Here is a 144,179-nt window from a genome sequence, read left to right as displayed (position 1 = left end):
GGGCACATGATGTAATGAGCACTAGGTGTTGTATGCAACTGATGAATCACTAAACTCTACCTCTGAAACTAATAATACACTATATGTTAAAAAAAAATCCAAAACAAAACAAAAGAGGCCCATTAAAAGCAGTAAAAATCAATTTTTACAAATAAAAATCAAAGACAGAAAACACAACTTTTCCTCTATGCTGAAACTCACAATGGAACAGTACTATTTCCAGAAGACTGGCACCTACCACAGACCAGCTATATTATTAAACATAAAAGTCGAGCTAGCTCACTTTGGTTTCAGCTCTATTGACTATAACCTTGCTTTCAGCTTATTTTTTTTTAACTTTCATTTAACTTATATAATTTTATGAAAAGAATTTTTCCTATTTTAAACATAACTGAGGGGAAAAACAAGCAACATAGTCAATTACAATAACTATAATAATTTGTATTCTGATGACTGAATCACTGGAGGTCTGAATAGAAAAATGGAAGAGGTTGAAAATGATTATTTAAGAAGATCAACAAAAGGGTTATAATATTTTTCGATATTGATGCCTAGTTTTGACATTCCCCAAACTAATAATTACGCCAAAGATGTTAGAATTCTACTAGAGCATTTTATTATTGTAATTTTTATAACAGGTATACAATGAATATTTTGAAAATGATAAGCAAGAACCAGTTCTGCTTTTTAGGGGAATGCTATTTCATAAGAGCTTTTCTTCCTGAAATTCTCTCAAAATATTAAAGAACAGCAAGTAGGATATATCACTACTGATAGTCATGTTTCTATAAAGATCAGAGATTTTCTTCCACTTGTTTAGAAAGTTCGTAAGACAGACAGTTTAACCAAACATGAGTTGAAATTTGGCTGCTCAGAGAAGCCAAAGAAAATGATAATTCATTGCTAAAGCTAAGATTTAAAATATATATAAATTAAGGATATTAAGTGATAGCTGATTAGCATATTGATATAAGGTATATAAATCTAATCCAGTGTTTTATGGGGAAAGGATCTACAGCTAAGCAATAAAGCTTTCAAGACTAATGAGATGTTTATAGTTAATGTTGAGAAAATACTATATTTGCATATGCCTTGAATTAGTGTTCATTAATAAAGCACTAAATTATATTTTTCTGCCTCTCTTCATTCCCTAGATCAACTTCTGGATGTGCAAAGATTTATGAGTGTTCTCAGAATAATTTTTTTTTAAATGAAAGAGCTATTCTGGAGAAAGATCTGGTTAGCTATGAAAAAGTAATGTTAAAGGAAGTACTAGAAATATCTGCCTTCTGTGCTCCCATCACCACCATGACACCACTACCACCACCTGTGCCACCACAAGGACTCCCAATTGGCACAATAAAAGTAGATGTCAGAACTACAACTGCATTGTCCTTTGTCATTTATAAAATATGCTCACATACATTATATTGCTTAATCCTCATGAATGAATGTGTACGGTCATTCCTTATTAGGTTACCTCAGCAAGCCATTAGTAGATGATATAGCAGATGATACAATGTCTTAAGTACATAAATGGGGATAGGATAATTACATGGGTCTCCTGATATCTAGTTAAGTGACTTTTCCACTATAATACTATAAACTTCAAGTATTCAAATACATTCACTCGGTTCCCTGTGGTTATCTTGGTAGATGTTAACTGATCTGGGAAAAAATAATTCGCTACATACTTGTAGTAACAATATATTATTTTAGAGCACAGTGGTCACCAGCTAAAGTGGATGGTATATGATTAGCAGATTCAAAGTCAGTATAGACAGATACATGGAATATGTGCAAGGATCAACAAAATGCTGTACTCGCAGATGGAGAGACAAATGCGCAGAAAAAAGAATGGAACTATGTGACACTACCGTAGCCAGTTGCAGTATGCCGAAATATAATAGGCGCTAGAACACTGGAACTGACAAGCTACATAACAAATCAATTACACAATATGTGTAGCCTGACAGAATTTAGGGAAGAGGAAAAAGTATTCATTTTGCTGACTACCAATTCAAGAACACAAACACTGACAGGAAGATTATAATTGGTAAACAAGACATATATTCCAGCAATAGGATATACTTGTCACAGCCTCCACGTCTAGTTGGACCTTCTCCAAAAGATCTACACTCTAAAACATCTTCTGAACTTAAACTGCAGAGCTATCTCATATTTTTCCAAACGAAAACATACTTATTTTCTCCAATAGTAAAAGCTGTACATACTCATTGTGAAAAAACTTCAAACACAGAAGCGAAGTACAAATGAAAGCGCCCTTATAATCTCACCCCTCAGACACAACCGGATAGCTCAATTCAAATTTTCTAAACTTTTCCCTGTTTATGAAAATATGCCTTTATAATGAAACATAAACACTGCTTGTATATTTGTCATGTAAAGATGTAATGTTAATATAAACCATGTATTATATAAACTGCTTTAAATAGTCAACACTATCAAATAGTAATTACTTGCAAACCTAAATGCAATCATACCATACATAGTATTTTGCAATTTATTTTTCTCATCTCCTAATAATTTATCTCTTTACTGATTCTCTAATTCTGAGGGCAATTCTTTCATAGCTACCTCTGATTCAGAAAGAGAAATTTCATTTACTATATGATACAAATAGAAAAAAAATTTTTTTTTAAAGATTTTATTTATTTATGCGACAGAGATAGAGACAGCCAGCGAGAGAGGGAACACAAGCCAGGGGGAGTGGGAGAGGAAGAAGCAGGCTCATAGCGGAGGAGCCTGATGTGGGACTCGATCCCATAATGCCGGGATCATGCCCTGAGCCGAAGGCAGACGCTTAACCGCCATGCCACCCAGGCGCCCTGAAAAAAATTTTTTAAGACTCTAGACTTATTTTTAAGACTCTAGACTTATTTTTTAAGACTCTAGACTTATTTTTAAGACTCTAGACTTATTTAAGACTCTAGACTTATTTTAAGACTCTAGACTTATTTTCACCTATAATCCCAAAGAAAGTAAAATAAAAATGCTTCATTACACAAAGGGACTATTTTGACTATCTAACATATAGTTTTGACTAATTGTATCTGACATAAATTTAGTTTTCAAGTGAAAAAATCTGACTGATGAAGATTTAATTTGTCATATGTCTAGAAGGCAATCTGTAACAAAAGCTTGAATGTTTGGCCAAGAAATTTCATTTCTAGTCATTTATCTTAAAGAAGTAATTAAAAACATGTTCAAAAATTTAGTTTCAAGGACATTCATGGTAATGTTTATAATAATAGAAAAGATCTAAATGCTCATCTGCAAGAAAGACAATTATCATATGATTTCTCTCATCTATGGAACATAAGAACTAGGATGATCGGTAGGGGAAGAAAGGGATAAAGAAAAGGGGGGTAATCAGAAGGGGGAATGAAACATGAGAGACTATGGACTATGAGAAACAAACTGAAGACTTCAGAGGGGAGGGGGTGGGGGAAGGGGATAGACTGGTGATGGGTAGTAAGGAGGGCACGTATTGCATGGTGCACTGGGTGTTATACGCAACTAATGAAGCATCAAACTTTACATAGGAATCTGGGGATGTACTGTATGGTGATTAACATAATATAATAAAATAAAATTTAAAAAAAAAATAAATGCTCATCTGCAAAGAAATGGTTAAACACATTACGTTTAATTGATGGATTACTACATAGTGACATAAAATAATTTTACAGAAATATATTTATTGGCCTAAAATATTTTCTTGAGCTATGGGGGGGGGAGTGGAGTGGGTACAAAAGTAAATTTCTTAGGAAGTTAAATATACACCTATCATATGATGCAGCCATTTCTTTCCTAAGTATTCAAGAGAAAAGTAATTATATATCTATACACAGATTTGTACATTACTGTTTATAGCAATTTTATTTGTAATAGCCAGAAATTGGAAACAAACCGAACATCCATCAACAGGTGAATGGGTAAACAAATTGCGGTATATCCAAACAAGGGAATACAACTCAGCATTAAAAGGAATGAACTACTAATATATGCAACACTACCGATGAATCTCAAGATAATTATGCTGACTGAAAGCAACCAGACAAAAATGAAAGTACATACTATATATATAATTCCATTTATATAAAATTCTAGAATTCTAGAGGCTAATCTATAGTGACAGTGAATCAGTGGTTGCCTGGGGGTAAGGGAATGAGGAGGGACAGGTGAGAGGGAAGGACTACAAAGGAATAGGAGGACGCTTGGTATGTCAACTGTAACTTAATAAAGCTGTCAAATAACACGTACACACGAACTATACTTATGCTATCATACCACTGCTTTGTTTGAAATATAAAACAAGTCACTAAAACATAAACATGTAGTTTAATGAATTATTATAATCACCCATATAACCACCACTAAGATCAAGAAATAACATTAGAACATTTCCAGCTTCCCAGATGCACCCCTCCCACTTTCCCTGCAAAATCACAACTTCCTCCCTCTTCTCATAGATACCTATCCTGTTACGGTAATCATTTCTTCTTATTCTTTTTTTCAGAGTAATTGTACTAAGTATGTATCCCCCACCGATATAGCTTAGTTTTTACATATTTGGGGGTTTTACAAAAATAGAATGTATTGTTCTGTGTGTTTTCTTTCCCTCAGTACCATGTTTTTAAGAATCATTCATGGAGGGGGACCCGGGTGGCACAGCGGTTAAGCGTCTGCCTTCGGCTCAGGGTGTGATCCCGGCGTTGTGGGATCGAGCCCCACATCAGGCTCTTCCGCTATGAGCCTTGCTTCTTCCTCTCCCACTCCCCCTGCTTGTGTTCCCTCTCTCGCTGACTGTCTGTATCTCTGTCAAATAAATAAATAAAATCTTTTAAAAAAAAAGTCATTCATGGAGTGTAGTACATTGTTTTTTTAATTGCTGAATAGTATTCTACTGTATGAATATACCACAATGTCGGTAGACATTTTGGTGTTTCTAGTTTGGGACTAGTAAAAATAATAATGCTGGGACACCTGGGTGGCTCAGATGGTCAAGCGTCTGCCTTTGGCTCAGGTCTTGATCTCCAGGTTCTGGGATAGAGCCCCACGTTGGGCTCCCAGCTCAACAGGGAGTCCGCTTCTCCCGCTCCCTCCACCTCTGCCTCTCCCCTTGCTTGTGCACGCTCTCTCTCTCTCTCAAATGAAAAAATAAAATCTTAAAAAAAAAAAGTTAAAAAAATAAGACTGCTGTGAACGTTCTTTTAGGTGCATCCTAGTGTGCTGTATATGAAATAGAGTGAAATTGCTAGGTCATAGGGTATATACTTATTTTTGAATTTATTTAATAATTTACACACTACCAATAGTATATGAGAGTTCTTGTAGCTCCATATCCATGCATTCCCTCTATAGCACTTATTTCTACCTGAACATTTCTGGTTTACTTTTACTTTTTCATGTCCATCTTCCCCCACTGTAGACTGTCACCTCCATTAGAGGAGGGACTTTGCCTGTCTTGTCCACTGCTCTAGTCCTAGCATGTACAACAGTGACTGGAACAGTGCTTGACATACAACAGGGGCTGAACAAGATTGGTTGAACTACTAAATGAATAAATGAAATTCCAGTCCATTAGTAATTTCAGCCAGGGCTAAGCAGAAGGATGAATTGCTCCGTGATTCCAAAAATACTTACATATTATGTAATAAAAAATGGATATACAATTACTTAAATACGATCATGAGTCCAACCACAGAAATCTATGTATAAATATATATATAAAGGATAAAAGTGGAAAGAAACAAATCAAAACTTAGGAATATTTGTCTTGGGGAACCCAAGTGTCTTTTTCTCCCTTCTCCCCACCTTCGCCCCTACCTTTTACATATTTTCCAAAATTTCTTCAATAAATATGTTACTTTTGTCAAACATAAAAGGTAAACTTAAAAGTATACAATATTAAATAAAAAGAAGGAACTACTGATACATGCAATAACATGGATGAATCTCACAGACATAAGGTTGCGTAAAAGAAGTGGACACAAAAGAGTATTATTCTATTTATCTGAAATTCAAAAACAGGCAAAACTAATGGTGACAGAGGTAAGACTAATGGTAACTCTTGTGGGGATTCTGACTGTGAGGAAACTTTCTAGAGCGATGGAAATGTTCTGTGTCTACTCTTAGGAGATAGCTAGCTAGAGGACACATATGCAGAAAATTCATCACGTTCATCAAGCTATAAACTTAAGATTGTGCACTGTTTGTACATACATTACACTTCAATTTAAAAAATGGAAAACCATGTAAATGAATGACTAGATAGGAACAAAAAAATGAAAATAAGTTTTATGAATTCCTAATTTTCTATAACCATGCTACCTGAACTCTAAACACTAGAGGTCCAGAAAGTTTTTAAGTGTGTTAGTCAATAAAGCAGTGTTAGATGTGTAAGTCAAATTCCTCATGCTACATAGAAAAGCAAAATCTTCTCGTGACAGTTTCTGAGTCTTTTCACTGTCCTTCAGATTCCTTCACGTTTTTCAGCATAAAACATATTGTACGCTTAGGATAGAAGTTTGGAAATAAACTAAGAGGTGAATGTGTAGCAGAGCTTCTCTCATTCCAAACAAATTTGAATTTTCTGAAATCAATGATAATAATACTGCTCTCAACAAGACAAATGCTGACAGCAGTCATTTAGAAAATGAGAAACATGCCATGTGGCCAATATGTTAGGAAAAATGTTTCCCTTTTTCTCAGTTCCTTCTGGGAAAATAGTATTTTCTATATCTGTTTGACACTGTGGCAGACATATATGTCTTAGATATATGCCTTAGTATAATGCTAATAGGGTTTTTTTTGGGTTCACAAGGTATTTGTCTACTTTTTGTCAATCAATAAAATCAGTATTCAAAAATTACTAGTCCACTATCAAAAAGTTGTAACTGAAATAAAAACTACTCACACATTTGTAATGACTGCCTGACTACTCTTTATTTTAAAATATAATATACCTGAAAAACAAAGCAAGTCTCAGTCACTCAACTACCAAGCGCCTATTATGTGCCAGACACTTTAATGGGTAATGAGGATAGAGAAAAAGAATGAAATACGTATCCTGCCCTCGAGAAAGTCATAATGGAGTAGGAGAAAGATACATAAGCAGATAATGGTACTTTACAGCAGACAAAACCATGAGACTGTGAATGAATTAGCTTTAGATTAAACTGGCAACTGTGCACAGGATAGACTGATAAGGGAAATACCGGAGGCAAGAGAGTACTTGGAATGTTAATCATGAGCCTGAAGTGAATTAATGAGGAACTAAAGGAACTATTATGACCAGAAATGAGAAGTATTTCAAAGAAAAAATCTGTAAGACTAAGCAACTAACTAGATATAAACACGAAGAAGAAGGAGTCAAAGACAGTCAGTGGCAATAAGCATGGTCAAAGAGATGACAGAACTCGGGACACAAGAAGAGCTTATTTAGAGGAGGAGAAGGTAATGTGCTCAGCTTTGTAATTTATTTTCCAGATATCAATGTAGAAAGTAAGAATCTGGAGTTCAGGCTAATGTAAAGGCTCAGGTCAAAGATCTGAGAATCATCTTCCCAAAAGGCAGGAAAGCTTTTGGATTATGGGTGCTCACAGTGGGCGGATGCACAGAACTCTTTTTCTTAAGGGACAAGAAAATGAGAGAGATAGACAAGTCTTAAAAGCAGGAACAGAAACGTGTCACAGAAGAAAATTTCTGAGAAAAAGAGAGTGCTTGCTAAGTGTCAAGTTGCTGCAGTGAAGACAAAGAATGAGGACTAAAAAGAAGTAGATCTGGCCATTAGATCATTGGTGACCTTTACCAGATGCTATATTGCCAGTGAGTTTGTAACTCTACACTCTGCAAATATTATCTCTGCTTGTTAATGATTGCCTATTGTTTTCTGACTTTCTACAGAACTTTCTTGTACTTTCTAATAGCACTTACCACATACCATATTATACCACAGTTGTACTTTAATTCTCCCTTTAGGGAGTACACTCACTCTCAAATACCTAAAGAAGAAACCCAATAATTATTTCTTGAAGAGCCAAATAAATGGCCCACAATGGGATAAAGAAGCAATATACTATTTAATGTTTACCAACGGTAAGGCTACATATTTATTTAAAAAAAAACCCTGATTATTTAATGAAAAGCAAACCTATTACAAAATGGTTGAACATAGACAGGGTCAAAGAGATTATTCTGCCTATTTCAAGATGGCAGACTGAGAACTGGCTGGTTTTCCCTTCCTATATCAAATCCTGGTAAAGACAGAAAGTTAATTAGTGGTCACACAAGACAAAAGGAACTGAAGAGCTAGATAATGGGAGTAATTCTGTGGTGTACAACAGACTAAATCAAATTAAAGAGGAAAAATCACAGGCTAAAATCAACATGGATCTAAAGAGGTAACAGAAACACAAAGAAGGGCAACAGAGCTACCAGTGTTCCATGCCCAAAGGTTGAATTCAGGAACAGAAAAGGGCCACGGGAAAATCAACAGTGTTATTAGATGGAATACCACTGTGGGTACAGCCAAGTCAAATTAGCCCATGTTCATCCCCTGCACAACACCTCTGGGCAGTGACAGACTATACGATCCCAATGTGTACAAGATCTTAAAGAAACAGGGCAGTGTCGTGGGTGGCTGGTGACAACTAGAAAAAAGGGAAGCATTCATTCCCAGATCAGCCACCAGGTTATCTAGCTCAGAAGTGTTTTCTACTTGCTCCTTTATTTTCACGGAAAATCAAGTGAAAACTCCAATGGCAGGTCTTAGTCCTCTTTCCAAGTAGGATGCATTAACAGAGGCAGGAGAAAGTCTAACAAGGAATTTCAATTATAAAAATGCTTATCCAATCACAGAATGAGCAAACTCTTATGATAGAACACAGGCTCAGCAAGTGAAGAACACAGCCAAAGAAAGAATTAATATACAATCATAATAGGATTTTAAAATAAGTATGTTGACTTTCACTTCTAGCCATAATGTAGTAACAGGAACCAGATGTACCCTTCATTTTAAAACAACTAGAAAACTGGCCAAAATAATTCAGATACTGGACAATAGGCAACATAGGACTGTGATCCTTGAGTGAGGGGAAACCAATGAGGTGAGGCCTACGATCTGGCCTTCTGTGGGGAGATACATTTTGGACTTCACAGCAGGGACAGAGATCCCTGCAGAATATAGCTGGCTTGTTGAGTAGAGGAGAAGGAATTAGAAGACTGAGATTTCTGGAAGATGTGGGACAAAGTTCTGGAGAGAAGCTATGCAGGAAAAAAGCTTACAGATCTGCGTGGGGTATCTTTTGTACATAGTTAAGACATGTGCACAGGATACAATCCTACAAGGTTGGGCAAAGAATGACTGGGGTGCTGTAGCTGAATGGCTTCCAGAGCTCAGAATGGGCTAAGAATTATTCAAATTTCCACCAGCCAAAGTGGAGAGCTCTCACTGATCATTCAAAGCATTCAGTAGAGATATTAGAAGGATCATTCCCTAGCAGTGAGGCTAACCCATCTCTAGTGTAAAGGTTATATTCTTATGCCAATCTTAACAAAACTTGAAAGGATCAAACAGCTGCAAGTACTGCCTACCAAAGCTCAACACTCTTGAAAGGAAAACAAAATCCAGATATGACAGTCTAAAGTTCACAATGTCCAGCATCCAAAAAAAAAAGTATTAGACATACCAAGAAGGAGGAAAATGTAACCTATAAATCAGGAGAAAAACAGACAACAGAAACAGGTTAAAAAATGATGGAATTACCAGACAATAACATAGAAGTTATTATACCTATATTCAAATATTTAAAGGAAAATATGGTGATGAGAAAAAAGTATCTAGAGAAATATATATGCTTAATATCTTCCTAGAAATAAGGGAATATAACACATCTAAGCAAAATAGGAAATGGGAAAAAGAACCAATTCAATTAGATAACTTGGAAACCAAAAAAAAAAAAAAAAAAATCTAACTGTTGAAATACAAACCTTAATCAACTTGAGAAACCTGAAGCCTCAGCAATGGAAAACACTTTGAATCAATATGATTTACCCAGAATCCACGAAGGACTTTGGAACTGATGGTACAAGGAACTCTGAAAGTTGGCATTAGTGAAGGTAAAATAAGGGTGATCAGTTGAAGGTGTTTTGTTTTTGTTTTTTAAGATTTTATGTATTTGAGAGCACACGCACATGTGAGTGGGAGGGAGAGGAAGAGAGAATCTGAAGCAGATTCCTCATTGAGTGCAAAGCCCGATGCAAGGCTTGATTCCACCACCGCAAGATCATGACCTGAGCCCAAACCAAGATTCAGATGCTTAACCGACTGAGCCACCCACCAGGTGCCTCAGTTGAAAGTGTTCTAAGAAGCAATTCAATCCTCATATCTCACCTCTCCTTCTTTGTAATTGGATAAGCCCCCTGACTTCTACTCCAGTAGAAATCTAGAGGCTTTAGTCTCTTGAGGAGGCTTAGTCTCTACTTTCTACAGAACTGTTTCTCTGCTTCTCTCTCCAGAAACACAGTGTTTCTAGACATATGGCATTGTTGAGGACAGGGATACCACATTGAAAACAGGAGACTTAAGTAAACATATGCATACTGGACACTGACATCCTCAGCCTTCCTTATCTCTGAGGCCAAAACTATGGCACTCAGGCCTTTAATTTCTGGGTAGAAGACCGCTAGAATATTCTCTTGGGACTCTATCAATTCAAGAATAAAGATACAAAAACTGGGACTCTCCAATAAAACAACACCATCAGACCACTCCTACAGTAAAACTCAGCAGACAAATCCCACCCATCGGCTTAGTTTCTAGTCAGCCTCAGTTCCTCACTGTTAACTAGGAATTCACAACCAAATACGTCTGGTAAACATCTAAAGAAACTAACATAAAACATATACATCAAAACATACACATGAAGAGGGAAAAAAAAAATCAACTTGGAGGGGAAAAAAAGAGACCATATAGGGCCCCTGGGTGGTTCAGTCATTTGGGCATCTGCCTTTGACTCAGGTCCTGATCCTGCGGTCCTGGGATCAAGCCCCATGTTGGGCTCCCTGCTCATGGGGAGTCTGCTTCTCCCTCTCCATCTGCCCCTCCCCTCCACTAGTGCTCTTTCTTAAATAAATAAAATGTTAAAAAAAAAGAGACAATATGAAGAAAATATAACGAAATTGTTGTTCTCTGAGAGCTAAGACATTGTAGAATCATCAAATAAAAATGGGTGTTATTTTAAAAGGAACGATAAGGGGACAAAATAAACTCCTAGATATTAAAAATATGATAGCAAAAGAATAGTTGGAATAAAAAGTTTATTGTAATCTCCCAGAAAGCAGAGCAAAAATATAAAGACATGGAAAAGAAGAAGAGAAAAAGAAAGAAAGAAAGGAAAAGGAAAAAAAAAGAAAGAAAATTAGAGAGCTGGCCCAGGAGAGTCAATATCTGAATAACAGGCATTCATGAAAAAGATGACAAAGAAAATTAGGGAAGGAAACCATCAGCTAAGTAATTCAAGACAATTTCCTGGAAACAAAGGATATGAGTTTCTAGATTAAAAGGGGCCACCAATAATGGCCCAGGACCATGAAGCAAAACAGACCCATACCAAGAAACATCACTGTGAAACTTCAGAACACTGGGGACAAAGAGAAGATCTCACAAGCTCACAGAGAGAAAACAGTAATTCCCAACAAAGGATCAGGATTCAGATCACTTTAAGCTTTTCAAAAGCAATCCTGGGAACTACAAGACAATGGAACAATGTCCTATTTATTCTGAAGGGAAATTATTTCCAACTTAAAATTCTATTCCAAGACAAACTATTGAGTGTTATGGTAGATAGGCTAGATCTCAAGGCATAGAAGGTCTTGAAAAATTTACTCCAATACATCCTTGTTTTTCAGGTTTCTGCTCAAATATATATCAAAGAGGCTTTCTTTGACCATCTTCTAAAAAATAACTCCTCTTCACCCCATCCTGGCTTCCCTATCTTCTCATCTTCTCTACAACATTGACAGTACATTTTGTTTTAATTTCCCTGACCCAAAATACTCTCACTAGATATAAACTCTAAGAGGGCAAGGACTATGTTTACTGACCTGGTCTGAGCACCTAGAACTGTGTCTGATACACAAATGACCCTCAATAAACAATGTATTGCTTTGATAATTTTTTTTTTAACGAAAGTAGACAATGGAGCAAGAGCACATTGAGGCTTTTGTGTATGAGGATAAAATGCAGGCATTTTCAGAAATACAAGATCTCAGAGGTCTCACTCAGAGACCTCTTTCTGAAAGCAGAAAGAGTATTCTCCAAAAGGGAAAGAAAAAGCCATTCCCTGCAAGTTGGTACAGCCACTCTGGAAAACAGTGTGGAGGTCCCTTAAAAAGTAAAAAATTGAACTACCCTATGATCCAGCCATTGCACTACTGGGTGTTTACCCCAAAGATACAGACGTAGTGAAGAGAAGGGCCATATGCCCCAATGTTCATAGCTGCATTGTCCACAATAGCTAAATCGTGGAAGGAGCCGAGATGCCCTTCAACAGATGACTGGATTAAGAAGCTGTGGTCCATATATACAATGGAATATTACTCAGCTATCAGAAAGAACGAATTCTCAACATTTGCTGCAACATGGACGGCACTGGAGGAGATAATGCTAAGTGAAATAAGTCAAGCAGAGAAAGACAATTATCATATGATTTCTCTCATCTATGGAACATAAGAACTAGGATGATCGGTAGGGGAAGAAAGGGATAAAGAAAAGGGGGGTAATCAGAAGGGGGAATGAAACATGAGAGACTATGGACTATGAGAAACAAACTGAAGACTTCAGAGGGGAGGGGGTGGGGGAATGGGATAGACTGGTGATGGGTAGTAAGGAGGGCACATATTGCATGGTGCACTGGGTGTTATACGCAACTAATGAAGCATCGAATTTTACATCGCAATCCGGGGATGTACTGTATGGTGATTAACATAATATAATTTAAAAAAATCATTAAAATAAAAAAAAAATAGAAAAAAAAAAAAGAAAAAGAAAAAGCCATTCCCTATGTGGACTATGGTTTTCCCATTTTATTCTAACTAGGAAATCTCTCTTACCACCTTAATTAGCAGATAAAATCTACCTCTGGTTCTCCTCTTTCACAAACAAAGAAGTAGCTTTCTCTGAATTAATTTGATCTTATTGAAATTCCTTAATAGAATGATTTACTTAATAGAAATTCATCCTAAAAGAAACAGAAAACACAGACTGCCAAAAGCCTCACATTAATAGAATTCAGCTGGGTATGGTTATAGCCAAGATCAGAATAGCTGATGCTTCTCTCTCTCCCATCTCTGTAGCCTAGCTGCAGCTGCCAGACATGGGAGAAGCTCGCTGCTCACAGCACAGAATGGCAGCTTTGAACCATAACTAAAGGCAGGCTGCCAGTAATCAGCAGGAGATAGCTGAAATTAAAATAGAAGTTAAGAGGAAAACTGGACGGCTTTTCAGAAACTTGTCTATTCAATTAAGGCCCGTTATGCTTATATTTCCAAACATACGAAGCCTAAAAACAATTTATTTAATCATCTCTGACAAATCCATTTCACTCATCAAATGTTCAGAAACTAAACTTTGTTTCCTGAGATTTACAGACATTGGCTTTGTAGACCCGGACAATCTGCTGTGGACTCTTCCAGTGCAGTGGCCGAGTCACCCACTCCTTTTTTTCTTGTAAACCCCAGCACTGTTCACAGTATCCGGCACACGGTACTTAATACACTCATACAAACCCCCTCATTTTCAGGAGACAATGAGGTTCAGAAATGCTATATGGCTCGCTCCAGGATGTTTATACTAAAAGTTACATCTAGGACTAGCAAACAGACCTTACTCTGGATTTTTCTTTTAATGTCTGACCCAATTTAAACAGAGATGAGAGGAAGAGCAAGGACAACTTTTTGAATCATGAATCATGCTGACTCTTTCATGTAGTTACTAGTTTCCCTTAGAAGTCAGCTAGAAAGATTTACAAATAATTAGACTGGACCTCTTTAAAGGTAACTACATTACATGTGTCTAATAAATTTTCAAAAGGACAGATCCAAAATTTTATATCCAAGAACATTCTCATTTTACCTGATGATTCAATATTTGCATACCCCTTCTGAAGAATACACCAACTTAATCTCTTTCTACGTTGACATCTACCATCCTCACGTATGTGAAAGCAACATTCACCTGTACATCTGCACAGATTATGTTCACCTAGTGAAGCTCCTAAAACAGGTGATGGGGATGTGCCTGGAGAGGTAGGTGGGGCCGCAACACTATACCAATTCTGTACCCACTTCTGAATTTATGCTGAAGGCACTGGGGAGCCATAGAAATATTTTAAGCAGAAAACTACACGGATTAAATCTGCATTTTAGAGAGATCATTCCGACGGCAACATGGGAAGATGGGTTAAGAGAAAGACAAATCTTGAGGCAAAGAGATGTGAGGCTGCTGAAGTAATTTAAGTGAGAAATTATGAGAAACTATCCAAAATAAAGCCACAATAGAAGAAACGGCAGAAGTGATGGCAGAGTTAAGCAGCATTGCCACTGGGACGCAGGCTAGTAACTGTAAAACTCAGAATCATACTGGTGTTATAAAGTGGGTAAAACCTCCAAAGCTTATTTAAACTCCTAAAGAAAGGCAAATGAACAACTTTTCTAACATGACCTTCATGCTGTTAAGATAGCAACCAAAGGCCACAAAAATTGTCCCTCGGGTTCTCTGAGTAGCCAAGTGTCTAAAGGTACTCTGCCTAAAACAAAGCCCCTTTTCAATCACCCCAGCCAGCATCCTAATAGGTCACCACTGAAAGGGAAAGACAGGAAATGAATCAATAAACCTCAGGCACATGCTTGGCCTGGAAAGACACAGCAAGCGTATCGAGGAGCAGAAATCTGAAAACAAAGGCCTTGGGTAATTTAATTACCAGGCCGGAATCTGCTGACTACCGGTTTAATTGTTTGAACAGTGCCCAAATTGACGAGGTGACCCCCCTAGGATTTTTGCACCATTTACTGCATGTGGCCACACAAATAAGAGAAATAGTTCTAAAGAATGTAGGCATCTTGAATAGCCTTCATTAATCACACCTATGACTCCAAAGAAAAATTTTTAAAAAGTCAAAATCCTTTAACAAATAACCCAAGGCTCTTTTTGGCAAATTCAATCACCATTACATAGGCCGCGCTATTGGGCCAAGCTTCAGAGATGAGCACCGACTGCTATATATGAACTGGGTAACAAAAATGACTCCGATTTAATTTATACGTAGTTATTTACCACTACACTTTGAAAAAATTATTTTAGGGAGGTGTGGGAGTCGCAAGAAAGAATGTAACTGCAGGGTGGTAACTAACAATAAGTACTCAAAAACTGCTCAGTACACTAGAGGAAGCCAATTTTCTCCCCCTGATTCAGTTAGTACTTCCTCATTCATGTTTATCTCCTGAAGAGTAAAGCAACAGAAAACTCCTTTCAAAAACTGAACAAAGAAGTACTTCTCACTGCTTAACCTGGCAGTGTTCTTCTGTTGGCTTCCCTGAGGGAACAAGGTACATAAGGCCAGAGTAGATTATTACATTCAACATTCATTCAACAGGTGTTTATAAAATTCCGTATGTGGTGCTAAATCCTCAGCAGCTTATAAATTAATAGAGATAAAAAGATACACAAGAATACTTTAAATAACAATGAAATGCAGCGTGTTAAGTCTAAAATGAGTTGTATAGGAAAAAACTACAATGGTCTCATAAAAAAAATCAATACAGACAAAATTAGTTGAGAAAGACTTCATTGAAGAAATGGAACTTTAGATAGGCCTTTGTAAAAAGCAAGATTTGAATATGTAAAGAACAAAGAGCTTTGAAGGCTCTAGATCAACACGAGCACAGATATGGAAATTTACACATTTCTATTTTGAGAACCAATATGGAAATCAGCCTAGTTACGGGTTTTATGTCATTAGATTGGATTTGGTAAGAAGTCCACTGGCCAGTTTCCAAAATACCGAAGACAGGGGCTCAAATGCTTCTAATTTTCATGAAAGATAAAAGAGAACAGTTATATCCACCAAAATGGACAAAACCATTACATGCTTTGCCTGGTTTTTGAGTTTTAATGACAACATTAAATTTACTGGTATCTACTATCATAATTCAATTCAATTAATTGGCATGCTTATGGGATAAAGGGAGGGCAGGGAATCCCTCAGGCAGAAGCAGCAGTAATGTGCCAAGTCACTAGGACAGAAGAAGCTTAAGCTCAAAGAACTTTAAGAAGACACCTAAGTACAGTGGAGTTGTTAAAAGCTCAGGCTCTGAAGTCAGATTACAGCTTTGAGCTTTGGTTACGCCACTTGCTTGCATGCTCTGTGACTTGGGCAAACGGCTCAACTCCTTTTCCTCTATTGTAAAATGAAGGATTAGTAAGTCCCCATCTTGTAAGGTTTTTGAAAGGACAAAATGACTATAGTACGTGTATAGGACTTAGCACAATGTCTAGCACATGTAAGTGTTCAAGAAATGATCATCTTTATTGTTTTTAAAGCCAGGGTATGTGGAGTATAATCATGCTTGTTGGTCTTGATAAGAATCCTGGACTTTATTCCAAAAACAATGGAAGCCCCTGTAAAGTTTTAACAGTTTCAATCGAATTTTTGTTTTAAAAAGATGGCTTATATCGTATCTCTTATAAGAAACCCCGAAGGAAAAATTTACTGTAGAATATACGACCAAGAAAAGTTTTGCTTTGAGGAATAGGTATCTTTCTTTAGCTTAGACAAAATTCTGTAAATGACTGTATCTCTTTTTCACCCTGAGAACTAGAATGCTTAGAGCCAAGTCTGAAGTTCTCAGGCCCTACTGCCTGCTGTTTCCTTCTCCCACCTCCCATGACTATTTTCCACTCTTGCATATATTTTGATTCAATTATTATTTATATTTTAGAATTACTGTTTTTATATTATTCTTTAAAGCTATTTCAACGGTTTATAAAACGAGGTACAATCTAATTAACCAAACAAAAATAAAAGGCATAAACGCCATAACCTCATAATGCATGAATCATGCACTGTAGATGCATTCCCAGCATGCTACCTAAATCACTCTTTGGGTGTAAACCTAGTCAGATGGAGCAAGAAAACCAGATGGCACAGGAAACCTCTCTCTATGCAAAGCAGCAGCAGACGAGGAGAGTGCAAAGACCTAAGGCCTTTCCTGAATTAGCAGGGCACAGTTAGGGCAACCAGTGCCAGGAGCAGAAGAGAACTGGAAAGTGGCAAGCTGCTGGGAAGTCATGTACTGGCTGCTGAAGGTTAGAAGTCTGGTTTTTGAATATGAACATTTTTTTTCCCCGAAAGAACTTCACCATCTTCATAACCTTCAATTGCTCCGCTGTCTTTATTTTCTCAGCTCATGAGACCCCTTTGTTGCTTCACTTATCTCTCTCCTGAACTTGGATCTCCTGGTCAGCCATTTCAACTCTGACCTCTCTAGTCACAGCGACTCCTACATGCATTTGACCTTACATTGTTCCAGTCCCCAACCTGGGCCATTCTTATTGTCCTACTTTTTCTCCTCCTGGGATGGAAAGCACTGATGACTGTGAGTCTACCGTGAACTCCCTCACTGCTAATTACTGATGCTTTTATTCATCCCTTGACTACCATATGAGCACCACCAGCTGCTCTAAACCCTTCCCCGCACTACAGCGTCTAACGTACTGCTTTTTCCCTGATGTCTCATCTGCTACATTACATAATGAATTAAATCTATATTAACAAACTCATCTTAGCTTCTATTTTACCCCAAAGCTATATCCTCAGCCATGTCCTCAGCACCAGCTCTAATTCTCACTGGAACTGCACCTATGCACTACCTTCTCAGAGGAGGAATTCCTCTCTTCTAAGCTAACCATTCCCTCCGTGCTTTTGATCCCATTATTTCGTCTACTCTGGGACCTTGTTTCACCAACCATCTCGTTTGCTGCTTATATTCTTTTCTTATCCAGCTTCCTCAAACACACCAAGACCACCATCAAAAACAAAACCTCAACATCATACTGAATTCTACAGACCCTAATTATCCCTCAATTCTTTCCTTCTCTCTTTCCTTCCACCTTGAAAACGTCAAAAATACTTGTATAATACCTTTCTTCCTGTTCTCACTATCCATGTGTCTATTAACTTCTTGAAATCTGGCTTTATCTCCCAATTTATTGAAAAGTATTCTCTTCAAAGTCAGTGGTGATCTGTTGATATCCAAATACACACCTCCTTCACTCCAAGCTATCTCCCCTTTATATAATCAGGACAGAAACTGTCCTTTCTTCCCAAGATTCTACTCCACCAATTACACTTCTCCACTTTTAAAGAAGGCATAATCAAAACTCACTTCTTAGCCTTCTTCTCTCTGAGATTTCATTATTAATTACAGCTTTACTCATCATTTCTATGCAGATAATTCTCAACTCTATACTTTTACTAATAAATTTCTTTTTACAGAAAAGGATTTATTGAGGTTTAATTTGCATATAATAAAATGCAAATTCTTAGGTGGTTACTCAGATGAGATCTAATAATTGTACACTCTCTATAACTACCACTCAAAATAATAATGAACATTTCCCATCACCCAAGATAGTTCCCTCTTGCCACCAGTCAATTCGCCCCGACCCCAGAAAGAGTGAAGAGACAACCACTTTCCAATTTCTATTACCATGTATTTGCATTGCCTCTTCTAGAGCTTCACATAAATATATCCATACAGTATATACTCTTTTGTGTCTAGCTTCTTTCACTGGGCATAAGGTGTGCAAGATTTGTCCATACTGTTGCATGTGTAAGTAGTTCATTCCTTTCTACTGCTGTGTTATCTTCCCTTCCATTGCTATACCACAGTTTGTTTTGGAGACGTTCTCCTATTGATGGACATTTGGGTTGTTCTTGCTGAGAAGAAACTGCTATGAACATTCCTGTACAAGTTGTTTTATGGACATTTGTTTTCACATTCCTTGGGTAAATACCTAGGCATTGAGTTGCTGGATAATAGGTAGATGTACATTTAACTTGGTAAGACACTGAGAAACAGTTCTCTCAAATGGCTATACCAAGTTACATTCCCCCAGTATTGTGTAAGAATACTAGCTCATATCCTCATTAGCATTTAGTGTGATCAGCCTTTTAAATTTTAACCATTCTAGTTGATATGTAATGTTATCTCATTGTAGTTTTTAGTTTCTATTTCTGTGATGACTAATAATGATGAACAATTTACATGCATTTATTTGGCCATTTATACATCTTCTTTTGTGAAGTGTCTGGTTCCATTCTTTTTCCCATTGTTAAACTCGGTGGTGGTTTTTTTATTGCTGAATTTAAGTTCTCTTTTGAATGGTGTCTGCTTTCATATCTTCAACTGCCAACAGGTCATACCAAACTAAATGTCCTGCTATTATCTCCAACACCACATTTAAAAGCTAATTTGTACTTTTCTAGTTGGGAACCAGAACTCTCTATTGCTGTCAACCACATCACAAATATTCTTTAATCACGTTTGCTTTAAATCCTAACTCTCGACGCTTTCCTCTTGACAATAAGAACTCTTGGGATGTGGTAGAGTAAATTATTAACAGACTCTGGGATTGCAAGGTTCAAATTCAGACTCTGCCACTTATTGGCTATGTGACTTTGGACAAATTACTGAATCTTTCAGTGCCTAACTTCTAAGGATTTTGTGAGGTTTAAACAAATAAATCATATAAAGTACTTTAAATAGTACCCAACAAAAAGTGAGTGCTCAATAAATATTACTTGCTATTTTTAGAATTAGAAATGACTTTTGCTTAAAATCTTTTCTCATGACTCCAACAAATAACATCTTAATCTAGGCATTCAGCTTCTTACCTCTAGACAATTAAAACAGTCTGTTAAATGGCCTCTTTCCTTCTCCTCTAATTCAAACTACCACCTCCTTGCTGGATTTAACTTCCTAAAAAACTCCTTATACACATCACCACCTTCTGGCTCTCAGATGCCCACTCCAAGAAATAATCCAAACCCTTCATCCAAACACTCAAGGTCTCTCACAACTGGTCTTTATACACCTCTCTCAAGATATATCTTTTACAGGGGAGCCTGGGTGGCCTAGCATCTGCCTTCAGCTCAGGTCATGATTCCGAAGTCTCAGGACTGAGCCCTGCATAGGGCTCCCTGCAGCAGGGAGTCTACTTCTCCCTCTTCCTCAGCTTCTCTTACGTCCCCCCACCCCCACCCCCCGCTCATGCTCCCTCTCTCTCTCTCACTCACTCCCTCTCTCTCAAATTAAAAAAACAGAGTTAAAAAAAAAAAAGATGGTACCTCTTACATAAGGACTAGGGAAAGAATTCAAAAAGTATTTGAAAGATTATGCCTAAAATGGAAAAAGCAAGCAGCAGCAATATAAACATTTTACTAAGGGAAAAGGAGGTAAATCTAATCAGCTAAGAGAAGTGAAAGTGGTTGCCTCTGAGGAAGGGAAATGGAGGTGGGGAGGAAGATGGGAAGCTGCGCTGGTTTTGAACAAAGAATTATTTGACTTCTTACATTGGTACATTTCTAACTTTTTTAAAAATAAAAACTTGGAAGAGAAAGCTACAGACCAAGAGAGACCAAAAAAAAAAAAAAAAAGAAGATTATAAGTGGATAGCATAATGTGCGGTTTGGTTGTCTATACCCAAGGATGATCCATAGACTTATGGAAGGAATAGTTGGGTATATCCATTTACTTAGTGGAGCTACCCTATTTGCAAATGGAAGAGTTTGGATTTTATCCAAAAAGTAATGGGAGGTGAAGGTTATTGAACACGGTAGTAATATAAAAAATAATATCTGAGGAAGATTAAACAGGAATTGTATCAAAAATGTACTTGCTTGGAAAAGAAACAGGGAGTGGTAAAACATGCGTTCTTCATAATTGAGACATGAGGTGATGAAAGCCTAGATCAGGGTGTTGACTGTGGAAACAGAAGGATTTAATTTCAAGTCACTTTTTCAAGAACACAGGGTATGCTTTGCTGGCCAATTAAATATGAAACTAAGGTAATAATAATAATAATAAAAAAAGGAACACAACACCCTCCAACACAAAGTAGGCACTAAAGGAATACTCGTAAAGTGTAATAAAGAGTAATTCCAAGGTTATAAACATAAAAGGTAAATTTTAATGTACGGTTCTTAATACACAGTTCAATGCTGTTTATGTGGTTCTTTCTCATCCAAGTGTCCAACTGACTTAAAACATTTTTGGTTCAGAATTCACTTAAAATATTATACATATTTTTCACTACTTGATTAATGCTCCATGGACTGCATTTTTTCACTTCTGTTTTACTTCCTCATAGGGTTCACGTCAGAAACTGGTTGGCTACCAGACTGTTCTTTGCTTGTACCTACCTGAATCTACAGTTTACTCTATCTTAAGTTCCATATTCGCCCTAGTTTTCTTTTTTTTTAAAGATTTTATTTATTTATTTGACAGAGAAGAGACAGAGAGAGGGGGAACACAAGCAAGGGGAGTGGGAGAGGGAGAAGCAGGCTTCCCGCCAAGCAGGGAGCCTGATGTGGGGCTCGATCCTGGGATCATGACCTGAGCCGAAGGCAGACGCTTAACGGCTGAGCCACCCAGGTGCCCCTATATATTTTATATTAAAAATAAGCTACATACATTTGAAAATCTCAAAATTATATTTCAATTTCTATAAAACAATGTGATCCAAACCTTTAACATCAAAAATCTTGGCAAGTAAAAAAATTTAGAATATTCCATTTTCACAGAAATGACATCTCACAAGTAATAGCTATTTCTAGCTTACTCATAAAACTATAACTTCAAGCTTTAAAAATATTCCACTGGGTAAAGACTTAACCTCTTGACACCACTGCTCTTTCTTACTTCTCCATTTATACTCTCCCTTTTTGCAGTAGAAATCCCTATAAGGGTGGTCTATTCTGCCTCTCCATTTTTCTTCTCTTATTTGCTGTTAAAACACTTTTAGGTAGCTTTTGACCCACTCACTCCACCAACACTGCTCTTACCAACTGCCAAACACAATGGTCAACTGTCATTCTTCATCTTTCTTGATCTATCCATTTGACATAGATACTCATTCACACCACCCTCCCGAGAACATTCTCCTCACTTGGTTACCAGGGCACTGCATTCTCTTGTCTCCTTTGCTGGCTCCTCCTATTTTCCCAAGCTTTTAATGTCTGAGTGCCTTAGGGATAGGACATTGGTCTTTTCACCAATCATACTCACTCCTTAGATGGTCTCCATCTATCAAGAAATCCTACTGATTCTTCTTTCTTTTTCTTTTTTTTGAGAGAGAGAGAGAGAGAGTGAGCAAATGTGAGCAGGGGGTGCGGGGGGGGGGGGGCAGAGGGAAAAAGAGAATCTTAAGCAGGCTCCACACCCAGCATGGAGCCCTATGCGGGACTTGATCTCATGACCCTGAGATCAAGACGTGAGCAGAAATAAAGAATCAGATGCTTAACCGATTGAGCCACCCAGGCATCCTCTTTCACAACATACTGTGAGTCTGACCACGTAGCACTATGTGCACTGCTACTACCCTGCTGAGCCATCATCATCTCTCACTAGGACTACTGCAACAGTCTCCTACCTGCTCTCTGTTTCCACCTCACTCACTACTATTCTCGATATAGCAGCCAGAGTGGTGCTTTTAAAATGTCAAATAAGATGCTATCAACTTCTTTGCTCAAATCCCTCTAAATGGTTCCCTTATTTTATTCAAGGTAAGAGCCAAAGTCCTTACAATGGCCTACAAAGTCCCCACATCTGCCCCACTCCTGCTTGCCATTTGCCTTTCTGACCTCATCTCCCATTCTTCCCTGCTCACTCTTGCTCTTCCCTCTTGCTTAACTCTCTCCAGCCATACTGGCCTCCCTGCTATTCCTTGAACATACCGAGCATATTGCTGCCTCAGGACCCTTGCATTTACTCTTCCCTCTCCCTGAATGACCCTCTTTCTTCCATGTCTATCTGACTGTGCTTTCTAGTCTTTGCTCAAATGTCAGTGGGGCCTTCCCCGACTGCTCTATTAAACACTGCAATCAACTTCTGTACTCCCCAACCCCTCCCTTTCCTATTCTATTTCCATAACACTTATCAACCATCTAATATACTATATAATTCACTTAATTTCTTTATGATCTCTCTCCTCACACCAGAATGTAAGATTCATAACAGGGATTTTTGTCTGTTTTCTTCATGGTGGTATTCCTATCACATAGAACAATATGTAACACATAACTGGTTTTCAATAAAGAATTCTTGAAAAACTGACTAAATTGAATGAATGAGCAAATGTAAGAAAGAACAGGAAAGAGAGAAAAAGGAAAAGAACAGAAGACAGAAAAAAGGAGAAAAGAAAAGAAAGAAGAAAAGGAAAGAAAGAAACTTGCCCCAAGCAATGCAACAAGTAATATGGTATAGCCCGCATGGTAAGCCAGATTTGCTTGGCTTCAAAGCCCATACCGTTCCATTGTAGCATTAGTTAAGAAGCTTCTAAATAAATATCTTAAGAATTTAAATAAGCTCAATAAGCAGTAGCATAAAAAAGTAAAGATATCTTTCCTGAAATACAATTAAAAATGATTAAATCAGAACTATCTATTTAGAACTTTAAATAATACATTTATCAAAACTACAGAAGTATGCACATTTAAAAAAAATTTTTAAAGATTTTTAGTTATTTGTCAGAGACAGAGAGCAGACAAGCAGGGGGAGCAGCAGGCAGAGAGAGAAACAGGCTCCCCATTGAGCAAGGAGCCTGATGCGGGACTCAATCCCAGAATGCTGGGATCATGACCTGAGCTAAAGGCAGATGCTTAACTGACTGAATCACCCAGGCATCCCCAATTCTTCCTTTTAAAATAGCTAAAATTAAAGATAATTTTGATAGGATTGGATTCTGCTTTCAACCAAGACAGAGTAACAGGGATTGGATTTACCCTCCCCAAACCATCCCCACAACAAATAAAAGACAAAAATATATGAGACATTGGTTTATAGCACACTGAACATCAGGCAAAAAAGAAGAGTGATTCCTGAGAGGCAGGAAATAAATGAGGTGAGACCCATGAATACCCTGAACTAATGCCTTAAGAGAGGGTGCAGGCCACAGGATAGGGAAGGGAGATGTAGGCAGAGCCCAGCAGAGTCCCTGAGTTGAGGAGAGAGAACTGAGAGTCTAGGGAGAACAAGCTGAATAGAGGTAACAAAACAGAGTACCAAAGAAGAGAGAGGTACACACAGTGCAAACCTTTGATCTGCTAGGGTCCCCCTTGAGCATCCAGGAGAGTACTGACTGGCACATGTGTGTGAGAAAACTACCCGAGGCCAGAAAAAGAACCGTCTACGAGGATTAGAAAAAACAGTGCCTGGTACCAGGAACACTGCCTGTTCCTACTGACCAGGCTAAAAAAGCCCCAAATTCACAGGGCATTGAGTAGAGTACTCCAAAGTAGGAAATAATGATCCTTAGACTGAGCACTGCTCCAATCATAAAAGGAAGACTCAAATGATATAAACTGTTTCCAAGTAACTTAACTGTGTCCCAGATCAAAGCTCAAGAGGAGGTATAGGAATACAAAAATATGTGACAACCAGTAAGGTAAAACTAACAATGTCTGATATCCACTCAAAGACTAGCAGGCATGTAAAGAAGCAGGAAAATCTGACCAAAACTGGGAAGAAACACGAACAGTTCAAAACTGATTCAGCACTGATAGAGCTACCAGAATTAGGACATGTGGACGTTACAAGTTATTAAAACTGTATTCCAGATGTTTAAAAAGCTAACTAAAGACATAGTAGATATAAAAAAGAAAAAAAAAGGCCTTAATCAAGTTTACAGAGCAGAAAACTGCAATGTCTGAGATGAGAAGAACACTGGATGAGACTAATGGCAAATTCGACAATGAAGAAAAGATGCTAGGACTTGAAGACCTATAAATAGCAACTATCTGAAATGAAATACAGGAGACAAAGAAATTTTTTGAAATGGAAAAAAAAAATCAGTGAGCTGTAGAACAATTTCAAACAGCCTAATATATGTGTAATTGGAGTCCCTACAGAAGATGAGAGAGGGGTGGGCCAGAAAAACTGGTCAAGAAAATAATGGCTGAGAATTTTCTGGATTTGATGGAAGCTGTACATTCACAGATCCAGGAAGTTCAAAGAACAGAATCATGAAGAAAACCACACAAAGGCATATCGTAACCAAATTGTTGAAACCAGTAATGAACAGAAAACTATAAAAGCAGCCACAGAATTGAGCCACATTACACACAGAGGAATAAAGAAAAAGATGACAGCAGGTTTCTTGTCAGAAATAATGCAAATGGGAATACAGTGGAGCAACATCTTTAAAGTACTGAAAGAAAAAAACCCCAAGAATTAGAATTATATACCTAATACAAATATCTTTCAAAAACAAAGATTTTAGACACACAAAAGCCGAAAGATTTCATCACCAACAGACCTGATTTACAAGAAATGCCAGAGAAAATCCTTCAGACAGAAGAAAAATGACACCAGATGAAGGTATATATCTACACAAAGGAATGAAAATGTGCATCTACATACAAGGATGTGGCAATGATATTCCACTAGTAAATATGTAAGATTTTTAAAAAATATTGAACTCTCTTTAAAACATAATTGACTTTTTAAACAAAAGCAACAACACTGTATTTTGTATTTTATAAAATAGGCATAAGTAAAATGTATGACAAGATAATAAAGCCAGGAGGTACAAAATAATGGTATATTATTTTAAGACTCATGCTATATGTGAAGTCGTGAACAATTACTTGAAGGTAGACTGTAAGTTAAAGACCTGTACGTTAATGTTCACAGCAATTCATGTGTAATAGCCAAAAACCGAAACCAACCCAAATATCTATTAACACATGAATGGATAAACTGGGGTATATTCATACAACAGAAAGATAGTTACGATAAAACTATTAAGCAGTGAAAAGAAAGGATATGTTGATACACACAACAAAATGAATAAATCATAAAATAATTATACTGAAAAATGCCAGACCAAAAAAAAAAAGTACATACTGTATGACTACATTTATATAAAACTCTACAAGACACAAACTTATCTATAGTAACAGAAAATAGATCAGTAGTTGCTTGGTGGTGAGGCAGAGCAAAAGAGATAAAAAAGGGGCACAAAAGAACTTTTGGAAATTATGGATATCTTGACTGTGGTGATGGTTTCTTTCGTGTGTGTGTGTGTGTGTGAACATTTATTAAGTTGTACACAGTAAATATGTGCAATTTACTGTATGTAAATAATTCCTCACTAAGGCTGTTTAAAAACCATTTTGGATTTAAATGTGCAGGTTAAAAACCAGAAGTGGCTAGACTACGTACAGTGTTCTGGCTCTACAAGAATAAAACTAAAGGAGATGAAAACTAGAACAAAATATTTGTAATTTTTTTAGGGTTAGAATGGATCACAGAAACCAATTAATTAAAACCTCTCCTCATTAGAGATAAAGGAACCAAGTCCCAGAGAGCTGTAGTGACTTGCCTGGGGTCGCACAGCTACAGTCAGTAGCTTACTAAACTATACAAGCCACAACGGCAGGGACCAGGTTATTAGATCACCATTACATCCCCTAAACCTACAGCAATGCCTGGGACATAGCAGGAACTCACTAAGTATTTGTCAACTAATTTTTCCCCTGGAAGGAAAGGTAAAAAAAATGAAGATAAAAGGAAAGGTAAAGGAAAGAAAATCCTCCTTGCAATATGACTGCAAGTTTCTTCCTGTCTGTAATTCTGCCATCTCTCTCACACAGATGAGGAAATTAAGCAATAGCTTTAATACATAAACATCATGAATACAAGAGAACACATTATATTCCTTATCTGTATTTTACTGAATATTTTATTATATTTTAATGCTTAATTTCTAGTTCATGTTGCCAACTCTTAAACAAGCAGGAAAATCAATAGGAAATACTCCATTCATAAATATTAGTGACATTTTCAAATTAAAAACAAATTTGAAGAATAGTGAAATACTTACCAAAAATTTCTCCATTTTTGGCATATTCTGTCACAAGATACAACATATTTTTGGTCTCCATTACCTATTGATAAATAATTCCATATTAGTCTGACAGGAAAGGACTGCAATTCTATTTTACTGCAACTCAACATTCTATGGAGTTACTAAATAAAACTACTAATGAAAAGTATCAAATTTATGAATAATTCAGAGGGTGGCCACGTCTGCAAGACTGACAATATCCTTCTGCTAACGCTTTTGTGAGAAATCTAGATCCTCACTTTTCCAAGCATGTTCCATGGACTGGTGGCAGCAGCTCTGCCCAGGCAACTGCTAGAAACACAGAATCTCAGGCCCCACCCCGGACCTGCTGACACAGAATCACCATTTTAACAAAAATTTTTTAACAAAAAATGTGATTATTACGCACATTCAAGTAAAAAAAAAATACGTATATCGGTAACAGGAGTTTTGAAGATCAACTTTTTACCACCTTCTCACAGATTTTTCTAGCCCTGTGCTATAGGTAGACTTCGATTAAGAATAACAAAAGAGAGCTGGGTTCATCAGGCCTATAACCTGGGTAATCTGGCACAACAGGATATTCCTCCTACTATAATATTGCTACAAACTACTGTTATTTTAAAAACACTGTTCAAAAGCTTCTTCATAACTCCACTGCTATACAGTTTTATTCAAATCAGTTTTTCTAGGTTCGAAAAGGAAGCATGTCAGTGTCACAAATGTGGTATTTCATACTATACTGAACCAAAAGGAAATGAATTTATAAGTACAAAATGAGTGAATTTTAGATTCTCTGTAACACCATCTTTTTATGTAGTGGCAGATGATAACAATGAACATTTAACTGCTATCTACTAAAAGGCTGGAAATTGATTTTGCCCTAACATGTAGGTTTAGGACTATTACCAATCAGGCCAGAAAACTAAGAGCTACCTACAACTGCAGTCTAAATAAGATAAATAGTAAGTCAATTTAACCACTTATTTAGCTCAAATAAAGATGGAATTCTGTGAATCATGGTAGTTTTAATCTTAGTTTGGCTTGTGGTTCATCAGACTTCTAAGGATATGGGTTAGTTTTTTATAAGTATCCTCTAAGGAAAAAAAAAAAGCTTAAAAGGAGAAATACTCTGATATAAATACCACCAAAGAAGCCTTCAGCAGTTTTAGAACTTTAGGCACTGTTTCGAGTGGCACACCATGGTCTTTCATTCTAATGGTAATACTATGGTCTGCAATGGTCTCCACACCTTTTTAATTGCAAATCTCTATCACTAACAAGTTGTTTTGCCAAATGTGTATTACACATGCATATACATATATATATATACACACACATATGTGTATGTTTATATGAATATAAGCAGACACAAATTACATACTTTGCCACTGTATAAACACATTATATACATTACAGAATGCACACAAGAAGATATAAAAAATAAGCATAGAAGTTCTAATATTTTCTTATTATGTCCAAGAGACACTTGTGCTAACCCACGTGAGTGCACACAGTGGTGTGCTAGTATTAGCGCTCTGTGGAAAAAAAAAAAAAAAAAGGCCCTGACTTGTAAACAGATTTCTATGGTATAAATACTCCCACCATAGCTGATTTTGGGCTACTAACATGGTATTAGTTGGTTTGCAAAACATGTGAAAATTTAACAATCAGCTCTTACAAGCCAGTATAGGCTGAGTTCAGCATACCACTGGGTGCACGCATAGCACTATGGAGATCAAAGTCATTGGCTAGTATACTGTAACATTTTAGTTTAAAAATAGTTTTCCAATAGGGTGCCTGGGTGGCTCAGTTGGTTTAGTGCTGGGCTCTTGATTTTGGCTCAGGTCATGATCTCAGGGTTGTGAGATCAAGCCCCATTACAGGCTCAGCACTGGGTATGGAGCCTGCTTAAGATTCTCTCTCTCCCTCTCACCCTTTTCTCTCCCTCTCTCTTTCTCTCTCCCACTCTAAAAAAATAGTTTTCTAATATAAAAATTCTACATATTAATGAATAGAAGTGTTAAAAAATTTCATATTACATTATCATTCCTCAATATGAATTACTCTTTAAAAATCAGAGATCTTCCCCTTTTTTTTAAGGTTTATTTATTTATTTTAGAGAAAGAGAGAGAGCATGCATGGGTGGGGGGAGGGGTAAAGGGAGAGTAAGAGAATCCCAAGCAGATTCTGTGCTGAGCACGGAGCTGGCCATGGAGCTGGATCCCACAACCCCCGAGATCAAGACCTGAGCTGAAACCAAAAGTCAGACACTTAACCAACTGTGCCATCCAGGCACCCTGGAGAAGATCTTCCTTTTAAAAAACATAGCTTTCACTTGAAGTGGGTACAATTTATTTTATAAAAATTATATCTCAACGAAGTTTATTTTTTAAAAAATGAGTCCTTTACTTTATCTGACAAAATAACCCAAACAAAATATAAGATTTGGCTCTAAGTATTACAGAGTATGCCACTAAGAAATATACTATTTTAACCTTTGTATTTTATAAAACATGAACAGTGTGTATTTTTAAATAAGCAAAACTGCCATATCCTCATTTATGGTACCACCACCAAAAGCCAACAGGCTTGAGTATCATAAATGCACGAATGCACGACTACAAACTTTTTAATTTAATAACTTACAGTCTGAGAGACAACTTAAAATTAAGCTACTAGTTTTTTATTTCCTAATTTTTTACTTAAATATAGAAAATGGATACTCAGCTTAATAAAAACCATATAATTATTCCTTTTTTTAATGGACTAAGGAAATTAACATAAAAGAGAAAGATAATGCAAAAAAGAAAACAGGATGTGAGAAGCATGGAGAGGAATAAGGTTATATCCTACCTGATAAAGTTTGATGATGTGAGGGTGGTCTAACATTTTCATTATTTGTACTTCTCGGTAGATTTTCTCAAGGTTCACTGCATCCAGCTGAGATTTATCTATTATTTTTATCGCCACCTGTGTCCCGGGCACAAATAAATAAAATTAGTATATGATGGTTAACATTATCCAGTTAGGAATTTTTTGAATGCAGGGCACCTGATACTTTCTAAGTTCCTAGGACAACAAAAATATTTAAATTCAATACTCATTCATTCAACAAGTATTTCTTAAACATCTACCACACGTGAGGCACTGTGGTGATTTTGTTTAGGAGTATCTTCAGTGTGCTAAGGAGAATAACTCTGCAGAGTTACTTTAACATATTTCTCTTTTAATATAACTGTAATGTTTTATTTCACTTATAAACCGAAGAAATAAAAGCTCAGCAACTTCAACCTGTTATCAGCCTGCTGCGAAGTACCCGTGAATTAATGATCAGCCAAGGAGAAGGCAGGTCATATTGACATACAGCTTTTCTAGGAAAGCAAGTGATATTTTCCGAAGAATACAGACACAGCTTTGGGGGGGGGCTAAATATAAAATATTAAAATCAATTTATATGAAAGATACCAACTGGCTTAGTCTTAATTTATTTATTTGAGAGACAGCACACAAATAGGAGGAAGGGCAAAGGGAAGGGAGAAGCAGGATCCCCACTGAGCAGGGAGCCCAACGTGGGGCTCAATCTCAGGACCCTGGGATCATGACATGAGCCAAAGGCAGATGCTTAACCGACTGAGCCACCCAGGCTCCCCTAAACTTTATTTTAAAAATCAAAGTGCAAAAACTCATCTGTTAGTAATTACCTAGTTTTTTACTTCCTTAAAAGAATCTGATTTTTAAAAATATGGACTCTTTCTATCGTAACTAGATAGGAACCCAAACCACCCCAAGATTAACAATTTGAAGGAACTGCATTTGAAGGTAAATAACTAGGTAGTTAGAAATCAAGAATCATGTACTTTCTTCTATGCAATCAAAAAAGAACTGATCTTTTTTTGAAATTGTAGCTATTTGGTTAGGAAATAAGCCTTTCTGATTTAACTAAAATTTTCAGATCATTGGGAACCACTCAAACTTGATTATAACAAGTTCTGAAGAAACTCTAAAATGTACTTCAGTCTACCAAAAAGTATTCTGAACATAACTCAGTTTTATCTTGTTTCAAGATAATTTTTATTATTATTTTATGTGCTATAATAGTTCAATACTCCTAAAAGGTATCCAAGGATATAGGACTCATCTTGTTGATACACTTAATTTCTTTAGACTCCTGTTTATACAGTTATTATTTTTTTTCTTTCCTATGGCTTTGTCCTTTGCTGTTACCTCTTAAAGCTCTACTGCAAGGTTTATTTCTTACCAATCTCTATTTCTAATGTGCTGTCCACAGCTTATTTCCTGATTTGAATTAATTGTAACCCAGAGAAGAACTCAAGCTTCCCAGGGGAAATCAGATTACTAAATATAATGCATAAAATTAAATTTACTGCCTAAGAAGAAAGGGGGTAGTTCCTTCTCTAGACAGTAAAGTGCATAGGTTTTGTGATAATTATTTTCATTATGTTTGATGGTATATTACTTCCAAAATCAAAATATTCTAAAAAGTAAAAGGTGTTAAACTTTGCTGGATAAGGAGACTGATCAATATTGTACTTAATATTAAGGACATTATTGGACCACCCCAATATTTATTTAAATTTAAATAGATTTAAAGCGACCCCCTCCTCAATTTTATGATACAGTATTACCAATTACTTTAGGTAAAAGCTGCCAGGTAAAAGCATAAGTGTATATTTTAATTTCCCCAATATTCCTCAAGAAGGTAATATGGAGTTTCACAGACATGCTTATTTTGAAGAAAATGTCTTGCCCTCCAATTGCCGGAGCATGTCGAGATATGCCCCTCACCAAAAAAAGAAAAAGCAAAAACAAAAACAAAAAAACCACTTTTATAATGAAATGGGTCAGAACCAGTTAATAAATTGAAAAAGAATATCTTGATTATCATATTTTTAAGACTGTAATGTTAAAGAAAAAATTTAGACACTAAATTCCAATTAAAGCAGGTATTACCAAGAGAGACCTTATACTCTTTTAAAACCTTGGCCTCAAACAATGAAAAACTGAAAAATACATAAATTATCTAAATAAACCTTAATAAGTCATAAATCTCATTATTCAACTTTTCTCAACCAAAAAATTCTCAAATGACAAAATCTAATTCTCTCTTCAATTTTATCTTTAAGTGTACATACTTATACCTTTACCCTGTTATCCCTTGCTTGGAAGGATTATGAAAAAGTAAAGCACTAAAGAAAAAGCATGTGTTAGCATGCTCCTATTAATAGTCAGGGCTTTTATTAATGCGGTGTATCACACTGCCTGATTTGCGGATGTTGAACCACCCTGGTCGTGGTGAATAATCCTTTTAACGTACTGTTGGATCCTATTAGCTAGTATCCTGGTGAGAATTTTTGCATCCATGTTCATCAAAATACCATTAACATTCTTCACAGAGCTGGAGCAAACAATCCTAAAATGTGTATGGAACGAGAAAAGACCCTGAATAGCCAAGGTAACGTTGAAAAAGAAAACCAAAGCTGGAAGCATCACAATTTCGGACTTCAAGCTGTATTACAAAGCTGTAATCAAGTCAGTATGGTATTGGCACAAAAACAGATGCACAGATCAATGGAACAGAACAGAGAACCCAGAAATGGACCCTCAACTCTCTGGTCAACTCATGTTCGAAAAAGCAGAAAAGAATATCCAATGGAAAAAAGATAGTCTCTTCAAGACATGGTCTTGGGAAAACTGGACAGCTACATGCATGACAATGAAACTGGACCACTTTATTATACCATATACAAAAATAAACTCAAAATGGATGAAAGACCTAAATGTGAGACAGGAATCCATCAAAATCTTAGAGAACACAGGCAGCAACCTCTTTGACCTCAGTCGCAGCAAATTTTTGCTAGACAGGTCTCCAAAGGCAAGAGAAACAAAAGCAAGAATGAACTATTGGGACTTCATCAAGATAAAAAGCTTCTGCCTGGCAAAGGAAACAGTCAACAAAACTAACAGGCAACCTATGAATAGAAGAAGATATTTGCAAATGTCTTATCAAATAAAGGCTAGTCCAAAATCTATAAAGAATCTATCAAACTCAACACCTAAAGAACAAAAAAATCCAGTCAAGAAATGGGCAGAAGACACAAACAGGCATTTCTCCAAAGACATACATATGGGCCAAGAGACACGTGAGAAAATGTTCAACATCACTTGGCATCAGGGAAATACAAATCAAAACCACCATGAGGTAGCACCTCACACCTATCAAAATGGCTAAAATTAACAACTCAGGAAATAACAAATGTTGGCAAGGAATTGGAGAAAGGGGAACCCTCTTCACTATTGGTGGGAATACAAACTGGTGGAGCCACTCTGGAACGGAGGTTCCTCAAAAAGTTAAAAATAGAGCTACCTTATGACCCAGCATTTGCACTACTAGGTGTTTATCCAAAGGATACAAACAGTGATCTGAAGGGGCAGCTGCACCCCAACGTTCACAGCAGCAATGTCCACAATAGCCAAACTACAGAAAGAACTCAGATGTCCATCAACAGGTGAGTGGCTAAAGACGTGTGTGTGCATGTGTGTGTGTGTGTATGTATCTACACGCTGGAATATTACTCAGCCATCAAAAAGAATGAAATCTTGCCATTTGCAACAATATAGATAGAACTAGAAGGTATTATGTTGAGCAAAATAAGTCAGTCAGAGAAAGACAAATACCATATGATTTCACTGATAGGTGGAATTTAAGAAAAAACAGATAAGCATAGGGGAAGGGAAGAAAAAATAAGATGAAAATTGAGAGAGAGGCAAACTGTAAGAGACACTGAACTCTAAGAAACAGGGTTGCTGGAGGGGAGATGAGTGGGGGTAAGGGATAAGTGGTGATGGGCATTAAGGAGGGAGGGCACTTGATATAAGGAGGACTGGGTGTTACATGCAACTAATGAATCACTAAATTCTACTCCTGAAACTAATAAAAAAATTAATTGTTAAAGCTTGAAAAAAACATAGGGCTCATCTAACTGCTACGAACAAGTAGACCACAAAATGTATAGTGATTTAAATACAATAGAAGTTTATTTTTTGCTCATGTAGCAGAATGGGATGGGTGAAGATGCCTCCGTGCAGGCACACAAGGGTTAAGGAAGTTTTACTACTTATAAAGGCTTCCACAGTTACCCTAAATGTTGTCTCCATTCCGGCCTGATAGGAAAAAGAAACTTGGAGGAGCCCTCACAAGAGGTTTTTATGGGCTAGCTCTGAAGTGGCACATATTATTCCTGTTCACTCCATTAGTTAGAACTCAGTCACATAACCGTATCTAAACACGAGAGGCCCAGACACAGTCCAGTGATAGGCCCAGGAAGAACAGGAAACAATGGATTTTTGGTGTTCAGCTAGCAGTCTCTGGCATATTCTTCCAGGTGATTTCTTAACAATGGGACTCATTACCAAGTACTTCCCAGAAATATAATAATGATGATAATGACTTTCGCAACTGCACAGTACATTTTAATTTCACAAGACACTTTAACATATTTTATCTCATTTATTTCTCAACTTTGTGAAGTAAATGGAAGAAGCACAGCATCCATGAGTTGATGAACCTGAGGTTCCAAAGATGTTAACATAATCTACAAAAGGTCCTACAGCTCAAGTGAATTAATGGGAAAAAAACCTCAGGCCTTCAAACTCCAAGTTCAATCTTTTTATTTTTTCAAAAATCTTATTATTCACACACTTACTGAGCACCTGTTGTGTGCCTGGAATTACAGTCAGGATATAAAAATGAACACGATCTGATTCCTACCTGTAAAGAACTTAATAGATCTGTGACAACAAAGAGAACACATTTTGGAAAACAAATTTTATCAACGAGAAAAAATCTGCACTTGGGGATTTTTCCAAAGTGTATGAAAGTTCCAACATACAAAAGGGTTGTGTTCCAACATTTTAAAGGTAACTATGAGCTTAGATTTCTGGGAGCTTACTCTCTCCATCCCTTTTTCTACTTAGTTCTGAACAGAGTACCAAGGACAAAATCTGCATGGTCACAACAAAGTCAAGTAAGGGACTCTGAAAGTTGAAGAAATCCTTTCTTTTTGTTATTCATCTGAATTATTCAACTCTCCAATTCCTACATATGCATGCAGTATCTTTAAAACAAAACAAAACAAAAAAACCTTTAGTGAGTTTATGTAGAGATAGAAAAATTTATATTCCTTCTGCTAGGGGACAAAAGGAAGGTCTCCTATACAACTTTGGAGGGCACACATAAACTAGAAAGACTGCTATCAAACTAAATCCCATGTAAAAGTAGCAACACTGAATATTCAATCTCAGAAGGAAAAAGTGAATTAAAAATAATAAAATATCTAATATAATGTAATGTAGGTTATATCAAGAAACACCCTTTCCCCTTACATTTACAAAAATTAACAGATAAACACCCTTGTCAGCTAAGGTCCATGGCTGGTATGACTATAAAATAGGTTATAATTTTACTGAAAGGTTTTTTGGCAATTTTTATCAAGAACCTTAAAAATCATCCATCCCGGGGTCTCTGGCTGGCTCAGTCAGTAAAGCATGTGACTCCTGATTTCTGGGTTGTGAGTTTGAGCCCCAGATTGGGTGTAGAGATTAAAAATAAAAATCTCAAAAAAAAAAAATTAGGCTAAAAAAAAAATAGTCATCCATCTTGAGGGAGTTCTGGGAAGATGGTGGAGTAGAAGGATCCTGAGCTTACCTTGTCCCATATATACACCCAGATGACAGCCACATCAGTGCAGCTAACTCTGAAAACAACCCAAAGACTGGCAGAAAAATCAGTCAAGGGATTCACAAAATAAAAGGATGTAAACTAGGCCATCACCTACATAAAATGTGTATGAGGGGATAGAAAGTAAAAATTCAGTGCCTTTAGAATGGGTTCAAAGTTAAGCAACCATCAACTTAATAAAGACTGTTATATGCATAAGATGTTTTATATGAATCTAATGGTAACCGTAAGTCAAAAACCTATAACAGATACATAAAAAATAAGGAGAAAGGAATCCAAGCATAATACTAAAGAAACCACAGGCAAGAGAGCAAGACAAGAAGAAAGGAACAGAGAAGAACTATAAAAACAACTGTAAAACAAGTAACAAAGGGCAATAAGTATCTACCTATTGATAATTACTTTAAATGTAAACAGACTATTACTCCAATCAAAAGACACAGGGTGACTGAAAGGATAAAAAAGCAAGACCCATCTATATGCTGCTTACAAGAGACTCCCTTCAGACCTAGAAAACATTCAGATTGAAAGTGAAGGGATGGAAAAAACATTTAACGTGCAAATGGAAGCAAAAAGAAAGCTGGGATAACAATACTTACACGGGACAAAACAGACTTTACAATCCAGATTAACAAGAGACAAAGAAGGACAATACATAACCATAAAGGGAACAATCCAACAATAAGATACAATAGTAAATATTTATACAAAAAATATGGCATAATACATACATAAAGTAACTATTAACAGACATAAAGGAAGAAATCAATAGTAATACAATAATAGTAAGAGACTTTAAAACACACATCAATGGATAGATCATCCAAACAGAAATTCAAGAAGAAAACAGTGGCTTTAAATGACACACTGGACCAGATGGATCTAACAGATACATTCAGAACACTTCAACCAAACACAGTGGAATACACATTCTTTTCAATTCCACATGGAACATTCTCCAGAATAGATCACATGTTAAGCCACAAAATAAGTCTCAACAAATTAAAAAAGATTGAAATCACATCACGCATCTTTTCCAACCATGTCCGTATGAAACTAGAAATCACACACAAGAAAAAATCTGGAAAGAACACAAATACATGGAGGCTAAATAAACTGCTACTGAACAAAAAATGGATCCAACAACACATCAAAGAGGAAATAAAAAAAAAATACATGGAGACAAATGCAAATGAAAACACAATGGTCTGAAATCTTTCAGGCAGAGGAAAAGCTGTCCTAAGAGGGAAGATTATAGCAATACAGGTCTACCTCAAAAGGCAAGAAAAATCTCAACCTAACCTTACACCTAAAGGAGCTAGAAAAAGAACAAAGCCCAAAGCCAGAAGTAGTCGTAGTAGTAGTAGTAATAATAATAAAGATTAGAGCATAAATAAATGAAATAAAGACTACAAAAAAAGAAGGATAAATGAAACCAGGAGCTGGTTCTTTGAAAGGATCAACAAAACTGATAAACCTTTAGCCAGACTTTATTTTTTATTTATTTTTTTAAATATTTTATTTATTTATTTGACAGCGAGACAGGAAACACAAGCAGGGAGAGGGAGAAGGCTTCCCGTTGAGCAGGGAGTCCGATGCAGAGCTCGATCCCAGAACGCTGGGATCATGACCTGAGCCGAAGGCAGACGCTTAACGGCTGAGCCACCCAGGTGCCCCTTGAGCCAGACTTTATTTTATTTTATTTCATTTTATTTTTTATAAAGATTTTATTTATTTATTTGACAGAGAGAGAGACAGCCAGTGAGAGAGGGAACACAAGCAGGGGGAGTGGGAGAGGAAGAAGCAGGCTCCCAGCGGAGGAGCCTGATGTGGGGCTCGATCCCAGAATGCGGGGATCATGCCCTGAGCCAAAGGCAGACGCTTAACGACTGCACCACCCAGGCGCCCCTTGAGCCAGATTTAAAAAAAAAAAAAAAAAAAAAAAGGTGAGACAGAGATGACTCACATAAATAAAATCAGAATTGAAGGAGGAGAAATAACAACCATCACCAGAGAAATAAAAAGAATCATAGGAGATTATTATAAAAAGTTTTATGCCAACAAAGTAGATAACCTAGAAGAAATGGATAAATTCCTAGAAACATATAAACTTCCAAAACTGAATCAAGAAGAAATAGAATATTTAACAGACTGATTACTAGCAATGAAATTCAATTGCTTAAAAAAAAAAAAAAATTCCCAACAAACAAAAGTCCAGGACCAGATGGCTTCACAGGTGAATTCTACCAAACATGTAGAGTTAATACCTATTATTTTTCAAACTATTCAAAAAAAATAGGATAGGAAGGATAACTTCCAAATTCATTCTAAGAGGCCAGCATTGCCCTGATATCAATACCAGATGAAGACACTACAAAACAAAAAAACACCCTACAAAAACTACAGGCCAATATCTGTGAACATAGATGTAAAAATATTCAATGAAATATGAGCAAATCAAATTGAACAATACATTAAGAAATCATTCACCCTAATCAAGTAGGATTTATTCTAGCAATGCAAAGGTAGTTCAATATTCATCAATCAACATGATATATCATTATTAACAAGAGAATGGATAAAAACCTTATGATCATCTCAACAGATGCAGAAAAAGCATTTGGCAAAGTACAACATCCATTCATGAAAAAAACTCTCAAGAAAATAGGTTTAGAGGGAACTACTTCAACATATTAAAGTCCATATATGACAAACCTACAGCTAACATCATGCCCAATGGTGAAAAACTAGGAGCTCTTCTTCCAAGATCAGGAACAGGACAAGCATGTCCACTCTCACCACTTTTATTCAACACAGTACTGGAAGTCCTAGCCACAGCAATCAGACAAGAAATAAAAGGCATTCAAATTGGTAAGAAGTAAAACTTCACTATTTGTAGCTGACACACATTATACAGAAAAGTCTAAAGACTTCACTAAAAAAATACTAGAACTGATACATGAGTTCAGTAAAGTCATAGGATATGAAATTAATACGCAGAAATCTACTGTATTTCTATACACTAATAATGAAATAGAAGGATAAATTAGGAAAACAATCTCACTTATAACTGTATCAAAAAGCATAAGATAACCTAGGAATAAACTTAACCGTGGAGGTGAAAGACATTTACTCCAAAAACTATAAAACACCAATGAAAGAAAAACTGAAGACAACATAAACACATGGAAAGATATTCCACGCTCATAGATTGAAGAATCAATGTGTTAAAATGTCTGACTACATTACCCAAAGCAATCTACAGATTTAATGCTATCCCTATCAAAATACCAGTAATATGTTTCACAGAACTAGAAAAAAGACTAGAATTTGTATAGAATGATAAAAGACCACAAATAGTCAAAGCAATCTTGAAAAAGAAAAAAAAAGTTGGAGGTGTCACAATCCCAGATTTCAAGATACACTACAAAAGCTGTAGTAATCAAAACAGTATGGTACTGGCACAAAAACAGACAGATCAACAAAACAGAGAGCCTAGAAATAAACCCATGCTTATATCGTCAGCCACTCTACAACAAAGGAGCCAAGAATATACAACGGTGAAAAGATAGTCTTTTCAACAAATGGTGCTGGGACAACTGGGCAGCTACATCCAAAAGACTGAAACTGGATCATTTTCTAAAACCACACACACCCCTCAAAATGGATGAAAGACCTAAATGTGAGGCCTGAAACCATAAAAAACTAGAAGGGAACACAGGCAGTAACTTCTCTGACATGGGCCACAGCAACATTTTTCTAGATAGGCCTCCTCTGGTAAGGGAAACAAAAGCAAAAATAAACTATTAGTCCTAAACCAGGTAAAAACTTTTGCACAGCAAAGGAAACCAACAACAACAACAAAAAACAAAAAGGCAACCTACTGAATGAGAGAAGATATTTGCATATGATGTATCTGTTAAGGGGTTAATATCCAAAACATATAAAAAAAAAAAACAACTCATACAACTCAACAAAAAAACCCAAACCAATTAAAAAATGGGCAGAGGACCTGAATAGACATTGTTCCAAAGATGACATCCAGATAGCCAACAGACACATGAAAAGATGCTCAACATCAGGGAAATGCAAACCAAAAATCACAATGAGTTATCACCTTACACTAGTCAGAAGAGCTAAAATCAAAAAGACAAGAAATAACAAGTACTGGAGAGGATCTGGAAAGAAAGACCTTTGTGCACTGTTGGTGGGAACATAAATTGGCAAGGCCACTATGGAAGACGGTATAGAGGTTTCTCGAAAATTAAAAACAGAAATACTGTATGATTTATTAATTTCACTAATGGGTATTGACCCAAAGAAAACAAAAACGCTAATTTGTAAAAACATATGTAGCCATATGTTTATTGCAGCTTTATTTATAATAGCCAAGATATGGAAGCAACGTAAGTGTCCATCAACACACACACACACACACACACACACACACACACACACAGCTGGAATATTATGCAACCATAAAAACGGATGAGATCATGCCACTTCAGACAATGTGGTTGGACCTAGAGGATACTATGCTAAGTGAAATAAGTCAAACTGAGAAAGAAAAGTATCATATGACTCCATTCATAAGTGGAATCTAAAAAAAAAAAAAACAAAAAACCTACACAAAAACAAATGAATAAACAACAAAGGGCAGAATCATACCTATAATACAGAGAACAAACTGATGGTTGCCAGAGGTGAAGAAGGTGGGGCACTGGGCAGAATGGGTGAAGGGGAGAGGGAGATACAGGCTTCCAGCTATGGAATGAATAAGTCACAGGAATAAAAGGCACAGTATAACAAATATAGTCATCAATACAGTAACAGCAACATGATGGGACGATGTAGCTGGCAGATGATGGCTACACTTGTGGTAAACACAGTATAATGTATAAACTTGCTAATTCACTAAATTGTACACTTGAAAATAACATAGAATTATGTATCAACTATACTCAAAAAAATTAAAAACAAGAGTACACTTATTGTGATGAGCACTGAGTATTGTACAGAATTGTTGAATCATTATGCTGTACACCTTAAAGTAACAGAACAATGCTAATTATACTTCAATAAAGAAAAAAAAAATCACCCATCCCATTTAGCCTAAGGATTCTACTTCTGAGAAATTATTTGAAGGAAACAATCTGAAATGATGGTAAAGACTTATTTGTAAATATATTCAATGAATATTATTCGTAATATAAAAATAGAAATAGTAAGTGGGAAATAATTATGTGAATTATGGCAAGCTCATCTTATGACTGTTATACAGTTATTAGTATAGTTTTTCTTAATAATGTAAAGGATTGTTTAGACTAAAATATTAAATTAAAAAATCAGTATTTAAGTGCAGTCTTAACACAAGGTATGTATAGAAAAAGACCAGGAAAAAACTGGATATAACTACGACAAAAATGCTATCAGTGGGTGAAAAAAAATTGTGGATTATTTTTCTGCTTTATACTTTTCTGTGCAATTTTTCTTCAATGAACATGAATCACTTCTCTAATAGGAAAAACAAAAAAATGAAATGAACTTCGTATATTTACCAAATACGCTAACTTCTCCATCTGTGAAATTTCATTTTCATTTTATTTTCTAAATTCTCTATAAAATGGCCATATTATTTTCTAAAATGTAAGTATTAGTGAAAAGACTACCTACAGAGAAATGTTTCCAACAAAGTAAAAATAATATATAGAAAAGACATATAAAATACAAATTTGTACAGAAGACAAGGGATTAAATGTAGGAGCAGAAATGAAATAGTGTTAAGCTGACGGATGAAAGATTTTTTCACTTTTCAAAATGCAATTTAATGGTAATGCTGTCCTGTCTTTTTGATAATTTAACAAAAATTGCTTTTCACTTCTCATTAAAGAAAACTTTGTCTCATGCACTTAAACTACACTACAAAAGTAGCTTTGGGGGACTTTATAAGGAAGTTATACAACAAGAGCAGTACTTCTAGTACCAAGTCAGAGGGATTAACATATGTTTGCTGTCTCAGGTAATATCTGCTTCAGTACTATTTACCACTAATATACTAATTGTACACAGTCCTTCTGAAGTACCGAACAGAATTATTCTTACTATACAATTAGATCTTCAAGATTAAACATTACATGTACTTTATAAGCTTATACATCAAATCATGGGTGGAATCAGAACACTTGACCAACAAGTCAATGTGCCTGAGTGATCCTATAAGGAAAGGGTTTCTGAAAGCAGTAAAAGTCAATAGTAAAACTAACATGGAGTTCTCTAGTTATCTTTTAAGTATAAATAAATTACAATATTTTTCCAATTCAAAATTGACTTTTATTTTTTTTAAAGATTTTATTTATTTATTTACTTGAAGGAGAGAGAGAGCAAGAGCGAGGGAGAGGAGAGGCAGAGGGGGAGGGAAAGAGAGACGCTCCAGCAGACTCCCTGCTGAGCACGAAGCCTGGCTCAGGCTCAATCTCAGCACCCTGAGATCAGGACCTGAGCTAAAATCAAGGGGTGGACACTTAACCAACTGAGCCACCCAGGGATCCCAAAATTGACATTTAAGATGTAAGAATTTATATAATGCAGTAAGTCCTCATGAAGATTTAATTTCACTTTTCCAATGGTGGGTAAGGAAAACAGACTGGAGAAAAGGTAAATATCATTACATTTTTAGATCCATAGACTTTGAACCGAGGATTACTAAGACTATAAAAGAAATGATTAAAAAATAGTCTCCCATCTTAAAAATAATTTAAACAAATCATCAAAAATGACAACTCAATTTAAAAAATGGGCCAAGGGTGCCTGGGTGGCTCAGTCCATTAAGTGGTTGCCTTCTGCTCAGGTCATGATCCCAGAGTCCTGGGACTGAGTCCCAGGTCGCGCTCCCCGCTCAGTGGGAAGTCTGCTTCTCTGCCCCTCCCCTGGCTCATGCTCTCTGTCTCTCAAATAAATAAAATCTTAAAAAAACAAAAACTAAAAACAAAAAATGGTCCAAAGGACAAAAAAAAAAAAAAAATTCACAGAAGAAAATAACAAATAGGTATCTTATAAAACCATGCACTCAAAGTAAACAAAAAAAATGTTAAATCAGAAATGTTAATAAAAATTAAAAAATATTATTTGCCCTCTCAACTGGGAAAGATTTAAAAAATAATATTTCTGGTAAATGATTTCTTCCTGGTGAAAATTAACAGGTGTGACTTTTCTAGAGGATAATTTGGCATCTCACGCCGTAAGATGTAGATGTAAGGACATATTCCTGATGCGAGAATTCCATTGCCATGGGATTACCCTAAGGGAATAATCAGTTAAGCACACAAAGATATATATACAGGAATGCCCTCTGAAACATTACCTTAGAAAGAGAAACAGCAAAAGAAACAACCTAAAGGTTTAATAATAGGAAATTGATGAAATAAAATACAATCATACTAAGAATGCTATTTAACGATGCTTTAGACATTTTCCTTTTTTTTTTTTTTTTAACACTTGGGGAAATGTTAACACATTAAGTAAAAAAAACATACATATAGAGGACATCAATTTCATTACTAACACATAAAATATATGTGAATAATGAAGAGGATATGAACCAAATATTTATAGTGGTGATCTCTTGGTCTGAACGTTGGTTATGAAAGATGTTTATTTTCTTGAGTTTTTCAACAATATCTACAATGAAGACGCATACTTTTGTAACTGGGGGAAAAACACATAAATACTATGTTTATCTCAGAGAAGAACTTAAAACAAATTTTAGCATTTTTCAGTCTAATTTACCCAAGATTTATCACTTTAACTGTTTAATGTATTTTAAAAATGTTTTCTAAATGAAGAGTTTTTGATGAAATCCCCAAATGTAATTGTCTTTCATTCTTCTAATAATCTCAAACTGGATATAGGGGCTATTTCTCCTTGAAGGGTGGGAAAGCATTCTCCATAAATGCTCTGAATAAAGGCACATAAATATATTAAAAACTTTTTTCAAAAAATATGGAGGTAGAAGACAGAAGAGGTGCTAGGTACGTGAAATAGGAAAGAATGGTATCTTAGTGAATTTCTGAAATCCATTTGGCTGCAAGGAAACTGACTCTACCATCAGCAGTGGCCTGTAAGTCAAACGTCATCCTATAAATCCAGGAATGGAGACCAGTTTCAGTTATTTCCAAATAAATGTTTTCTTAATTGCCAGATATTGAGATAGAATTTCCCAGTGGAATCAAAATCAGAACACATTAAACTCTGTTAAAGTTAAAAATTTCTACAGAATATAAAAATTTACACAATTCTTATTTTTGGATGTTTGTCCCCAACCACTCCCCAAAAAGAACAGATCATTTTGAGCAATATTTAGCAGAGTAATTTGTCAAATATTATTTGTCTGGGGTGCCAAGAAACTAGAGAACAGTTTCTAATACAGCACATATATTTCATGACAAATACCATTTTCATTTCGACAAACTATAAAAACCATACAAGGCCCAGATACACATAATAGTGATTAAGTTATCTGATAACCAGTCCTTCCGCTGTACATAGTATAGCTGCTTCTTGAAATATGGGATATTTCAGAGCACAAGACTAATACCAAGACTACTGAGAGGAATCCTAAAACTTTAAAGCAAAATATAAAATTCAAATGTATTAAAAAAAAATAAGTTCTCTTCAAGAAACACTGTAATTAGGATGTATTATTCTTTTTGTTTCTATCCCTTCTCTAAAAATGCAATTTTGATACTTTATTTGGAAAGCTTTAAAAATACTTGAATTTTAAGGTAGTAAAGAATTATGCCTAAATCTAAAAACCCCAAAATGCACACACAAAGCTTTTCAGTGAACAAAAGCAGTCTTCACAATGTCCTTGCTATCAGTTTTGCATTCCAGGTTCCAGTCAGTAGCCCAACACCAATATGCCTTTATTGATCGACTGATTTGTCAGAGAGAGAGAGAGAACGAGCACCCAAGCAGGGTAACTAGTAGGCAGACAGAGAAACACTTCCCTGCTGAGCAAGGAGCCCGATGCGGCCCTTGATCCCAGGACCCTGGGATCATGACCTAAGCAGATTAACCAACTGAGCTACCCAGGGGTCCCAGCAACACGCCATTTTAATAAGATAATTTTCAGAACCTCTGTGAAATAGCTTTAAGATTCTGTGGACCACACATTCATATGCTCTTTAGGTAAGCAATATAAGAGGTATGGTATTGAGGAAAATATAGCTATCTGTCACAGAAAAGATCTGAAAATAACTAATGGTTACCTTGGGGTGGTGATATTATGGGTTATTTTTTTCATTTATCTATACCTTAAAATTTTTCAATAATAAACATGATCGGTTTGATAACATATTATTCTTTAATGTGAAAATAGTATCTTCTCACTTGATAATTTCCTTTCTAGTAATTTACCTCCAAATCTCACTCCCTCTTCCTGCCCCCTCCCCTGGAAAAAAATGCAGACATAGAATTACTTATGCAAATATTATTCATTGCAAATTATTTACTCTACGTGAAAACTGGATATGTTCAATGGTAAGAAAATTGTTCAAGAAGACAGAATTCATCTACAACGTGGAACACTACACAGCTATCAAAAATGCTTTATAAAGTTATATATAATAAGCAAAATATGCTATACAATAGGTGGAAAAAGGATGCAATTTATTTAAGTGTATATAGCATGTGATTCATCTATGGGAAAAAATGATAAAAAAAAAAAAGACTAGAGGGAAATACGCCATGAGAATGATTTACTCCCCTTGGAGGAATTGCACATGTACTTTTTGTGCACTATACTCTTCTTTATATTTTCCATAGTAAGACTCTTTCTTTAATAGAAAACAAAAACAATTTAAGGACACAAATGACTTTTTTGGAATTTTATTTAACAGACAAAAACCAACAAAAAACTAGCCATACAATTAGAAGGAAAAAATTCTTTGCTAGCACAGTTTTGATAAAATAAAACACTACTCAAGGACGCTCACAGCATAGCAAACTAGCAACCACTATTGCCCAAAATAGTTTAACAGTCTAAATGCTATTATTCTTTTCCCATTATGCTAATTTTATAAAATTAACTACTCTAATTCATAAACCACAAACCAACACTACAAAGCTTTTCTGAAGTATATATTAGGAAGCTGGATTCTACCACCACCTGCCTTCCCTTTTGTGTGCAAAATTTACATAGAGATCTAACATGAGAATACAGCTTCAGATGATGATGTAATTATACTTCTTAAACAATGTTAAGCTATTTGATAGATTAGACCAAAATGAAGATCTCTTTTTGTGTACTGATTTTTCTTTTCCTAAAAGGCAAACAGTCTTGGATCTCCCCAGTTCTGTAGAAAATACGTCATTCTTCAGTGATTCAGAACAAGAGACAGAGAAGAGCCAAGTAAAAATAACAGGGTCAAATTGTTTACCACATAGACATATAAACTAAGCCCTAAAATTTGCCTTGGGTTCGAACTTGGGGAAAAAGACCTCTAAGTTTTAAAACACAAATTTACATTGACGTTAAACCATACTATACTGAAGAAATTTCTATAAGAAGTATAATCATGATATTTAGCTGGTATTGCTCTTGATACCACTTTAATTGTTCTCACTGTAATACTGTAGTATGTTCAGCAATGAGAACCTAAAATAATGTTAAATAAAACTTTAAGGTTTCCAATAGCCATCTTATTTATAGTATTTGAGATAGTTGTATTTACTGAAGACAGAAATACTTATCCAGTCAATGAAGATAATAAACACTGCTTTAAAAATCCTTATTAATAGTATACTTTAAAATACAATTGTATAGGTGCTGTTGCTGAACAATTCTTATTGCAAATTACCACAAAAGTTCACAAAGCAACTTTGCAAAACTTCAGATCTATAAGAAGTTTTCTTTTCATTAATTACCCTATTTTCCTCATTCCTCTCAACTTTAAAATTTCCACTCACACCAAATTACCAGGAACACTCACATATCTTAAATTCACATTATTTCTTTTTATATGTTAAAGACACCTTCTTCTGAAAAGCAAAGGGAGATGGGTTCTATGGACTAGAAATTCAGCTTTTCAATTAAATCATTTTACACCTGTATACTAAGATCTGAGTGATCTTTCATGATGCGACCTGTGCCTTTAATTACAAATGCATTGATCTCAATCTGATGGCCAAACCACGGTACTACTCCACAGTGCCCCCTAGCTCCACCAGATATATCAGTTTAAAAGGGACAGGGTTTGAACTGTCAACCTCAAGAGAAAGTGTCACTCATTACTAGCTCACCTAAACATTCGTAATAGGTAGTCTTGCATCTAAATTTGGCCTAATAAGTAACAGCAGAATTAAATCTTGTGACCAATACTGATAAAAGCTGATGAGAAAAAAAAATTACGAACTTATGGCTTTGGAATTCAATCACATAAAAATGTTTTAAAGTTCTGTAGGAAGCTTTCTTTAATACACAATTTGTTTGATTTTTAGAGTCATTAAGCAAGGACTCATATAAAAATACACATTAAAAATGCCTCTTTTATGTAATTTATGGGTAAATAGCATGGCATTAGGCCATGGTTCTTTAGAGGAATTGAATCAATTTCTTCATTTTTAGAAATGTTGGGATCAAGATGAAGTAATCTCACTATAGTCACATTATTTATCATTACAAAATTAGTATAATTGCTAACAATGGTAAATTGGTGAGAGAAAATTTGTGACCTTGGTCCTGATGCCATAAAACAAGTCAGATTTGGAATGCCTCACCATTAGCAGGGGAGCACAAAAAGCGAAGATGACACAATGACATATGTCCCTACTTTTTGGAAATGGATTCCTTCACATTAAGCAAAATTTCCAAGAAGAGCAGCAACAAAAATCACTCAAGTTTTCAAGTATCCTTCACTTCACATAGCCATTCTGAAAACCCATTCTAGATTACCGCATTTTCAAACTCTAGCACATTCACACTAAATAAGGGGGAAAACTGAGTAGGATGAAAACTGGGGGAAAGAAAAATCAGAAAAAGGACGAAACTCCAGAACAACTACAATAAGAGAGGGTAGAGTATGTCAAAAACACAAGGTTTTATTCTAAAGAATGGTTTTGTTTCTACTGTTTTTCTGAAGTATTTAATTTGCACGTCTTAAAATAGAGACCCTGAGGAGAGCAGCTTGAGGCAGTGAAAGGAAGGGGGGCGGGTTAGGTAAGAAGAGAGACTTGGGAGAAAATATGTACGGTGCATCAGAATGTGCAGTGGAGTGGGGGATGCTGGATTCACAGCCAGGAAGCAGTTGAGGGCTTTATGAGTAGAGAGGCAGAATCAGATGTGGCTTAAGGAACGCGCATTCGCCGCCAGAACGCACACCTGGTCAAGGGACAACCTGGGCGAAGCGAGACCGAGCCACCAACTGTGCAAACGCAGAGATGACCATTTTAACCAGCTCTATTGTCTGGAGTATTAGATGGAAAAGCCTCAGGCACGAGATCAAGCTCTGACACCAAATTAGAGACGCTGTCGGGCAAAAGGAGGGACAGAAGATGATGGACAATGGCCGTCCGGGCATTCCCGGCCACGGGGGGCCCCTTCCTCGCGGGGCCAGGGAGGGGCGCCGCGGTCACGGGGGCCGCGCGATGCCCTGTCCCGGGAGTCCGAGTGCAGACGGCCCCTTCCCTGGGGCTGGCGACGTCCCTCATCGCGCCTCCCGGGAGCACCCAGACTTCCCCTCCCACCCCACCCCCAGCTGAAAGCAGGGAAGACGCGGAACTTGGGCTCCGGAGCGGAGGCCACAGATCAGGTCACGGCCCGGGTGGGAGGCTCTGGGAGAAATTCCATGTGGCCACGGGGGTGGCGTAGAGAAGGCAAAGCCCCGGCCGGTCAGGTTTCCAACTGGACGACACTCGGGTCGAGGTGACCGGGCCCCGAGCCCTTCGGCGCTCACCGACCCCCCTGCACCTCCCGGGTCCTCACAGTCCCAGGCCCCTCGCCTCAGCCAGAGACCCAGCCCCCCCACCCCGCTGCAGCCAACCCTCTCGGCCAACAGCTCCTCTCCCCCGGACCCTCGCCTCGGACGCTCCCGCCGAGCCCCGGGCCGCACCTCCGTCTTGGTGATCCGGTGCCGCCCCAGCTTCACCACAGCGAAGTTACCCTTCCCCAGCGTGCCCTCGATGTCGTAGAACCCCACCCGGACCGGCCCGCGCTGCAAGTGCTTCGGGCCATCCGCCATGACCATGCTGGGCCCCGCTGCTAGACACGGCGGACTGGAGCGCGGGCTGGCGGGCCGGCGGCGCGGCGCGGCTTGGCTCCGGCGACGCCGCTCCGCTCGCTCCCTCCCTCGGTCCCTCCCGCTCGGCTGGGCCCAGCCAGGCGCGCGCCGCCGCTGACGTGTGCCGACGTCAGGGGGCCGGGGCAGGGAGGCGGGGGCGGGACTGGGCCTCGATTGGTCACCATGGCGACCGGAGCACCGCCGACGTCGGCTGCCGGGAGGGAGGGAGCGAGGCAAGACGGGCGGGGCCTGGACGGCGCGATCTTTCCGGACTCAGGCTCCCCGGGTTCTCCGCGGTCTTGCGGCTGCCAGGGGCGGGGTCATCGCCTGGCCCGCCCAGCTCCTCGGCCACCCGGCCGAAGGGCAAGAGCGAGCCCTGGTGGGCGGAACGGAGGGGTGCAGCGACCTGGACCCGGTCGGCCGTCTCCTTCCCCCAACCCAGCGTTCTCCACCTACCTGGGGGCCTTCCCGCCAAAACCTCTCACCTGTGACTGCAGTGAGCCGGCAAATTTAGCACCGGCAAAGAACGGTGGTTGAGCAAAGCATTGCTCACAGACTCCTTTCTTCGTATCCCTTTCTCATTTGTTTCTATATAAATCCCTCCACATTCTGATGTCTCTGAGGAATCATTCTGACAGCAACACGATCGCTTATAGACTCACAGAATGTCAGCACTTGAAGAGACAGTAGAGATCACTTAATCCAGGGATTTGGAGCCTCACACGGGCTTCAAAGCCTCAACCCCCCTAAAATGTATGCGAATTTTTTGCTTGAGATGGTCTCTGGGGAGATGGGACTGTAGCTTTTATTAGATTCGCAAACGTGTTGGTGACCCTGAAAAGGCTAAGAAATACTTACCTAATCCAGTTTCTTTTCAGATGATGAATCAAACCCCAAGGAATAAAGGGAATTGCCAGGGTCTGCTGGTGAGGGTAGAGTTAGGATTGCAAATCACCACACAGAAGTCTTCCAAGGGGCGGCCCAAGGAAACAGAAACAGCGTTATTTTCGTATTTTGAAGTATATTACATGCCTCCAGATCTTGCTTTCTAAATGCCAATCTCTACTAAAAGGAGCCAGACTCTGGAGAAATGGATGATTCGAAGGCAGAAAGAGAGAAAGTATAAAATGCCCATGAAGATCTTGTGCCAGAAAGCAAGATTTTCAGAGTGATGGAGCACATGTCAAAAGCAAACAGGAGCCAGCTTGAAGCTACCTCCGCTTACCAAAACTGGGACAATTTAAGCATCGCCAGTGAATAGTGATTAAAATGGATTATAACACAATGAATTTCAAAAAATACACAAGTGCATATTTATTCTTAAAACGTTAAATAAATATAAAGGCCAGAGAGGAGAACTAACTTTTCTTGACAACTAAGACACTGGAGGAAATGGTGAAATTAAGAAATCACCATTTTGCAACCATTATGGTAATAATTGATTCAGATAGGGAATTATCTATCAGTAGATTTTAAGGTCATAATATAGATGTTAAAATCACCGAGACAGGATATTTACATACGCTCACAGTATCCTCAAATTTTTTATTCATTACAAAGTGGTAAAAATGGCCCCTTTACAGTGGAGAAATCAGAGGGACACCACCCTAACCAAATGATCAAAGTTAACGTCACCAGTTATGGGATAGAATGACATGATGTGCCTTCTGAGGTGAGATACTGAGAAGGATATCGCATCTCTTACCTAGTATCCCAGTCAAAAAAATCCATATTCTGAATCTAACCACAAAGAATCAGGAAACTGCAAATTGAGAAATATCCTACTTATCCACTGGCCTATATGCTTTAAAAAAAAAAAAAAAGGTCAGTGTTATGAATGATAAAGAAAAGTCTGAAAACCTGTTATAGAATTAAGGGATTAAAGAGACATGTCACTAAAGGCAACATGTAATCCTGGATTGGAAGAAAAGTGCTATAAAGGAATGTTTTCAGGACATTGTTGAAATTTGAATATGGATTGAATATTAGATGAATATTTTATTTTTGTTTAAATGTCAAGCCTCTTGAATTTTATAATTGTGGTTATAAAAAAGTGTACCCATATTAAGAGATACACACTGAAGTATTTAGGAATGAAAGTTTTTGATATATGTAATTTACTCTCGAATGGAAGATAATGGAAAAGGAAATATAAGGAGAGATAAAGATATATAATGTGGCAAAATGTTTAACTGATAAAACTAGATAAAGGGCATATGGGAGATATTGCATCTTTCTTGCAACCTGTTTTAATTTTTTTTAATGAAAATATGTGTGTATGTATACATTTTATTAATTTAATACATTTTGTGTAAGATCAGCTGGTTCTTGGGCCCTCCACCTGCTCACTGTGCTTCTCTCTTGTATTCTCCCCAAGCAATACCTTATTCTATGAATTATGTTGTCTGCAAAAGTGATGAGGGTGAGACTGGTGAGATTTCTGGATTGATGAGAATAGTATGAGGGTTTGTCTAACTAGGCAGGAGCCCACATTTATACTCCAACTCAAAAAGAGTTCCCATATACATTTTACCAGTTAATGTGTTTTAAGTGCTCTGGGGGTGGAAAATTGGGAATTTGATGAAAAGCTACTTACTCAAGAACCGGAAAATGAAAATAGAGACCCAACTAAAGCCAGCATCTCCTCTTTAAAGTACCTCTTTCGAACAGAAATTAAGACTCTTTTCCGATTATTTTAATCAGATAACCAAGCCAACTACCTCCTTGCACAGTCTGGGATTAAGACTTGATTTGGGGCTGGAAAGAGGAGAAAGAGATGGCAGGGAGTACCAACACGTTTTTGGCAACCCAGAGATCAGTGTGAGGATGCTGAATGTCTGGAGGTCAGAGAAAGAGAAGCCAGAGATAGGGGAGAAGTAGGAGGGGTTGTGCCGAAAATAAACCTTGCCCCCTTGGAAATGCAGCAGGTGCACCACTGAAAATTACCAGGAGGCTGGAAATAGAATCCGGAGAAATGTATGTGGACTAAGTATTGCAAGCTTGGACTGTGATTCAGCTCGGTTTCCTCAGTCCAAGAGATCTACTTTTCCCTCTGCAATTTTTTTTTTTTAAAGATTTTATTTATTTATTCTACAGAGATAGAGACAGCCAGTGAGAGAGGGAACACAAGCAGGGGGAGTGGGAGAGGAAGAAGCAGGCTCACAGCCAAAGAGCCTGATGTGGGGCTCGATCCCAGAACACCGGGATCACGCCCTGAGCCAAACGCAGATGCTTAACCACTGTGCCACCCAGGCGCCCCTCCCTCTGCAATTTTAACCCTATGTGTGTCTTATGTGCCTTTGCTTCAATTAAGTGATAGCCATATACGTTATGGCAATTATTAATATTATCCAACTTTCTTAACAAAATATTATCCTCCTCTCTCTCTCCCCCTTCCCCCACTTCTTTCCTATTTTCCCTAGACACATGCACACACATACTACCACCATCACCACGACACACCAGGAAAAAGAATATAAGGGAGAAAGAGAAGATAATAGGGCTTCACACAGTTATCACCTTCTTCATTTCTAGTTTTAGTATCAATGAGGTAGAGTACTCTGCATACCTGATTTCCTATTTGCTTGAACTTTAAAATGCAATATGCCCAGCTAATGCTGAGTCCACTGTATTTGCCATTGAGTTTATTAAAAACTTAAGATAACATGTCAAAAGCCAAAAGGGTGTACGTATATAAAGAATTAAGAAAGACGGTGAGAAGCTGAGATAAGAATTCTACAACATACTGAACTTAGAACAAAAATGTGGAATGAGGAGAGGAGTTAGCAAAGAGTTAATTAAAGAGTGATTTGAAATGAGAGGGGAGAAAACCTTCATGGCTCACTGTGCTATATATATTTTGCTGAAGCTGATAGCCCATGAACCTGAAAAACAAGATATGTACCATGTTTCCTTGACCATGAACAACATCTGCATTTTTACTCTTTTATCCTTTTAGGACTGAATAAAAGTCAACATACCAGTAGGTTCAGGACTGAATTTAGATTTAGTTCAAATCTGAAAACTGGCAGAATCTTTATTGGATGACTTTGCTTAGAAAAAAGATTACAAAGCTAGAATGAATACTTTGATTTTTATATTACACAAGACAGAAAGTACATGAGAAAATCCAAATCACTGACCTGTGCTAATTACAAGAGCTCCTCATGGGTACAAAATACAGGTATTCCTGAAATATGCACCAATCTGTCAGGTTAATGAACATGTGGGTGCCACTAAGTTTAAGATACTACTGTGGAAATAAAACCACAGGATTGACATTATTGAAGCAAAACTTTCTTTGGCTCTTTTAAAGGATGGGTCACCATGCCCTGGGTTTCAATTTTTCAAGTTTAGTTTTATCTGCAATGGATCTTCTCTAAGTGAAGAATGTGTGATTCTCTCTAAACTTTGAAATTAATTTCAAAAATTTTTGTATCTCCTCCCAGATGACAGATTTGCTTAGGATCCTAATTTGAAAGGGATCTCAGAGAGTATCAAAGGAGTCCATCTTCCCATCTGATACAGAAATCTCTAGACACTTGACAGATGGCATCAAGCCGTGGTTTCCTGCTTCATGCTTCATGCTTCATTACACGTCTCACATGTAATCTATGTGAAACAGTTCATTTCAGTAGAAAATACACCCTCATATTGGCTTGAAAGCTGCTTCTTTCTGACTTCTGTCCAGCTTTAGTTCTTTTCTCTGGTGTAAGACAGTACAGACAGACATATACCTATTGTCATGTTTTTTTTCCTATTGTCCAGGCAAAACATTCCCCAATTCACTGTCTAGCTAATTATGTTTCTAGCTCTCTACCCTTTCTTCTTGTGCCTCTCTGGACTCTGGCTTGTGAATGTCTCTTCAAAATATTGTTCCCCAAACTGAACCACAGTAGCACAGGTGTAGTCGAAGCAGTGTGGAATACTGGCCCGTTTCTCCTTTGAGCCAGACACTCTACTCATACTAATTCAGCCAAAGATCATGCTCGTTTTCTTTTTAGCAGCTACAGCCCAGAGTTAAGATTAAGGACAACTAAAACCTTTGGGTCTTTTAAAATAACAATTATTGTTACCGTTTTCCTGGGTGATTGATTTTTTAAAAATATAAATGGAAATTCTGATAGTTACAATGTCATTTTGTTGATTTTGCCCGTTGTTCCAGATAACAGAATCATTTTGATGTTTCACTCTGCCATTTATCACATTACCTAATCTTTGTTCTCTGAGCCATCGGCCAGTTCTACCAGCATGCCTTCTATATCTTTATTGTGGGAATTATTCTTTGTATCACCATTCCTACTACAAATATGTGGCTCATGGTAGGTTCATCACTGGTATGGTAAACTGGTAAACAGGGCAAAACCTGGGCCAGAGTTTTAGAGCTTGTCACTTGACATCTTCCAGTTTGACTTCCAACAATTTATTGGTCAACATCCAAGATTCTTTTTTTTTAAAATATATACTTATTTTAGAGACAGAGAGAGAGAGAGAGAGAGAGAGAGAGTGAGCAGGGTGAGGGGCAGGGAGGCAGGAGAGAATCTCAAGCAAACTGCCTGCTGAGTATGGAGCCTGATGCAGGGCTGGATCCCACGACCCTGAGATCATGACCTGAGCTCAAATCAGGAGTTGGACACTCAACCACCCAGGCACCCAGATGCCCCCAGGAAGATTCTGGGATAAGATTCTAACAAGGGTCCTCAACATTCTAATACCAATGTTTCAAAGTATAAGCTACTCAATTCTCAGTTACTCTCCATGTAGTTCATTATTTTCTATTATTGGAATATTTTACTAATCTTCCCTAACCCCACTAGGGTGTGAACTTCTTTGAGAGTGAGGATCATATCTTAGTCACTTTTGAAATTCCTAAACTTTTAAGCAGAATTCCACAAATGCACTTTACTGTGACCTTTATTGCATTCATATTCTAGGCACCATAGTAGACACTGGGGATGCAAACATGAATAAAGCATAGTCCCTGCCCTTGGGAATTTTATGCTTTAGAGTGGGAGCTCTGAAATCTGAGTGCTTGAGTGCGAATTGTGGTTCTACTACTGACTAGCCGCTGACCTTGGGAAAGTTGCTCAACCTTTCTCTGCTTCAGTGTGTTATCTGTGAAATAGTGCTAATAGCAGGGCCTACTTCAGAAGTTTATTGTGAGGACAGGAGACCCATAAACAAATACTTATAATTTAATGCGGTGAAAGCCAAGAGAAGAGGTTTGCACGGGGAGCTCAAAGGAGAGGCATTCAGCTCAATTTAAGGGTTTGCTGGAAAGGTTTCCAAAAGATGAAACGAGCAGAGTTGTAAAGGCTTCGTAAGACTTGGCCAGCTGGGAAACGCTTGGATGAGCATGTGAAAAAGAAACATCGTGAGCAATGGTCCTGAAGGTAGGAAGAGGCATGATGTGCTCAGATAACTGCCATCAGTTTTGAACTTTGAGACTCAGTGACAAAAGTATCCACAGACAAAACGGAAAGATAGGAGGCCAGACCGGGGAGGGCTCTCTCTTCTCCTTCCAGCCAGACTGCTGCTCCTCAACCCCTCCCAAAAGAATTCTGAAGTTGCAAGTGGTAGGAAGCGGCTGGAGCAATGGATTCCAATTATGGCAGTGATGAAATGTGAGGATGAAGGAGAGAGAGAGGGAGAGATGTTGAAGATTGCTACCAGGTTTTGACAGGAGTCAACAGGTACAATCACTGAGAGCTTACCACATGCCATTTACTCTGCTGGACACTGAACATGCAAAGGTGGATGAAATATGAACCCAGTCCTCGAAGAGCATATAATCTATTTCATTCAGACATTTAGTCCTTATTTTTCTAATGTGTATAAAGATATTGTGAAGACAAATAATTTGCAGATATCAATATATATTATGTCTGTGTACTGGCACAGAGTGAGTTGTGCTAGGAGTCATGTGTTCCACATCGCCATTCATAAGCTCTGGATACGTAATTCTGGAACTCAGGGGGGAGAGCTCGGTTGATTGTGAAGTCAAGGATGCAGAGGGTTTCATGCAGTAGGAATATCAAGCATCGAGGAAAAGACATGGCGGCCCCTTGTCTTCTGCTGGATTAGGAGCCTGTTACTCACAGCTCAGGGGATACACCCACAGATTCATGGGGGACCTGGTTTTGAGTTTTTACCATTATGACTCATCTCTTAAGGGAATAAACATTACAAGTAAGTAAAGAGTCATTCTTTTCTCACCTTTAGTCTTTGAAAGTACGTTATATTGTAAAAACTGGAACCTTATTAGGTAATTTACTAGATTTGTTCTTCCTAGTTTTGTAGGTATATTTTGGGAGCTATGACTATGTACATTTCAGGTTTTTAAAAATTATAGTTATCTATCCAATTTTGGTGACAATTAATTTTGACCTAGTTTTATCAGATCCCTTTAGATTGTTTGTTGAACTTAAATTTCTTATGTTTGTAACCACAAAAATTATTTTTAAATTTGTATATATTTTTAGTCTCCAAGACTGAGAATAAATTTATTTGCTTTGATCACTAAAGATAAAATACAAAGACAAGCCAAAAAACAAAACAAAACAAAACTACCCCTCCCCCCAAGCCCCTGCCTTCCAAATAAAAGAGTGAAGGAAAAAACAGAACCTTATTTGTTCAGTACTCACAGGAGTGGGAAAATAAGGAGAAGCATCCCCTCCCTGCCAAGGAGAGGCCAGAGAAATAAAATGAGAATGGATAGAGATGAGGGAAAATCTTGTTATAATCTAGAGAAAAAAAAGAGCTTAAAGGAGAAGAATTTCAAGGAGGTAGTTAGTACCTTCAATCACTAAAAAGATGTCAAACAAGATAAAGATGGAAAGAATTGAATTATGAAGAAATAATTGATGATTTTTGCACAGGATTTCAGTACTAAGGCCAGAGGCCAAGCTTCAGTGGGAAGTGATGAAGAAAAGGGAGTATAGACTGTTTTTTTCAAGACACTTGTCTGTGAAGGAATGAAGGTAGATGGGGACATAAAGTCAAGAGAAGTTGTTTTTTGTTTTTGTTTTGTTTTTTTCATTGGTAGAGACTTAAGAATTTTTGGAAAGAGAAGAGAGAGAGATTGAAGTAAAGATGTTGAAAGATCATCTATAAGGAGCAAAGAAACCCAGAACACAAGGGACTCTTCAGTGAGGAGGTAGGATGCCTCTTTCACTCAGGTGTGGGTGGGGAAGGAAGCAAGGGCCCTTGGGTAAGGTAAGTGGGTAATTTGCAGGGCAGGAACTTTGCCCTTGGCATCGGTTTCCTCTGTGAAGTAGGAAGCAGATCATCCATAGAGTGTGAGAGTAGAGGAATGGAAGCTTTAGACCAGTCGTGGAGGTGTGAAAAACCTGCTGAGAACGAGGGAGGAAGTTGATTAGGACACATAGCAAACTTGCTGGGCAATAGGAAGCTCCAAGAAGGTGCAAGGAGGTGGGAAAACCATGAATTGGTAGGAATACCGATCCACACGGTCATGGGAGTTTTCTGATCACGTTTGGTAGATACAGGGCTGGAGTTTGCTAGGTGTCAAAGGGGCAAGGGAGTTGAGGATTAGACAAGGAAATTACTGAAAACAAGTACCATGCAGTCTGGAGGGAGAAATATAGGAGGATAAGAAGGGGCGGGAAGACTGATGGGAAAGTGGCCGCCTTGAGAGTTTGTGGAGCATAAATGAGATGAGAGTGAGGGTGGGAAAGTTCTTGAGAAGGAGTCATGTCTATGCTAGTATATTTGAGTTAGATATTATTTTAGGTGATGATAAGATCCAGGGAAGATCCTCAAGAATGGGTGATTAAAGTGAAGAGGAGTGGTCTGCCTCTTTTGCCAATATATTCCCAGTTACTCAACACAATGCCTGGAACATAAGCCTCTGATATTTATTTGCTTAAAAAAAAATGAATACAAATGCTTTCTTTCCTGCTTCCCAGTATGTTATACCAGTTTCCCTCTTCTTCACGTATTTCACTGGTTAATTACAATTACGGTAAATGTTCTAAAATAAAAGTATTGTCTGCTATGGGATTGCGTAACGTGAGGTCCTGATCTAGTCTGGGAGTGTAGGGGGTCAAGAGGCTTCCCTAAGGAAGTGGCATTTAAGGAAAGATCTGAAAAATCAGTAGGTGTGAGCCAGGGGGTGAGATGTAGGGAGAGCTTTACTAGACAAAGTGAAAAGATTTGTATCTTGAGGTCAAAAGAAGCTGAAAATGTCACACCTGAAGAGTTACAAAGGAAATTAGAGAGATAGGCTGACGTGTAGGTTAGGACCATATTACGTGAAATCCTATATATCCTAAATCATGAAGTAGATTTTGACCCATTAGACTTGAAATGATACAAGTTGACGTAACAATTTTTGTTAGCTTATAAGCATTAATAGGAATTATTATATGGATGTGTGATTCTACACAGTGAAATTTGAAAGCTAAAAAATCACATTTGCCTGAAATGTCTCCTCCAGCAGCCTGCTACTTCCCTTCTGTAAAGCCTTATTCCTTTGAATTAAAGCAAATGCAAATGCAAAAGCCTTCTGAAAACCACTACTAAAATGCACTTTGCTTCTCTGGAGAAATGTCTCTATGCCTTCCTCTCTGCTATTCTAATTTTTTCCCATTAGCTTCATGATTGGGTTAATTAGGTATTTGAATAGGGAAAAGATAAGCATCAATTAATGGAATGTGAAGAAGGCAAGGAATAGCACAGAGACCTTTGATGATGGGGACAAGAGGTCTGTAGGTAAGCACTGTAAGGGAGATTTTGGGCTGTCCTGGTATAGCTAAGGTCCCAAGGATACTTGTTTCATAATTTGTATAGTATAAACCTATGTAAAGCTCCAAATTAGCCAAGATAGAAATTACCATGGGATGGATGCCGACCCCAAGATCAATCTTGGAGAAACTGTAGGGGAAAATCATGAAACTAGGAAATGATTGGGGGGGGGAGAGATAGAAAATGTCCCCAGGCACAGGGATGCATGGTGTGTGTGTGTGTGTGTGTGTGTGTGTATGCGTGTGTGCGCACGCACACGTGCACTCGTATATGTATATCTCTGTGTACAACCGAAGCCTGGGGCAGGACCCCTCTAATGGAGGATAGTTGGAAGGCAGGCAGGCAGGGGCAAGGGGTCCCGTCCTAAGAGGAAACTACCCTTAAAAGGAAAAAGACCCCATCAGAGTGCCGATGTAAGTGGCCTCAGAACCAGAAGCCAGAGTGTGGAAAGCTGGTGGGGGTTGACTGCCCTTGAGCATTTACTGAACAATCCACAACTCCCTCTAGCCCGTAGGGCTGGTGAATTATAATCTAAGAGTACCTCCCCTTAAGACTCTCCTTCTCCTTGAGGGGCAGAGAGTGGAGTGGGCCTGATAGTAGGACCCTGATCTCAAGAGTGGCTTGATAGCAGGATACCCAGTCAGAGCAATTAATTATGGTACTCTGGTGTCTGGAGCTCTCCACCCTAGGGTCTTCCCTTCTCCCCTCCTTAATCTCACTGGATGTTGACACAGACTGGGATTTGCCCTTTGGTCTTTTCCCCACACCAGATGCTCAGACAGAATAGCTGATACCATCAGAGAAATATATGCTCACAGGCCAAAGTAATGACACATTAGGAGCACAACAACTTTAAAAGAAAACAACAGCCTGCATTAAAGATGCCACTAGAAGCAAATACGTTACATCCAATGTTTAACAAATATAAAATAAACATAATAAATAATTGGTATGAAAATCATTGAGGTCAAGAGGAAATACTAGTCATGAAAAATATGTAATAGCAGAAATAACAGTTGAAATAGAATAGACATGGCTGAAAAACAAATTAGTGAGCTGGAAGATCAGATTAAGGAGCTCTTGTAGAAGGAAGCAGGGAAGAAGAAAAAGAATGTATAAAATAAAAGTCAAGAGATAAATAAGACTGAATTGCAATGCAAAGTTCAACTTACAGATCAGAGGAGCGTTTAGGGTACGGGGACACAAGAGCACCTGGCTCTGGGGGTATCAAACAGACCAAGTTTGGACATTCTCCACTGACAAAATCCAAAGGTGGTGAAACAAGAAAGGAATTCCAAGAAGACAATGGACTGACGCCTCAAAGACGGTTTCTGAAGTGCTGAAAGTACTTCTAGATTTACCTAAGGACAATGTGGGTATATGCATGTGGGCAGCAAAAGTCAGATGGATCATTGTCTTGGGGTCAGTTGTGGGCAGGATCTTGCTGGCTCAGGGCCAGTCCTTGTTGCTTGAGGGAGCAGTTCCAGTTTCTATCAGGAGATGCTCTGCCTGCTGGGTCTTTTGCCTAAATCAAGAGATAAGCTGGAAAGAAGAACTCACTCAATTGGAAAGTTTGAGGTCAAAATGGAGGTAGCCGAACTCCTCTTTCAAGGAGACAAAAATAAAAGTGGAGAAGAAATATTTGAAGAGATAAGAACAAATTTCCCAGAATTAAAGTTCCCATAAATCGTATTTACGGAGTACCAAACAAGAGTGATAAGGAGAAACTAACCTTAGGAATATTATAATAAAATCAAAGTTTTTACAGGCAAAGAAAAAATTTGAAAAGTTTCTAGAGAGAGAGAGAGAGTGAGCAGATCAACTATGAAGGAACAAGAATCAAGATCTCAGACTTTATAAGAGTGACAAGAAGACAATGGTAATACTTTCATTTTTTATTTTTTTAGAAGATTTTAGTTATTTGAGAGAGAGCGAGTGAGCACAAGGAGGGGGGAAGGGCAGAGGGAGAGGGAGAAACAGACTCCCCGCTGAGCAGGCAGCTGACATGGGGCTCGATCCCAGGACCCCAGGATCAACTGAGCCACCCAGACACCCCAACAATGGCAATATTTTTAAAGTATTGAAAAAATAAAAGAGCTTTGAGCCTAAATTTATATCCAGACAAATTGTCATTTAAATGTTTTGGTATAATATATAAAAATATTTTCAGGCATATAAAGCCACAAAAGTTTTGTTACACAGAGACCCATACTGAAAGCACTATGGGTAAAGGGACTCAAATAAGAAAACAAAGTCAAGAGATGTAGTTAGAGGTGTATGAAGTAAAGATAATCAAATACCTGAGTAAAATTTGATGTTGTCTCTCAAAAATTAGCAAAGACTGAGGAAAAGAGAATGAGAAAGTTTGTTTATAATAACCTAGACTTAAGTTCTACACAATATCAAGAGGTGGTGTCTTTAAAGTAAGTAAATCAGTAAATTTAAAGGAAGTAGAAAGGATGAAATGAGAGAAAAATAGCCAGAATTAATGACCTAGAAAACAAAAAATACAATACAGAAGATCAACAGAACCAAAAGTTGTTTGTTTGTTTTTAAATAGTAAACCTCAGTGTAGAAATCCTAAAAAAATATTTACAAACTAAGTTCCAACAGAGTATTCAAAGTAAAATATGTCATGTAGGGCCTTCTGAAGTATGCAAACAGATAAGTGTATATAAGTGTAATTCATACTATTAACAGCTTCAAGGACAAAAACAAAACAATCATATTAAAAGATACAGAGAGGAGCCCCTGGGGGCTCAGTTGCTTAAGCATCTGCCTTCAGCTCAGGTCATGATCTCAGGGTCCTGGGATGGGGCCCTGTGTTCCGCTCCCTGCTCAGTGGGGAGTCTGCTTCTCCCTCTCTCTCTCTCTCTCTCTCTCTGCCCCTCTCCCTGCTCATGCTCTCTTTCTCTCAAATGAATAAATAAAATCTTTAAAAAAATAAGATTTTTTCTATTTCAGAGAAATAGAAATTTTCTATTTCATAGATATTGAGTATAAATTTATGATAAAAATTCTTATCAAGTCAAGAATTGCTTAACCTGATGAAAGATAATGACATTATGGCAAACATTATACTTAATGGTGAACAATAATAGCATTCAATTTAAAATCAGGAATGAGACAAGGGTGGAAGAAACTTTTTGCAACCTAATTGGCCAACAAAAGATTAATAGGAAGAATTTATAAAGGTTTCTTCAATAAGCAAATGACAAACCAGTAAAAAAATGCGCAAGAAATACAAACAGGAATTTCAGAGGGAAGAACACATCTGATCAACAAAATCATTCTGAGACGGTCAACTTCATTGATTGGGGAAGGCAAATTAAAACCACAATAAGATACCAGTTTAGACCCATTCAGTATGAGGCAAAATTAGGGAATAAGTGCCCATTATTGCAGCAAATGTGAATTGACAGGGTATCTTATATAAACTCTCGGGAGTGTAAATGGGTATGACCACTTTGGGAAGTTTGTCATTATCTAAACATTGAACATTTCCATATGCAGTAACTCAGCAATTCTAAGTATTCACCCACGAAAAACTCTATGTATCATAGGCGACGTTAACAAAAACATCCCCAGCAGCACTGGGAACATTTAGTAAGAAAAATACTCGAAACAGCCCAAATATTTATCGATAGGAAATGGATAAATAAATGCGGTAACTTCACACAATGGCATGTTATATAACCAAATAAATAGTTACAAACATATGAATAATCTGAGTAATGCAATTTTTTAAAAAAAGGAAGTTCCCAGAGATTTTATAGAGCTTAACACCCTCTTAATCATGTTAAAAACAAAAGAAAATGGAACAATCTTTAGAAATACAAATGTGCGATAGAGCTGTAATTTCAAAAAATAAGTTATAATAATTGCAAGATTCAAGGAAGGGGCAGTAGAAGAATAGATTGGGGAGAAGCCCAGAGGTGGGTGTGAAAGATTGTTAATGTTCTAATTCTTGTATTGGGTGGCTAGTTCACAAGTATTTATATTAATAAACAAGTAAGTACGTAGCACATACAAACAAAAGAGAGCCATGCTTAGGTCAATAATCAGTGTGTCATGAATCAAAGATAACCCAGTTCCGTGCACTTGAGTGGAAAGGCAAGCATAGTACCAACTCCTCCACCATGTTTTGGTTTGTCATGCTGTAATTAATCCCCACAACCACCCTAGTTTTGGTTTCTTCTATAATCTTTTCACAAATGAACCAAATCTTAGCAAGTTAACATAATTTGCTCCAGGCCACCAAGTGAGCATGTGGTGTTCTCCAGATTTTGAAGAGTCCTCTCTGTGACCCCAGTGCCTCGCCCCGAGTCACTGACAGGGATAAGGCTCCCGGTCACTAAAACCGGTTTACTCACTATGGTATCAACCAAGAGCAGTTGTTCTGCTGAGGATAACAATCTTTAGATATGTGAGGGTAAAAGGTCACCTGACTCTGAAGTATTTTGCCACACCAAGGGCACCAGGGCGAGCTGAGGAATTTGTGCATCTGTGTCATAATGGAAAAATTGTGTTAAAATGAAGTCATGTATCATGTCATTGAGTAATACGAGTTTGAGTGCAGAAGAGCGCAAGGAAGGAAGGTCACACACTGTTGGGGTCATTCCTCTGGTATGCATAAGATTACTTCATCATATGCCCACGCAAGAACACAAAGATGTGGAATGTTCACAAAACATTTTTGGTGGCTGTAAATGTGCTCTATGCCTAATTTACTCTTTTGTGACCTCATTCTTCTCTCTGGTTTCTCATTTCTTTCAAGAACCCAAATGTGAAGCTCATGCCCCCTCTACTGGTCAGTCACATTTTGTTGTAAATTTCTTAGGTAGACATCCATCCAAGACTAAATTTGATAATTATCAAAAGGTTTGATGATTTTTCTAGTGCCCTGATTTTTTTTTTCTTTTTTTCTTTTGAGGACAGAGTTGACAGTGAGAAGGAGAGAGCATATATTCTTTTGTGAAGGAGACAGAATGTCACCAAGAACCTCTTGGTGGGTAGATGCCACGTAACTTGTACGGATACTCTGGGGGAAGAATACGAGAGGTGTAGGGATCAGCTTGAGAGGCAGCCTTTATGGCTTTTGCTTTACAGCTAAAACAATCTATTAGCTTTCTTCAACCCATCAAATTAAATTTATTAGTTCCTCTTACATATGTCTTTTTGGGTTTATCTCTACCCCATCTCCCCTAAAGTTGGTGTTCTCTCCTCTATCCTCTGTTTACACAGCAAATCTATTCGTCAGAGGAAAATGAAGACCTCTGAGGGCAGAAATCACATTTAATTTTCTGTCAGGCTCAGCCTCCAACTCCCACATAGTGCACACCGCACGGTAAATAACAATTATGCTACTTAGCTACCTGCCTCAAATTGCCACGTAACAACAGAAAACATCCCACCCAACAGCCCAAGGAAATCCAAGTCAAAAGGATGAAGGAAGAGGCTGCCCACTGCCCAGAAGACTAACTACAGTGCTTTTACTGCTGTGCCCCTAATCACGGTTTGATCAGAAACATTCAGGTGTGTTGTTCCCAAGATGCTGAAATTCAGTAGTCAAGTTCAGAAAACCTTAAAAAGACTTCCTTTCTCTCCACCCCTGCACCTCCAAATCCAAAACAATATGGTTCTTTTATTCTTTTCAACTCACGTAGCATTTTATCACAAAATCCTACCATAAATAGAGAAGCAACTCTGAGTGTCCAGAAGCGGTCAAGAGGCAGCAGGGCTCTATGGCCGGGGAGCCTGGAGTCCTGGGTTCTGGTCTCGCCCCACCAAACTGTAGCTAGGTAGTCACTGGAGAGTTACTTCAATATAGTTTGTGCCTCAGTTTCCTCATTTGTAAAGCAGTAATAACCCTAACTGTTCTATATGCTAACTTCACTGGGTAGGTATGTAGCATATGGGAAAGCACTTTGTAAATAAACTCTGTGTGTGTGTGTGTGTGTGTGTGTGTGTGTGCGCGTGTGTGTGTGTGTGTAGGTCCTCTTCTCACTCTGCATTCTCTCTGGAGCAGAGTAGAGGGGGACACGTCCACACACTCTTTCTACTCCGTAATACATCCATACACGGGGCGTTTCTGACTGACCTCACACTCACAAGCTACTAACGAGCACAGGACCCCTCTCCTGCGTGGGCACCGCTCACTGACATAGCACGGCCAGAAGCCTACGTAGCCACTTGGCTAACAACTGCTGTTTAGGCAGACATGTGCGTGATGGAAGTGCTTAGTTAAGAGGAAAGTCAAGTTAATCAAGTCTTTAAATCTTCTCTTTCAACAAGAATGAAGAGACTTTTCTACATCCAATTATTGTTCTCTGATAGTGTTGAGCGTACATTTATTTTACGTCTCCCGCGCTCACAGATTTAGGGTGGTTTCACAACTGTTGCACACGGGGGCTGAGCAAGGTTTTGCAATGTTAAATAATTCATATCCCTCTTAAATTGTGTATATGAAGGTCTAACTAAGACATTTATGAAGCATGATACCAATTCACTAATTCTTTGCACTGGCAACAGCAAGCACAATCCATTTTGAACGGGGAATCGTCTTATTTTTATAAACCATTTAATAACAAATTTTCAAAAATTGTATTGAAAAAGTTCAATTTAAAATGTTGACATTATCTTTATCATCTATCTTAGCATCTATGTTAGCTTTCCTTTTAATTTCAATACGTGTTTCATGAATATTTTAGAAGAGATGTGAGTTGTTTGGCAATATATGAAAAATCTACATCTTTAAGTTTTACATTTACTTTAGTTTTCATCCTTGATGAAAATATAGTAACATTTTATACAGCTTGAATACACTTAGATCTTGTTTCATTGTTGATAAAATAAAAATATGAAAATTTTTCTCGTAGCTTATTTTGTTAAAATAAAAGCAAATATAGATGCTCTGTAAATATTGGTTGAATAGATAAAATGCAAACTTAAAAAATATTAAACTACCCTTAAAAGTATAAATTCTACCCCAGAGCAGGAAAAATCTATTGTATAAGCAGTTTCTCAAGTGGGGCTTCTTAAATGGGGATAGAAGATGTGTCATGATAGGGGGTGGTAGGGTGGGGGGGAGCGGTGGCAGGTGGACTTCTCAAAGTCTTTGTTAAACATACTGTATCTTCTGGAATACACATATTCTAAGCTTTTATTTATATATGAAAAACAGTAGGTATGAGATTTAAACAAATATTTAAGATAAACAAGACTTTAGAGAAGTGTTTATTTCCTAAAGAGTGTGTTGGGCCACTTTCCCAGGGCTGTGCATTTACACACACGGGTGTGTGTGTGTGTCTGTGTGTGTAGCTGGCACTCTTCTCTCCCAGGACGTCACTGGAAAAATTTAAGAAACACTGAGAGAAATAATAAATATCAGACTTGGACAAGCTTAGTAGGCATAGGGAGGGATTGACAGAACCCTTTAAAAATCCTTCATTTGAAGAAAGGAGTGAAGCATTATACAGTGTAACCAACTTGGTTATTTTTGTATGTGGCACTAATGAGACTCAATCATTAATTCTGTTGCTGAGCAGGCTGGTTAATTGAGCTCCTCAGTTTTGCTGAGATGGCCCAACCTTGGCCAACCTAGTGTGTCACTGCTTGGCCATTAGCCAAAGTGAAGGAGAGAATGTGGAAGACACAGCACAACACAATAGAGCTTTGGACAAACAACGAAACAAATATTTTAGGAGGGTAAGCATGCTTTCTTCATGCAGATCTGCACTCTGAGTTCTCAGTTCCACTGAGGCACTGTGAAATCCCAAGTGAGGGCCATCCTTCTTTCTGTTTCCCTCTGCTCTGTTTTCTCAGTTCTGCAACACGAAAGTGGTGATAGTAGGCAGGAGAGTCAGAAAACAAACAGTATCGGGGGATAGGTGGCTTGGTCTTTGTTTTGCCTAGGACACTAAGTAGTGATCAAGTTCAATCAAGTTTGCTAGGCTCCTTTTTCCTCATTTGCAAATGAGCATTCTGGTCACCAGAAACATCTCTAAAGTTCCTTTAATTCTAATGTTCTGGATTATTTTTGAACACCTCCCTGCAAAGTTCTCCTTCACGTTTGTAAACACCACCCCCCCCCCAAAGTGTAAACTTAATGAGATTCGAAAAAGGCCTAATCAGATAGCTTTCACGAACTCTGTTAGGATCAGTGGGTTTCCAAGCTTCTCAAAAAACCCATAGTTTTGGATTTTGAATAGGAAGTATCAGGATGAAAGGATGATGTATATTTAAAAAAGTATTTCCTAGCTCTGTGCCCCAAAGAGGTGTAGAAATAGAGACCAAACCAGGAGCAGTGGGCACTCCTAGCACCCAGACTAAGGTCTCTAAGTATTAGTTTTTTCTAAAAGTAATCAAGGCACAGGGTGGATACTGTGTATGCCCCCCAGATTCTCCTTTCAGGAGGATGTCCTCATTCCCCGCCACGCTGAGGACATCAGCAGCTGTTGGCTCTCAGCTCAGTCACTATCCAGGCATTGCCCTAAAACACAATTTCTCAACCTCAGTACTATTGATATTTTGGACTGGATAATTATTTGTTGTAAATGACAACCCTTGCAACGTGATAATCATTTGAGAAACAAACTGACTGTAATCTTGGCAGGTTCTCGCTTTTTCTCTAAATGCTTCTTGCTGTGTTCTTTAGAGAACTCAATTGTTCTGAAGTAGGATCTCCCTTACAAAACAGTTAAACATTCTTAATGGTTTTGTGTCTGAGTTCTCCTTTCACAGTTGGTCACTGTTGAAGCTAGGTAAAAGGTACTTCAGGTCCTTTTTTCTACTTGTCTAATTTTGTACATACTCTTAAATTTCCATAAGAAAATATTAGGATACAGTGGGGCTACACGCAGCGCCAAAGATAGGGTTAGTGCTTTCAGGCAACACAGGGTTTAATCCGGTTTTAACTAGTTTCCATACTTGAAGTCTACTTTGAGGCTGTGTTCAACTGTAGAGCGGAGGCTACTGGTGATGATAAACCATCATAAAGATGGCACTGGAGCTGGCTACATAGAATCGAGGAAAGTTATCTTTTGTGGTAGTGAAGCTGAGGTTTTCTGGCCTCACTAGTGATGTTAGGCTCCTCAATGTCAAGCAATGAAGGGAGCCAGAATCTCCCTATTACTAGCTATATTCAGTGTGCGTGTAAATATATACGGTCTTTCAGTTATGATGGTTCAACTTGTAATTTTTTGACTTTACAATGATGCAAAAGTGAGCAAAAAATCATGCACATTCAGTACAGTGTACTTCTGGTTTTGAACTGTGATCTTTTCCCAGTCTAGTCCTACCTCGTACATCCTCTTCCGTGACGTCGTGTAGCTCCGCGTCAGCCGCACAATCATGAGGGTAAACAATCGATACACTGACAGCCACCCTGAACCTACACAACCATTCTTTGTCACTCTCAGTATCAATTACATGAGACACTTAACATTTTAGGATAAAACTGGCTTTGTGTTAGATGATTTTGCTCAACTGTAGGCTGATGCATGTGTTCTGAGCACATCTAAGGTAGGCTAGTCTATTAATGTATTAAAAGCATTTTCCACTTACATTTTTCCATTTATGATAAGTTTATCGGGATGTAATCCCATCGTAAGTCAAGGAAGATCTGTTGATCCGAAAGCTATGGCAACTGAAAACTATTTGTTTTAATCAGTGTTTAGGAAACAAAAGCTGGTATTTGGCTTCAGGACTGGCTTCTTCAGCATTGATATTGGCAGATCCAATTCACAATAAAGTCCTACAACACTTGTGTTGTTTTTAAAAATCCCATATGGACTTACTTTGTAAAACCTCTTGGCACTTTAGCACGTTTTTGTTTCCTGGAGGTTCCTTTGGATTTGTTTGGCTCTGGTATCATGATTATTTATTATATTTTCCCCTGAAATACAGAAAGAAAGAACACACTTGTTACATCTTGTCATTAATGTATTTAGCAAGTATTTATTGATCTGTGTCCAAGCCGTTGTTCTTGGCACTCTGCAAAGATGTAAAAATGAATCTGATAAATATTGTGATCTCAAGGTACTTTCAGCCCAATAATGAAGACAAGTGATGGGCCAGGCATTGCACCCTAGTTCAATGTTTATAAATACAGAGATTAGAGAAGGCTTTGTGGGGAGGATAATCTGGAAACTGTAGTTCTAAAGGAAAAATTTGAGTTGGCCAGAAAAATTGGAGTAGGATAGAAGGTGTCCTTTAAGAAGTAGAAAAATGAATACATGGAGAAGTGTTGGGATGACTTGATGTAATGAGCACTGGGTGTTGTATATAACTGATCAATCACTAAAGTCTACCCTTAAACTATTAAAAAAAAAAAGTGTTGGGATGGGGGAAAAATGGTGTCGTTTATTTGCAGATCTAGAAGCCTGATCCTTCAGGTGTCAGGGTGGACTGCAATCATTCTGGAGATAGAGCCACAGGAATCAAATCATGATGGTCTTACACATAAGCCAGACTAATAGCTTGATAATCTTAAGGAAATAAGTATCATGCAGACCAGAATGCCCATGACCTGAGTATTTCTCTTCCCATCAACAGATCTGAGAAGCTTTTTTATGCTTATTGAGATTGCTTTGTAATCCTGGCATCAGAAGTGGGGGTTAGTTGCATGATTCTGTGGTTCTAGTCCAGCAGTGCTGATGCATGCATCTCTCCAAAATGGATGGAATTACTACCAGGTATAGATTGACAATTTTTTTTTTTTTTGAGAGAGAGAGAGAGAGAGAGAGAGAGAGAGATACTGAGTGCATGTTGGGGGTGGGTAGGGGGAGAAGGGGAGAGGGAGAGAGAATCTTAAGCAGGATCCATGCATGGAGCCTGATTTGGGGCTTGATCTCACAACCCTGAGATCATAACTTGAGCCAAAAATCAAGAGTTGGACTCTTAACCAACTGAGCTACCCAGGCACCCTTAGACTGATGAAGTTTGAGGACCCTATCTCTTTAAGTAGTGCTAGATGTTACACATTGATCACGTTTTTTCTTTTTAAAAATTTTATTTTTAAGCAATCTCTACACCTCCCCGCCCCCGCCCCAGAACTCACAACCCCGAGATCAAGAGCTGCATGCTCTACTGACTGAGCCAGCTAGGTGCCCGGATCACCATATTTTTTCTGTGACTACCTCTCTTCTGTTTTTCTGCACGGACCATCCAGGTTATAATTGTCATCTTATTTTTTTATATGACCAGTCAATTGCCAAGTCTTACTAGTTCAGCTTCTTTAATGTCTCTTGAATTTATGTACTTTTAGTCACCACTGTCTTCATAATCTCTTGCCCTCGTTATTGACATAATCTCCTAAGTGGTCATATTCTCCCCCAGTTTTGTCCTCCTCTAATTTCTTCACACTATGGCCATGATGAGCTTTCTAAAGTACAATTCTGATCATGTGATGCCACTGTTAAACCCTTCATTGTCTCACCATAGTCTTTGGGATTATATCAGTGAGGGTCTTGTTAAGAAACATTAACCTCAGATAGGTCGGTGGAAGAGACTTTCTAATGAGAGTGCTACTTGCAGATATATAGATAGGGTGAAGAAAGCAGACGAGGAATGGGAGCTACCAAGAGACTAGCCACGGGGGCAGGCTGTTACCACCCTAGGGCTGAGTGAACAAGGAGAAGGAAGGGATTTACTGGCTCTCAGCAAGAGCTGGAGGAAGGGCCAATTGGTGGAGATTGAATTGCAGAGGGCGCAATTACTGCTATAGATAAGACATCAAAGCAGAAAGGGAGTAGGGAAGAGATACCATGACCTTTCCTTCCACCTGTCTGCAGATGATCTCCCGGGGCTTCCCATTATCCAAACTGTATGAGAAATCAGATGGCAAGGGAGTTGGGTAACACAGTCTGCAGTGGTTAGCTTGGTGGGGCACAGAGCAGGACAGAATAGGGTAGAAAATGGAGTGGAGCAGGGGTGAGGGTGAGATATGGCAAATGACGAATAATCAGCATGGGGATTCAGAACATTTAGCTTGCTTAACAGTGTTATGAAGGGGAATAAAGGAGGTGTTGGTGAAAGTACTTATCAGAGTGGGCAATCAGTGAGTTGCCTTTTTTTTTTTTTTATCATAACCCAGCCCCTGGTAGCAAGTGGATGCTAGCTAAATGTTTGATAAGCCAGTTCTAGGGGCTCTCTTCATGCCATTTTATTATTATTTCCTGTAAGGAGAAGTTTAGTGGACTTTTTACACCTCTCTCCTTTAGGGCCCCCCAAAAAGAACTTCCTTGTCAGGACTGGAGATCAGTGATTCTTCTTCCCTTTCCAATGTTTATTTTTAAAGATTTAATGGAAACTTTCAAGCATACATAAAAACAGAATAAAACGAACATCCATAGGTCTCCCATTCACTCTAAGAAATTAAACAAAATCTTGCTTATTTTGTTTTCCATTCATCCTCTCTACCTTTTTTTCCTCCCTAGCACATTTTAAAACAAATCCTAGAAATCAGGTCATTACAGTATAAACCTCTTTAGCCAACAAAGCATTTTATCTTTTACCAAACCATTTGCCCTTTCCACTTTTAACAAAACAAAGGTAAATCTTTAATTTTATCAAATGTCCAATCCATGTTCAGGCTTTTCAAATTGTCTCAAGCTGTCTTTTCTGGTTGGTTTGTTCATATCAGCAATGGAACAAAGTCCCCACATCTGTAATTCCTTTTAAATTCTAATTCAGCCTGAGAATGGGGTCTGCCCTGGAGGCAAATTGTGGCAAGGACCTGGGTATAGGACATTGTGGGGCCGCCCTCACAGGTAATAGTTCCTCCTATGTTCTTTATCATCCACCAGAAGGAGGCAAGCAGCTCCAGATCCCCCAACTGCTGGTAGCTTTCCAGACTACCCAGTGTGGTGGAATCTTCTGAATCTAAGGAGGGGGCGATTTGATGGGAGTTTTCTGCCAAATAGGACAACGTGCAGCGCTATCTCTTCCAACTCTGTTTAAGACTTTTGGTCATTGCCTTGTAGGTAGGGGCTGGGACTGAAATGGTAAGGATGCTGTGGCAGAGGTTTAGGTGAAGTTCCTCAACCTTCATCCTACCTACTGACCGCAGTTTCTCATAAAGTCAGCTGTTAGAGATTCTAGAAGAAAAAGATAAATTACCACCAAGCTTCTTTGGCCCTTTTCCTTTTGTGACTTCTTTAGGGTCAAAGGGAAATGACTGAAATTCATGCACTGAGATGAAGAGGGAAGTTACAGTTTATTAAATCCAAACTTCGAACCAGCAGGAGGCTGCCTCTGGTAATAAGAACCAACACCTTTGCAAGCAACTGATCAAATGACTCAAAACCACATCTGGGGGCTCCAAATCCTACCCCCCCGGGGGCCATGGGGCCTCTGTGTGAGCCTCTTGAGGGAACGAAGACCTTGTAACTCTCATGGTCAGCAGGTGTCCTCCTGTGTTTCAATGAAATCCTTCTTCCACTGTTGGGGGATTTGCTCTGTTGCTCCACAGAACATCACAATTTTGGGGGTGGGAGATATAAATCTATGATAGCTGGAAAATGCACTTTAATTTATAGTAAGACAGTCTTGTTGCCTCAGTACTATTAGATTAAAAGCATACCAGGCTACCAAGCACAAACAGCGTGCAGAGGGGACACCATACACAAGACCACTCCTTCAAGTTTTGAAGAAGTAGCCAGTTTGCCTAATCCATAGAAAAAAGTCAAGCAAGATGGGGAGATGGAGGAATATGCTCCAGAAAAAAGAACAAGAAAAAAAGCTCAGAAAAAGTGAAACAGAGATAAGATGCCTGATAAAAAATTACAAGTAATGATCCTAAAGATAGTCACTGGGCTGGAGAAAAGAGGAAGAACTCAATGGAAGCTTCAATAAAGCAATAGAAAATATTAAAAAGAATCAGAGTTGAAGACTACAGTAACTGAACTAAGCAGCACAGCAGAGGGAATCAACAGTAGACCAGCAGCTGCAGAAGAATGTATCAGGGATCTGGAAAAGAGTGCAGTGGAGAGCACACAGCTGAATAGCAAGAAGAGAAGAAGGTTTTTAAAGATGAGGAGAGGAAAAAAACATGAGGAGAGATTAAGAGATCTCTTGAACAACAAGCAAGCAAACCTTTCCATCATAGGGGTCTGAGAAGAAGAAAAGAGAAAGATGTAGAAAACTCATTTGAAGAAATCAGTAACTGAAAACTTCTCTAACCTAGGAAGGGAAATAGACATCCAAGTCCGAGAAACACAGAGAGCTCCCAACAAGATCAGCCCAAGGAGGTCCATGCCATGGCATATAATAAAAAGTGTCAAAGATTAAAGATGAAGAGTCTTAAAAGCAGCAAGAGAGAAACAAAATTTACCTACAAGGGAAAACCTCTAAGGCTATCAGCTGACTTTTGGGAGGGAGTGGCATGATATAGTCAAAATGCTGAAAGGAAAAAAAAAACCTACAACCAAGAACACTCTACCTGGCAAGGGTATCATTCAGGTTGTTTAAAAAAATTAAATATTTAATTTGTTTTTAAAGATTTTATTTGAGAGAGCAGGGGAAGGGGGAGAAGGAGAGAGAGAATTTCAGGCAGGCTCTGCAATCAGTGGGGCTCACCCTTGTGACCCTGAGATCATGACCTGAGCTGAAACCAAGAGTTGGACACTTAACTGACTGAGCCATCCAAGGACCCCTATTTATTGAGAGAGAGAGAGAGAGAGAGAGAGAGAGAGAGAGAGAGAGAGAGAAGACAAGGACTGGGGGTGGGGGAAGAGAGAAAGAATTCCAAGCAGGCTCCATACCTGGTGTGGAGCCTGATGCGGGGCTTGATCTCACAACCCTAAGATCATGATCTGAGCCAAAAATCAAGAGTCAGATGCTTAACTGACTGAGCCACCCAGGCATCCCTATCATTGAAATGAGAGATAATGAGTTTCCCCAGACACACACACACACAAAATAAGGGATTTTATCACCACTAAACCAGCCTTATAAGAAATGTTAAGGGAACTTCTTTAAGTGGAAAAGAAATGGCCATAATTAGACATAAGAAAACTATGAATAAAAAGATGTAAAGTATGACATCATATACATAAAATGTAGAGAAAGGAGTAAAAAGAGAAGAGAGGCGAAAAAAGGATTTTTTTCTATTTTGAATGTATTTTAATTTCAATGACCAAATTAACATGGATTGCTATTTACTCAGGATGTTATAAAGGAGCCTCATGGTAACACAAACCCAAAACTTATGATACACAAAAACTAGAAAGAAAGCCAAAACACCGTAGATACTCAAAGAGAAGGAACAAAGAACTACAGAAACAAGAAATTTTAAAAATGGCAATAAGTACACAATTATCAATAATTACTTTAAATGTAAATGGCCTAAGTGCTCCAATCAAAAGACATAGAATGGCAGAATGGATTAAAAATAAATAAATAAGTAAAGCCAGACCGATCTCTATGCCACTACACAAGACTCACCTCAGCCCTAAAAACATACAGACTGAGAGTGATGGGATGGAAAAACATTCACTACACAGACGGAAGCAAACAACAGCCACAACAAAAGCTGGTGTAGCAAAGTCTAATTTGGTAAAAGTATTAACTGTTTTTTATTTGAGAGAGAGTGAGAGAGAAAAAGCATGGGAGGGGGAGGGTCTGAGAAGCTGATTCCCTGCTGAGCAGAGAGCCAGACGTACTCAATCCTGGGACTCCAGGATCCTGACTTGGGCTGAAGGCAGACGCTTAACCGACTGAGCCACCCAGGTGCTCCAAGTTAGACTTTATTTTTAAGATTTTATTTATGAGAGAGAGAGAGAGAGCACACAGGTACACGAGTGTGGGGTGGGAGGGGAAAAGGGAGAGGGAAAAGCAGACCTCCCGCTGAGCAGGGAGGCCACGCACTGCTTGATCCCAAGACCCTGAGATCATGACCTGAGCAGAAGGTAGACACTTAATCGACTGAGCCACCCAGGTGCCCCCAAATTAGACTTTAAAACAAAAACACGAAACAGAAGGGTATTGCATAATGATAAAGGGATAAATCCAACAACAGGATAAAACAACTGTAAATATCTACACACCTAACACTAGAGCACCTAAGCAAGGCACCTAAGGCAAACAGTAGCAGACATGAAAGGAGAAATTGATGGTAAGACAGTAATAGCAGGGGCCTTTCACACTCCACTTATATCAATGGATAGATCACCCAGACAGACAATCAATATGGAAACAATGCCTTTGAATGACATGTTGGACCAGAAGGACATAACATATACATAGAACATTCCATCCAAAACCAGAATACATACTCTTTGTAAGTGCAAATGGAACATTCTCCAGAATAGATCACATATTAGGCCATAGAACAAGCCTCAATAAACTTCAGATTGAAATCATAACATAAATCTTTTCCAACCACAATAGTATGAAACTAGAAATCAATCACAGGAAAAAAAAAACCTGGAAAAAAACACAAACTTGTGGAGACTAAACAACCAACCAATGGGTCAATGAAGTCATCAAAAAACACATGGGGACAGATGAAGATGAAAACACAAAGGTACACAATCTCTGGGACACAGAGAAAGCAGTTCTAAGAGTGAAGTATATAGCAATACAGGTCTACCTCAAGAAACAAGAAAAACAACAACCACCGCCACCGCCACCACCACATCTTATACCTAAAGGAACTAGAAAAAGAACAAACAAAGCCCAAGGGGAGTAGAGAAAAGGAAATAAAGATCAGAGCAGAAATAAGTGAAACAGAGACTTAAAAAGTAACAGGAAAAAAAAACCAAAACAAAACAATGAAACCAAGAGCTGGTTCTTTGACAAGGCAGACAAAATTGACACCCTTATCCAGACTCAAGCGCGGGGTGGGGGTGGGGGGCGGAAAGAAAGGACCCAAATTAAAAAAATGAAAGGAAGATAACAACTACTAGAAGTAATAAATGAATTCAACCTGATATTCACAGACGGGAGTTTTATGGATCAAGGACAAGGAAGAGCTAGATGCCATGGTGACCCCTCAGCTATGATCTGCTGCTGGTTGATTGCCCGAGGGGACAGTTGGGCAGATCAAGCCACCAAGTTGGCAACCCACACAAAGACTCCAAACCCCGCTAACTAAATATCAACCCCAATATTCCTGGAAGGATGGGAAGACCTCAGAAGAGCTAAGGAATGGGGATTTAAACACTCTGCTGCCCCTAAAGCCAACTGGAAATATAATGAATCCTTATCCTAGAAAAATGTATGGAAGAAATGATTCCCGTATTCACCAATGCGCCCATTATGGATGAGAGGCTGCTGTTTGGCATTCCCACAAGAATCCACAGGTTCCCTACACTCTGTTAGCAAGGAGAACATTGAAAAGAACACTGCTTGGACCAGCAAGCTTCTGATAGACCGGGAACTACTACTCAGGGGAGAGCTTGTCTGAAGAAACTGATAAATACAACAAGCCACTTGACTACAACCAACCTCCCTTAAAGACCTTAGATAAAATACAACATAAGAGCTCACAAACTGTGATACTGCAGAATGCTGGGTTTCTGAATATATGCAGAATATTTCTGAACTAAGGAATATTTCTGAATATATGCAGAAATGTTCCATTCCTCCAACCCTGATCTTGGCTTGGAAGTAACTACAGCAGTTGTGAAGTTGAATTCTGGGAAGTATTTCTGAAATACCAGAAGGTTTTAAAGCACAGGACTAAATAAGATCATAGATCATTGCAAAACTTAGTTATCTATTGAGCCAAGGTGGCAAGAAGATTCTAAAGGCAAAGGCAGAGGGTTATATAGTTAACAAGACTTAGCTCTTTTAATATTGAGAAGATTCAACTTTAATAAAACTTAGTTTTTCTAGGCAGATGAAAGATAAAAACCTTTGTTTACAACTTAGACCAATAATCTAAGAAAACTGTCATTTTAACAGGGAGAAAAGTCAAACTCCAGTCTTGTATCAGTGTACTTCTGATATTAAAACTCATTAATTCCAACAAGAGGAGTTAAAAAAGCTTATGCAGTCTCTCTTTCCCTCCCCATGATCTCCCATGTTGATAAAGGATGTTCCGATCAGATCAGAATCTCCATCAGGAATGAAGGGCTCTCAGCTGTAGGAATGTTGCCAATAGGCCTTAGCTCTCAGAGGCCATCAGGAATTTCTTTGACTGAAGATAGCTGCCTTGCCAGGGTCATGCCCTCTTCCCAGGTGGTCACATCCAATGACTGTTATAAAATTCCAGGCCTTTTGCCCTCATTTAGGATGGTTCTGAAGGGCAATCCTGCTCTGGAACTCCTCAATCAGTTAAGGCTTCTGTTGATACCATATCACTGCCCGGACATCGGCCTGATCTGCTCTTACTTTCCCTTCTCTTCCCCAAGTGTTGATAACTCCCAGATAAGCTCTTTTTTACATATATACTTGCCTCCATAATCTTCATCAGTCCTGACCATGCACCAAATTCCTTTCCAAAGATTCCCTCTTACAGCCTTCTACAACTTTCCTTTTTACATGAGTTTGTCTTAAGGGTTCCCTCTTTGAACAGTCTTGCTTTCCTAAGAATTGTTTCCCTTATTATTTCCAGTAGTCTTAGTTACATGTATTACCATTATTTACATTTGTTTATTTGTTCTTAGATTACCCATAAATCTTCATCAGGCATCAAAGTACTAAGGTTTTTCTCTGAAAACAAATAAACGAACAAAATAGAAACAAGCTCAAATAAGAGCTGGTGGTAGAAAGACAAATACCACACGCTTTTTCTTTTCTGACGAGTTTTGCAACAGAGCACGTGAACCTGCTTGACTTTCAGTAAATACAGGTAGAACAGAAAATCTACATCTAATGCTGACAACGCTAAAGACAGGTGCATTTTAATGAAACCAACCTGAAATGTTTAATATCAAACATTTTCCCAGAGGACATAAACTTGAAACATGTTTGGGTTAGTTTCTATTTTTCTGAGTTTTAGAATGCCCAATTATTATGTGTTCACCCTTCAGCCAACTAAATGGAGCTGTTTTACAAATGAATTTTAGCAATACCAGCCAGAGATAGAGAAAACAGCTCACATTGACAACATACATGGACGCAAATACACAAATACACAAACAAGATGCAAACAAAATCTTGAAGGCCTAACTTCCAAATATCATTTTACAAAACAAATCCATTGCAAGATGGGATTATAACTTATAGATCCATTAATTGGTCATTTTTCTCAAGAGTCTAACGACTATTGAATAGCCAAGCAGTATTGCAAAAACAAAAAACCGCCTAATTTTAGAGAATACACCCCAAAGGGCTGCCTATGGGGGTCAAACTGTCATTTCCCATATCCCAGTGAGAACGCAGCTCATTTTATTCAAAGATACCAAAACTTGCAGCAACAAACCAAATGAAGCCCAGGGTCCCCCTGTGAGCACTGATTCCTCCCCAAAAGTCAGAGCCTCACTGAATGAACCAAGCAGAAGAAACAGGGTCAGTGCCATCGCACATGAGGTACTCACCAAGGGACGTCCGTCCAAATCATGCCCCCAAACTAGTTCCTTGGTGCACGAGTTACATTCCGCGCCGAAGGTTGGCTGGCCCCGGGTGGGGTGGAGTGGGGGCCCCCCCGTGATCGTCCCTAGGACCAAGAGCCTAGGCAGCCGCTTGGACTGTCACCGGACTTCCCTTACTGGCTGGGGGCCGATGAACCACGAGCAAGGAGCTTGGGTCACCAAACGCAAGGTGTCTGCCTGAGACATCGAGTAGGCAGCAAGGAAAGGGCTTATCGGAGAGGCAACCAGAAGCGGACCCCCACGGACAACCTCAACCCCACCTCCTCCAAAGGAGACTGAGAGTCAGGGAAATTTAAAGGCAAATAAAAGGGGCCTGGGTAAAAAGTGGCAGCTGTTCTTATTCGCCCCATTAACCCTCTGGTTACCAGCTTCTGCGACATAAAGCAAGTTGTTAACACAATTCACCAGCTTCTGTTTGTTACCATGCTTCCCTCTTCCTAGGTGAAAGGAATGCCTTTTAAACTAAAATAACTCACTGACCTCCCCGACTCAGGCGGAGTGTGAACAGGTCCTACAAACCTTTAAGCTGACGTATAGAGGCGACCCTACATTGATCTGAAAAATGAACCGTTCATGCATTCAACAAATATTGTCTGCTCTGTGCCAGGTGCTCTCTTGGGTGTAGGAGGTATGATGCTAACAGGGCAGAAAGGATCCCTATCCTGATGGAGGGGCAGCCGTTTAGGGGCCCGAGGAGGGCGCACAGGCGATAGATAAAAGGACAGATCAGAGAGCCAGGACATCTGAAGAAAATGGGAACTTCAATGTTTTGGAGCAACGAAGCAGTCCTTCAGACCACGGGGTCATCCTTTTTGCTTTAAGTGTTGTAAGTTGGGGCACCTGGGTGGCTCAGTCGGTGAAGCGTCTGCCTTCAGCCTAGGTCAGGATCTCAGGGTCCTGGGATCGAGCCAGGCATCAGGCTCCCTGCTCAGCGGGGAGCCGGCTTCTCCCTCTCCTGCTCCCCCTGCTTGTGCTCTCCCTCTGTCAAATAAATAAAGTCTTTAAAAAAAAGTTGTAAGTCCACAAAATACACTTCCTGGAAGCAGGCCTAAGTGACGTGTTTGTGGCCCACCCCGTTCTCTGCCCCCGTGTGGCGGGTACTTGGGCGGTGACTCCCATCACTGCACGTGATGCCGCTCTGACCCAGACCAGCGCATGCCGCCTAGCTCGGGGCTCCGCACGTGAGGCAAACGACCAAGTACGAGAAAACAAGACCTACGGAAAGCTTAAAATAACAAGCTAGAGGGGGTTTGCTGGTGATAATAAGAGTCCTCAGACCTTCATGGAAACAACTGGTGTTAGGCCAAGAAACTTCTCTGTGAATTTGAGTCCAAAAGGATATGAAAGAGGTCCTACAACCAAAAGGAAGAATCATGACCCTTATCAGCAATATTGTGTTGATGCTTCGGTAGAAGAAACACAAAAGCAGAACGAGGCGCACTATCAGCGCTCGGCACGCACAAACGCCTGGAAGCCGAGACTCAGATTCAGTTCCAGTTTGTAAAGTATTTCCAAGTTGGATATTTCCAAGTTTGGACGTGAGGAGAAAGAAAAAGAGGTCCCCTGAGGCCACATGCAGAGGAAGGGCTGTAGACACAGACAGACTAACATTCTGCTTCCTGCTTTTGATTTGATTTGATTCTTTGAAAAAAACAGATCTAAGAATTGCTGATGCACAGGCCAGCCTGATGCCAGGGGACGTGGGCTTTGCGAAGATTCTGTAATTTCTGTCTCTTTATGATCGTAAGTGCTGCTGTACAGAGTAAGAAAAACAGAACCTAGAGGTGGGATTCCCAAGTCCTGCAGCCACAACCTTATCCCTACCAAGGAAAGCACGGTCCCTTGAAAGTCAGAAATAACCCATCAATTGATATTTATTTTCTACTACGTGCCTGACCACGGGCAAGGTGCTTTCTCGTAAGGTTGATCTGGGGGAGAAGATGGGATAGGGGTATGGCCAAACCTGGGGATCCAATGGGGGCTAATGGAGATCACATGCTCACCCCCACAACCTGATCTGAGCATTTGCATAGACATTCTGAGTCTTTTCCTCATAGAAAACAGGAGAAGCTTGCTCCTCTTTTCTTTCGCATTCCCATTTGTTCAAGTGTTTCTCATGCGTCCTAATAACCATATATTTCATTTTCCACCCATCCAGACTCCTTGCTCCTCCCCATTCGGTCTGGGGAGAATTCGTAAATGTCATTGGTCACAAAACCACTCTCCACGCTCGCCAGAGTCACGAATCCACTTTCGGAGGGGTTCACAGCTATGTTGTCATAGTCACAAGACGTGTCATCAGGAGTGGCTTCGCCTGAACACACTCGGAATGAAATGTTCTTCAGGTCTGGCCGGGTCTCAGCTAAATCGGCTTCACTTTGTTTTCGTATGATGTTGTAAACCTCTAGGTCTGGGCTGTTCCCTTGGTGAGGAGAGGGCCAGATGGTGTGCTGCTCCTTTGTGCTGGGGCCTGGTTGCTCCCGTTTCCTAGGAGGGGAGAAAACCAGGGCTGAGTATTTTGGACGAGGGGATGGAGAATATCCCCGTGTCTCCTGCTCAGGCAGGAGGAAGTCGTCCCGGGCAATCAGTACCCTGCACTTCTCACCTACGGAAACTTCTGGGTCAGGGCTCCGGGGGTGGGGAGTGGGTACCAAAACAGGAAAGTGATTGCATATCTACCATTCACTGCTGCCAAAGCAGAGAACAGAGGTGGTTGTGCTGGGATCCCCAGAGCTCCCAGAGCATCCACAGATAGAATTGGATGGGGAAAAGTATCACATTTTTAAAAACCCATCTCCAAGTGAAAGTTAGCCTGTCCTCCAATTCTAAACATAGGCAATAAATTGGAGTAGAATTAGTAATATCTTTGACTTGATCACCAACAGAATCACGGATATTTTCATATCACATCACAGTTATCATGGATGCCTTAAAATATTCTACCCTCATCTCTACTTCAAAATTATGCTAATTATGCCCACCACTAAATAAAGAAGCATTAATAAAGAAACATGTGTATTACCGAATCACTTTCATTTTTTGGAAATATTTTGCTAAACTGTTATATCAGTACAATTGCTTCCCTTGCAATCCAATATATTTTATTTTATATATTTAGAGATATTGTTCTGGGAAGGGGTCCATAGGCTTTACCTAACTGTTACAGAGGTCTGTGGCACAAAAAGGTTAAAAACCCTTGAGACAGACTCCAGCTTCAGAGTCACAATTCCCAAATCCTGGTGAGGTGCTAAATAGACTAAGGAAGGGAAACAACAACAACAAAAAAAAACAAAACAAAAGACAACCGCAGAGTAAGCAGTTGGGAAATATATTCCTAATTTTTAAATTGAATTCTGTTTTTAGATCAAAATGAATTAACTAATAAAAATGATCATAGTAAGAGTTAACATTTTAGAGTGTTTATTATATGCCCATTCTGCATGAATTAACTGTTTTAATTCTTCTAATAATCCTATTAGGAAGATATTATTAAATGCAGCCCGTTCTACTGTTGACCCTTGAACAATGAGGGGATTACAGGTACCAACCCCCCATGCAGTTGAAAATCTGCATGTAACCTTGACCCTAAACTGAAGCATTAATAGCCTACCGCTGACTGGAAGCCTAACCCATATTTTGTATGTTGTATGTATTATATACTGTATCCTTACAATAAAGTGAGAGAAAAGAAAATGTTATTAAGTCATAAAGAAGAGAAAATACATTTACAGTGCTGTACGGTATTTATTGAAAAATCCCCAAAACACATATAAGTGGACCCACACAGTTCAAACTCATGTTGTTCTAGGGTCAACTGTGCATTGAAATCTTACTAATTTATTATAAAATGGTCATCAAAGGGAGTCGGATCTTTAACTGGAACTCAGTTGTCCTGTTGTAAAATGGGCAGACCAGCCGCCTTCTGTATATGGGATGATGCTGGGGAACAAAAAGGCAACTGAGAAGAGCTGTGGGAACCTCAAAAATGGTGGCACACGATCCATAAATAGAGATGCTCTGGGCCACTTAGCGCAACTATTTGGTAGCAATCTATAATTGTATATTCAATTAAAAGCAAAGGCAACTAAAAGGCTTAGCTATTTCACTTTGAATAAAGTGACTCGGTTTCAAATGTTTGCCAGAAGGCTTTGGGTCAGTCATTTTTCAATGGCTCACTATTTATTCCTTCACCCAACTAACACACATTTTTGGAGTGAGAGCATACGTTCATGAAAGCACTTTGCTGAGTGATGTGTGGATCCAAAGGGGGTGAATAACAGTTTCACCCCTCAAGTCATTTGAAATCTTGCACACACAAAAATGAAAGACTCTAAGATCACTCCCTTAATCACAACCAAGCACAAATGCTTAGTACTTCTGAATGCCCTGAGGCCACCGGAGAATTGACTCTCCAATCTGCGATGGTAATTCTCTTGGAGCTGTTGTGCCATTTCATGAAGCAAACAGAGCAATGCTCAAATGTCAAAGAGTCCAGAAGATACACAGGTTTACACAATGATGGTTTTACTTGCCTCCTTCTAAAGATCCAAACCCAAAACACAACCGTGATGACCACGAGGAGAAGGACAGTGCTGGGGATTAGAATGTAAGCAAGATTCAAGGCAGCTTCTGAAAGGAAGACCATATTATTATCAGCATTAGTGATGTTTTTATGAACTTCAAAACAGGCTTAAAAAAGCATAATCGACACAGAGTGTTGCAAAGAGCATATTCCTGAAAGGAGATATGTATACACTTAGCCAGTCAGCAAAGCCTTCTCATTTCAATGAGTGAGCATTTTCTGCCTGTCCTATGGCCCCTAAGTAATAGAGAAAAGAAGTTTACATGTTGGAGTTTCTTGCAAAATATCAGAAGGGCACTGTTTTAATCACATTTTTTTTTTCCCAGAGGAAAGAGATTCTCTCTTTTCTTGTTCTTGCTCTCCCTTAACGAAGGGGCTGCTTGGGCAGTGTTGATGGCTTTGGCTCTGAGGACAGAAATGGTAGTTCCCGAGGGGGTGGGGAGGAGGGAGGGAGGGAGGGAGAGAGAAGCAAGTCTCAGTGCTATTACCAGGAAAGAGGTCACATGAAGCACATGAATCAGACTGTAACCTTCCCAACAAATCTGACTAAGGCTAATTGGATCCAGTTGGGGCCAAGAGCAGTGACTGTGGAGGGCTTTCAGAGCCTGCTTTCCTGAACTTACCTGTCCTTTAAGACTTAGAACCAAAGAATTTTCTGTCATGGGGCTTTAGGAAGAATCAAGGACTGGGGACTGACCCCTTTCTTACTCCCACTGGTCCAAGGTTCCCAACCTTCTAGAAGCTGCTGCTTTTTTTCCTGTGAGGCTGCAAACCTGACAACCACACACACACATACACAAAGGGCCCAAAACAAAAGCCAGTTTAAACGCTACCATGATAACGATGAGCAACGAAAACGCCACCCATCTCTACGCAGTACTTTTTTCAAAGCATTTTCAACACGTTTAACTGTTCTATAATAAAAAAAAGTAAATGAGTGAGCTTTGTCCTTGGTTCCTGAAAGAGAGGCTCTAAATCTCTGCAATTTCTCTGTTATTCATGAGCCCCTCAGACCACATCAGAGTTTATGCTGATGTCTCAGGACAGTTGGGGTGGGGGCGCTAGAGATTGAGTTCAGTTACATGGCCAATGACTAAGTCAGTCATGTCTGTGTAATAAATAACACCGCAGTAAAGTCTCTGCACACCAAAGCTCAATGGAGCCTTCTGGTTGGTGAACACATTGATGTGCCAGGAGGGTGATAATGCATCCTGATTCCACAGGTAGAGGTTGCAGAAACTCCCCATATGGGCCTTTTTGGACCTCACCCTACCTGTCTCTGCAGCTGGCTGCCCCCGATTTGGACCCTTTATAGTAAAATGCAGTCCTAATATAGTGTTTTCCTGAACTCTATGAGTCGTTCCAGTGAGTTATCAAAACAGAGGGTTGTGGGCATCTTCCTGATCTGTAGCCAGCTGATCTGCAGTGGGAACGGCCTGGGGACCCCTGAACTTGTGACTGATGTCTGAAAGGGAGGGCAGTCTTGTCGGGGACTGAGCCCTTCAACTGTGGGGTCTGCCCTAAGTTGGGGTGGCAGGTGTCAGAAGTGAACTGCAGTATTGCAAGATCTTATTTCATTTCGGGGGCACGGTAATGCTCTCAGATAGGTGAGAAACACAGCATTACTTCCATGATGCAAAAGAGAACACCACAGCACAGAGAAATGACATGGTTTTTCAACATCATCCAGAGACATAAGCTCAAATCTCCCTCTTAGCATTCAAGGTGAGAGGCTTGAGGTTGAAATTCCATTAGCACTCCAGTTTGTCACCCCATTTTCTTTGATCCTTTATGATTCGAGTTGTAAAATGTTTTTGCCCATTTCCTCTATTTTTTTCACAAGTGAGCATCAAGTGCGGACGTCATGCATCCCGCATCCCGCCTGGGCTTTTCTGTGCTTGTTTCTGTGTAGCCGCTCTCCCAGGACCCCGCCTCCACCCCATGACTGCTCAGGGCTCCCCCCCACCCATCCTCATGCAGGCATTTCACCTCCTGGCCAGTCTACTCTCCCCAGGCACTCCCCTGACAAACCCTAACACTGCACGCGCTTTCTGCAAAGCCTCAGATGCCCTGTCTAGTTCATTTTTTTAAGTAGCTGCGGGAAAGAACAAAGTAGAAAATGTAACCCTGCGTAATTTGTGATCAAGAGAGTCCCATCGTCTATTTTCCCCAGAAGAGTTTTGTCCGTACCGTCGTTTCCCTTAAATGTCTCTCTGGCATCTTCTTTCCCCGTGTCTTCCGGAAGCATGGGTGTTGCTGGCTCTATTCCTTCATCTGGAAACAGACACATGGACTTGAGAACCCAGGGGAAGGCCTCACAATCCGTATAGTCTCTGAGGTCCCACCAGGTTGTCAGGGGTATGATGAAAAGCAGTAGCAATTTGACCAAGGCCATTTATGAACATAGAAAAGTAAAGGGTTGAATTTGCTGGCCTACAGGTTTAATTGCCTTCATCTTCCTGGTGAGATTTTCGCTGCCAAGAATCCTTTACTGAAACAGCAGGCAGCTGGCGTTGAGGCACATAAAATGCAGAGGTGCCAAAGGGCAGGGACAATGACTCACTTCTAGGACCATAAATTATCTGTGTAGCTTGCTTCTTTTCTCATTAGATTGAATTATTCCTCTCATATTGTCAATAATGACAAGTCGCATCCCAAGCTGAATTTGTGGTTGTTGCTTTTCAGCTTTGGGAGAAATCGGCGACACGGAAGAGAGAGATTAATGAACTGCTTGACGGGGCTGGGTGTGGATACACCTCTCCAAATGGTCTGACTTCACACCAGCACTCTTCCTGTTGGAAAACCTGGTCTAAAGAACATACGGTTCTAAACCCATAAAAGGGGCCTGGGAAACAGCCCAAATTAACCCAAATCCCAAATGATAGGCTTACCTCCAGGTATTATAGAAGGTGCTGTTGGTTTCTCTGTGGCAGAAAGAAACAAATATGAAAATAGTAACTAAATGTCCATGCCATCTGGATGAAATTGGCCAGATCGTGGCATGTACTTATTTACTCATTCAGTCATCTGATAAACTTTATTCAGTGTTACTAGATGCCAAGATCAGGGTTAGTAAATCACAAGAATCACTTTTGCAGCAAGACTAGCCTTCCCTCAGCTTTACTTGGGTATTTTTTTTAAAGTATTTTAAAATTTTAAATATGGGAGTTTCCAAATAGACACCAAAATAGAAAGACTGGTAGAAGGAACCAGCTTGGACCATCACTCAGCTTCAGCCCTTATCAACATATGGCTAATCTAGTTTCAGAAGTAACCCTGACCGCTTCCCAGAGACATGCATGCCTGGATTATTTTAAAGCAATCAAAGGCGTTTTAACAATTCCCACTGGGGATGTTTCAGAGAGTGACACACACTGATCTCCCAGGTGTGGAAGTGGTTGTGGTGGGGGTGGGGAAGCAGACCGCTGCCAGCCCCAAGGAGGGCGCTGGTGACCTAGAACCTGAGTCATCTTAAATATCTCAAAGAGCCTCGGGACAATCAGGCGGCACAGATAATCTCCATCCAATGTTTTTACCTTTGGCTGGGAGTGTGTCCCCTATGGTACTGGCAGTAAATCTCTCATGCTCAACACATGCTCTGGGGTTCACAGGGAAGGGGTCCTTAAGGGCGTGATTTTGGAATTCACAGTCCTAAGGCCAGGATGCCAAGGCTATTCTGAAGCTTCTGAAGAAACTTTTAATCCTCTTCCTCTGTGTGTGTGTGTGTGTGTGTCCGTGCACATGTAAGTATGCAAAGGTGATGCAAATCTACTCATTTATTTAAAAAAAAAACCCACCTATACGGTGCCCTCTATATGACAGAAACATCGTCATGTTCTAAGTGTTTTATAAAAACAAACGCGATTTACCCTGGTAAGAGCCTTATGAGGTAGTTGCTGTAATTCTGGTGATTTTGTACGTCGTATATCCGGGAGATTAAACTACTTGCCTAAATCTCACAGCTAGTGAGTAGCTGAGCTGGAATTTGAACCAAATAAATTCAAGTGAAAATTAAAATTGCAAGGAGACAAACTGTGCTAGGTAGTGGCGGTACAACAGCAAATGAGAATAGGTCTAGTCTTTCTTTGGCTCTTAGGCTCTACAGGATGGCCATAACATACGGAAATACAGGGTAATATTAACAAATATTAACTTTGTGATATTACACTCTAATACATAGGGTATTCAATAAGATGACATGACCCTCCATTGTTCAATCCACTGTGCAAAACGGCATTAAACATGGCTGCACATTAATGCATTTCCATCAGTCCCTGCAATGTATCTGCAGTGTGTTGCCTCCGCTGATTTGTCTCTGATTTTCACTGAAGACACCTACACCTTCAGCAGACCCCAGAAGTGAGCAGGGCTCCGATCTGGCTAGCACGCACCTACTCCACACGGTCACGTTGTCAAGGCCAGTGTTAGATGCTCTTCAGCCAGTCCCTTGCCCAGAAAGATCTGCCATCTATAATGTCAGATACGCTTTATCCGGCTTGATAGCCTCATATGCTATTATCTGGAATAATCGATGGTGTGACATCCTGTGGGAACTGCACTGGATGACCTTCCCCTCGCCCATCAAGTACAAGCATTAACTGGTCAAACATGTATGTCTCTAGACCACATGTCAACCATGTAGTGAAGGGGACAAACTCATAAACAGGGAGTTAAAGTACTAGGTGTGTGAGGTGCTAAAACCTAACTGGCTTCTGAGGGGCCCCTGGAAAGTTTCCCAGAGGAAATTTTCTTAACTTCTTATTTTGAAAAATTTCAGATTTATGAAAATAGATGTCACCCAAATGTTACGATTTTTATCAGATTTCATTGATTTATTCTATTATCTCTAAATTTATATGTATGTATCTACATTTTTATTTATGTCTATATATATACCCACGTATGTATGAAAAACACATACAGACACATGTGTAACTTTTTCCCTGAGATTAAGTTGCAGACATGGTTACTCTTTACTTCTAATTACTTCAATATCTATTTAAAAAGATGGGGGGGGGGCAGGCTCTTACGTAACCACGGTAGAGTGATCAGAACCAAGAAATCAACACTGATAGTCTAATACCTAATCTACAGACCTTATTCAGATTCTGCCAATTGTCCTAATACTGCCGTTTATGGGAAACCATCGTCATCGTCCAGGTTCCAATCTACAGTCACCTGTTGCACTTAGCTGTGTTATGAAAGAAGATAACGTTCAGCATGAACCCGAAAGGTAAGAATGTGTTGTCTGGGAAAGGGTAGGAATGTTCCAAGCACAGGGAACAGCAGTTAGGGTCTCTCGGACAACTTCACAAAGTACACAGGGGAAGGATGAGGGAGGAGGGGGGAAAACATTTTGTAGCAGCAAAAATCACAGCAAAAGCATAGCCAAGTTCAACCAATTTTAGGATTACTTAGTCTTCAACTAGACATAACTAACAAGTCATTCTATTCTGGCCAGGAAACGGTGCAGGACTGGGACCCAGCAGTTGGCTTCGGGGATCTGAGAAACTTCAGGGACAGATCAAAACTCACTTCAAGTTTAGATCTAAGTCAGTTATGAGGGAGGAGTTTGGGAAACCCCAGCAGAGTGAGACTGCAGGCTTGTAGCCAGTTCAAAACACTTACAGATCTAGAAGCAAATGCCAGTTGAATTTGCAAGGCATAGCTAGAGTGTGGTGTAAGCCTGTTCCTCAAGGTGACTGCTGTCTGTCCAATGCCAGTGAGAGCAGGGTACTCCATCATCCACCTTCTCTGGTCATTATTCTGTTTCCGTAAAGCCCCAGAAAATCATGTCACGTGGCTGTTAGAAGACTGGCAGGAACAAGGGCCAGCTTCCTTTCACATTTCTTCTTTTTTCCAAGTTCCTACAGCCAACCTCACATGTGGAAAGAATAAGAATTTGTGATTGTCCACTTAGAGGACTTTTTGTTTCCTGCACTTCTCATAATTCTCGCTTTGTCATACATAAATTAGACCCTCTCTCTTCTTCATCCCTTCTCTTGGCATCAGACACTCCCCTCCCTTGCTAGGAATACTCCTCGGTGAGGAATTGTCACTGCATTCCCCAGTGTTTAACATGGCTGGCATTTGCAACAACCTTTCTCAGAGACCACGTAACAAATTCTGGGGGCTACCGGCTGCTTATGAAGTAAGAGAGGAAGTTGACCATTCAGCCACGTAACTTGGGAAGGGACTCATTACCATCGGAATATTTGCAAATGAAATTGTTCTTCATGTTGCATCGGTCATCATTCCACTGGAACATATAGACACCCCCGACACCAGCAGGTGCAGACGGCTGATGGTACATGACCACGCAGACCTCGCTGCCGCACGAAGGTTCATCCACATACCAGTTCCTGTAGGAAAGGGGTCAAGAGTGGACACCATTGGAGGAGGAGACCCTAAGACTTCAAAATCTTTGTTTTCCCATCAAGTTCCGTTGAGCCACGAACTTAGAACTCTGCTTCAGAAGACAAGAGAGGAGAGGCAGGATTTGAAGTCCTGCCAATAAGTAGAACCATGTGCTCGCTAATATGGACATCTCGATCAATCATCTGACATGTACCACAACCTCTTTGTAGGGAGGAATATATTACCATATGTTATCTGCAAAGTAATTATGAATAAAGCAGCTAGCAGGGCCAGTCCGGTTGATCTTATTTCTTCCTTGCTTTTTGCTAACTGGCTTTTGTTTCTCTTTGGTTTAGAAATCAGATGCACTGAGAAGAGGCATGGTTTATCTCAGCCAGAGCTTGCCCTGCTCACATCTCTCTGTGCTTTCCAACTGTCAAAACTGCCTTTCTAGCTCCGGGAAGTAAATGGAACATTCAAGTGTCTGAGCAAGACTTTCCAAAATGTAGAGGCTGCCAAAGCAGGTGTGGGGGGAGGGGGAACAAGAGCAGAAGGCCCACATAGCCTTTTTCAGTTTTTAAGCTGTTTCCACTTTATCAGGCAGATGAGCCCTCCTTCTGCCTCTGCTGCCAGATTTCTTGTCTTTGTCTTCCTAGCTCCCGGACGGGGGGCAGTAGGAGCCGGAACTCCACTCTGCAGTGATGCTTGGAACTAAACAGGTGCTACCGCCCAGCTGGACATAACAATGCCGGGGTAAGGCCTTGGATTCCAGAGTCTAAATGCTGCGAGCACTCACTGCACGCACTGAACCAAGGCTGGGCTCTGTCGTCTGCGTGGCTACCCACCTGAGCTGCTTCCTTCGGAGGCCCAGGTCTCGCCCTGATGCTCAGATTGTTTAGCTGGGTCCTGCTGCTCTGCCTCGATCTCGTCAGAGCCCCTCCTTAAGAGGCAGCTGAGAGACGGGTCTCCTTGTGGTACCTCAGTGTGGCTCTGCTTGAGTGCTGCTACCCTCCCCCGAAGGGAAGAGCCTTTGTTGCACCCACTGGGTTGAATTTGCCTGGACAATAACTGACCTTGCAGCAGTGCTCGGATGTGGTGCTTGGACAGCTGGGGGCCCTGACTTAGGCTGGTCTCGGACCCATTAGTTACCTCCAGGCCATTTTCCAGCCCAGTTGGTGGACCTCCTACCTTGACTTGCCTTATTCTCTTCCCCGCTGACCTTATGGCTTTATGTTATTTCATTTCACAGATGATGGAATGGATGAAATCTTATGCACCCAGTTTGTGACTCAAGCCAGCTCTCAGGCTTGGAACTCACTGATAGAAGAGGAGGCCAGGTTCTCAGGAGGAAGGACCCTGCAACACCACAGCTGGTACAAATGGTAATAATTTTTCCTGTTCTCCCAAAGGGACCTATGACCATTTAGTACAGTATCCATGCACTGGGGCAAGGGGAATATCCAAATGTTATAAGAAATGTTGGGCAGAGGATGCAAGGTGACTTTTACGTTCTAAGACTTGAAATGTCATCAAGGCTGCCCATTAGAGTGGGAGCATATTGAGGCCAGGTAGTAAACGGAGTTCTGGCTCAGGACCAGCTCATGGTGGGACCCAACCAGTGTCATTTCCCCAGTCCCCAAACACATGACTTGAACAGCCAGATTTGGTAGTTGGTATAGTCACACTGGTTCCTTAGCCTATGAGGTAAGAGCTATAATAGTGGCCTAGGTCAAGTGCAAGTTTCTGAAACTGCACTCCTCCCCACCCTTTCCAAAGTAATAAATAAGAAACTAATATCTTATTCAGGGGAAGATGGCAGAAAGTAGTACCACCCCCGAAGATCTAGAGATGCAAGAGGGTCTGCCAGTTGGATCATATCATCTAGAAGATCCTATTAGTGGAGGTATCAGTGATGGGAAAATAATGCCACATAGAATCTGTGACAAGCCCCAATGAGAGAATCACAATGTAGACCCCAGGATTCTACAATGAGGTCACGTCGTCTGTAGCTGCACTATGACCCCACTCGGACTTGGCCTCGAAAAATCAAGGGGTAAGAGGACATTCTCCCCATGGCTGCAGCTTAGATGGTGCGCCTAGTTAACGACCCTGCATGGAAAGAGAAGTTACTGGAGGTTAGAATATAAACGGACTCAGGGGTAAAGCAAGATCAGGAGTGTAAATGGAGAAAGAGAAGAAGACTGGGGATGAGGACTCTTGGATAGAGTGATGTGATGTGAATAGACGTATGGGAATAGGCGGAAAGTATGAGGATCTGTTGCATGTTAAAACCCACCAGAAAGCGTCTAGCATGGAAAAGGCACAGAACAGCCAGGGAGACAAACGACTCAGCTAGTGGACGTCAGCTAGCCGTGACCAGCTGCCCCAGTGCTGGCACAACAGATACGTACTAGGGCAGCCATGGCGGCAGGGAGGGGGCTTGGGCATGAACGCAACAGTACCCATTTCCACTCACCAAGTCTGATCTGTCTCCTGCGAAACATCTAACTGGCCAGCAGCAGAGACTAATGCTAAATCCCCGAACGAACACCAACCTTAGGACACCAACCTGGCATTTGGTAGCAAGTTGACTACGTTGGACTCCTTCCATTCTGAAAGGCGCAATGATTCACTTTGACAGGAATAGACATACAGTCTGTGTATGGATTTGCCTTTCCTGCCTCAGGGCCTCGGTCAGCACCACTATCCATTATTTGATCTACTGGCACAGAATCCCAAATAACACCTCATCAGACCAAGGGACCTATTTTATAGCAAAGGAGGTGTGGGAGCAGGCTGGTGGCCAGGGAATTTACTACTCATGTCACATGTTGCACCATCTGGAAGTTGCAAGCCTGACAGAATGATGGAAGAATTTGTTGAAGCTGAAGCATTAGGTTAGGGGGAATACTTTGCAAGGAGGCTGCATTATCCTCCAAGACTCAGTGCACACTTTGAATCAATGACCTTTGTATCATTCCATGTCCCCAAGAGTAAGAATACATGGGTCTGAGAGCCAATGGGTGGAAACAGAAGTAGCCTTGCTTACCATCACTAATAGGGACCCACTTGGGGAGTTTGTTCTTCTTGTCTCTGCAATGCTGGGCTCTATAAGGTTTAGATGTCCTGCTACCCAAAGGTGAAATACTTCCACCAACAGATTGATTCACATAAACTTTTAGTGTCTTAATGACTTATATAAACTCTTTATTGTAAAAAGATAATTACTCCATAATTTGTTACAGTTTTCCAGTCTTATGTCTGTCTTTTAACTTCAATATCTTTTGATGTTTATCCATGTCACTGCGTTTCCTACGGAGGGACGATGGCAACGTCATGGTGGTGCCTGGGTGGGGTGTGAAATGAATGCGTCCTGACGCTGTTGGTTTAGGAGGGTCCTCCAAAATGCAGCCTTCCTCACGTCCCCCTTTGGCCCATCCAGGCCCACTCCCTGTGATCTGCAGCCCTATACTGAGTCTCAGCTCCACAGCTGGGGTTCTCTAGTTGGGGTTCTAATCCAAAAGGCTGGATAGCCAGAACCCCTGACTTCAAGCATCACGTGCTATTAAAACAATGCTCTGGGCCACATCAACCTGGACAGAGCTCTTGGGACATGAGGTGGGCACAGATCCAGGCTGATTGACCACCTTCACCTCCCTGCTTTGGCCAGTGCTATCCTCTCCGGGTTCTGCCTGGGTGAGCCTTCCCCTCTCTCCCCTGACCGGGCACAGTGGATTCAGCCTGCCTCCTTTTTGAGCTACGTCAAGTGAGTGAGCTGCTGCGGCTTGTCCACACTTACCTGAATGTTGCCGTGCTGCCGTCCGTCCATGCATAAAGGTCCTGGCAGGCTGTGTTATTGCTTTGCTTCTCCTCACGCCTCCTGAGCCCAATCCAAAAATCACCATCAGATGCCAGGAGGTTTTCAATGAACTTTTCTATCAGTCTCTGTTCATCCTCAGACTCAATGCTGACTAGCTGGCCCCCATCCCTCCTGCAGGCTGCGTTGGCTTCCTCAAAGTTCAGTCTTCGAGAAGCATCATGGAAGTAAATGACTTTATAACAAGGCCTCTGTGTCCCTCCCCGGCAGACTGGCTGCCCTGGAGGGGGGGAAAAAAAAAAGCGAACCTATCTCAGTACTCCCGAAGTATCCCAGGGCAGGGATGCTCAGCGGCAATGGGCATGAAGCTACCCCTGGGCAGGAATTCTGATTACTCATCCACGGACTGTATAATGTCATTTAGCTGCTCAGAGCACATGAATACCCCTTCCGGCATGGAGACGCAGCGATTTAAACTCTGACGCCTGCACTGCGTGGGGACTCCATGTTTTTTTTTGTTCCATTACAGGTCTTGACAAGCAGACATTTTTGACTATCCTTGAAAAGAGAGGTAGCTGAAGACTTACGGTTTTGCTAAAGAGCCACACACGTCACACTTGTACCTCATCAGGAAGTCTTAGGGGACAGGGTGGGAGAGAGGCAGCTTTCTCTGTGTGGTGCTTCCTTCAGGTAAGAGATGTATTCTGAAGTTGGGATGGGCTCCTCTATCCTGGAACCTTCTGTCTGTATAGCAGGGCTGAGATTTTACCCAGGCTAAGAGCATCAGGTCGATGGGGTTTTCTGCTATGATCGATCTTGCCTAAAGACACAGCTAAGGTTTACTCAACTCTCACTACGTGGCATGAACTATGCTAAAGGCTTTTACATTTATATCTATCCTTTATCTCCTTGAACTTTCATAGTGATTCCCTGATGCAGCTCTTGTTTATGCCCCATTTTACAGAGGAGAAAACTAAGGCTCAGAGCACTTAAGTCATTTGGCTAAGGTCACATAGCTACCGGTAGTACCACCTGAGTCTGATGACAAAGTCAAGCCCCTAACCGTTGAACTACACTGCCCAGTTCCCACTCCACCGCGGTTTCAGGCTGCACTGGGAGCCTATGCAACGTGTCTTATCGGACTGGCACCCAAAGGGCTGAATACCGTCTCAGACAAATGGACGGGATTCCATTGAGCAGGGACAAATTGTTCGCTGGTACATACCCCCCTAGCTAGCATCTGGGTGAAGCCTTGCTGTGTGCGAACTTCGTTCCAGCAACATGTATTGCGTATCCACTCTGTGCCTGGCATTGTGCTAGGTGCTGGGAATACAGAAACAAACACCAGTTCCTAGCCTGCAGAAGCATACAGCATATGCTCCTGGACCCAAATGTACAAGTGAAAACCAAATTTCAACAAGGGAAGTCCCTTGCAAGGCAAGAGCCAGACTGTGGGCTGCGGGTGTGAACTGCTGCCACGGAGAAAGGGATGAAGGATTTCAGTTTGGGAGCCTCTTCCCAGCCCTCAAAGAATGTTCTCATTTTCCTAATTTGTTTTGCAGCCGTGCAGGGAACCAGAGAGCATTCATCATTCCCAACACTGACCAGAATACGGGGCAAAGGCTACAGACTGTTAACTGCATTTTCCGGGCTTAAATGGGAATAGAGCACATGCAGATGATCCAGGAGACTCCTGTGAAGTCTCGTTTCTACTGCTTCTTTTATCGCTTTTGTAAGGAAATTCTCAATAAGCAACAAGTTAGAAGAGTTTTGCCTCTTCTCCCTTTCTCTGCTGTTCTGCTATTGCTAGAACTCTAACAGGACTGGCCCATCGGCAAATTAGGAGGCCTCAAAAGCAGGACATCTTCACAAAGATGTTTTTCCAGAGAGAATGGGGGCAACTGGCCAGAGAGGCTGTGGCTGGCACGCTGCCTGGGGAGAAGACTGGGCCAGCCCAACTCCTGTGATTCCTTCAAGGGGGCTCCACATGAGGCAGCAGAAGGAAAATGAGCTCCAGGTACCTATAGCCTGGCCACCGGTATAACATAAGGTGAAGATGAATTTACTGGCAGTCCCCCTTTTTCTACCGTTGGTTTATTAAGGGAAACTGTAACAGGTTAAACGGGTTTCCTGTATGGTCCAGCCTGGCCACACATTGCAAGTCAGCCAGTGAGGGCCAGAGAGAGCCAGAGCTGGAAGGGTGCCTGAAGCGCATCTGGTTCCCCTGCCTTCAGGAAGTGTCTTTCTCTTCTCATTTGCAGGAAGGGGAAGGGTGGGGGCTTCTGTTCCCCACGACCTAGGACAAAGCCCATGCAGCCCTAACCCAGGCAGCATAATTCAGATGCACCCCACCTTCTGCCGCCGCGCAGCCCACCCCCATCCCGAAACACACTTTAGATCCTTTCCATCAGCTCTGCAAGCAGGGATAACGGAGTGGAGGTTGTCATTCTCCGCCATCTGTCCGCGCCCCTTAGACCTGAGAAAGAGGCACGGACATCCTCCCCTGCACATGCAGAACAAACAGAAGAGGCAAGAAGCCAGAGCACTGTACCTCCTCTAAAGTCCAAGTCCGAGGCTGCAGAGACACGACAGGAGGAAGGAAGCAGAGGGTCATTCCCCTGAGTCAGGCGGGGCTTGTCCCGCGCTAACTAGGCTTCTTTCTTGATCTCTAAGCGCTCTGGTTGCCGAGCTGGGTCCCGCCATCCAACCCCCTCCCCCCGCGAAGAGACCAGGAGTAACAGGCTGGATTCCCACCGCACCGCCCACCCAGAATCCCCACCGTACCCGCCGTCTCGGGGAACAGGAGACCTCCCCCGGGCGCTGGAGGGGAGTTGTCGAGCCTGCCCCTGCGCCGGGGTCCAGGCAGTTACTGCGCCGCATTCAGTGAGGCGGGCCGAGGGGGTGTCTCCTGGGGCCGATGTGCCCACTGCCTCACCAAGCCTAAGTCCCCGAACGCGCGGAACTCTGGGCGGGGAACGGACTTTGAGCGTTCCAGGGTACGCAAGGACCCGCGCTGGTGTTAGCCACGGGGCGACGGCTCCCCTACAAGCAGGGGGCGCAGGAGGGCTGGGTCCACCAGCAGAGGCGGGGACGCCCCTCGCCTCCGCCGGCAGCCCTTGGGGTGCTGTGGGTGCATCTGCGGAGCCCGACCGGGAACAAGCCCTCGCCCCAGCCCCGCCCCAGCGTGCTCACTCACCGCTTAACAGGCGACCGGTGGCGCCCCGGGGCCCCGCCAGCAGGGCGGCCAACAGCATGGCCTGCAGCGCGGCTCCCGGCTGCATGGCCCGGCTCGGGTGCGCCCTCGGACACCGCGGAGCCACGGCGGTGGAGCGGACGGACCCGTAGCCGCGTGCGCAGCAAATGCAAAGGCTGCAGCAGCATCTCCCGAGGACCGACGGACCGGCACCCGGAGGAGGCGGGGAGGGCGCGGAGCCAGCTTGCTGTCCTCCGCCCCCTGGGACGTCAGCGAGGGGAGGGCAGCGCTGCCGCTGGCCCGCCCCTGATGGCCTCCTCCGGCGTGCTCGGCACCGCAGACCTGGCCCGCCCGAGGGGAGCGAGCAAAGGAGGGGAGCCAGCTCCCCGCCCGCCCCCACTGCTGTCCCTCCCACCTCCGAGCTTCCCATGGAGGTGCTGCGTTTGCCCAGGGCGCAGGGCCGAGTACTATCCCAGTCTGGCTTCTCTGAAATCTGATGAAGAGGGCACTGTGGCTCAAAACAGGGCCACATCGCCACCCCACTCCTCACAGACATGGCCAAATTCACCCAGAGCCCTAGGATCTGCAGTGTGGGCCAGTGCGAGAGGCGAGGCGCTGAGACCTCCCCTGGGGCTCAGTAGGCTGCAGTCCCGGTGCTTAGGGCTACCCCTGAGAAAGGAACGGGGATGCAGAGAAGAGACGCTCAAGTGGGCAGTGTGGGTAGTGTCCCGGGGAAATGGCTGAGTTGGAGTTCTGGCTGAGAAGAGAGCAGCTCCACCTGAAGCCGAAGTGTGTCTCTGAACTCAGCAAGGAAATAATCCTGCTCTTTGCAGGGCACCTGTTGGGAGGTGGGGTAATTGTTCAGCCTTGGGCTGGTGGTAGAAGGGAGAGGAGCCTTAGGAAAGAATGATCCCTCTCTGTGAAAAAGCTTTCCTCACCAACTCAGCCCTCAATGAACCTCTCTTCTAAACTGCTACGGTACTTGGTTTTCCATTTGCTTCTTAAGGTAAACACAATGTTTTCAAATATACTCAAATAATAAAGCGAGTCTCCTGTCCAAAACCTGAAATACTAAGTGGCAGAAGGTGGGTCTGATTTCCTTGCATTTTCCCCCATACCACACTGCTGTGAACCACGGAAGAAACTGTCTCGACCACAGACTTCCTGGGCTTTGGTCTCAGCTTGAACCACTGCAATTTTAGAGAAAGAACACTGAATGCATATAGGCTGGGGCGGGGGAATCTATTTCAGCATCAACTGATGATATAGGGAAGCCCTGTTGCCGCAGGAAAAAAGCAGCATCAGCAGGATGAGGACTGACCTTTATGGCGCGCTGATTTACAGCCCATCTTTACGTCTGAAATAGCATATCTCATATCCAACACACATTCTTTCTAGAAACTCCTGGTTCTCAAAACAAAGAGAGGACTGCCATGGTGAGGGAAGCGCTTGAGTTGGCATCTGATATTCTGCTTTTCTTCACTTAAAGTCTAGGTGGCCTTTGGCAATTCCTTTGTCTAAGTTTCAATTAACTCTTGGTGTTACCTTAAGAGTTTTGTGAAGGTTTGATGGGGCAAACAGACATGTAAGGTGCAGATAGCTGGTTACTTAATGTCACTTGAAAAGGATATATTTCCAATATTATAACACCTATTACAACTTAGGGAAGCGGTTACCTTGGCCCAAATAATTAAATTGTGCCCTGAGTTCTCCCTTTGATACCCTGGCCCTTGATCCACATTGCCTTTGTTAAGGTACGTGGTCAACCTAATGTGCTAGATGACAATAGCAACACCAATCCTGCCCAGGTCCTATATCCACTCCCTTTACCGTGTGACCTTGCAATTCTTCTTACTAAAGGGACTAAGTATATTTCCCTACCTTGTCTCTGTATTGGCCAACAGAGTAAGTCGGAGGTTTCTGAGCCTACCATGGAAAAGGCCTCACATGCGCTTGTTTGTTTTTCTGCTTCTCTGCCACTGTCTGAGAGGAACGTAGTTCAGCCGTCCCACTGGACCATGTACATCCCAAAGACGACGACGCGCGGAGCAGAGCTGCCTTAGTCAATCAACAGACATAGAGTGAGAAGCGGACTTGCCCTAAGTGCTGTAGCTTGAAGCAGAGCCGCCTGGCCAAGCCTAGACCAGCCAACCCCCAGCTAACCTGCAGCTGTGCGAGCAATAACAGATGCTTCAGATCACTTTGTTAGATCGTTGCCGCAATACCAACCGTTATACCTGGTAACACAGAGAGGTGTCCATTGGGGAAGGCTGGGTGGCTTATGTTGTCAAATTTTTCTTGGTAAAATTATGTTGGTCCAGGTTCCCATCCTTAGTTTGACAAGCCCAAACCCAATTTAAGAGACTAATGTATTTATACATTGAGAAATATTGTCAAGCAAACCAATGTTTGCGTTAATCTGTTGAGCACATATTCTGTCTCTGGGCAAGAGATTTCCCAGTGAGCGTGGAATCAGAACAAAGGGACTTGGTTATAGGATTTGAAAGTTAAAGCTTTGATAGCTTGTTCTATCCTTCTCTACAAGAGTGATATATCTGTCTGGCAGACAAATATATCACCCGGATAGGGTGCCTGTTATGCTTCACAGTGCTGACATGAGATTGCCAATTTCTAATTTTGTATATTTCCCTTTTCTAGCCCTGCCTTCCAAATGGTGCTGTGGCTGAAACTACTAGTCGTCCACCAATATCCATTTTCCACTTCTTTTAGCGAGAGTCCTGAATGTTAACTAGGCAGATGATCTTCCATTTAAAGACTGTTTTCCAGCCTCCCTTGCAATTTGGTTTGTCCATGTGATAAAGTTCGGACTAGTGGGTCATCCACTCCTCTGTGGGTGCTGTGGGTGGGAGCTGCATCCAATGGGGGTTATGTCCAGGAGTGGCAGGTGGGGGCCAAGAGCCAAGTGAACGGTGGTCCTCAGTGGAGCTGGGAGCTTCAACAGAGCACTGGAGTAGAGCATACAACCCTGAGTAAGACTGCCAGTTACACAGCACAGAAGGGACAAATACTTAACCTTCTCTCTTCCAATATATACCAAAGGGAATGACCTTTGAAAATTAGGGAGGTTGGCAATGGGATCGTGCACATGTGTGTAAGATATAGGAATGTTAAGCCAGCTTTTTTACAGAACAGGAAGTCATTAATTTCTGACTTCAGACATGCTCCAGAAACTGAATAAACCAAATTTTGGAAAATGGATTATATATATATATATATATATATTTTTACAGCAAGAAGACTTTACCATTTTCAGTATTTTTTACTAGTGGTCTCGAGTTGGGGCATATAAAGCCCCTGTTTCTTGCTTATCTGATATTCCTGATATAGACCAACTATAGCGGTTCTGGACATACCCTTCTAATGAAAACAAGGTAGAGAGAGTCTGAGAAGTGTAAGATGAGAGTGATGATTGTGTGACGTCAAGTACAGTAGTGTCCACCAAGGAAAGCAGACACAAGTGTTCAATAACTGGTAACATTCCTGGAAGTCTGCAAATTTAACTTTTATTTCTTTGCCTATTTTAACAAAGTGATCCCAATGATCCTGACATAAGAGAAGGTTGTTTCAAAAGTCAAGATCTAAGTGAGCCATCCTCTCCCATGTGTCGATCACATTAGTCCAAGGCCTTGACCTCCTCTTGGTCTTCCTTATCTGACTCTGATATCACTTTCCTGTTGGCAGTAACATGAGTCAGTTTAAAGACACAGAATTCTGTAGTCGTGAACACCATGTAGCATGGAAACAACTTCTGAAAGTTTCCCTAGTAAAGATTTACTGTCTTGGATTCTGACTATGCATTAGATTTTGCAACCAAGTATAAACTTACAACTGGGAGAAATGGTCATTATGCTGTGAAGTGATTTGAAGGGTTTGGGAAAAGACCGCCTACCCTAAATATATTTTGCTCACCCGAGAGACACACTTCTGATTATCACTGATAATTGATTTCTTTGGGTTAACAATTGGTCCTTCTTTCCTTCCAATCAGACCTCTTCTAAAATGCAAGTATTCCTGTGGTGAACAATAAACATATTGATACTAAAACCTTACTGCAAACACCCTTTCTATTTCTAGTTCTTTCTGACAAAAGGGGACCTGGATTATTCTAAGAAGATCTCTTGGAGGAGGATGGTAAAGGTGTGTATTCCTCTGTGCAGGGGGCGTTGGGAAAACAAGAAATGGTGGAGGGAGGAAAAAGGGACAAAATTTAAGTGTTTTACAATTGTATTTAAAATATTTCAAAAATTAAAAAATGTTTATAATGTACAGTATAAAAGCATCACCTTCTAAATTAGCTAATACTGAACTACATGACTTTATGAACTAAAATTTTTTGTTACCAATATTTTCTAAATTCCTATAGGTAGTCAGTGTGCTAGGCATTTTGGATGACCCAATTTCTCATTGCGCTTGCAATATAGTTGATAGACAAGTCAAAAATACTTGAGGGGCGCCTGGGTGGCTCAGTGGGTTAAGTGCCTGAGTCTTGATTTTAGCTCAGGCCATGATCTCAGGGTGGTGAGATTGAGCCCCGTGTTAGGCTATGTGCTGAACATGGAGCCTGCTTAAGATTCTCTCTCTCCCTTGCTGCCCCCCCCACTTGTGTGCTCTCTTCCTCTCTCTCTCAGAAAAATACATGAAGAGTTAAGTAATGTAACAGTTAATGAGTTGAGTAGTTATAAAATGTGGTTGCATAGTAGTGTATGGTTATTTGCTGAAAGAACAGTACAGATGGTAACTCAGAGAAGGAAGATGTCCCAGTGAAATGGAATGAAATCTAAGGCTTCAGGGCAGAGGAGGGAAAGTGGGCACAGTGAATACAAAGGAATTAGGCAACCATGTAAGGAATTATCCATTCAAGCTGTGAAGAAATGTTTTACTCTTAGGTGAATCAACAGGGGTGATACCAGGAATGTTCTGAGCATTCCTATAAAAATACGCCCAGAAACCTAAGGCACCCGGACTCATTGCTGCTGCTATGTAAGTACCAGTCTTCACCCATTATTTGAATCAGATAAACGCATCTTTCCATTGACTAGTTTTGCTCTACCCTTAGAAGCTGATTCAAATCATCTGACTAAAAAGCAAGAAAATGAAACTGGTGAGTGTTATGTAGACAACACAGCCAGGTGATTAAGTGATCTTTTCATTTCTTTTAAAAACTTTTAAAAATTACTGTGGACATACTTATTTTTTAAGAGTATTACTTTGATAACATTAAAGGGAGTCAGCCTCAATACCAGAGAGATAAGAATCTAAATTCTCTAAGTGTTCTTTCCTGAATACAGCATGCAAATATATATATTTATCAATTTAATGTTGAGTTAGTCACACTGGTTTTCAGTCGTAATATGAAAAATGGAGAGATTCTTTTTGTTAGGGTTTCTTTAATGATTAACTGGTGATAGGTGGTTTCCTTTAAACTCTTTGGGACCAAGTGCCTCCTTCCTGCTCTAACATTATTCCGGGAATAAGACTATTAACCCCTCACTGTGAGGCTACAGCCCTTGCTACATGAACCTAGGTTTAGCAACCTTAGGGATGCCTTTGATGGTATGGGAGCGGGTAATCTAAAAGACCCGCTGAGTTGCTACAGATAAGGGAGCGAGGTGTGAGGAGGACAGAGTGGAGCGGAGAGGCCATGTTGGCAGGTGAATACGTAGCCCAGAATGGGGAAGGAGGGGAAGGGAATGTGTACAAAGATTCAGGGTTGATCTGCTGTCACGTTTGACCATTTTACGCTGGCCTACTGCACAGACATGCAAGTGGGTACACAGTCTTTAATGTAGACGAGGAGAAGGTTTATTCAAGGTAAGAAATCTGTAAATACAGTAGGTGGGTTTTTAGAAGATTTGAGGGTAAAAGGCAGAGGGAGTACGAAAAAAAGTGCTTTTCTATGGGGGGAACTAGAAAGGTTAGAACATATTTAGCAGAAGTAAACTTACCTTGTTTTGTGTACTTTGGCCTTTGGCTTATAAGGAAGGGAAACCAGTTCTTTCTAAAAACAAAACAAAACAGAACTCGGAAAGGACAATTTTTACTTCTTGCACTGACTGACATTTCCTTACTTGAAAAAAAAACCTAAGGTCGAATTATCACAGAGTTTATACAGACTAGCTTCTTAAATCTGGAGACACCGGGCTTAGAAATATTCCAGATGAAGGGTATTTGGGGTTCATAGGAGAGCAGGTGTTTGTACACCTGTACATTTATAGGGTGCTTTGATTTGTTTTACTATTTTTATTATGTTTCTCTTCATTTGGCATTTGCTTTTGTACGATCTAAGCAGGATCAATCATGTAAAACAAAGACGAGCACTGTCATAAGCCTGTGTGAATACCCTCAGCTTTCCCACACGGGACGGCGACAAACCTGCTGACATCGCCACCTCATTTCTGTCCCAGCAGAGCTGCACCCTCCGGAGAACTCTGATTCCTCAAGGACGACCAAACTGCCTGGTGTCTATATCCTGCCCCCACACCAGGAGATCGAAGGCTCTGGACTATGAGTGTTTAGATTTATAGGGACAATCCATAAAACCTCTGAGAATTTGCCATAGTCCCCTCTCCCCAGATAGATTGACCTGAACGCCTATCAGTCTTACCGAGATCCTTTCCTCTCTTTGTTTTCTTAAGAGTTGGAGAATCTCCTCTCTCTTTTTAGCCTGTTTAAAGGAGAAAAAAAAGTGGGTGAGTTTTTTGACTCAATAATAATGCTTTTGTCTGTAAAGGGTAGATTTTTTTGCATTTTCCTTCTGGAATTATTTGGTACAATTTTAAAAAACGTGTTTTCCATGATAGAGTCATACTTTCCATTTGTAATGCAGTCTGTTTCAGAGGATGCTGCTTTACAAAATGATGTGATTTTGATACTAATGGAAGGGTGTTTTTTGGTGCCCATCTAATAATCTAATAATAACTTTTATTAAGACTTTACATGAATTATGCTGAGAACTTTATGTACCTTATGCCATTATTTTCTTATAATAACTCAGCAGTGACATTACTATTACCCCATTTTACAAAGGAGGAAACGAAGGTTGAAAAACTTACCCAGGCCATGAGGTGGCAGAACCGTGGTTGATCCCAGCTCTGTTTGACCACAAAGCCCCAGCCACTGTCCACCCCACTCAGCTGCCATTGAATAGTTGAGACCAGCAAACTCATACAGCATGCCACAACCTAAGCCCATGACAAGACTCTTAGTAGCTTACATATAGAGTCTCAGTCTCTCATCTCTCCTCTGCCTTTAATTTTGAGACATGCATACTCTCAGGGAAATTTTCCTAAGTGTAAAAATGAATTTAGTATAGGCATGAAGATTTATCAAGATACAGACTATAAAAAAGAGGCAAATATAGATATAAAAATTCTTTCATAAAACCTAGTTACGTTCTGTTTCGGAGACATCCAGGCAGAAAATCGCACCTGCAGCTATTTGAGAACAAAAGAAAGGCCAGAGAATCAGACAAATAAAATTTGTACCTTCAGGTGGCCAAATAAAATGAAAGAAACTCTGTTTAGATCAGGACTAGAGGCAAGAAATAACAGAATAGACGCAGACTTGTCATAGGTAAAAATTCAAAGTCACCCACCCATTCAAATTTGTTGAGCATGGCCCTGTTTTCCTAGGGCTGATGTGACAAAGCACCATAAACTGGCTGGCTTAAAACACCAGGTATTTATTGCCTCACGATTCTGGTCACTAGAAGTCCAAAGTCAAGGCGTTGCAGGGCCAACTGGACCGTGACAAGGAATTCTCCCTTGCCTCCGCCTAGCCTCTGGTGTGGCTGGCAATCTGTGTCGCTCCTTGCTGGCAACTGTCACTCCAAACTCGCCTGCCTGCCTGGGCACATGGCTTTCTCCCTGAGTCTCTGCCGTCTGGTGGCTGTCTTATTAGGACACCCTCCCTACTCCAGTAATAACTTACCTTAACTAATTCCATCGACAGCGACTCTATTTCCAAATAAGGTCACATCCTGAGGAACTGGGGTTTAGGACTTCAATGTATCCTTTTTAAAGGGAGACACATTTCAATCCATAAAGAGCACCTGTGTTGTACCATTACCGTGCTAGGGGCTGAACAACGCAGTTCCGCCTGCAAGGTCATTGCAGAGAAGAGTTGCAAATGTGCTACGATGTGGTTCGTATAGGGTGCGATCAGAGGCCTGAAAAGAGACCCTTAATTCGTACTAGGGTGTGTATGTATCTACGGGGAGACTCAAAGTTGGCCCAGAGGAGACACACTTGTTCCTCCAAGCCATAGTCCCCAGATGGCAATAGAGCCAGGATGGGGATGAAAGCTTCTGAGGCAGCAGAGACAGAGTACACAAGGCGCTGGAGGCTGCTGCATGGCTGAGTGGTTCCTCGGGAGAAACCCTCAGCCCGGAGCCCCGCAGGGGAAGCTATGAACCTTGGGCGTCCACAGAGACACTGGGGCGGAGGAGCCTGAGCAGGGCCGAGCGATCAGCACCTGGGGCAGGTACACCTGGGCCTCGGCTTCGCCTCATCTTGTTCATGCCATATGAATCTCGCCTTTATAAGCCTATGCCGTTTTTATGCTGGGACAGGATTTCTACTTTTACTTGAGCTTTAGGCCATGAATCATATACCACAGTCATTGAAAGAAAACGAATCCGGGGTACTTGTAAATACGAAGCTAAATTTCATAATACCTGTGTACTTGCTAGGGACTGAATAAAATACTGTCTGTAGATTAGGACTTGGGATGTTTTCAGTGTAGGTATTCAAGGTCGGTTTCTTTTCCAGCTTTTCCATTCTGCACGTACTCAGTTGGAATTAACTGCTCCCGTACTGTGATTACATAGCACTTGATACCTTTATTAAGGTATTGATCTTACTGCCCTTGTTTTATCTCATAGTTGCTAACATGACTCTTTCAGTCTATTCATCTTATCCTTCCTTAGAGCTCAGCAGTGCTTTGCAGATGATATTCAATGAATTTTTGTGGAACTGAATTGGTAGAGTCATAATGTCTGAATGAAGTCATTGCACTAATACACAACTATTAGCCTAAGCAAAAAAAAAAGAAAAAAGAAAGAAGAAAAAGGAAAACGTTTAAGAAAGTGAAATTAAACAATGGATAGTTCTTAAAATCCTTATGAACAAAACTACATGATTATTTTGCGTGTTAACTACTGGGTAACCACAGGCAAGTTAGACTGTCGTAATGCTTCTCATATACAAATAGACATGTATGTAGTTATGAGATCTAAAATAATAGTAAAATTAAAAATTCACTTGTCTTAAAAAGAGAGATGATGTGTTTATTCTATGATTGGTCCAGACCACATGCATATTCACGGTAGGACAGTCACACCAGTCACTGAGTCCGGAGTTTGGCCAGTGCCGGCACACCCGCTTCGTGGTGTAAAGTGAGTTCTCACGGCCTGTGCAACCTGACCATGGCCTCCAATTATAGAATTTGTTTTTAAGGGTGGGGGAAGGAACAGTTCTCGTCTCCTCCCCTGCCCTTCCTTTCTTGGTAAAAAATTACTCAAACAGATTTTATGGTAAAAAACAAATGCATTTTTTTCTTTTGATTTCAGGTCCTTTTTTATTATAATGGATTTTAGTACCAAATCGGTTTTATAATATAATGTACGAGAAACAAAGCTTTCAAATATGATTTGATTTCTGCTTCCTGGACATGTTTCCTGGGAATGAATAAGAAAACTACTGTAAGCAACAGTGTCATCAGAACAAAAACACTGCCAACTATTCTAATAAAGTCTCTGCCTTGATAATAGATAAATTCAGCAGTAAGAGAAAATCCTTACAATTTACCCTATTAGTAGGGATAAATAATTTACTTGTGACTTTATAACAACAAAAGAATAATCATTTCTAGGGGCACCTGGATGGCTCAGTTGGTGAAGCGTCTGCCTTCGGCTCAGGTCATGATCTCAGGGTCCTGGGATCAAGCCCTGCATTGAGCCTGCTTCTCTCGCTCCCTCTGCTGCTCTCCCTGCTTGTCCTCTCTCTCTCTCTCTCTGACAAATAAATAAATAAAATCTTTAAAAAAATAATCATTTTGGTTGTGTTCATTAGTGGACTATTATATTTATAAGGCATTTTAGTCATTAAATTTATTAATTCTTAAAATAATATAGGGAGATCAGAATTTATAATATTTTAACATAATATTTTCTTATATATTTATATATTTAATTTATATTATTTATATACTATTCTTGAAAAAATATATTGTGGAATAAAAATTGATTCCAGGAAATTAGGATATGATAATATATAAATTTAATATCTCATAGATGGTTAATGAATTTTATTGTCACATCAAGAATTAAATTGCTTAGTTCTCTCTTTTTGGCTTTTCAGAGCCAAATGACTTGGGTCGCTAAACATTTGGGTTTGAATCTCAATTCTGCTGTATGATTAATGGCAAATAATACCTTCACTATCCCTCCTGGTTCCTCCTTTCTTCCCTCTAACTGTAATCACTAACCCACAGGTTAGAGGTTTATGATCCAGAGGAAATCAGAGAGCCACTTTCTGAGCCTTGGCTTTCTCATTTCTAAGGAAGGTTGTGGAAACTGAAGATCATGCAAAAACTGCTTAACATAGTGCATGGTATACAGTAAATAGTTTAAAAATGGTAGCTATTATTATTATCAGAGAACATTTTTCTTCCAATGCTTTCAAAATGGGGAAGAGTGGGGAAAAAAAAAGAAGAGAAGGACAGATTGCCCACCCTCTGTGGACAGATGTGGAGGATACATGACTCCACCTCTGGCCTACAGGTGAGCTGATGAAGAGAGTCGGGTGGAAGAAAGGCGGAGACAGGGGGGGATACCCAAGAGATTATTTGCCCTTGATTATGTAATGCAAATTCCTCTGTCCACAAATTCTCCAGTGTATTATAAACGTTCTCCATAGGTAATCTTCAGTTATTAAAGAAATGCTTAAAAAACACTAGACTTTAAAAGAAAGTCTTTCTTCACAAGACCTGGTTCTTAAACGAAAACTCCATTTCTTCTTTGGCTTATGACTGAAATTTTTTGAGTGAAACATTAATCAGAAATAGCATATGTGTCTATTCCTCTGATTACTTATCTACATTACCAAAAGAAATTTTCTCTTGAAAATAGTTCAGTATAAGCTGAACTACTGAATTTAATCCTAAGACTATCTTAGAAGAGTATTGGATTGATTTCAAAACCAATTCTTCGCCTAATCACCTGGCAACCATCCCAATGCTCAGAGAATCTAGACATTCTTGGAACTAGTATGGTATAAAAGTATTTAAGCACCTTGGTTCATTGTCAGATGGACCCAGATTCAAACTGTCTTTACTATATTTTAGCTATGTAACTTTGAAAAAGTCACTTACGTGTTTCAACCTCAGCTTCCTCATGTATTAAACAGGGGCAATTATGGTACTTCTCAGAGTTGTTCTGAGGATTAAATAAGAATGGGAGTAAAGGACTTATAGTGTATGCGCTATGTAGTTAGTTCTCAAAATATTATTATTACATAATGAGAGGAACAGATGGTCTGAAAGGAAGATAAACATGAAGAAAATAGACTAAAAACTACTGGAGGAAATATATTAATTCACATGGAAATTTAAAAAAATATGAATTCTTTCCATTGACTATAAATGCAATATATGGTGGTGGCACAAATATCAGAAAATGAAAAAAAGCACATAAAAATATTTAAACACATCCACTGCTGCAACTAAATCTTAATATAAGTTTATAATTTTATTTTATTTTTTTAAAGATTTTATTTATTAATTTGACGGAGAGAGGGAGATAGCCAGCGAGAGAGAGAACACAGGCAGGGGGAGTGGGAGAGGAAGAAGCAGGCTCCCAGTGGAGGAGCCTGATATGGGGCTCGATTCCAGGACTCTGGGATCACGCCCTGAGCCAAAGGCAGACGCTCAATGACTGAGCCACCCAGGCGCCCCTAATATAAGTTTGTAATTTTAAAACCTGTAGAAATTTCAGAAGGGGCGCCTGGGTGGCACAGCAGTTAAGCGTCTGCCTTCGGCTCAGGGCGTGATCCCGGCGTTATGGGATCGAGCCCCACATCAGGCTCCTCCGCTATGAGCCTGCTTCTTCCTCTCCCACTCCCCCTGCTTGTGTTCCCTCTCTCGCTGGCCGTCTCTATCTCTGTTGAATAAATAAATAAAATCTTAAAAAAAAAAAAGAAATTTCAGAAGAACATTAAAGGACCTCCAAAATAAGCAATCTAAGGATTTAAATTCATGCACCAAAGGGAGAAAGGCAGCTAGAGAAGCAGCGGGCTAACTTAATGCTCATAACACAAAAAGCGTGCTCAGTGACTGAAGGAAGATAGCAGTCTAGTTAAAAATAAATGGGACATGGAAATAGGAATGAGCAGAAAGGTGCCTAAAGATGATGACAAGCCTGGCTTGCCTGGGACAAGATGTGTGTTTGGGGAACAGGAATATAGAGGGTAGGATAGCTGGATGGCATCATATTGAGGATATTGACATAAAGGTGACTCTGTTTAAACTTGGTTTAGTAGAAAACAGGAACTATGTTTCTGACTGCAATATAATTTAGAAATAAGAAAACAAATGTCTTAAGAAGACTTCATACATTTGGAAATTAAAAAGCATATTTCTGAATAATTCTTGGGGCAAATTAGAAATCAAAGTAGAAATTTAGAAATACTTAAAAATGGAATAATAATGAAAATACTATAGGGCTTGTGAGATGCAGCTGTAAAACAGTATTTTGAGGGATATTTATAGCTGTAAATACATTAGAAAAGAGATAAAATGGAAAATTAAGAAACAAGCTAAAAAGAGAAGGAAGGTAGAAGGACAATAAGAACTAATCCAATATTGAAGGAAGAATTAATAAAAATCAATAACTAGTACCATAGAAGCCAAAAATATGATGGAGAATAATAAAGCTGAATATTGGTTTTTTGAAGACTATTAAAATAGATAATCATTTGGCATAATTATTAAGAAAAAATACAAATAATTAGAAATGAAAAGGAGTAATAACTAGAGCTACAACAGAGATTAAAAAGATGATTAAAAAACACTGAATCCTTTATGCAATACATTTGGAAATACAGATGAAATGGACAATTTTCTAGGGAAAAATAACTTAGCAAACTAACTCAAGAAATAACAGGCTCATCCATCTAAAACACAAAAAAATAAACAAGGAAACCAAACCTATGCTACTTATTCAGTTTAGAGTCATATTTGTTATTTTAATTTTAATGGTGACTCTCATTTTAGCCACCATGTAGCTCATCAGTTGGGTTTGCCTTGGGCTGAATTGGGTCTAATTGCTGTTGCTGTTCACCACCTCTAAGAGAGCCTTGGCTTCTGTACTAGAGTCTTTGCCTGGGTTTCTAGGAACAGTTGCAAACGGTCTGTATAGTTGAAAATAGTCCTTTCCCAGTTGATTTCTGATAGGGTTTTGGTTGGGAACTACTGATCCAGACCTTCATCATGACTTGCAGAGAGTGGCATTACGATAAATTTAAGTACCTTTTATTTACCTGAAGGGTTAACTAACTCTGCCCATACATTTTTCCTCCATAGTTGAAATTTCAAAATATATTTTCAGTGATATATAATATATATATGTATATCTATATATATATTTTTAATTTTTATTTTTATTAAATTTTTATTTTTTATTTTTGCAAGTGATAAATAAAAATAGGATTATGGGGAAATACTATGAAAGTCTCCTTAACACTACGGACAAGCCAACCTTGATTGTGTCTTTCAATCAGGATGTGGAAACCTGGGGGATTGTACCTTTTGTGTCTACATCATTTCATAATCTATATTATCACCATTTTACTCCTTTATCAAAGCATTTCATTTAATACTAAAGCTTATTTTATACCCGCTACAATTCTATCTTTCCATTATGGGTTAAAAGAAAACCTAAAGGGAGCAGAGAAGATAAAACAAACTTTCGGGGCGCCTGGGTGGCACAGCGGTTGAGCGTCTGCCTTCGGCTCAGGGCGTGATCCCGGCGTTATGGGATCGAGCCCCACGTCGGGCTCCTCCGCTATGAGCCTGCTTCTTCCTCTCCCACTCCCCCTGCTTGTGTTCCCTCTCTCGCTGGCTGTCTCTATCTCTGTCAAGTAAATAAATAAAATCCTTTAAAAAAAAAAAAAAAGATTAGGTGAGTTTAAAAAAAAAAAAAAAACAAACAAACAAACTTTCATTGAGTAACTGCTGGATAACAGGCCCTGTGTGAGGGATTACTCATTTAATCCTCATGACACAGTGAAGTGGGTGTTATTATTATCACTGCTTTACAGATGGAAAGAGCTCAACCCCATAAAAATTAACCACTTTTCTCAGGTCACTTAACTGGCAGGACCAAGGATTCAGACTCATTCCCAATACTGTTGGTTTGACTCCATATCCCATGCTTCTTTTGCTAGACCCCTTCAAACACATCCTCGAGATTTTGGAACACTTAACACACACACACACAAACACACACACACACACACACACACAGAGTGACAGGTGGTTTCTTCATTTAATCTTCATTTTGAAAATAAAGAATTAATAATTAGGATTAGCCATGGTGAATAAGACAAGTATAGTCAACTCTCAGAAAATATTATATTCTAGTAGAAAATGATATTATGGGAATACACAGAGTGGGGAGCTTGAGGTCAGTTTTGACCAAAGTTTGTTTATTTTTTGGTTTCATGTAGCACTTTGCCAAAAGTGTGTTAAACGGTAAAGAATAGTTGAATTATAGTAGTATTTTTTTTTTCAAGTAGGCTCCATGTTCAGCACGGAGCCCAAGGCAGGGCTTGAAATTATGATCCTGAGATCAAGACCTGAGCTGAGACCAAGAGTCGGACACTTAACTAACTGAGCCACCCAGGTGCCCCAATAGTAGTACTTTTAAACTGATGAGGCTTCTCTCTCTTTTTTTTTTTTTGAGCTTTCTAAGATCTCATTTAGTATAAATTAAATATATGATAGAATTTTTTGATGAAAAGTTAACTATTAAATGAGAATTACGTTCCAAATTTAGAATATTATCTAGGCAGAGCCAAGGCTCTATGGTTTAACAGAGGTTAAGAAAGTTATCTGATTTTTCTTTCTTGAGGCTCCTAAATTTAATTTTTAATTCTATGCCTATGATTAGGAGTCCAATAGGAGCACTAGGGAATTTCAGATGTAGTCCTCAGAGGGTTCCATTTCTCTTCCACATTACACGTGCCAACTTGAGGAAGGTGAGAATTATCATTGACTTTAGGTAAAATTATGCATCATCAATAAAAAGTCTCAGATCTGGGCTTGATTCCAAAAGGCAGTATGTACCTGCCGGCTTGCTGATTTTGATAATGCTTCAATGATGAATTTCCTCCATAACTTTACTGCCATTCCCCGTGCCTACTAATTGAAATCTGCTATGTAGAGTCCACAATTTCCATATAGTATAGTAAGACACAGAACTGTTGGATTTCAAATGATCTACTATATACCTTAAAAGATAGCCTGAATAATCAGTGAAAAGGCTTTCTCCAGCATGAATTTTCAGAGGAAAACCTAGCAGCAGCAATCTATGAGAGTGGATAGAGGATGCCAGAGGATTATTGACTAGAGAGAGAATGCTGACTGGCAGGAAAAAGATGCATATCTAAGCACCTTTCCATATCTCCTGGAAACTGATTGATCCTGGCTCAAGGCCCAGCTCTGACATATATAATTTTCATTTAAAAATGACAGCTTACTAAAATGAGAAAAACATATCCGTCATTACATAAGGGGGAGTCAATACAATTTTTCTTAATGTAGATTTCAATAAAATATTAACTTATCCCTTGTGAAGAATAAAAAATATATTTTTTCTTGGTTCTGCTACATATTTTTTCTTAGTTCTGTACACATATTTTAATGGAAACCAACAATAATTACCTGAAGAGTGTAGCTCTGGTTTTAAAACATTTGCACAAAATAAGTGCATGAAAGTGAAAGTGATTTTAAACTGATTAATGTTGCTTTAAAAGGCACTTATTTTAAAAAAAGCAATAAGTGAGTTTTGAATTTTAATGTTGAGAAAAATAGGAGCATAAAACGAACATTACATTTTAAAATTCAATAGAGTATATACGATTGAATGATATATTATTGATGATTCAGTCTAATTACCAAGGCTTATCTTCCACAAACAACTAACTACTGAGTCCTTAAGGTTTTCATCATATGGATGCATATAGATAACTTAATGGGTTAATAGCACTGCCCTCCTCTTTTCAGGTGTGTCTTTCCTGTCTTGCCCATTAGGCTGTAAGAAGGAGGGGGTGGGGGACTCTCCATCAGATAACTCCCAAACCTCATCCTGGCCCTACTTCCCCGAGAGTTTCAGGCCTGACAGCTCCACCCACTCATCTCCAAGGAACCCCAAACGTTAAGTCCCAGCTGAGTTTTTAACCCTCCGCTTTCCAACAAAACAAAACAAAACAAAACACCTAACACCAATGCAACACCCGACCTTTATCCAGTGTCCCTTGTGTCAGACGGTGGGACCTGTCATGCAATCCAGAGAACTAGGGGTTATCTTTGATAGCTTGCTCGGCCTCACCTTTCATATCCAATATAGGGTTTAAGCCTTAGTTATTTTACTTCCTAATTCTCTCTCTAATCCATTTTTTCCTAACCCAAGCTTATCATCGCCCTCCAGGTAGATAACTGCAGTGGTCTGCTCTCTGGTTTGTCCCCTTCAGCTCTGGCCACTTTCAAACCATTCTTCGCTCCGTCATACATCTCTTAGTGGAAACCATTCTCCATATTATAGTCTCCTGACCTTTCCAAATAAATCCAATATTATCGACCCCCAATGTAAAACCCTTCAGCGGCTTCTTACTGTTCTTACCATGGCCTACCCTTTGCATTACCTCGCTGGCCATTCATCTTCTGAAAGGCCCTATGGCTTTTGAAGCATAGGATCTCTGCCAAGCTGCCTCTGCTGTCTGGAATGCTCTCCCATTGCTCCCTCCACCCCTGCTTCTGGCCTAATTAATGCCCACTCCTCCTTCAACAGAAATCCTTCCTGTTCCCTTCATTGGATCAATACTGCCCTATTAAATGTTGTCCTAACATCACATATAATTCACAAATCTCTCTCTCCCTGACTAGACGGCAAGTTTCAAATAAGGATAGAGTTTGTATCTTTAAAACATGTTGGACTCCACCATTGGACTCTAGTGCCAGGTACATAGAGGTACTCAATAAATATTTGTTGAATAAATCTTGCCCAATTCTTCCAAATCAGACTTTCCTAACTTTTCCCTTATGATTTATTTTACTATATGGCTTTGCTTGGCCCTTCTTGCCTGACCTTAGCATTGCCCCTTCAGCTTTGAGCCTGAACTTGCCTACATCTCTCTCTCTTTTTTTTTTTTTGAGATTTTATTTATTTATTTGTGAGAGAGGAGAGAGACAGAGACAGAGAGCATGAGCAGGGGGAGGGGCAGAGGGAGAGGGAGAGGGAGAGGGAGACGCAGACTCCCTGCGGAGTGGGAGCCTGACATGGGGCTCGATCCCAGGACCCTGAGATCATGACCTGAGGAGAAGGAGATGCTTAACCGACTGAGCCACCCAGGTGCCCCGCCTACATCTCTTTTAAGGCTACAGAGTTTTTAGCTGTTTTGGGCAAACATTCAGCTTGGCCCCGCATGACCCTATATTTCCGTGTAGAGCCTTACCTGTATGGAGTAAGACCTACACAAAGTCCAACTCAACTTCATATTATAGGCTAGTGTCTGTCCCTGAACCAAGTGTTTACATGATGTCTATGGGCAACATTTATGGTCATAAACTCTACAGAATGCAAAGATAATATATAAAACATTATAACCACCATTAAAAATGATCTTTTTTCTGTTTTTAGTTATTCAGTGCTCTAAAAATATATCCTTTATAATAAAAGTTTCAAGGTTTAGATATACTATCCTAAATAACAGGTAAATTTTTCTAATAAATTACCAAATTAAGGTAACAATGAAAATATACCTTTATTTGTTTATCTAATAGAGTCAACCGTTTGTAGATTGATTTATTTTTTTGAGAGAGAGAGAGAGAGAGCATATGAGTGGGAAGGGCAGAGGGAGAGGGAGAGAGAGAATCCTAAGCAGGCTCCATGCTCAGCATGGAGCCTGATGCAGGGCTTGCTCTCATGACCCTGAGATCCTGACCTGAGCTGAAATCAAGAGTCAGACACTTCATCAACTGAGCCAAATTGATTTTTGAGCATTTTTTGGCTTGGCCAAGAAAAATTACCATAGGTCAACTTTTATCTTGCATATTAATGGCTTTAAAATAGTTTTCTGGGTAATGGCAGTAAGGGAATAACACAACTGTTTAGCAATGTCATTGTTAGGGGGAAGGATTTATGCTTCTAGGACTTTGCTTTCTTTTTTATAGCCAAACCTCTCTCTTGTATCAAAGTTCTAGTATATGGAAAATAATCTTGTCCCCTGCTGTTCAATTTCTTGTTTGGTCTAGTAGCCCAGATATTCTGGGATAGTGGTCCTCCCTTATTTTCCACAGTTGTATTCTAATTTCCATGGCAAGATTTCTCTTACAGGCTGTTGAACCTTTGTACCATGACCTTACATTTCTCTGTTGCCTTTTCTTGGTATCAATTCCTTTGGAGAACATACAATGCTCATTGACTATGATTTTGTTCTGTGGCCTGTGGACCGTATTTCCACTATTGTCTTGTCATTGATTTTAAAACATATACAATCTTTCTGGGCTTCATTCTTCATTCAATGGTTTCATTTAATCGTGTTTTACAAGGAGATAATTAGTGTGGGTTCTTGACCAGTTGTATCTTAGGGTTTAAAATGTTTTTATTCTGTTCTTAAGATGAATGTATATAGAACATAAAGTACATAGATCTCTGGAAAAAAAAAAGACAAAGATGCTTTGGGGACTTGTCCAGCTCTGGGCCTGGGTCTGCCTTGGGCAATGAATTCGCCTATATGATCCCAAATCTCATCTATTTGATCCCTTTCCCCACGTATGTTTTCATGGACTGTGAAGTTACAAAGAAGATTAAGAGGGGAATCTCATCTGTCAATGAAAATGTTTCTTGAGTTTGAATAATGTTTGAAAACAAAGTGTACTATAGATAACATAAGAGTAATTCATATTTATATAATCTAATTATCATTTGCTACCAAATATTTGCTTGTTACTGTGAGTGCACACTCTATTTTTATGATTCTTCCACTTGAATTCTTTGACAAATTAGGAACAATGGGAATTTAAATGACTATCTTTTGTTGGTGAAGGAGAAACCTACCATCTCCTAATGGTATTTACTTTATGAAGGAAAAGGAACTTTGTTAATATTGCACAAGAGCATAGAAAAACTAAAAAAAAAAAAAAGCGAGATAACACTGTTACTGAGAAAATCTAGGTTTGTCTGGGAAGCCAATTCTGATCATTTTGACACCAAAAAGGATTTTCTTTTATCTGAACATCCTGGCAATGACACTGAGGAAATTTCCTACCTCTTTGGTTTGGCTCTATGAAACTGACTTAAAATGAGTCTGAGTATCCCTCTTATTTCTTTGAAAGTGTAGGATAATGGAGGATAATATTAAAGTTTTCCACTTTCATTTTGTTTCATAAATCAGTAACTAAAAGTATTGTAAAGCTTCTTAGATTCTCCTTTAAGAATCTTCTCATAGCACGATTTCTTCTGGTTCATGGAAGTGCCATAGACCAAGCTCACTTTTGAGGAAGACTTACACTATAGTCAATCTTGGTTGCCCAGGTTGTGTGATAGGATGGATTAAAACCCCATGCCCAATAAAGAGTATATCAGGGATGTTGTTTGGTAGATTGCATAATTTCTTGTAAAAATCTTTAGTTTGTATGCATTCATGTCAGAACTTTGATTCCAGATGGATATCTCCAATATGCCATCTATATATGCTTTAAAATACTGCTCTGATCTCTTCCTTCTCCCAGCAAATGAATTATTTATAATTCTTTTCATAAAGAGATAATCACCTAAAGAGCTTTCTTTAAAGGTGGCAAAACTAAAAAGTAAATTAGTTTTATGATTTCAAAAAATTAGCTGACCATTTATTATAATGTTTTCAGACTACTTTAGAACTCTCAAAGGAAGAATAATAGTCTAGCATAGTGCTATAAGGTTTCCTTTATGGACAGAGTAAGCCATTTAATCTTGACAGACTCAACTGTTTTTGATTTTCTGCCATGGATATCCATCAAAGAAACAGTAGTTGTGATTAATAGCATTTTGTCCACGAACCAAAAGCATTTCTAATGTATACCTGGAATACATTCCAAAACGGAGGATAACATTACAGTTGGAAAAAAGTTCAACAACCAAAAAATCAGTATCAATTGGGAGAAAAGGTTTTTATGAAGGTAATTTTAAGACACATGGAAAAGGAATTTTTAGATTTTTCATTAGTTTTAAGAAAAAGTAGAAGAAAAACCTCTAGGAGAATTGATGGGAAATACTTTTTCCCATGTTAAGATGAAAATCATACGAGGTATTTACTTATCAATGTTTATGTCCAAAATACGTAGAAGATTCTCTGAAATTGAATAGAGCGTTGTAAATTTTCTATTAGCTAAAAAGAACCTCCCACCGCCACTTATTTTCTGCCATTGAAAATTCTAGAATGGTGAGGGCAGCAGGGCAGGTAGAGTGCTACAGACCTAGAAAACCAGTAGTACCCAAAAATGGACTCTACGTTTTCGTAATTACAGGGAGTCACATTTCCTCCCACCACACAGAGACCCCTGAGATAAAAGTAAAACTGAGAGGAGAAGTGATGTGCTAACCTGCTCCTCAAGCCGACTTGCAAACAGATTAGCTTTGGGGAGTATTCCTGCAAAACTATCAGCCTAGAAAAATCTGCCAGATGGATACATGTGGGAAAGGCAAAACAGAATGGAATTATCATTGTATAGAGCATATGTTCGCTCATTGATTCATTCAATTATGCATTTATTTATTCAATCTACAAATATATATTGAGTTCCAATAACCAGAAAGACACTGGGCTTAAGCATTAAAAAAATGATCTCCATCCTCATGGAGGAGAAGAGAATTTACCTTTCTTAAAGGCAAACTGTGGCCAGGGGCTGCACGTAACTGTCAAGTTTTTTTTACATTCCTCCTTTTATATCTGAGGAAGCTGAGCCTCACAGAGTTAAAGAGGTTGTTCGAGGTCATGCAAATAGTAAGTGGCAGAGTCAGACTTCCAGACTTGCTTTGTTTTTGAATCCACTCCACCAAGGTGTCTGTCATCTGGCAGGAAAGGCGGAAGCATGCACAGCGGCCCATAACACGGACCAGAGACAGACACGAATGCGACCAGAGAGATGGAGGGGACTTGCTGGAGGAGCACACAGGAGGAAGCCCTTCATTCTCTTAGTCTCTAGGTCACCTCTCCTGGCCCAGAGAAGTTGGCATTTGAGCTGGGCCTTGAAGGCAAATGGGGAAGAGCATTTCAGGTACGGGTTGAAGCATTTCTTCAGGTTGAAGAAAGAGCTTATAGTCTCACAGGTCTGGGAACAGTGTTTCTCATACTTGTTTTATTCCTACTACAGTTTTGAATTTTAGGTTATCTGGCAGCAGACCCGAACAGTGCCATGGCCAGCAGTCATTATAATACAATGAGTCTCACGGGCTTTGGAGTTAGAATAGAGGCTTTGAATCTTGGCTCTGCCACTTTCCACTTGTGGGAACCGGAAAATCATTTAGGCTGGTTTGACTTAAATGGGGAGAATCATCAGGAGGCTATTTTAAGGAGAATATGAGTTGAGATATGTACGTTTATAGCACATGGTACACGCTCACTAAATGGGCTCTTATGACTATCACAGGACAATAATATCTGAGGATATCTGTAGCAGCACTCAGTTCTTGCAGGATTCTCTTGCCTTTTGTACCACGGCATGTCTGAACAGCATTCTACTATCAGTACTGACTAAGCTCTCCTACGTACTCACAAGGCATACCTTCAGTGACATTGTTTCTTTCCTGCTGGCTTGCTGATTTGTTGGGCTCCTTCTACCCTCAACAAACAGAATCTTCTTCTTTACTGCATTGCAGGACCCACTCGACTTAATGTACAATTTGGCAGATAACACAGAATAATGTGTATATTTAGATTCCGCAAAAACTATTTTATCCACTCACCGCTTCGATAGCACATATGGGGAGGATCCAGAGTGTGCCCTAGCCTAGTGGTTGAGAACCAATGGTCCAGAGTGGGCTGCACTGGGGAAGGGGGAAGGGTGCAGGGGAAGGAGAAAGGTGGTAGGAGGAGTCAGTCAGGTTATGGTCAGATTGGAAAGAAACTTAAATACCGTGCTGAAGGATTTGGTCTTGATCCTGGAGAAATGGAGAGGCAAGGAAAAAATGAAGGTAGGTGGATAGATTGAATTGTGGCCCCAGCCATTCCTATGTTGAAGCCCTAACTCTGTGTGTAACTGTATTCTGAGATAGGGCTTTTAGGGGGGTAATTAGGGTTAAATGAGTTCATAAAGGTGGGGTTTTAATATGATAAGATTAGTGTCCTTATAAGAAGAGGAAGAGACACCAGAGTTCTCTCCCTGTGCCATGTGAGGACCCAGTGAGAAGCTGGCCATCCACAGGCCACGAAGAGAGGTTTTATCAGAAACCAACTATGATGGCATCTTGATCTCAGACTCTCAGCCTTCAGAACTGGGAGAAGACAAAATTCTGTTGTTTATGCCACCCAGGCTGTGGTATCTTGTAACTGCAGCCCTAGCACCCTAATACAGAAGGAGAGAAGCATAACTGGACTTGGGTTTTAGGAAACAAACTAGTGTACTGTGGAGGACGGCTTTGCATAGTCTTTGTCTAGTCAAGTCTATATATTCTTTGAAACTCAGCTCCTTTGGGAAGATTTCTTGATTCCTTAAGCTTCATTTTGATGTTCCTCAATGTGTTCCTGTAGTATTACGTGCATACACGTCTATCATAATAATGTATCATAGTTCTTGACTTTAATTGGCTGTCTCTCCCACCAGACTGAACTCCTTGCGATCAAGGACCACATGTCACCTTTGTATTCTCAGCATCTAGTATGGTACTTGACACTTGGTACTTCTCAATGAATATTATAGAATTAAATAATTAATATAGAAGAACTCGAGGCAAGGAAGCCAGTTCTAAGACTACTGATAAATAGCCCATTAGCAGAACATCCACTTGTAACTCACATCATCTTAACTGTTTGACAAAACATGACGAGAACTGACAATAGTGTGTCTTTAGTCTTTTATTTCTAATGTCTTCCAAAAATGAAATTTAAAAGTGCTGAGGAAGTTGAATTTAATGATTTTTACCTCACTAAAAATTAGGCTCCATCCCACCCTTTAAGTCCCAGTACAAATACATAGTGCCCAATATCCTCAAGAATGAAGCAAACGCTGACTATAATCCCCTCGTTTGTTTGGAGGAATCACCAATAAGCTATAAGGTGAATTAATGTGATCGGCAAACACGAATGCATCATTCTGTAATCTATGCAGAATTCCCGACAGGCTTTCAGAGTTTGCCAGGGTATCCAATGATTAAAGCCATTAGGCCCAAGTGAATCTTCTATCTTTGCTTTTATGGTACAAGAGCAGTTACAGGAATGGAACTTAGCCATTAACCAAACAAAATGTTCCTATAAATCACTGTATTAATTGCAGAGTTAATGTCTGTGCCCGTGTCATGAAAAGCAAACAAGAGACGTTGCCAAAAAGAGATGTGTTCGGTGGCTTTGACTATGCTAATTTGTTAAATTTCAACCTTTAGTCAAAATGGTTCTAGATGACAGACTCATTCCTCCAATCTTTTAGTTTTGACTTATTAAGCTGGTCAATTCTATTTGATTTTTCCAGTTATTACAACATTCTTAGAACATTGTATATGGTTTGGCACTTTATTGGAGGTAAGGTGTGTGAATTCATTTTCTCCCATTTCCCTGACACTCCTGTTCCTGTATATCCTTGGGCTTTTGCAGAGACTGAGAATAGCCAAAATTTAATAGAATTTTTTAATCTTCAATTAAAATTCTAATAAAGTTTCTCTAATTGCTCAAGCTGATGTACCAGAAGTAGAAAAATTTTACATATATATGTGTTTAAAATAATAACTGGGATTATTTAGAAAATAATGAATTTCTAATGAAAATCAGATGACCTTCTGAAATATTGGCTTACCTTTTGGAGATACTTTTTTTTCTCCTCAGATTCCTGAATCTTTATGGTTTCAGCAGTGACATCTGTAGTCTCTAAAGGAAATAAGGTCAAATTCAATCTGAAATAATTTTAACATGATTTTATAATAATGTTGATATAAACTTGGATAAATGTTAAAAGGTAACAGAGTAGGAAGGTAAACACAAATACCTACTGTCCTGAAACTTTACAAACCGATTCATAAGTAATTGGAGACTGAATTAGTTAGCTATGGCCGAAGGGAACCTGTAATCTCTTTAGAAGAGTAAGCCTGAGTCCAGAGACAAGAAAAGGCCTCTGAAGAAAACATATTTGCAGTAAAAGAGTTTCCAATTTCTACATTTCTATTCAACGTGTTAGGGGAATTTGGACATTCTCCTCTGGATAAGTAGGATGGTCTCTGAGACAGGGTTTTGGGATGCAATTCACAAAGTTATGCCAAAGTGTAAAGATGTCTCCTAATTACCTATTTTCTGAAGGATCTAGGAATCAGGATGTTGAAATGCGGAAGACTTAGTACTTACTGTTTTTCTCAAGGCTAAAAGGCTGGAAGTAAATTTTCTCTAAAATATACAAAAGGGAAGTGAAGAAATTATTGGAAAGACCACAGCATTAAAGATATTTAAGCCTTCTAAAAAAAATGGGGGCTATTTAAGCTTTCTACACCTATAAAAATTGCATAATAACAGTTTCCATATCTCAGGCTTACTAAGGTCTTACAGGTCTGGGGACTTGGTTCCTAATATTGATTCTGCTTTCAACTTTCTCCGAGGCTTTCAGGTTTGAACTTGGGTATGTAAACAACCACCTTTAACATCCTTTCAGTCAACGTATAACGTTTCCCCCAGATTATTCTATACTGTTTAGCCCAACAGATGCCATAACCTCAGGGATACTTTCCGATGTGGTTTTAGATGTAACACATATACCACTGACGCTTTCCGGGTGGAAGGACTGCTGAGAAGTTAAAAACAAAACAAAAAAACCTGTTTGTATAGGGTGTTTAGACGTTTGAAAGGAAAGGTTCTTATTTTAGAACTAGATGGGGCGGTTGCTTGTGGGAGCGGCTCTGGTGTCCTCAGAGGTTGGTTGGTGATGGCGGCGGCGGAACCCGGCGGCCTGAGGCAGCTACTCACCGGGCCGACCGGGCCGACCGCGCCGACCGCGCCTGGAGGGCCGGGCCACCGGCAGGCGCTGACTGCTACCTCGGGACAGCGCCAGCTGAGATTCGTTAGTAGGATACATCGAGGCCGCGATCCAGAACTGCTTGGCCAGGTTGGCGTCCTGTGCCGAAGTCCCGGTGAACACCAGTAATCCCTGGGGGCAAATTTCAACCGACTCCTGGTGGCTGGGAAGCCTTCGGCCGGCGCCCGTTTCCATGGCAGCTCAGGACGCTTCTCTGCGTTGCCTCGCTCTTCCTCCGGCCCCGCCCTGCGGAGAACCGTCGAGCTGGCCACCACCACCTCCAGCAGCGCTTCGATTCCCCGAGAGAGGCTGGGCTCCAGCGCGTGCCTGTGGGCTATCTGAAGCCCACTTCTGCGGTATCACAGGCTTCGGGACCGGTCCAAGCCTTGGCGTCGAGATAGGAAGAGTCAAACAAACATCGGGTTTGGGGTGGTTCTTGTCCTGTTGGGAATCAGGAGGGCAGTACTTGAGCTCTCTCACCACCTCAGTCAGCCTTCAACCCACCGCCCCTCCCAGCTTCCTTCCCCCCAAATGTATCTATATATCTAAATAAAGCTTTTCGTTCTTAGCCCTACCACCCCAACCCACCTCTCCTTCCACACCAGATTGCCACAGCTCAGCTCGCCCTGTGTGGATAGTATGGTTGAAGAATTCAATAGGGCAGCTAACATCCTAGTCTATGGGAGCCAGAGCCCTGACCGGGGAAATATCTGTGTATAAAGTTTTTGCTGCATATTCCCCTCTGCCCCATCCTTTAAGAGAAATCTCATGGAAGAAGCTGAATTTAGATTCTAAGTGCATTTACTAATCAGTCCCACTAAAAGCTGACTGCACTGCAACAGTCCTAAATGATCACTTAAAAGAAGGACTTCATTTGATGTGTGGACTCAGTCCCTTCCTGAAAAATAAATTATGAAAAATGTTAATGTATTCTTATAAAAATATTAATAAATGTATTCTTATAAAAATATTAATGCATTCTTATAAAAATATTAATAAATAATTAACTTTCCTGGGAGATTTCGTTAATCTAGGAACAATCTAACCATTTTAGCCATAGCCAAGTTGTAATTACCATGACAGGAATTGAGATGCACATCATAAAGCCAAGTCAGGAAAGGTAATAACCACAACTTATGACCTTATGGCACTTTATTCTTTCGAAATATTAATACAGTCTCACAGACAGTTCAAAAGTTGATAATTGCAAGTCTATACAATGACACAGATCAGTGAAGGGAAGACCCTATTTCCCAATATATCTAAAATTTTTTTGGTTAAGAGCCTGAATTGATAAATTATAAAGACATATAAATTATACATTGTGTATTTAGCTGCTAAAATACTGAGTTTTCTCTTGGATAAGCTATTAATAGGCAATGGGTAATATTGGAGCATTTCCAAACCCCACCTTCCCCCAAACACACTGATGTGCACAGACGACTCGTTTGGATGATTCCCAAATCTTTTTACCTGGCCGTGTGGTTAGTGATTGGTACTATTAGCAATCAGCTAACTACACTGCCTAGTAACTAGACTCACAGACAACAAGGTTTACTTCCATCATGCACTGCAGTCCCAAGTTGGTGCCCACACGTTGTGATAGACAAATCATATTGGTTCAATAGGAGCTCACTTTAGTTGGTGGGTTGGTGAATACCTTACTAAATAATGAAAAAGAGGCACAATGAATCACAGCATACAGCATTAAACGTTACATAGGGGGCTCCTCCCCGAAGTCTAAATGTCATTATAGCTCACAGTTAAAGCCATTAAGCTTTACGCTTGTCGCTCTCCTTGCAGGAGGATTGCCCAGTCTTGCTTTTACTCCTGGGGTAGCTAACAGTTTAACGGTATATAGCAGCAGCCGTTCGGCTAGTTTGCTGGAGTGTCCTCGCAGGTTGAAACGTGCTCGGCGGGCAATGCTGTGCCCAGCAAATGCTGACGCATCAAATCTCGAAGCGCAGCTTTCTCCCAACGCTCCGGGTTGGCCGTTTGCCGCCGAGGGTGGCGTCCTCCCGCCCGCGGGGCGGCGGGTGATGCTGTGCCTTGTTTTGATGGCAGTGGAGTTAGTGATTGTAAGCACCAGAGTACAATCAGCTAATTACACTGCCTACAAACCGAGCACCGGGCGCCCGCGGGCTGCAGCTCCCGGACGGTGGGCGGCGCCAACGCGATGGCCCCCAAGCCGGCAGGCCGCGGGGTTCGGGCCGCGTCTCCCCCCGGGCGATGCCCGACGTGCCTGGGCGGACGCCCCGGACCCAACCTGCACCCTCGTCCGACCCCCGCGCACACTTGGCGTGGCAAGGCCAGCGGGCAGCACTCGGAGGGGACCTGCACCCCCGGGCCGCGCCCCCCCAACTCCAAGTGTTCCCGGCTTCATCCTAGACGCCGCCGAGTCCCCGCGCCCGTCTCCCGTGCCTCCCAGGGCCCTTCCCCGCAGCTTTCCTTCCCGGGTCCTTTCCTCTACGCTTTCTCGGGTCCGGCTCCCACCTCCTCACTCCCCTGTCCGCTCCGCCCCAGAAAACTCTTCAGTCCGTAACCCAAACCCTAGAGCCGGCTCTCTCAACCCCGTGCGCCCCGCAGCTCCGAGTGGCCGAATGACCGTGGCAGTGGCGGGCCAACCGCCCTCGGAACCCCGTGGCGAAGGGGGCGGGGCGCGCGAGGTGTGGCGAGGTGGAGGAGGGGCGTGGTGGGGGAGGGGAGGAAGCCGCGAGCAGGGGCCGAGGGCGGGTCCCTGCGGGGAAGAGGCCCTGGAGACCGAGGCACAGATTCCTGAGAAGTTTCTCTTCCTGATAGGGCAGGAGGGACAAAGGGCTCCTTCTCCACTACCCCTCCCCAAGAAGCCCCACACGCCCACCCAGTTTTCATGCCCATCTTTGTCAGGGAAAACAGCTTGGCCTGGTACCAAATTGTAGGCTCTAATTTTCCAAATGGAGATAGGCCTGGGTGGCCTCTGGCATGTGGGACTACTGCCTTGGAGAGTCCCGTCTGCCCCCTCGCCTTGCCCTTGGGTTTCTCTTACACTCTTGGAGGGCCATGCAATGAGGTGGAGGGTTGGCTCTTCTCATCAAATAGTGAGTGGGCCAGATGATGAGTTCGATCAAAGCCTGGTCCTAACATACTTATTTAAACACCTGCTATATGTTCAGCACCTAAGGTCATTCATTCTACCCTCCGTATGTATAATCTCGGTGCTAACACAATGTGAACGCCCATTATTTACCAGTCAAGACAGTATACAATAAATTATTAAATCGGGGAGAAACAGAAGAGGCTGTGGTGGGGCATCAATGAGGACTGTAATTGTCAGGGAAGGTTGACTGAGGAGCCAGGCTCCAATAGGCCCTCCAAACAAGAGAAATTAGGATATTCAGGGTGAGGGCTGGGAAGGCCAGAGAAACAATGTCTTGTGACCAGTTATATTTTCTTTTTCTCACAGTTCCACATCTGATGATGTAGGTGTATTTATGTGCGTATTCGGACTAGATTGAACAAAAGAGGACAGTTACAGAGAACTCCCGGGAGACCTCTACTAATGCTTCTTTCCTTGAGTTACTCCTTCCCTCTTTTCCTTCAATGAATGTGTTAGGAAAGGATAAAGAATATTCTAATTCCACACTTTGTGGAACCTTCCAGTATGGTCTTCATGCATCTGGTATAGAGCACTCATTGTTGACCCCAAAAGCTTAGTTCTAAATTATTTTCCCCAGAGGACAACTTCCCAGCTAGGGACTGATTCCCTAAACCCAGGAAACGGTTTCATAGATGCCACTAGTCGAATGAATTAGGGGCCAGTAATCTAGATCATTCAAAACAAATTCCAAACTTACACTATTGAACCACCCATCCCAAGGATGAGTTTGAGTTACAGTATTATCTTTCACTATTAAAGACAGCACATTTTTTTTTTGCCACATGCATCATGTGTTCTGAGAACACCAAAGTAAAGAGTAAGAAATCAAAGTATAAAATGTACAGTACCGAAAACATTAATTCTCAAGAGCAGGATGTTGTAAAACACATCACATAAACCCCTCATGCTTCCTCAACACGTACAGTGTACTGAGCCATACCAGGCAATATGCTGGAATCAGAGCTAAGGAAGCTGCAAGCTCTCCAGAGGCAACCATAGAACCAATCTTGTATTTGCTAGTTCAATACACATACATACATAAATGCAGGAGTGAAATAGCATCCATTCCGTTAGCAATATGCAGACTTACAAGCTTTGGTTAGGACATAATTATAAAAACAATTCTGTTTTTTCAAATTGTTAGTTGCTTTACCCAATACAATATTAAATACCTCTTCCTGATTGACATCTTATGATTATTAGTTGATCTTACATTTCTTACCTGACCCGGATTGCTGCCCTCCAAGGTAGTGGCTGCAGTAGATGCCTTGAAATTTATATTCTTAAAGCTTTTCTCCAAAGATAATTTAAAAAAATAAAGAAAATGTATGTAAAATTCAACAAGATGTATTGCCTCCAGAAATCGATTTTTTTTAATGCAGTCTGGTTTACAGGTAGTGCAACTAAAAAAAGTAAAATAACGAGAAAAAAATTTGTGTGGCCTTGTCCAGTTTTGTTTTGTTTTGTTTTGTTTTTTTAAAGAATGCTTGTTCTTAGGGTTGCTGTTGATTTGGCTTGTAGTTACTAGAGAAACTCCAAGGATCTCATTCCCTTTATGGTTCATGTCTAGGCATGCCTGGAGACCAGGGAGACCCATGACTTAATCTAAGTAAGAATGCTTGTGGTGTTTTAAATGACCAAACAGAAGATTGCATTTGTTTTAGACAAAACCAGGAAGGTACCTTTCAGAGAGATTGTTTGCTGTTTTATTGAATTTCTGGGCTTTCAGTGATTTGGGTGTTGGGGAAGGAGTGCTAAGGAGAGGATATGAGGCTGATGATTAGGAACACACCCAGAAGAGTATAGAACACATATACCTTCTGCTTTAGCTTTGGAGAATTTGTATTGGTTAAATTTACCACTCCTCAAGAAAAGACCAGAGTGATGGGGATTGGGAATTACAGAAGATGGAGACAAACTGACTTACTTTTAGCACACACGGACACACCATCTGAACACTTTCTATCTTCCATAGCTTTTGGAGGATACTGTTCTAGAGGACGAAGTGAAGAATCAGACTGATTAGGAATTAGTGGAGGTTAGCAGCTTCTTTGTAAACCTATTGTCTACGTGCATATGTTCTCTCAGGAAATAGAAAACCATGTTTTGATTGTTACATAGATCAATAAACATCAGACTACCTTATTAACATTCATGATACTATATTTAGGAACTAGTTTACATGTTGCTGCAAGCGTAGATTGAAGTCAACTTAATGCCTTTTTAAGAGCTAAAAAATCAATGAATCTGTTCAGTTATGAGAGGAGATTTTCTTTCTAGCTAAAATGAACTGCCAGGAATTTTTATAATTTCATTCTTCTGAGTGCATTTCGGTGCGCTCTCATTAGTAAGAGTGTACCAGATTCTTCATTAGCTTCTTACTTCTATTTATTGATTAATCAATACTGTTGCTTTCAATATGAAAATGTTAAATTATCTTTGAGTAAATCAGAAACAATCTAAAAAGTAGGCTTTATAACTAAAGTTGCTTGAGCTCTTAAGGCTTCAGCAGTAGGAGCAAGCATATTGCATATTTACCATCTTGAGAGAACACAGTCTAGGGATTTATGGTCTAGTTGGAGAGAGAGACAGTTTGCGTACACAGATAATCAAGATAGCTTTACTTTAGTAATCATATCAATATTAATATATAATTAATATTTATATATTTACATTATATAGAATTTTATTAAAAAGCAAGATTGATTAATAGATACTTTAAGACTTCTGAGTACTAATATAAGCTTCATTATTATTTTAAAATTAGTTTTTAATTTTTACTTTTTAAATTTTTAATTAAAGATAGTTGACATATACAGGGCACCTGGGTGGCTCTGTCAGCTAAGTGTCTGCCTTTGGCTCAGGTGGGGATCTCAGGGTCCTGGGATTGAGCCCCATGTGGTTCCCTGCTCAGCAGGGAATCTGCCCCTCCCCCGTTCAACCTCTCTCTCTCTCTCTCAAATAAACAAATAAAATATCTAAAGAAAAAAGATAGTTGATATATAATATTAATTTCATGTCTACGACATAGTGATTCGACAATTACATACATTACAAAATACTATAGGTGTAGCTACCATGTATCACCATACAAAGTTATAACAATATCATTGACTATATTCCCTGTGTTGTATTTTTCATCCCTATGAGTTATTTTATAACTGGAAGTTTGTACTTCTTAATCCCCTTTACCTATTTTGCCTATTTCCCCAGTCCTCTCCTCTCTGGCAACCACCAGTTCTCTGTATTTATGAATCTCTTTCTGTTTTTTGTTTCATTTTTTAGATTCCATATATAACTGAAATCATATGGTGTTTGTCTTTCTGTGTCGGACTTAGTTCACTTAGCAAAATGCTCTCTAGTTCCACCCATATTGTCACAAATGGCAAGATTTCCTTCTTATTTATGGCTGAGTAATATTCCGTTATATACCTATATATACACCACATCTTTTTTATTTAAATAGTCATCCATTGATGAATACTTGGGTTGCTTCCATATCTTGACTATTGAACATAAGTCTGCAATAAATACAGGGGTGCATGTATCTCTTCAAATTAGTGTTTTTGTTTTCTTTGGATAAATACCCAGAATTGGAATGATTGGATCAAATGGTATTTTTATTTTTATGTTTTCGAGGAATCTTCATACTGTTTTTTATAGTGGCTGCATAATTTATGTAAGCTTCATTATTGCCAGTATTTAGGGGGAAAAAAAGGCAAATCACAGAAGGTGGGGACACAGAGAAGGCTATACGGAAAATATAGGGTCAAGCTGGGTCTAGAAGGAAAAGTAGGACATAGATAAAGGGAGAAGATGGAGGTGGGTGTTCTTGGTAGAAGGAGCTAGCTGTGAAGGAAAAATACAAGCCTGTTCTCGGAGACCATAACGTACATGGTCAGTTGGGAGAGCGATGAGTGTGTCCCGCTTGGAGAAATAAGATTAGAGAGGTAGGTACATAGGAGATAGATCAGGGAGGACTGTAGGTGTCAGGCCACAGAGTTTTAATCTCATTCTCCTGACTGCGGGGGCCCATGACTTATAGGATGTGTTGTTCTGTGGAGGTTAATAAAGTGGCATGGATGAGAAGAGGGGGAGCCTGGGGAGACTTCAGAGTCCATTTAGGCAATTATTTTAATGACATAGGTATAAGTGATGTAGAAAATATGCTATGAACGGGAGAGACTTTGGGAAGGAAATGGCATAGGACCTGGTGACTAGTTAAATCCAAGAGAGAGAACAAGATGAACCTCCAGGTTCCAATGACAAACCAAGATGCTGGGAGGCAAATCTAGTCAGAGGCTAATTATGATGCATTTATGTTCAGGCATGTTTAGTTTAGGTGATGAAAAGACATTGGTTGACTTGGATACCGGGGGCTGCAACTCTTGAAAGGAGAGATTTAGTGGTTTTCTAAAGTGGCCACCGTTGAAGTCTGAGGATGAACGAACACTCAACATCTGCTGTGGTCCACCCAGCACAGAGCAGGGGCTAGCAGCAGGGGTTTTTTCTTGCATAGAAAACAGAGCGAAGAAAGCAGAAGGCTCAGGACCAGCTTTGAGTGTATCCGTGTCCTCTCTAAGGGCTGGTAGGAAGATGTAGGTCTGAGCCCACAAGAAGTAGAAAAGACGACTCCCACAGAAGCCAAGCTGCTGTAAACAGGGTCGTTACACATGTGAATTCAAGGGAAACAGCTGTCTGGGCCCCACCACATCAGAAGGTTTGGTCAGTGGGCTGCTGATTGACTGCATTGGCTCTTGGAGAATGTTTGCCTCAGGGCTTTATTCGTTGAGTCAGTGAGGGCTCCGTGAACTTCTCTAAACTATTAGGAAACAGATTAACTTTCCTGGCTGCTTCCCCCCACTGGTTAGCCCCGTCCCCTCTCCAAAAAGCCTCACGTAGATTTTTCAGGTTTTCAGGTAAGTTCAGGTGATCTGAGTACACAGTGGAAGAAAGTCTGTTCTTAAGAGCTCTAGAATGTGCTCTGTAACTTTATGAAGTCAAAGCAGGAAATTGATTATCTTGTTAATTAATATACTCATAAGCCTGCAAATACTTTATGCCATTCTTTTAAGCACCGCTGGAGGTCTTCTTATACTTGTTTTTATTTCTATTCTCATTTGGCACTTAAGCCTTTTTTCTAGGTGGGGTTTATATTCCTTAGTTTTAAAAAATTAAATAACTCTGAAAAGAATCACATAATTCTGATTTGTTATCTTTATTTCCTCTATATCCATAGAAGTATGGAGCGTATCTCAAGGATTTCATCAAGTTCGAACATTTTGTCAAGTTCATACCGTCTTTCCCCTCTTAGCTCATCTGTAGCTTGTTTAAATCTCAAGCTCCATTCCTACTTCCTGGGTAAGATCTTCCCTGGAGCCTGGAGCTTCAGCTTGCTCTTTCCCTTCTCTAACTCCTTCTGCACTTGATATATTCATTCTATAATTACTATCTCCCATTAGTAAGAGAATATTATTCTCCAGTACTCTAATTGCATTTTTGAAATCAGCACTTTATAATAGTAGAGAGTGCTGGTGTATATAACACACATTTATTATATTAGTACAGAGCACTGTATATACACTGTTTCACAGCCTGAATTGTTTGCAGTGGGCTATCTTGGTTTCCAACTTGATGCATTTCATATATATATATATATATATATATATATATGTGTGTATATATATATATATATAACTTCACTGGAGATATATATATAAATGGTCCTTCTAGCATAATACCACTTACATTATGATTGCTCACTAATGCACATAGAAAATACAAATAAAGTAGGAAAAAGGCTTGTGGGAGATACACTTGCATGGTAACTTTATGAAAAAGAAGCATCATATAGTTTGATTCATTTAGTTTATCAGTAAATGTTTCACTTAATAGATAAGGCAGTTCTAAACTTAATTTCTTTTGGGTTCAAATAAACATCACATAACTGTAGAATTTTATCAGGTAACATTTTAGCATATGCAATTTTGTTTCAACAATTAGTGTAACTTCCTTAATATGTGGTTTGAACATAATGGGACTGAAGAGTTCATTGTAGAATAGTTCATCGCTTTACAAAATGGTGCTTACTTGCAGTTATTAAAAAAATACACTTTCTGTCAGAAGTGGGATTTTTGGGGGCGCCTGGGTGGCACAGCGGTTAAGCGTCTGCGTTCGGCTCAGGGCGTGATCCCGGCGTTATGGGATCGAGCAACACATCAGGCTCCTCTGCTATGAGCCTGCTTCTTCCTCTCCCACTCCCCCTGCTTGTGTTCCCTCTCTCGCTGGCTGTCTCTCTCTCTGTCGAATAAATAAATAAAATCTTAAAAAAAAAAGTGGGATTTTTGCTAAACATCTGTATTTTTTTCCTCATTAGCTTGATTTGCATTTGCAAATGGATGTACTTTGCAACTTAAGGAAGGGTTGCTAAGGAAATCAAATAGTTCTGATGATAAGATTGGCTATCACATCAAAAATGCAGTGAATAAAGAAGGGGCGAATGCTCTTACACTGTTGGTGGGAAAGCAAACTGGTGCAGCCACTCTGGAAAACAGTATGGAAGTTCCTCAAAAAGTTAAAAATAGAGCTACCCTATAATCCAGCAATTGTACTACTAGGTATTTAACCAAAGGATACAAACATAGTGATTCAAAGGAGTACCTGCATTCCAGTGTTTGTAGCAGCAATATCCACAATAGCCAAACTTTGGAAAGAGCCCAGATGTCCATGAATGGGTAACGATGAATGGATAAAGAAGATGGGAGCTACACACACACACACACACACACACACACACAGAGTGTAATATTAGCCATCAAAAATGAAACCTTACCATTTGGCACGATGTGGAGGGAACTAGAGGGTATTTTGCTAAGCGAAATGAGTCAATCAGAGAAAGACAATTATCATATGATCTCACTCATATGCGGAATTTAAGAAACAAAACAGATGAACAGGGGGGAAGGGAGGGAAAAGTAAAACAGGACGAAATCGGAGAGGGAGAAAAACCATAAGAGACTCTAATCATAGGAAACTAACTGAGGGTTGCTGGAGAGGAGGGGGGGTGGGGGCTGGGGTAACTTAGTGATGGGCATTAAGGAGGGCACACGATGTGATGAGCACTGGGTGTTGCACGCCCCTGATGAATCATTGAACTCTACCTCTGAAACTAAAGAAAAAAAATAGAGAAGCAAAAGAAGCAGTACCCACCACTGAATTTATTCATTCAATAAATAATTACTGAGCATCAGATGTTATAGTGGGAAGAGTTATTTAAAAAAAAAAGACAACTGAGCAGAAAGCTGCCTTGTGAAGTTTAATTCTGAGGGAGCTTCATAAAATACATTACCTCAAGATGCACTGTGTATGTTGGATCCTGCCTGAGAGTATCATCTTTTAAAAAAATAAAATAATAATCTATAATATATGTAAAAAAAGCCCAGTGAATGCCATGTTCAATATAGATATTTTAAAGTTATTTAGCCTCTTTTTAAATAATTAAATGCATAAATATTCTCAGTGTTACACGTAAGTCTAGCTGAGATCACGAAGACAAACGTCGAAGCAGATTTGCAGGGTTTGGGAGCCTTAGGGCTTGGAGGTGCCTTACCATGGAGTCGAAGTCCTTCACGCTAAAGGGAGCAAATGCAATTCGGGAAACTGTTAACTTGGGCAAAGTCATTTCGGCCATTTTCGTGTTTTCTACCATTTGATTCTCTGTTACAGGCTTGATAAGAAGGTAAAATATGTCTTTTTAAAAGATTTTATTTAATTTATTTATGTATTTACTTTACATAGTTTATTTAAATTCAAGTTAGTTACATGTAATGTCTTATTAGTTTCAGGGGCAGTATTTAGTGATTCCTCAGTTGTATATAGCACCCAGTGCTCATTACATCACGTGCCCTCCTTCATGCCCATCACCCAGTTACCCCATCCCCCAACCCACCGCCACTCCAGCAGCCCTCAGTTTGTTTCCTAGAAGTCTCTTACAGTTTGCCTCCCTCAAAATATGTCTTTAATGTCCTTCCTCTTCTTTCTGTTCTTCATCCTCATTCTGAATGGCCGAAACCTCATGGTTCTACCAGTTTCTGTGGTGCTTCCCCCAGGCTTCCTCCCCTTTTCCAAACATCTATAGATAGAACATGATTCTTTTGTTCTATTAAGGATAACTCATTTGACATTTTCAGAAGGAAATCCTGCAAAGACAACATCTAATCAAGGGACTAAATGCCCTTGATTAACGGGAATTTTAGACATTACATAGAAATGGTGGAAGAGCTTTTTATTTTTTTGTCTTCAAATTTCTTTGAGAGAGAGAGAGTGAGAGAGAAGGGGGGGTGGGGAGGGAGAAGCAGGCTCCTTGCTCAGCAGGGAGCCAGACGTGGGGCTCCCTCCCAGGACTCCAGGATCATGACCTGAGCAGAAGGCAGTGTGTCTTCAAATTTCAGCATCTATTTTCTATTCTCCTTAAACATGAGGTTGGTTTAGGCTGGTCCAGGCTAGACCTTCTGCTAAATTCTAATATCCTGTCAATGAGCATTACTACCTAGGTGTTTAATTGCCATCGAAAGCTCAGTACATCGCAGTCTGAACCTGCCCCTGTTCTTTTTCTGCCAGCTCTTCTGCTGAACTCAGTTGTTTCAATGATAACATTATTGTCTTGGTTACTGAAGCTGGAAACTTGGAGTGATTTTTGAATATCCCATATCTCAAAACTCTGCATCCAAATAGTCACTTGTGTACAGATCTGATTTCCTCCTCTAGATTATAAGCCTCTTGAAAGGAAAGTTGAAACAGAATTTTTTAACCCCACGGCACCTAGCAGCATCTCACATGCAGCAGATGGTCAGTAGATAGTCGTGGAGTGAATGTCAGTTTCATGGAAGTTCTAGTTGTCGTTTGTGTAGGAGGTGATTCAGGTGTTGAAAATCATCATAAACCAGTAACTGAAGGAAGTCTTGCATGACGTTTAGTTTCTATTTGTTCTTTCCTGAACTCTAAGTACATTGTTATCCCACTGCTCTATTCATAACCTCCCAGGCCTGCCTGGGCCTGCTGCAGACAGGATCGCTAGGGGGTTCAAAGCCTCCTCGGCTACTGTGTTCCACCAACTCAAAATGCGCTGTAACAGTAGCTCAGCCGGGAAGGTGAACTGATGAAAGAGTTATTAGACACCCGGCACCACTTCGGTGTTATAACTGCAAACACTAACTGTTGGAAAAGGAAAAATTTGAGGATATGCTAATGCTTATTGTTGCCTTTAGTTCCCAAGTAAATTTTATTTCAGCAACAGGTGAGTAGTTGTCCTGATTTCCAATTTTTTCTTTTACTTCTAACGTAAATTAAACAAACAAATCAACCTTTGCAAAAAGTTATCCCAGCAAAGGCTAGAAAAGATGAGGATGAATGATGCAAATTTGTGATAATGATCTTTGTTAAGCTCAAGGCATTAGGAAGCAATCAAGAGTGTAAAATAAATGTGAAATCTCCTTAATGGCTAGGAGCTACGTCTCTCAATGCTCTTCCTCTTTGCTGCTGCCCATTAGAATTACTTGTGGAAGCTTTTAAACGTCCTGATGCTCCCTCGCCCTTCAGTCAGAATGTCTGGGGGTAGACTCATGGCAGGCATCAGCATTTTTCAAAGATATTCAGTTGATTCCAAAGTAGAGCAGTTTGGAAACTCCTGTAATAGAGTAAGGGGAATAAGAAATATATCATGGAAAGTTGAGATCAGTAAGATACTGTGAAAGTGGAATGTCATTAAGGTCCCAGTCACAATTTTATTTTTATGTTTTGGGCATATGGTAGATACATAAATACTTAATATATTGAACTGAGCTAGCCTTATGAAGTCATGTCATTACGTGATATCCAGGTGCTCAGCCACCATTTCCAGAGTCCTTAGATGATCATTTCTCATACCTCCTAAGCATCAAAGATACTACAGTAGCCTGCAATCCTATCTGTAATTTCAGTAGTAATATCTATATTTCATCTCCGCTCATCACTGGTGAATGTTTTAAGTTAGACCACTTCAGCATGCCAGGAGCCATCCATATCTATATTCTACTACTACTGGCAATGAAGTATTTATTCCAGCCAGCAGGTGAGTAATCCGTTTCCAAATTCCATTTTAGAGTCTGTTTCCTCAAAACATCCTTGGTACAAACTGTCTTAGATTGGGTTCCTTAGAAACAGACTCTGAGATGGGGAACTGCATGAAGGTTTATTTAGGGAATCCTCTTGAGAGACACACCCAAGAGGGAGTTAGAAAGACGGGACTGGGTGGAAGGACAGGTGGACCAATGATGCAGTTGCAGTCAAGGACTCGGTCTATTTAAGGGGAGCTCTGGAGATGGGACGGCTCTTCAGAATTGTAAGGGGGCCAGGTTTTTGTGTCCCCACGTTAGCCAGTCAAAAGCTGCACTGCAGGCCACCCCTTGTGGGGGAGGAGATTTTACTGTGAGGTAGTTTCCGAGAGTAAGTCCCAACGAGAAATGCAGCTTTGAGCCATTAGCATCTGATGGTTCCAGCAGTTGGGGAACGATTGTGTTGATCCTCAAGAGGGTAACTGGTTGAAGGACCTCAGTATCTATTACACTGTTCAAAATGACTTATCTTTGGCCAAGGGGAGCTTTTCATGTAGGCTCATGTCTTTTGACATGACCCACTGGTTTTGCATAACTTTCTTGCTTTCTGGTAAAATACATCGCAGGCTCATCTAATATATTACCTGAACTAGAACTGGAATGAGCCATTTCTCCAAGGAATTTTTTAAAGTGAGAAATGGTATTTAGAGACCACAAAATGAATGCTAGGATTCCTTATTGATTCTAGATCTTTCAATGGACAGAACTAATTTTTGGAAAAAAAATTCAAGTTCATATTAATACTACCATTTCAAATTTAACATTATAGGATTTTTACTCAAGGTCCTTGATTTTACATTTTTATCCCTCTTTCCTTACATTGAAAATTTTAGTTCATAACTACATTAAAGTACATATTTGTATTTCTCTATTCTATTCTCTCTCTCTATATATAAAATATCAAAAAAGTAATACTAATATTATGGTAAACAGGCTACAGAATGACATTTAAAAATATATATCCTTCCAGAGCCCTCTAGAATAGATTCCAATGTGTCCTAGAGTCACTTGGATTTTGTCAAAGCATTTTGCTTGATCTTTATTCTTTTTTTAAAAAGGATTTTATTTATTTATTTATTTATTTATTTATTTATTTCAGAGACACAGAGAAAGAGAGAACGAGCAGGGAGAGGGGCAGAGGGAGAGAAAGAAGCAGACTCCCAGCTGAGTAGGGAGCCCGACGCAGGGCTCGATCCCAGGACCCCAGGATCATGACCTGAGCTGAATGCACTTAACTGATTGAGCCACCCAAGTGCCCCTGCTTGATCTTTGTTTTGTTCAACTTGTTTACTACTTGTAGTGGGATATGTTCTTCCCGAATTTACAGATAACAGGTAGTCAGAACGATAAGAGAATTTATTGAATGACAGAATTGGGTCACAAATAATTTCAATTCCTTATAGTGATGGTCTAAACTTAACACAATTTAATATGATAGGTATAACTGCAATATGCAGTTGTTTTATACCCCATTTAATCCACAAAACATTAGAAAAGACTTATAATAAAATGATAAATATAAACTTAATATTTATTAATAAGAAAGGCTACCAATTTTTGAGGACTTACTATATGCCAGGCACTCTGCTAAATACTTCATATAATTTTATAATTTAATCTGGGCAAGAACCTCATAAGACCATAGTAGTAGTAGTAATAGCTATCATTTACAGAGCATTTATGGAGCACTCGGGGCTGTTGTAGGCATTTTATACTTAATTCTCATAAGATCCCTACAAAGCATTCCAGTTCTGGAAGTCTGATTCTAAGGGTATTGGTACACCTTTTCTACCTTTTTTTTTTTTTTTTTTTTTTTTTTTTACAGATGAGATTTTGAAGATGGGAGAGACTGAGAAACTTCTCTAAACTTCTGGTAAATGAAGGACTGGGATTCAATCCCATGACACTTGATTTTATAGTTGATTTCTTAACAGGTCTTCAGCACTGCCTGTAACAACAGCTAGGAAGGCTCTGGACAAGGTGTGTTCATGTGTTATTGACTGTAATCTTTTGTTAACAACCGGGGGAGTGGGGGGGTCACTCTCGTCCCTCCCATTTTACAGATCAGAAACTGAACATTCGGGAGGTAAGCAGGCTGCTCCAGGCTAACACAGACAGTGAGAGGTGAAGTTGCACTTCACACCCAGGTCTAACTCCAAAGCTCGTATTCTTAAACCTTAAGCTGTGCAGGAAGGGAAAGACATAAACAATCAACAGCATTAGTGAGAAAGACTACTCGTGAGTTCAGTGCGAGGCAGTGGTGGAATACCACGGGCAACAAGATGAATGCCACCCAAGGCTGCATTCTAGAAATACAGTATTTGCAGCAAGGGAGGAGGCAGTCCCACTCTCATCTGTAATGGCAGAGCCTACCTGGAGCCCTGGTGTCATTCTGGGCTCCACGCTTGAAACAAGCATTATTGACATACCTGAAACTCCTCCACAGGAGAGCGCCGAGCGTGGTGACGTGTCCGAGTAACGTGTCTATAGGAGGAACTATTAAAAAGTTGAGGTTAGCCCTCCAAAAGAGAAGACCGAGGAGAGGCTGACGTAGTTGGCGTCTGACGTGTCTCCGTGCAGTGGAGAGATACAGCCGATACAGTGCCAGAGGGAAGCACGAGCCTTCCATTGGGAGGGACTGGCGCCTCAGAGGGAGGAAGCACTGCTTGGTATTTGGAGCTTTCTAGAAATGAAATGGGCTTCCTTTTAAGAGCATGAATTCTTTCTCACTGACGAAGAACCTAAACGACCACTTACTGTGGGTTTAAAGACTTCTATGTCAGGTTCGGTGGTTCTTAAATTTTAGTGGGTTATAAGAATCACCTGGAAGAACTTGTCAACTACTGATTCTCCGGCTTCACCGTTAGAAGCATTGATTCAATAGAGCTGAGATAAGGTTCACGAATCTGCATTTTTAACAAGCAGCCTAGTGGGTCCAAACGAGGTGGTCAGTGATCCACACTTTGAGAACCAATGAGACTGGATAAACTCCAAAATCTCTTCCACTTATTTTGCAAATAAACATTCTAGCAAAAAATGTGTGTAGTCAACATAGTGACTGCTCAAAGAAAGTTATCTTAGGTTTTATACACAATCCAACACAAAATTCTTTAATATGTTGACAGTTACAATTAGAGACACAATTACTGGAATGTAGTTAGGATATGGAAGGAGAATGCTTGATTCTCAATCTATGTCATAAGAGATATGACTTCAATAGCTAAATTAAAGAGACAAATCCAGATGGAAAATCTTTGACGTTTTAAAGAACTCACCGTACATATACCAGGGAGTAATCTGATGGGGACCTGGAGGAAGCTATTTAATTACCCTAACGCACTGCACCTGTGTAAGGTTGAACACCTGTCAGGTTCTGGGACCCAGGCTTATATAAACTTCAGCCTAAAACTAACAGAACAGGTGTAGGGGAGAGTGTCTTCTAATGGTGGCTCACTTTCTGTTGGGGCTAAAGCACTTTTCTGGGCAAGTATAACGTATGTTTGATTAACTGTAACTTTTACTTAAAGCATGCGACTGGAGAGCCACATTTTAGACCTACTATATCCTGAAATGTTTTACTCTCTGCAACGTGTTTTTAAAAAACAGTGCTTGGGTGTAATTTACTGTCCTATATCAGGACTTCTTTTTTTTAACTTAATTGCATAGTGGTGTTTCATTTGTTGCTTAAGCGCATTAAAGTTTTAAAAAAATGGGTCTTTTTTTCTTTGAAAATATTGAAAACCGACTCATTGAGGAATTGGTATTCCTGGCTGTTTTGTTAGTGGATAGTATTGATGCTTATTTCATTCATGGAGGACTAGCAAATGATTTCTATCTTAAGTGTAAGGTCTCTAAAACTTCCAAATGGCAATTACATGTTATAATCAGCATGACCCTGTTTCTATTTAATTTATTCTCACTTTTAACAGTTGCAGAGCTCCTCCTTTCTCTTAAATCATGAGGGATGAAATTGCAACAGCAGTTTTCTTTGTCACAAGACTGGTGAAAAAACATGATAAATTGAGTAGACAGCAAATAAAAGACTTCGCAGAAAAGCTGATGACGATCTTGTTTGAAACCTACAGAAGTCACTGGCACTCTGACTTCCCTTCCAAAGGGCAAGCCTTCAGGTGAGAGCCGATGTGTAGGACGGCAAGTACGTCACGAGCTAAGTGATCACTGTGGGCAAGGATTCTGTTGGCAGGGTCTGAGGAACAAAAGTTTCATGGGCTCAAATTGTTCTGAATGTGGGCTTGAAGGAAAGGGATGCCGGTGGCAGAGCAGAGTAGAAAACTATGTCGTTTAAATGATAGTTGAAGACTTACAGGGCAAACCTCCTTCCGTGAGGTCGATTAAGCGGTCTCTAATTTATGTTTACTTGTGCACAAAAGATATGCAGAGAACTTTCGTCACACTAATTGTGTGGCTTAGTGATTGCAACTCACATTCTGAGTAGCTGTGTAAGAGTCGATGGTTCTACTGTTAAAACTGTGGAGGGTGGGGATGGGGTGGGGGTTGCAGGTGAGGGGGGAGCTGTGTGTATTGGAGGCCTTTGCCCATCACGTGATTCTTCTACAAAGGCTCCTGTCACCATGTCTTTGTTTCCCTTTCATTGCTTTTTAAAGGTGTATCAGGATAAATAATATTCAGAGTAAAGATCCCATTCTAGAAAGGGCTTGTACTGAAAGTAAAGTGGATTTTTCTCACCTGGGACTTCCAAAGGAGATGACCCTATGGGTAGATCCCTTTGAAGTGTGCTGTAGGTGAGTAATCTCGTGGGAGGGGGTGTGCCTGAGACCCCTGGAAACCTTAGGTTACATAGTCAGTTCTGTATACCTTCCTGAGAGATGACTCGCCACAGCCCTGCGTTAGCGGCCCCGCCAGAGGGCACTGGCTGGTTAAGATTTCAGATGCAAACTTGATCGCACAAACTTCGGGGAGGAGTGGATGGCCTGGAAGCACAGAGACTTTACATAGCATTTGAAATTTGACTTTAGTCCCTGCACTTTATGGCCAACCATAGATTATAATGTCTAAGTATTATGGGCAGACTGCGATGCAGTCCATTAGCTGAAATGAAAGAAACTAGTTCTTGTCTTTTTCTGGAAAATTCACTGAGAGAGCCCTTACAGAATACCCCTATTAATTACAGCCCTGTGGTAGCTGAAGGTCACAATGTCTCTTAATTTGCTTTGTTGTCAAACCATTTCCATTTGTTCTTTAAAACAACTTTTTGCAGAGAAGTGAGTGGTCTGTAGAAAAGAGTAGAGACTAAAAAAAACTTGTGAAATTTTGAATCCCTAACGAATACCTCATTTTCTTTTCCTGCTTAGGTATGGTGAGAAAAACCCTCCATTTACAATTGCTTCTTTTAAAGGCAGGTGGGAGGAGTGGGAGCTTTCCCAACAGATCAGCTGTGCTGTTAATAGAGCCGCTTTGGACGACACCTCTGGCATTTCCTCTGATGAAGAAAGTTGTAACAAAGCACCTCAGATCATTCCTAAAGTGAGCAATCCAAAGAGTATTTACCAGGTGACGTGTGTTCCAGTTCTTCTCTACGCTTTTTTTTTTCCTATTCTAATTCTAAAAAGAATTTGTTCACTGACAAAGTGGAAAACAGAAACCGTGAAGATTAAAATCATAATACTAACATCCTGGGAAATTTTTTTCTTCTGTATGTAGTTTCTCTACGTGGCTGAGGGCTCAGCAGCTATACAGTCTTTTGTAGTATCTTGTTTTACCGTGTAGTATTTGAACACGAGTTTCCTTTCATCCAAATTCCTCCACATGAAATGTTAAAATTAGTGGGCTTTCTTGCCAGCAGAAAATAACATACCCTTTGTAGCAAATTTGGAATATTAAGAAATGGTCAAAGGTCTGCAATCCCACCACAAGAGTTTTTCTTAATAAATAAATAAATAAACAAATAAATAACAACTCCTAGAAAGATATGCACACTTGTATGTTGGAAGTAGGTTTCATGAAACAATACTTACTCATCCTTACTTGGCATATTTTCTTCATATTTTCTACTAAATTAAATTGATTTCAACCACCTAAATGGATTTCATGACCCAGAAATAGTGGCAACCCTCAATTTGAAAAACACTGATCTAGACAGGCTGTCTACTGACACTGTGTGTATATACTTGTTTGTATGTTTTCTAAAATTAATCCTTTTTTTCATGTTCAGACAGTTTACTTAACATTTTAATACTTATTTTTTTCTTTTGTGATTTACTTAACTCATCTATTACTGGCAGTTATCTAGATTATTTCCACATTGTTGTGATGTTAAAAAAAACTGATAACTTAAAATTCAGTCATTTCTACAAGTTATTTCTGGAGACTTGATTCTCAGACATGGAATTACTGGGTGATGGGATACAGACCTTTCACTGCTCTGAATATGGCCAAAGTGCCATCTAGGAGGTTTTCTTTATTTGTACTCTAACCAGCTCCATGTGGGAGTGTCTGTTTTATCATTTTTCCTAAAATTGCTTATTCTCCTTTAAAAATACATCATTTGCTAAAGACGTTGTTATAGACTATTAAGTAAGCATTAAAACCCCAAATCTTCACATGCCCAAACATTTTGGGTACTTACTGTTTTATGAATTTTTCTTTACCCCTTTACCATTTGAGGTCTTAATATATTACTAGTACAGCCTCTTCAAAAGTTAGAAATATTTTAGCCCCTTTTCATATTACTGGCATGTATTTTTTCTGTAGTTTAGTTTTCCTCCCATCTAGGGCTCAGATCTACAGTCAGATATACTCTTGTAGAACAACGTCTTTTCAGAGCGTGCTCTGCGAAACATCTGTATTTGTCGTTTGGGATGTTGAAAATGGATATTTCTAGACCTCAGCCCTAGAGGTTATGATTAGACAATTACGGGTTAAGCCAGTGAGGGCAGGGGTGAAGTGGAAGAGAACCCAAGAATATACACAAATTTGAAGATGTGTTTTTCAGTATTTTAGTTGGATTAAATATTTAATTTTGTTAAAAGGTATGACATGACTATTACCCTCCCCCCATGCTGGACAATTTTCCAAGCATCATCATCTGCTTTGATTTCTACTCATTTGTACTCTCTATGCTTTCTAAAGGCTTAGCTTCTGAGTTATGGGTTTGTGATTAGTACTTAGGTCTAGCTTATTATTTTAGAGATGATCTTCATACCTTCTTTTTTACTTTTATCCCCCCCCCCAGGTTGAAAACTTGAAACAGCCCTTTCCATCTTGGTTCCATGTCTCCCGCAAAAAGAATATGGCAGATGGCCGCATGGGCCTCCTAGGCAACACTTACCATGCATTGCATAAAAATCCCAAGGGTCAGAGGCTTGCTGCTACCCACCGGGTGGACAGGTACCACTGGGTCAACACGAACCGATAATGCAGTGGCTGGGCATTCGGTGGGATAGAGCTCAGAGGAGCTGCTTCATTTTCTCTAAAACAAAAGGGGGTCTAAGGTTGAGAGGCCCATAACACAGAAAAAGTAATCCCATCAGGGTCTAGGGTGGTGTAGTGGTGAATCCTCTCATACAGATCATGACTATGTTCTTAGCTGTACTTTTAATTCTTACTTAATTTTATGTGAAGTTTTATGTAACACTAATGAATGTATTAAGTAACATGATAGAATGAAGATATTGACCTGTGATAAGATTCAACGAATTATGAAAAGTAACAGTTTAAATAAACGTACTATGTTTTTAATACCATTCTAGTTCAGTGTTTTGCAAGAAAGCTTTGAAAGTTTGTGTTTCTTCATTAGCCATTAAAGCAGGTAGACTTCACTTAGGGAAGTGTGATCCCCATGATATGGTCTCCTGGCCGCACTTTGTTACCTCTCATTGCTGCTCTATTTCAAAAGGCCACTGGGAGCTTGTTTTAAAATTACTCTTTAAGATACAAAATTCCCTTGTTTGTGTGACTTTTAAAAATATTGTTCTATTTTTAACCTCTTAATAGATTTAATTATGACTTATAACAGTGACACCTGCACATTATAAGGATTCAAGCCAATGGAATTAAAATGAAAAACTTAATAAAAAATTAAGCAAAAAAAAAAAAAAAGTACCACCAAGAAAAAAATTCCTACCATCCAGCCAGAAATTACCACTATTAACATTAAATGGTGACCATCTTTACAGTCATGCTATATATGTATACAGATGTAAGAACTGATACACGGTAAGAAAAACCATTCGATAGGAGCTACTTAACAAATAACTAAAATAAAAAATTCAAGTATCTTAGCAAAACAAAGATACCTAAGGTGAAATAATCATAAACTTTTCTACCACAAAGTATTTTTTTTCCTGAAAGATTTCTCTGGAGTTAAATACCAGGAAGCTGGAAACTTTCTTTTATCTTTAAACTTTTTCAATTTTATACAGTAGTATTTGTTGCTATGTAAGCTGCAGAAATAAGCATTCTTAATTTCTTTTCCCCAAGGACAAGTTAAGGCAGTACTAAAATCTTAGGTCATGCTTTCTTTGTCTTACAATTTCATAGACCTCCCCCGAAACTAAAGTTTTTGGCACAGTACTGTGGAGAAATCAGAGACCATTTTGATTTCCCCAAATCCCCGCCACTCACACCAACATGAGCTTTTACTTTCTTGGTGACTTCCTTTGCCTGCCAGTCTGAAAACCTTTTCCTCTATACGGAAAGTCTGTGTCCATGTGCTAGTCAGTCGTTCTCCCACAGTTTTCCCCCAAATACTGTGTTCCTTTCTGACCTGCAGATTGAATTTTTCTAGAGCAATCTTCTTCAATATTTAAATACTTTATTAGTCCATCCATTTTAGGGATACCAACTCTCCTGATGCTGGATCATTTCTGTTTTCTGTCATAGCTATTTATCTGATTGCTTTAATAGCTTTCATTCTTTTAAACCATGACTGTGTTAAGTCTTCCTTCTGC

At 39.9% G+C, this 144,179-nt stretch overlaps 4 protein-coding genes across 8 annotated transcripts in view; 1 reads left to right on the top strand and 3 right to left on the bottom strand.

Moving 5' to 3' along the window:
* Positions 1-49,334, bottom strand: part of SIK2 (salt inducible kinase 2) — a 126,472-nt gene extending 77,138 nt beyond the window's left edge. The window contains exons 1-3 of one of the 2 annotated variants that reach the window (XM_034665732.1): positions 49,061-49,334; positions 30,050-30,166; positions 27,191-27,254 (exon numbers count right to left, since the gene is read on the bottom strand). In XM_034665732.1, coding sequence (XP_034521623.1) covers positions 27,191-27,254; positions 30,050-30,166; positions 49,061-49,195 — 316 coding nt within the window. In that variant the 5' untranslated portion in view covers positions 49,196-49,334. The remainder of the gene's footprint in view (positions 1-27,190; positions 27,255-30,049; positions 30,167-49,060) is intronic. The other variant, XM_002921099.4, reaches the window with a different exon arrangement.
* Positions 49,335-80,380: 31,046 nt separating this feature from the next.
* On the bottom strand, positions 80,381-96,700 carry LAYN (layilin). Of its 4 annotated transcripts, XM_011227332.3 has the most exons (8): positions 96,484-96,700; positions 95,839-95,862; positions 93,270-93,567; positions 89,318-89,475; positions 86,005-86,037; positions 85,304-85,387; positions 83,064-83,160; positions 80,381-81,018 (listed from the first exon to the last, which is right to left on the bottom strand). In XM_011227332.3, exons 1-8 carry the CDS (start codon positions 96,566-96,568, stop codon positions 80,655-80,657), a joined length of 1,143 nt encoding a protein of 380 aa, XP_011225634.1. In that variant the 5' UTR covers positions 96,569-96,700; the 3' UTR covers positions 80,381-80,654. The 4 variants fall into 4 exon arrangements, with proteins under 4 accessions (XP_011225634.1, XP_019657222.1, XP_011225635.1 ...); XM_019801663.2 differs by lacking the exon at positions 86,005-86,037; XM_011227333.3 differs by lacking the exon at positions 95,839-95,862.
* Positions 96,701-99,996: 3,296 nt separating this feature from the next.
* Positions 99,997-126,509, bottom strand: HOATZ (HOATZ cilia and flagella associated protein). Its single transcript, XM_034667705.1, has 6 exons — positions 126,321-126,509; positions 121,914-122,403; positions 120,760-120,830; positions 103,106-103,165; positions 102,447-102,499; positions 99,997-100,172 (listed from the first exon to the last, which is right to left on the bottom strand). Exons 2-6 carry the CDS (start codon positions 122,155-122,157, stop codon positions 100,115-100,117), a joined length of 486 nt encoding a protein of 161 aa, XP_034523596.1. The 5' UTR covers positions 122,158-122,403; positions 126,321-126,509; the 3' UTR covers positions 99,997-100,114.
* Positions 126,510-139,206: 12,697 nt separating this feature from the next.
* BTG4 (BTG anti-proliferation factor 4) lies at positions 139,207-142,645 on the top strand. Its single transcript, XM_002921105.3, has 4 exons — positions 139,207-139,379; positions 139,875-140,012; positions 140,583-140,781; positions 142,463-142,645. The coding sequence occupies exons 1-4, from the start codon at positions 139,207-139,209 to the stop codon at positions 142,643-142,645; spliced, it is 693 nt and encodes a 230-aa protein (XP_002921151.1).
* The last annotated feature ends 1,534 nt before the right edge of the window (positions 142,646-144,179 follow it).

Source organism: Ailuropoda melanoleuca, chromosome 8 (assembly GCF_002007445.2).
Source record: "Ailuropoda melanoleuca isolate Jingjing chromosome 8, ASM200744v2, whole genome shotgun sequence".
Taxonomy (NCBI): domain Eukaryota; kingdom Metazoa; phylum Chordata; class Mammalia; order Carnivora; family Ursidae; genus Ailuropoda; species Ailuropoda melanoleuca.
The sequence above is the reverse complement of the archived record's forward strand: the minus strand, read 5'-3'. Positions and strand labels throughout refer to the sequence as shown.

Excerpts from the sequence above, each read along its gene's own strand:
- LAYN (XM_011227332.3), bottom strand. The coding sequence starts at position 96,568 with ATGCAGCCGGGAGCCGCGCTGCAGGCCATGCTGTTGGCCGCCCTGCTG. Across the intron at positions 93,568-95,838 it reads GGACTTGGACTTTAGAGGAG|GGCAGCCAGTCTGCCGGGGA; the intron begins GTACAGTGCTCT and ends CCCCCCCTCCAG. Across the intron at positions 83,161-85,303 it reads GACATTTAAGGGAAACGACG|AAGCTGCCTTGAATCTTGCT; the intron begins GTACGGACAAAA and ends TCTTCCTTTCAG.
- HOATZ (XM_034667705.1), bottom strand. The coding sequence starts at position 122,157 with ATGGAAACGGGCGCCGGCCGAAGGCTTCCCAGCCACCAGGAGTCGGTT. Across the intron at positions 103,166-120,759 it reads AAAAAAAGTATCTCCAAAAG|GCTAAAAAGAGAGAGGAGAT; the intron begins GTAAGCCAATAT and ends TCCTTTAAACAG. Across the intron at positions 100,173-102,446 it reads GCCAAAGTACACAAAACAAG|GAAAGTGATATCAGAGTCAG; the intron begins GTAAGTTTACTT and ends TACTGCCAACAG.
- BTG4 (XM_002921105.3), top strand. The coding sequence starts at position 139,207 with ATGAGGGATGAAATTGCAACAGCAGTTTTCTTTGTCACAAGACTGGTG. Across the intron at positions 139,380-139,874 it reads TCCAAAGGGCAAGCCTTCAG|GTGTATCAGGATAAATAATA; the intron begins GTGAGAGCCGAT and ends TGCTTTTTAAAG. Across the intron at positions 140,013-140,582 it reads CCCTTTGAAGTGTGCTGTAG|GTATGGTGAGAAAAACCCTC; the intron begins GTGAGTAATCTC and ends TTTCCTGCTTAG.